Raw genomic sequence first — 141255 nt, 5'->3', positions numbered from 1 at the left:
TTATTTTGCAGGATACATATAATGTCAACAAGGTTGGAAAACTTGAAAAAGACACTTCTACTCATCCTCCTTACAATCCTCAATTATAGTTAAAGACTGGAGCAACTGATAGACCTGATTGGAATCATGTTTATGGTATGCCTATGGCATTAACCCAAGATATAAGAGTGGGTTGTAGTGTTACAACATTAGACATACAATATTTCAGTCTAGGCTATATATCACTAACCATTAAGAAGATGGTCAAAGATAGGATTCTAAAATAAATTATTATTGAGTTACCTAATATAAAAACATAAATGAGGATGAAACTAAGAGAATAAATAAGAGTATAAATCGAACAAGAAAGTAATAAAAAATGAGAGCAAGTACGTGTATGTTTGGCTTTGCATTCTCCTTCCCCTTTCTTGATCTTTTGGTTTAGGATATTTTCCTCTCCCTCCACTTTTTTAGAAATTTCAACCTATTGTTTAAAAACAAATTGTGTATAAAATTCATTTTAATATGATTATTGTGTATGGAATTTAGTTTATAATACTTCATATTTTTTTTTTTATTGTTGTTGTTGTTGTTATGAGTTTAGGGTTAAGAAAATACATTTGAGATTATAACAACTAAACAACATAAAACAATGTGAAATACTGAAGAAATCATATTTCTGTTGGCAATGTTACTCATATTTCATAGAAAAGTTACTTAAAGTTTCGGCATTTCTAACAAAATAGCAATGGAATATTCTATCAAAAATTAAGGTGCATTTCTATTGATGATTCCATCAATAATGGTTGCTCCCATTTTGTTAAAAAGTGATACAAGGTTTAAGAATTTTCTGTGGAATCTCTAATGGATACATTTCTAATGAAATCAATGATGGAATAGTTTGTCATAAATAAAAATGCATTTCTAATAGAATCGACGATGAAATAGAATGTCAAAAGTAAAGATGTATTTTCAACAAAATCAGCAATGAAATAATCCATTGAAAATTAAGGTTGTTGATGGACTTCCTAATGAATGACGGGCGATAAAATCTGATTTTTTAACATGAATATTCCATCAGCATTTCATCAGAAAAGGACGGTGTTGACAGAAACATTGACGGAATGTAGATCTCAAATGAGCAACTTGCTGATGACTTATTTTCATCGAGGATGTCATCGGTATATTAATTGTTGATGAAAGTTTTTCCTAAACGACGACTAAATTTTTGCTATTAGTGGTTTTTTTTTTACCTTGAATAAATTATTTTTTATTTTAACTAACTTTCAATTTATTATTAATTTTTTTATGAATTATATGAATATTTAAAGTGTTGGGTCCGCATTGTTTAGTGGCAACCCCGAGGGTATGAAGCCACTTAGAATTATTTTTCAAGATGTGATGAGGCTGGAATCATACTTGTTGCAATGGGTAGGGAGGATGGGTCATAATAGATTTATCTTATGTGTAATTGTTTGGTTTGGGTGTAATTTATGTTTATTTTTATGTAAAATTTATGTGCATTGACTTTTTATATATGATTAGATTGTGTAATGTTGCATATTAAGGGCTTGTATTATACATAAAGTCAAGGCATATAAATTAATCATCACATAGCTTTGTTCTAAAATGTTGACAAATGGGTAATAAAATAGCATAATATATGACTTGGCTTATTATATTTAAAGTGTTTTCAAAATATCATATTTCTCACCATTTTTTTTTATGTATTAACTATTTTTATTCTCCTTCAATCAACCTAAAATAAATAAATTGTCATTAAAAGTTGTTTTTGGATGTTAACAAAAGAATGATAAAAATGATTAATGCTCGACTTCTTATTTTTAAAAAAATACAAAAAAATGATAATTAACTTGTTATTTAAATTTATATGTTCATGTTGATTTGTGCGAATCTATTTTTGGGTGTTGGGATATTTATCCTTGATATAATAAGAGAATTTGAGTTAGATCAATAAAATCTCACATAAATCCATTGAGTGAGAGTGGTGAGTTTTAAGCCCATTATAAACATGATCAAGTTGAATGGCCAAAGCCCAATTAACCATTTTTATCCCTTTACATTCAACACTCATAATGCAAAAGTAAAGATTATGTTTTACTGCCGAGCCTGAATCCCAAATCATTATTTTAGATCTTGTTAGTGTTTTACCTTCAATAATAAATACACATATACTAATTTAGATAAACTTTTAACATGTAAGCACGTTAAGTATTTTTATTGTAAAAGACAAAAATAAAATACCTTATCTTAGATAGGATATTTTAAGATGATTTTTTTTCTTTTCTATTATATAACTATTCTTTTACTCAAAATCTCTAAAGACTAGTTAGTATTTCTAGTTACCATAAAACTAAATAGCAACTTAGTTTTTCTATCTTAATCAATCAATACTAATTAGCTCGTTAAGATGCCCCTACAATAATTTTTATAAATGAAATCAAACTATATGGTGTTAAATGAAATTACATAGCAAACTCAAACCAAAAGATGTTTAATGCTTACCCTACTATCAGATGTTTTAATGTCTTGATATTGTGGTTTAAAAATAATAAATAAAAAAGCATATAACAAAAAAATAAACGATTTGACTGAAAAAATAGCCAATAATAATTAATTCATTTATGTTTAATATAGTTAAAGAAAAATCCATTGGTTTCTAAAATACGAATGTATATTTACTAAAAAGAAAATAATTACAATGTATATAATATAGTTTTGATTTAGAGTGAACAGCAATGCCTAGCATAGTGACATAATATGTTTTTTAAAATAATTATTTGAAAATATCTCTAAAATACAATCATGATGGATCTTTTTTTTTTTTTTCATAACATAAAATTTTGATTAGTTATAATTAAAATAACAACATGAAAGTATATAAAATAGCTAGTGTAAAAGAAAGAAAAAAAACTAAATTATACAGAGATTTTATATATTTTGAATTACAGTAATAGGTTTATAAATATAATATGAAAGACATGTCTTGCACGTTCTATAAAGTGTGGCTAGCTACCCTTTTACATTTGTCTTTTAAAAAAAAAATCAAGAATTTTTTTAAACTAAATATTTCATTATAGGTAACCTTGAAATAACGATATTAAAATGCTTAAAATATTAAATGTAAGAAGAAAACTAAATTATCCGAAATTTAAAGGACAACACAAGTCTTATGCACTGTGAAGGACGGCATATCTTAGTATTAATGAATGATATGTTAAAACATGAAAGACATGTCTTCTTGCATTTTGTGCAAAGCAGATTTTCGTTGCCAATTACCCTTTTTGCCTATCAGAAGTGCAAGAATTTTCGTTGCCCATAGGATAAATTATTGATTAAAAAAAATTATAAAAATGAGTTTGGTTCATGTAATATTTTAAAAAAACAATTGATAGAACATAATCATGTAGTTAATTGATTTATATATTGAATTTTTGATAAATTTAATCATTTTAATGAATGTAGATAATTTAATTAACTATCATTTACATCAAAACATTTTATATCACAATTACTCAAATCTTCACTTTATAATATCATTTTTAATGTAAAATAGGAATTTCAAGAATTAAAAAGAATATAAAAAATAGAGTTATCATCTAATTCTTTAAGAAGATTAAGAATTATAAAATATACATTTGCTCTAGATATTTGAATAAGGGGTTTGTTATGTTAAAGAAAATATAAAAAATCACATTTACCGCGTGCTTTCCAAGAAAATAAATACATTAGCTATGTGTTTCTTCAAATTCATTTAATGCAAGTCATTTGCTATCCAAAAACATTATGAGCTTATATGCAAATCATTTATTATTGATAATTGTTCATTTAATTAATATCATATCCTAAATTAGAAGTTCGATGATTTTTTATTTTTATTATTTTATTTATTTGCTTACTTATATTTCTTGACCTTTTATCATTATTATTTATAAAAAAAAACAAAAACTAAACAAAATATTACGCTTAGCCCACTTTGGTCCCTACTTTGAGTAGACTTGGGATTTATTATTGACCTCATTTTCAATTAAAAACATTGCACTGAAACTACATCACTCTCTAAATCTAAGAGACATGTCAACCTAGTTATTAAAAAAAATAAGTTTAATCAAAACATGATGCTAACTTGATGAAAACTCATCAACTCCTTATTGAACGTGTTTCAAAGTTCGAAGTGTCACTTTAGACACATGTCGATCCCTAAAAAGCAGGAGATACATTGACCTAGATATTATTGCCCGAGCATTATAAAAAACATGATCAGAACTTGACAAAAACACATTAATGTTGTTTTTGTTCTTTTTAAAAAATAAATATTTATATATATAGACATGCATACAAAAAAAGACATGATGTAGTTTTACGAAATGAAAATAAAGTTAACACAAAAAATAAATATAAATATTATAAAAATGCATGAGTGAATAGTAACAAGTTCATCATTTGCATTTGTTAATAGTAAACCATGCATAAACCTACCATTAAAAAAGAAATGAGAAGGAAGAAAGATCGGCTTATCTTGAGGTTTGGTTCCATACAAGGTAGGAGTTGTTTTAACAATAGAGATGGTGTTTGCTGGTAGTGAATAGATTTTTGGATGGTTTTTCTCGAATTCGTTTTGTTTTTTCTCTCTCTCTTTTTTTTCTTTCCCCTCTCCAACTTCCTAGTTCAAACCAATCCCATTTCTAACCCAAAAAGCTCTCCTTTTTTTTTTTTTGGGATTTTAGGTTTCAGTTTTTTTCTCTCTTTATCTTTTTTTCTTTATCCTTCTTCTTTTGTTTTTTTTTTTATATATATATATTTCACCCTATGACTCATTTCCTCAACTTAAAACTCTCTTTTTCTTCTCTTTCTTTCTAGCTTGGCATTTTCTTTCTCTAACTTGGCTCTTCTTGTTTCTTGTTTTACCCCTCTATTTCTAAGTAATGATGAAGCTCCTAAAATCTTTACTAGTGGAATAATTATGATAGTTGGTTCACATGGGTTAATCACAATCCTCCATTATGGTAATAAAACTTTAACCAAACATTTTTGTGTTGGTCCTATTTGCACTTGGTTTTGCAGTAGCTTTAGAGTTTTTGTTTTTTTTTTTTTTCCTTGAAAATTAGCCATTAGTAATAATGAAATAATCTTTATAGTGATATTTATTGTGTGAAAATCATTTTTTTTAGGTTTTTAGTCCAACCTGATTGAAAGAAGTATGATTATAGTTATTTTTAAAAGTATTTTTCACTTAAAAATATATTAAAATAATATTTTTATTTTTTAAATTTTATTTTTGATATCAATACATTAAAATGATCTGAAAACATCAAAATAATATTAATTTAAAATTAAAAAAAATAATTTTTTTGAAACACAAAAACAAATAGAATTAAACAATAATTTATCCAGGACTCACTGGAGAAGAAGAAGCAAATTGAGAAAATTCTTATAAATTACATTAAATTCATGACTGGTTTGGCAAGTAGAAATCATTTTATACGAGAGCTAACGATAAATAATTTTATTTTATTTTATTTTATTGATGCAAAGGAGTGATGAGAGTGTCAAGAAAGAAACTCCCAAGTGATCACCAAGAAGATGTTGCTATGCTTCTGTGGTCGAAATAACACCGAAGCCATGATAAAAATAAATAAATAAATAAATAATAAATAATGTTAAAGCCATTGAAGATTAAAGGTTGGACCGCCACTCACATGTCTCCCCTCTCAAAAGACGTCGGATTCTCTTTCAGCTTTGCTCTTCCATGTGGGCTTTTTTTATTTATTCCCAATGGGAGAAAATCTCCATCTTCCCTTAATTTCTTGTTAGATTTAAATCTCTGACTTCATTTATTCATATCTTTTCAAAGAAATAAAAATAACTTTATGCTTAATTAATTAAAATATTTCCATACTTTTACCTGTTAATTAGTGAAGATTTTAAAAAATATGGTAATAATTATTTTTTAAAATAATATATTTTTTTTATTTTAAAAAAATTAATTTTAATATCAACATATCAAAACAATCTAAAAATATTAAAGAATATTAAAATTTTTAAATTTTAAGTAACCCTCTTAAAATGCAATACCGAAATAAAAGCTAAGGGTAGAAATTCGAAATTCAAACTGTGGGAGTCCGTACATTATTTAGATTAATAGAGAGGATGGAATTAATTAGTAACATTTATTATGGGCACGAAAAGTGTAGATACACTGCGAGACTCGTGTGACTGCATTTAAGGCTGTCGTTTTGGTAGCTTGGCAAATACCGTGAGACTTCTTTATTAAACTTTACTTGGCTTAATATGTGATCTCAGTCTTTTTCAAATTTAAATTTAGTAAGAATTCACTCGGTCTAATCTTATCCATCCAATAAATTAATCCATGGTTTTATTAATTTAATTAAAATCTGTTTTGATTTTTTTTAAGTAAAATAACATTGTGTAAACTTAAATCTATTTTCAAAACAACTCATTTTAAATGAACATGAATAAACTCATCCAATTTACAATTTAGGTTTGAACTCAGTTGAGTAAGGTTTACTTATTCCAAATAGTATTATAGAGTGTGATAATAATTATTTTTTTAAAAATTTTTTTAATAATTATATATATATATATATAATATATTTTTTTTTACTTTTAAAAATTACTGTATACCTCCCTTGGATTAAACCCGCACCAAAATATAATTTATCCATCACAGATGGCCTAGAATTGAATATTTGGCCTGCAACTAGTACATTGATTTGTATCCATGGTAAGGCCCGCCCTAAGCTCTTGTTTGGCAATATATTCAAGTAAATTTTAAAAAAACAATTTGTTTAAAATTATTTTTTATTAATATTTTTACATCATGTTAAAATATTAATATTAAAAATAATTTTTTAAAAGAAATATTATTTTAATATATATATTTTTTTAAAAAAATAACTACTATCATACTTATTCCAAGTATTATATATTGTAATGAAAATGTTAGCAGAAACATTTCAAAATTCAAATGTTTGGGGCAAACTTGGTAGGCACAAAATAGTAATTCCGGTTGCTGGTCAGTATTTAGAATCAATCCTTCAATTACTCAATCTTTGAATTGAAAGCTGTACTGTTCTTCATATTTGTGAAACAGCTTCCTCAAATTCTCAAAGTAACCGTGCTCAAATTTCCAAAGTCCAAACACGACCTTGAGTTTTAGTTAATAAAAGCAGGGTAAAAAAAAAAAAGAAAAAAAGAAAGCTGACAACCATGACTGAAGGCAGTTTCCTATCAAGTTCTTCTGTGATCTCATCTTCCCACCGTCTTGTTCTTCTGTAGCAAAACACGTTCGACAAGAAACCAAGCTGTAACCCCACAAGAATCTCTCAATGATTTTATTGTCCCTTAAGTCCCGGTAAAGAAAAGAGTGAAAAACAGAACCAACAAAACCTTTGACGCTCTCTTTCTCTAGCAATGAAAGCGAATCTAAGGGAGCACGCTTGTACACACCACAAAGGCAATGCACCGACTGTATTTGTTCTCATTTGTGGATCTGAGTCTTAATTTGAATGCTCTGCAGCTTGCAGGTGAGAAATATGAATTCACTGAAACTGTTTATGATGAGACCTGATCACTGTCGCCTTGCCTGCAGGAGATTGTTTTGCATGCTTTTCTCTCATCTGGGTTCGTGTATTTTCTTTTGTTTGGTAGTTTCTACATGGTTTATGCGTGAGGATGAGGAAGAGATAACTGGGTTGAGGAATGCTGAGAAAGAACAGAAAGAACGGACCAAGAATTTAGGTACTCGCTTGTTAAATTTGTTTTTCTTATATTATAGGTTCCATGTGTTTGTTTATCATTGATGCTCATAATGCCTGCAACATAAAAATGTTACTATGTGTTTTAAACCAAAACCAATTTTAATGTTTAAGCCCATGAACCTGACCTCTCATTTCATGATCAATCAGCGAAGGTCATTTTCGTTGAGAAGTTGCTTAGAAACTATCAGTACTTGATCTCTTGGAGTTGACCTGTAGTTTATGCCTGAAAATTTCAAAAGGTGAATGATCTTTTTCTTTTCTAATGGACATGCTAGTTGTTTATTACGGCGGCAGCTGATTGTTTATTCTGTTTGTGTTTGAGCCGACACAAAACAGATTCTGATTGCAGACAATCTTTGAAAAGTTTGGAGAGAATATCCAAAACTATGTGAGTATTCTGTCAAGTTTTTTTTTTTTTTTTTCCCAACTAAACTTGTCATATTTGGTTGTTCGATTACCAATAGAATCTGACTTTGTCAAATCAAAACTCCGTGTTAGAATATGTACAGATCATTTGTCACATGTGATGATCCCAAAGGAGTTGTAGAATGCGGGACAATTAGAAAATACAAGAGTGGTTCCCACAAAATGGAGCATAAGATCATAAGCCATAAAACACAGAAGAACTCTAAAACAGATTTGACAGTCATGGCTGAAAAGAAGGAGCTGGTCTCTAAAGGGATTGTGGAAGAGTATCGCACTCCATCTTCATTTCAACTCCTGGAGGTCTCAAGAGGAGCTCAGAAGCTGAACCAGACGATCAACTCGTGGTCCAAGGGGTTGAGCTCTGATGGCCAGTCTAAAGATATTGCAAAAGATCTGTTGAAAGGGGCTCTAGATATGCAGGAGTCTCTCCTCATGCTTGGCAAGCTGCAAGAAGCCTCGCATTATATGGCCCAGCTGAAAAGGCAGAGAGAGAAGCTAAAAAGAGGAAAAATTAATGAAGTCGGGGCTGAAATGATGAATTCACATCAATCTGGTGATCTCCATTGCCAGACAGGATTTCAAAAGCCACTGCTTTCTGCTGATGGTTCTTCCAATGATTACATTGATGAGCTTAAGAAAGCAATCACAGATAGCCTTGGCAGGCATAATTTGCGCCCAAACAGAACCACCCGAGAGAAGACGTCCAAAGAAAGGAGAAAGAGGGACTCAGATCCAGATGTCCCCTCCACGAGCTCAAGCCAGTCGTCAGTGGCTCAGTCTAGCAGTAGCCATTCTACTCGCTCCATATCTACAGCAGCTCCTCCAAGGAAGGAAAACAGTCCAAATCTGATTGCCAAGCTAATGGGTCTGGAAGACATGCCATCAAAAACATTGCAAAAACATCCACAGAAACAGTTGGATGTTGAGACCGATTTAAGCCGGAGGAGGCCAAGGCCAGTCTTTGATATTGAAATGCCAAAGGTAAGGAAGCCTCAACCCTTAATGCATAAGGTACGTCCAGAGCCAAGAGCACTGAAGGATATTCTTGAAACCATGCAATTTAAAGGACTCTTGAAATGCCACTCAGTCAAAGAGCTCAAGTCCTGGTCCCATCACTCCAGAGAAACGCATACCAACCGGAGGTCTGGTAATTATATTTCACCTATTGTACTAATAAAACCTGGTGTGTCATGCTTCGAATCAAAAGAGATACCTGCATCAATGGTTTGGGAAATGGGAGCCATGAAAGCTGAATTGATGCCACGAAAAGTAAAGTTAAAAAAAGGACCCGAACCTGATACTAGATCAGCGGACTACAAAGAGGTGACCTATAGCACTAGCAAAATGCTGCGTAAAACAGACGTTGATGAGCCTACAAACAAAAGGCTGGGCCAGGAGGAAGGAACCAAGGATCGCAGAGAGGTAGTTGTGAAGCCAGAAGAAAAGGAAATCAAAACAGTTGTCCAGGAAGAAGTTGCTGTTCGTGAAAACAAAGGGAACGCAGAGCCGGAACCCGAAGAGACTCTAATAAAAACGCTGAGCAAGGAACGAGTAGAGGACCGCAAAGATGTAGTTCCAAGAGCAGAAGAGCAAAGAATTAGAACAAAATTGAAGGGTTCGTCCAAGTTGAAAGCTAGCTGTCCTTTAACTAACCAACAACAGAAAAAAGAGACAGATGTGAAAAAGGTAAATAAGACTCAGAGGGTGGATACTGATAGCAGGAAACGGATAGAGACAGAGGTTGTGAAGCCTAAAAATGTATCAAGATCTCAAGAACAAGCCAAGGTGATTTCAACAAAGACAAGAACTGAACATGGATCAATGACTACAAAGACTCAAATTACTCAACAGAGCAGTACGAATCAAAAATCCATCTTGAAACACACAACAAAAACCACAGTTCACGGCCCTAAAGATCAGAAGCGGAAGATAGTTGCTGAGCCTACAGCAGAAAAACCAACTGTATATCTTCTTACATTTCATCTTCATGATACTGAACAATCTTTCATTTCTGCACTCATTACAGTCTTACTTGCCTAAATGCATGCTCAGATATTTATATTTTAAACTACAAAAATAGGGTCCAGATCATGTGTGAAAAAAGAAAGTTCAAATCTGAAGTTTGGAACACATAATAAGCTTCCAACATGACCAAGTAATGCTTTGTGTTATAATGATACCTTTCATGCAGAATGAGGAACTAGGATGCAAAGAAGACAAGAAGAATGGCCACAAATGTGATGCTGATCCTGTTTCCAAAGTAACCAACACCCCACTTGCTGGCCAGCCATCTACAGATGAGGAAGCAAATGTCTTAAAATTTCATAATGAAGGTAAATTGGTGAACTCCATTTCAGGATCCTGTCAAGTACGGAAATCCTTGTGATACAAGTACATGAGTTTTGCACACGATCATTGTTCATGTTCATCTCAACTTGTGCTCAACATAAACATGTACATTAATGACTGATTCTTTGTCCACATCCACTGATATCGTCACTGAAAACTCGGGTTGGTTGGGGGTAAGGTGGGAATAGATTAGTGATTTCAATCTTAAGAAAAAGATAACTGCAGGTAAAAAGTTGTTTTAACAAGCCTTATGGTAATGTGGTAAAAGTATCATTCCTAAGAACCTGCTGTCGCTGGTAGGATGGAGCTTATATCAATTATCTTCACCATCCTAGAAATGGTCTCAAGAAAATTATTGTTCTCAACAAAAAGATAGTGGAACCAAGAACTAAAATCAAAAGGCTGTAATAGTGTAATGTGTTCACAATAACTGGAAAAAAAATATTCAGAAGGTTGTTATACTATTCCTACCTCTAGTATCAAGAACAAAAATCGAAACATTTTTGTGTAAATATATAATTTATTATTTTGGCTGATTGTTCTGTCAAATTGCTTTTTTTTGCCTCCCTTCAGAACATTGCAGTGACACCCAGAGTTCTCCCTGCAATCATACATTGGTGACCTCTGAACATGAGGAAGTTGCGAAATCTCCTGAAGAAGCCAGCAATGATATGGGTCTCATAGGAGGAGATGGAGAAAGTTCCAAAAACGGAATCCAATTGAATGCTTTACTTTTGAGCAGTCCATTGTTTCTCACTCGTGCAGAGGAGCTTTTCGATCTCAATATGAATAGCCCCCAGACCTTTCCACCATCTGGCGTCTGCGATTATCGAATAGCCAACATGGAACTTTCTTTAGATTATGCTAATGAATACATTGAACGTAGAAGCTGTGTAGATTCACAAACAAGGCACCCGCTGCTACAAACTTGTACAGGAGATTCAAGACCTGATCTTTCTTTAGAGAAGTTGGTGGAGGAGGTTGTCAATGGAGCCAAGACTCTGGCTAGTTATTGCAAGCTTGGCTCTTACGACCTTCCAGCTGATAGTCTGTATGGGATACCGGAAAACGATATAAGATGTGGATCGGTAGTGAGTGGAACATGGGATTTGGGGTGGAGGAACGGATTTTCTGTGGATGAAGCTGAGCAAACTGTGAATGACGTAGAGAAGTTGCTTATAAGTGAGTTGATTGAGGAGATGTTTACATAATTAGAGCTCTTAACCCTTTATGTTAAGCAAACTTTTCAGCTATTTTTATGTCAAAAATGATAAGAATTGGATTGATTCAGCAAGTGTTGTATAGAACCATGTCAGTCAACTTATATATACACACTATGTAAACAACTCCGAAGAATGTTTATTTGTTTATTTTTTTTCAATTATGATAATATTATGAAAATAAACCAAAATATATTACGATAATCAATTTAAAATTAAAAAAATATTAAAGAATAAAATTAAAAAAAAATCATAGATGAAATTTTAAAAAAAAAGTTGAAAAAAAAAAACCTAAGATACTTTAAAAAAAATCTAATGGGAAAAAAAACATTTATTTTTGCATGTTTATGTTTTAGTCAATGAAGGAGTCATTTTCTGAATTAAAAAATAGAAGATCCTCTTGAACTATTAGTCATAGTTCGGTAGTCTCTGAATTAAAAAATCTATGTAACTAATATCTGGATAAATTTTTTAATTTGATTTAATCCACCGTTCCATCCATGATTAAATAGAACACGTTATTTTTGTTAAAAAATAATATAAATTATATCTTAAAATTTTATCTAATAATTTAAAACTTTAAGTTATTGGGTTGACATAGTTCTTTAATATGATATCAAAGCCTTGATGACCAAGTGGTCACGATTTTGAATCTCACTATCCTTATTTATTTGATAAAAAATAAACACAAGGCAATGTAAGTCTGTGCAAGTTTCAAACCCAAAAGGCTTTCAATTAAAAGAATATATTAAAAAATAATATAAATCATATATTAATATCTCACATAACAGCTTAAGTTATTAAATATGAAATTTTAAACTCAAAAACTATGGCACATGGACCAACTAATAATTGGGATCCATACAATTTAGCCTAAAAATATAATACATTAATAATGCTATTAATAGAATACAGATCATGAATCCAAATCTGATTTAAAATTGGAAATAATATTAGTTGACTTTTTCTATATTACTTTAATGCATGTTTACTATTGTGAAAATTTATTAAAATATATTTTTATTATTATTGATATTATCATATTAAAATCATCAAAAAATATTAAAAAAATAATTTATATTTTCTCACAATAAAAATACTTTTAAAAAATACAAAACAAATACTACTGCACTCTTCCTAAATGGGACTTACATGGTTCTATAGCCTATGTACATAATGTTTTTTATATAGAAAATGAGAAGCAAGTAGACTACCTAAACTTTCTACGGAACATATTAAGATTAAGAAAAAAAAACTAAAATGAAAGAGTGGTGTTAAACAGTATATTAAGATTAAGAAAAAAAACTAAAATGAAAGTTGGTCTAACAATAAGAGATAATACGGTCTTTCATGTGTCTATATATATATATATATATATATAAGTGGGAAGAGAAGCAAATTGTTGTTTTAATAGATATAAAATATTATTTAAAATTAGAAGGTGGCCGACGCTTGTTATGCACGTGCTAGCAAGTGGGGTAATTTTGTGTCATTCGGGTAATGCGTGGTTGGTCGTTTGATTGTCAAATGATGACTTCTAGAGCAATGTTAGAAATATCTCGGTAGCTTCTTTATTTTTAAACGGTTTGTGTGGACAATAAACCTTCGGTAAGGCATCAATTTTCTTTTTTTTATTTTCCTTTTTTTCTCTCTTATTCTTTATTTTTGTGCATGACTCTTATTTTTTTCACATGAGCCCTTGAATTTGTTTTTCCTTCAAATTTGGTTAATGTTCTTCTTCTTTTTTTTTTTTACTATTTGTATTATTAAGTTATTTATAAATTTAGAATTTGTTTCAATTCATCATCCTTCAATTTTTTCATCTATTAGATTTAGTCTCTATTTTTTTATTGCTATTTGTTTTATTTGAGATAACTTCGTTTTTTATTTTTTACGAATTTCATTCTTCTTTAATTTTTTTATCAAATTTAATCATTATTCTTTTTATTGCTATTTTGTTTTTTTCTTTGGCAAATTTTAGAAATTGAGTTTTTTTTTTTCATTCTTCAACATTAAATTGATTGGAAATTAAGCTTTTTGATTGAGCTCGGGTTTAGGATTTTATAATTTATGAGTTTAGAAGATTAAGTACACTTTAAGATATTCGCTCAGGTTTATTTTTTATTTTATGTTTTTAAGTAGATGTTTTTATAGTTTCATCTTTCAACATTTATTTTATTAGAGGTTGGACTCCGTTATTTTTTTTTCTATAAAATTTCCCACTAATTTTAAAAATAACTCGAGTTATCCCGGGTCTTTTTAATTTTTATTCTTTGTTAAGTTTAGCATTTTTTTAAAGAACTATTTTATGTTAAATTAAATTAATTGATTACATATAAGCTTGGGATGCTTACTTCATAATATTTTGCTTGGTTTGCCTTTTAGGTTGTTTCTCTAATAATGCATGTTTCTCTTTTAATGTTATTCAAGAAAGACAAAACCCAATGAAAGAGAACAAAGTGTAAAATAAGAAAAAAATCTATGACCAATCTTAAATTCACACGAGAAAGTATTTTTTTGGTCCACCAATTTTTTCTTTCTTCTTTTATTGTCCTTATAATATTTGAAATATTTGTTTTGGTTCAAAAATTCATTTTATTTATTTTCCAGTTCATGAATTTAAAAAAAAAAGATGGAAAGTCGTTGGTTGATCATATAACAAAGATAAAAAAAAAGGTTAATTTTAGTATCAAGAGGTTCCATCAAAATCAAGAAGAGATAATTTTTTTTGGACCAATTTGATGATGTTTTGAGATAAGAGAGATTGATTTATTGAAGTGCTAAAAATATTTAATAGATTTTTTGGATCAAAATGGATTAAAAATTAGATTTTTTTAGACCTAAAAAATCCATCTTTAATTTTCAGTCAACTCTGAGATGGTTAGAATCTAACGTAGATGACATATTGCTAGTTAATATAGCCTACTTCTTTTTTAAAAACAAAAAAGGAACAAATCTTCATCTCTTAGAAAAAAGAGAGAGAGAAAAGGAGGGTCATCCATGTGTGCTTGGAGTCTTGTAGTCCCATATATGTCTGTTGGGGCGGGTGTCAGGTCCTACCCCATTGTATTTTTTTTTATTTTTTATTTAAATGCACTATAAAAAAAATTAACATTGTATTTTAATTATTATTCAAATAATATTACATGTTTTCATGGAATTGTTAACTATTTTTCTTCTCAATTATTATGCGCATAATATGAAGAAAAATCTCAAGAATATTTAATTAATATAGAATTCATTTTTAAAAGATTTTATATAATTTCTTAAATATAATTTTATTTGTCTTGAGTAATGAAAAAAGGGCAGTCATACGCGCCATTAGCATGGAGAAGGAATAAGCCTAGAAATTTCCGAAAAGTCAACATCCATTTTTGGGATTTCAACCCTCCTGTCATAGAAATGTAAAAATAAAAATAAAGAGGATTATCAAAGAAGAAGAAGAAGAATCAATTACACATATTAATAGGATATTAAAACGCGTGAGATATTTAGTGTAGATGCCAACACTATTCACGCATACATAAATCTCGGCTGGATGGCCTTGTTTATTTTTTGACCATTTATTTTAGTCCTTAAAGTTTTATTTTTGGCTATTTAAATCTAATTCAAAACCAATTGTTTCTGATTTTCTAGTTAATGGTGGAATTAAAAAACTAAAGACCGAAATAAAAAGGACATCAAACATGAGTAGCGTGCCATAAGTTTTGGGAAAGATACACTTTAATCTTCTAACTTTTAAAACAATACAAATTATATGATTTAAGTGCCTTAATTTTTTTTAAATTTAATTTTGATATAAAAGTTTATTTTTGATATTTTTAGTTCCTAGTTGAGAGAGGAGCGGAAAAAGTCACTGGATTTCAACGGGAGAGAGAAAAAAAATATCATTAATATCGATTTAGGCCACCAAAATAGTCGATATTTATGTCAAATGGTTTTATTTTATAAGGGAAGTTTATATATGGTGTTTTTCTACCTTTAAAGCTTGTGAAAAAACAAAAGCCCAGTTCGATTTTTTATTTCGGGTTTATTTTGGTTTTTGGGATGATTTTTTGGTTTTCTATATCATTGATAGGTTTATTATGGTTTATAAGATGTTTTATACTTGTCTTTGGTCAAAAATTAGTTGAAAAACTGATAAATATCCCATTTTACGACATTAAATATCTTGATTTACATATGTTTTTTAATTTTTTTATTTGTATTTTCAGTTATTATATATGGTCTTTTTTATTTACTATATTATATATAATTCTTGATTTATTTGATTATATATATATATAATTTGTTTAAAAAATTTCACTTTAAAATTTTTTTACTATAAAAACATGTTGAAAAATACTGTACATATAATTTTTTTATTTAAAAAAAAAATATCAAACTCTTGCATTTGACTGTCACGCAATCACCATAGGTGACAGCTAAGAAAAGCACTTGTACAGAACAATAATAGTAACAGAAAACAGCCAGTCGTTATTATTTATATCGCAAAACAAATATAATCAAGAAATAAAAACATTGATTAGTCCGCCATCATAGCAGACATAACCTGCCCCCTCCGCCACCCAGTCCACTTGTTATTGGAGTGTTTCCGTTTCTGTAAATTAATTAATTAATTTGACATCTAAATAAATAAAATAAATAAATAAAAGATTATTGCTAACAACTAGTAGCAGTAGTAGTTACTCGTTTTTGAATTCAAAACAAAAGACAGAGAGTCCTCTTTCCTCTCTTTTCTGCAGCAAAAATATAAAAAAATCCAGAGACTATAGAATATATGTACTTATTTTGATCCGTCGATAGATAAGGAAGAGACCGGCAAGTCTTTTTCTTTCTGTTTTTATGATGGGGGATGAGAAATCGGCGATCGTCATGGCCAGTAGAGACAGAGATCGAGAGCTTCTAATACCAGTCGCTGACTCTCCCGACCTTGAGATCGCTTCTAAACCTTCGTCTTCCTCCTCCTCCTCCTCGTCGCACCACTCAGGACGCGAGGTTTAACTAATCTCCTTTCTCCTTTTGCCTTTCTAGGGCTCTCTCTTTCTCCTTTTCTTATTTAGAAAAATAACGATTGTAATTGAAACTACAATTCTGCTAATTATTAGTTAAGTTTAAGCTTAATAATTCAATTTAATGCTTCATTTTCCAGCTAGATTTGATTTAATTGTTGAGGAATTTGATTCAAAGGATATGCTGATTTGGTCGTGATTATGATTAATTGAGAAAATTAAAAGAATTATGGTTTTGATTTTTCACTGTTGTATTTGTTTGAATTCCACAAAGGTTTTAGTTTTTTTTTTTTGTTTTGGTTAGGAAATGCTTGGGGTTACTATGAAATTGCCACGTTCCAAATTAAAGCGATTTATTATATAGTTTTGCATATTTGAGGATTATTTCATGTCTCTCACATGCCCTTTTATGATTTTTTTTCTTAAAAGAACTTTTTATCTAACATTTTCTGTCTTTTGACTGTGTAGACGTTTTGCAAGTTCGTTAGGAGCTGGGCTTCAAAAAAATTCATGACAGGATGGTGCTACTCTTTTTTCCATCTCCTTTATTTCCTTGATTTCACGGATAAATGCTGCATCTTTCCACAATCGTGTGTGTGTGTGTGTGAACAAGGATCCGTCCAGGATGTTTCTAATGATAGCTCCGATTTGAAATATGGCTTGTGTATGTAATCAGTTAATCATTTGAAAGGACTTCATTGATTTTAATTTATGTTTTCAACTCTCCTTCAGTCCTAGTTTGTTTTGGTATAAGAGCTTTTCTTACCTCTTCATAGGGGTATTCATTTTTTTTTCCTCTTCCAAGTTTTTTTCTCCCCCCTGAATATGTTTATCTGGATCATGGTTTACTGCCTGCTGGAATAAATTTAAATAGCTGAAGAGTTTTCTAGGAGTATCCAGCAATCTTTGAAACAAACAAGTGTCTACACTTGGGTGAGTGATGAGGTGGTTTAGCAGGTGGTGTAGTTCATAGTTTGATCGTGTGAAGTTTGGTGTGAGATAGAATCCATGTCTGAAAAAGGATCATGATGGTCCGTCCTTTACTGAGTAATAAGGAAGTATTTATGGTGAGAGTGAGGCAGCTTCCAGCCTTCCACCAATAAGACAGGTCAGGGCTTGAATAGAATTCAGTGATAAGCGGCTTTGACTTAGAAAAGAATCATGAGGCTCATGTTTCATGGATGACATGTAGTTGAGATTTGAACCTCCCTAAATAAGCTCATTATGTGTAGCTCCTTTTTATTTTGATGCATATTTATCTAAGCCCACAGCCAATTCTCCCAGAAAATCCTGTGGATTCGGAACTAATAAGTCATGATAGGCAGAGAGATATTCAGGAATAATATGCTAGTTCTTACGTGTATTGACATTGTTTTGTGAAAAATAAGAAATGCAAGATGGTCTTCACTACACCCTTAGGAAGACTTTTATCTGTTTAAGTGTGTATTTTTGTCTGATCTTTGTTGGATACACTATGAATTTTGCAACTTTTCGTAGACCTTTCATCTATATCCCTGCTATCCAGTTAGATCATTTCATTATGTACTTTGGAAGGAACCCTAATGAATGAGTTGGTTGAACTCTTTGAGATCGCCCTATGGTGTCTCTCTGTTATGGATTTCTTTTCTGATGATGGGGGTTTTGGACATTTATACATTCCTGTATCTCATTCTGAAGAGGAGGCAAATGTGTGGCTGACTACTATACCAGTTGTACATAAGCAACTTGTGGGTGCTTTGTTCTATCATGTGTGATCTGGTCCTTTGGCTATTTAGAGATAACTAGTTACTCCTGTTGATTTAACTTTTTGAAACAAGTCAGATGCAACTAAAGTTTGTGGTGATTTGCTTTCAAAAGTTTGTTTTGATATCAATTTGTGTTGTTTTTTGGGCAGTTGCTAGAACTTGCCAGGCACTGCAGATGCCACTCACCATTAAAAATTGTGTGGAAGTAGAAATTTTGCAAGAGAATTGTTGTTTTCCCTGTTTTGCTGGGTGCACAAGGATTGTGCTTTTTACCTTGTAAATTGATTGGATGTCCGCTCTTCATTAAGGACTGTATGCTTTTTACCACACAGATGCCACTCACCATTAAAGTTCATAAATTTTGCAAGATGCTTTCATATTAAGCTGCTCTTCCTGTGGGTTGTGAGGGAAACCAGTGGCCTCTTTTATGTGATTGGCCATAGTTTTTCTGCCCAATTTACAAAAGAACGAATATCTTGGACTGCAGTTGTACTGGATGAACCTAACTTCATTGATTTGTAATTTTATAAGATTTCACGTCTGTTTAGTGTTTTTCTTTTGCATGCTCTTGAACAATACATCCAAGCAAAAATATGTGTGTTTGATGATTTTTGCATTTGTGTTTTGTTTTTCATATTGTGCTCAATCTGTTATAGATGTTGCTCACACTTAGCTGTTTTGCAGTGTCATCCTGTTTCCCATTGCAATCACCTTCTACATAACATGGTGGTTTATTCACTTTGTGGATGGATTCTTCTCTCCCATTTATGCCCAACTTGGAATTGATATCTTTGGTAAGCAAGTTTATCTTTAGCACCATAAGCCTTTTCCTCTCTGAGGTTAAATCAATATTATAAAGCAGTTCATATTCTTACTGATCATTTGGCTTGCCTTCTTTTGTTCTTTGTTAGGTCTTGGATTTATAACCTCCCTAACATTCATTTTTATTGTTGGGGTATTCATGTCATCTTGGTTGGGAGCATCCGTACTGAGCCTTGGAGAGTGGTTTATCAAAAGGATGCCATTTGTTCGCCATATTTATAATGCTTCCAAGCAGATTAGTGCTGCCATATCCCCAGGTCTGTGTTCAGTTTAATCCTCATGTTTTCACTGGATGAGTATAAGCAGCTGCCATGCCATTTACATCATGTTTCTTTTGTGTTTCAGACCAAAACACTCAGGCTTTCAAGGAAGTGGCCATCATAAGACATCCACGTATTGGCGAGTATGCTTTTGGGTTCATTACTTCAACTGTGACGCTCCAGGTGCGATATTCACTATAGGATTGTGCGAATTGCATGTCTTTTGTCTGTGATCAGACCTATTAACTACGAGTCCCAGATTCTGATTAGGGATGTAAAAATTTACAATTTTGGTCACAATAGTCCAATTCGTAAATTAAGATATGCAATTTTGGTCACAATACTCCAATTCATGAATTAAGATATGGCAAAGGCGGACTTCTTGCTTGGAGACTGGAGAGTAATAGATATCCCTAACTGCTGAGAAACACTTGTGCATGCATGTCTTTGGTGCAGTAATACTACCTTGGAAACTTGAAAATGATTAGCAATCGCCCTACTGTTAACTATGAGTCTTGGATTCTGATTTGGGATGCAAAGATATACAATTTTGGTCACAATACTCCAATTCATGAGTTGAGATATGGTGAAGATGAACTCCTTGCTTGGAGAGTAATAGATGTCCCTAACTTTATTGAGAAACATATGTGCATGCATGTCTTTGGTGCAGTAACGCTAGCGATCACCCCCTCCCACCCACACCCGCACATGCACGCGCACTCAAAATTCTAAAGACTTTCAGGCCAACTCTGAGAAATATCTGACAACTGCAAGCTTCAGTGACATCAACATATACCTTTTCTGTCATTAATTAGTTGTCGCTGTCTAACCCAAACTATTTTTGTATTTTGCAATGATTTGGATTTTCTTCCTTTGCTGTCCCATGTTTAGAAGACACTGAATCTCTAAAAGATTCCTGAACTTGGAATTTCTCAAATTTTGGGGCTGGTCTACAACAAATCCCAATTGATTATTAGATGCTAGATTATTGCAATTTGGGATATTGAGGGTCTGATCTTCAATTGAATCCTATAGATCATATCCATATCTGAAATCAGGGGTGTTATCCTTATTTAAAAAGATTGAGTTAATATCGTGATACTGGTAAATGATAAATGCTCAGCATAGCATAAAATAGCATTTGCATTCAAATTCTTATATTTTCTAAGTTTGAAATGCAGAACTACTCTGGAGAAGAAGAGCTATGCTGTGTCTATGTTCCCACAAATCATCTGTACATTGGTGATATATTCCTGGTTACTACCAAAGATGTTATCAGACCCAATCTCTCAGTCCGAGAAGGAATCGGTAGGGGTCTCAACTAGCTTGACTTTAGTTTGTCAAATATTTTCTTTTTTGGCGGGGCAAGAAGACATCTTTCCTAAGCTCTGTCTTTATTCAGGGTACTAGAAATACAATATTGCTTGTTATCTCATGCAACAGACATTTTAGGCTCAAGAGTTTATTCACTCTTAAGATACATGGTCCTTTGTGAAAAATGGGTTTCCAGCATGTTTTTTTATTCTGAAAATGAGAATCGAAAGGGGATCTATTCCCCCACCCCATTCCTCAGTTCTTCTGATTTATTCTTCAATTGCAGAAATCGTTGTCTCTGGGGGGATGTCGATGCCCCAGGTCCTTTCAACACTCGATTCAAGCATTTCAGTGGATAGAAGTAGATCTGAAAGAAGCTGAGGTTGAAGAAAGTAGTTGTAGATGGCTTGTTTATTACTTCTATTGGTTTCAAATGAGTCATCAGAGCGGCCACTCAATCAGCTTTGTGCTGATAGTGCTGGATTTGAGGTCAGATCAATTTTTTCCGTGGTTGTCAGATGTAGCCCTTTTTTTTTTTTTTATCGTTTAGAATGTACATTAAGTGCTTGGAATAGTGTGGATTATACTGGCAGATAGGCGTTGTTGGCTTTGAGTTCTCTTTTTTCCACGTAATAGAATGGTTTTGGCTAATCCGTGCTGGAGCATGTACTTCATGGTCTATGTTTTAACAATTGAGAGTTTCCCCTGTAGATAAGAGGTAATATTTGAGGTTCCATGGTGTTTTAGCATGCATCTGTCAATGTTCTACGTGAAGTGTCTTCAAGCCATGATTTAACAATATCAAAGAACTAACGGTACGGCTTCTTGAATATAGCTTGAAAATCACTTTAAAAAATGGGTTCAAACTCAAAAACAAACCCGCCATGACCATGAGGTCAAGAGTTCTATTATTCATTCTACACTTTCTAGTTGTTGTTGAAGAGATTCGTTGAATGTTCTGAGGGTAAGAGTCAGCCTGGTTGAAATGGAGTCTTGAGCATGCCAAGGGAAGTAAGAATAATTGGTATAAACTAGATCATTGGCTTATTCTACAACACAGATTATTCTTTTGGAAATATTTTTTTATATTACTAATTTTTTTTAGTAAAAAAAATAATAAATCATGTTGAAATTGACTTGATATTAATATATTTAGTGGGTTGAAATGAACTCAAACTACTGATTAAAATGTGGTTTGATTCATAAAATTTCAAAACGTGATAATAATATATTGGATTGATCTAGATCAATATGTGTTAATCTGTTAGTAGAATTCTTCCAATTCAATATATGGATATTATCAATTATTTAACAAAAAAAAAACAAGAGAGATTGAAGAAGAAGATTGACATTATATTTAATAGTTTTAATTATTTGCTATGTTTGGCATAACATGAATTATTTGTTCTCTGTGGCAGCCTCAATAGATCCGTTATTGAAGGATAAACTCTTTTTTTCTTCTTTATTTCATTGCGTTGTTAAAAGAAATTCAATTATATGGTTTGAGAAATTAAATCTCAACCCTTTTTTTATAAGTTTTAAAAATTCATGTTTTCTTTTCTATAATTTTTGGAGATTTTTCCCTTTTTAAGAGATTTTAAGGACTTATATTGATTTCGATATTGCTACATGTGATAAACTAGTATTTATTGGATGATCAATTCAGAAGTTGAAGAAGGAACACTGTACTAGGAGCTCATGGACACCTGAATGCCTGCCATGCATTTTTGAATTAATTATAACTTAATTCTTATATTTCATCGAAATTAATTAATTATTAATTCTTGTAGTTCATTGGAAATAATTAATTAACTTTTGTGGTATAAAAAATAATGAAATTGTTATTTGAACAACTTAATCATTCATTCTTTCCTAATCAAGTCTTTCAACCCCGCCTTCTTCTTGCTTTTGTTTTTTCCATTTTTTAAAGGAAGAGAAAAATAAATCAGAAATGAATATGAAATCAGTGGAAAGTGCTAATTTAAGAATATATGAGCTAAATAATATTTGTTCTGAAACTAGAAGAATTACTTAAATGAATTCTGGGAAGTATTTTCCGATATTTTGAACTGAAAACACTTTCCAGTGTTTGGTTGTGTTATGGAAAATGAATTGGAAAATAATTTATTAATGAATGAAATCTAAAAAGTATTTATAATGACCTATATTCATACAATAGTTTTATATAACAAATTTACAAATGTTGAATGAGAATGAAATTGAAAATAATATGTAATTTCATAAATTATCTCAAATAAAATTGAGATCAAATCTAAATTTTTTTTTAAAAATGAAAGATGAAGAAATTAAAATAATAGTAATTAACATTTCAAAAATTATTTCAAATAAAATAAGTAACAATAAAAAGAATGAGGATCAAATTTGATAGATAAAAAATTTCAATAAAAATATGATAAGAAAAAAGCAAATAGCAATTATAAAAATAAAATTTTAAGAGATGAAATTGAAAAATAAATATTCAAAACAAAATATATATATACCAATCAAAAGTTTGAGGATTAAATTTAATATAATTAGCAAATAATGACATTTATAAATTTTTCACAACTTCTGAAAAGTGTTTTCCCCCCAAATTTTTCAGGAAAACACTTTCCTGAAAACCAAGCCAAATTTTCCTTTTACTGCCATTAACCAACTTCCTACTGGCAAACAAACACAAGAAAGTTTGGAAAGTGATTTCCCGGAAACCACTTTCCGGAAAACAAACACAGCTAAAGGATTTCTTGAAACCAAGTCAAATTTTTTTGACTGAAATTGACCGGAAGTGTTTTCCGTTGACCAACTTTCCTAATGACAAACAAACACAGGAAAGTTTGGAAAATGATTTTCCAGAAACTACTTTCCGGAAAACAAACATGGTCTTAATTGATTTTCTACTTAAATTGCGGGAATCAATTTACACTTTTAATTCCTCTTGAAAAGTTATAAATACTGATTTTTTTAATTTTTACAAATATATTTGACTTTGAAAAAATACTAATTAATATTTTTAATATGTTAATAACAAAAAAAATTTAACACGTAAATGTAACATTTGTTTTAAGGAGGAGAGAAGAACGTTTTTCCATCTCTAGTTGGGTGGCAACTTATTAGTGAGATAAACGGCCATGATTATAACTCCAAGCAGATCTAAAGGCTACAATTTTCACTTGAAAACTGATAAAAATCTGACGGTCAAAAAATAAGCAAGCTAAATGGAGTCAATGGGCCAACAAATTTCTAATAAGCTTAGCCCAATCTAACAGATGCCGACATAGAGTTGCTAGTCCATTTGGTTTAGTGTGGCTTGGGCCTTTGGCCCTAAATTGCCCAAAGAAGAATAAACCTTAAACGCTTGGTCGTTCTTCTGTCTTCCACAGCTACTATAAAACCACATAACCCTAGTTCTCCTTCTCGCCTCTATACAAGGAGCCTCCGAGGTATCCCTGTCTATATATCTGGTTTCATCGTGAAGGGTCTCGTTCGTCGTAACTGGCTTTTTAAAGGCCTTGACGACCATCCTGATATATCACCACCCATATTCCGAGTCCCTTTTTCTTATTTTCTGCTACTTTTTTTATTCTTTTTGTTATGAAAGTTGTTCGGCCGATGATTAAACAAAAATTCAAAGACAAGCATATGTCTGAAACTATGTGTGTTGATAAATCTAATCTTCTCTATGAGGCCGAATCTTTTATGAATTTCTTGCCCGTTTCTGCTTCAAGCTATGTTTTTGGGTCAGTTTTTCATGATCTCTTTTTGATGCTGTAGCCATTGATGAAAGAACTGGTATATTTGTCACGAATGATGAATCTGTGATTACAAACTTACCACTACTGCCTTCCTTCTGAGGCCCTGTTTATTTGCATAAGATGTTACTCCCCCAATTTGTTTTTTGTTTGTCTATTAGATCTGTTTTAGATTGAAATAACTGGGTCATATGATGATTACACGCATAGTTCAACTGATAATCACTGTGATTATAACAAAACCTTTTAGTCTTTCGCTCCTATCTGATGACCTCGTTGAAATACATCTATCCTTTATTTTGAATTACCCGTTTTCTTCAATTTTAGTGTTTTATCTTATTTTCTTCGACTTTTTATGGAGAGCTTGTGCCCCTTGATTTTAGATTTTGATTCAGGCAAGCATGTCTGGCATCTTTTGTGTCGAAACACCAAATTTGATTTCCGTTTGAGGCTTTTTAGCTGGTCTCTGAAAATATTTCCAAGTAAGGGAGGGACAATGATGATTTGTATCAATGGTCTCGTTCGTCGTAATTGGCTCTTTAAAGGCCTTGCCGACCATCCTGATATATCACCACCCATATTCTGAGTCCCATCCGAATAACGACTTCAAAAAAAGTTTCTTCTTTATATATATATATAAACAAACCCATTTAGAAGAGCATCACCTCCAGCTTTGGAATGCAGAAAAGAAATTGGAGGGAGTGAAGAATTTGGAAAAAAGAAGTTGGAGAAGGATCGTCAATTTGCCATGAAGGAATAGACCTGTCTTATAAAGCTATGGCAACAGACTAGTAGTGAGATTGTGGTTGAGAATGTCCGATCTTGGCATGAAAAAGAAATATCACCTTGGCAGAGTTCTAATGATGTCCTAGCTCAAGCTAGTTATGGACACATGGCGACCCTGCAGTCTTTCAACATCAAGCAACAATGACATCTCAAAAAGCTCAAGGATTATAAAACTTTATTTGGAATGTTGCATAACAAGAGAACACAAGATATATATGAGACCTGAACTGTAATGTTGAGGTAGCAAGATTATACAAAGTACCTCAGAGGATGAATTCATAGCTAAAAGAGAGAAGGAAAATTAGAAAATTATCTTAGCACTGAAATTACAATTGTCAAATTATGAAATCTTGGTTTGTAGATTTTTGTGCACTCATTTTTTATATATTTAATTATAACAATAAAATAAAAATTGAATTAATAATTAAAAGTATGTTTTAAATATTTTTTTTATGAAAATAATTAAGAATGATAAATTTTATGAAGAAATCAATTAGGAAAATAAAGTGTTTATTTTAGTGTTTAAATCTGATTTTTTTATATTTTTTTAATAGTAAAATTAAAATAAGGTCTCACATTTCATTATGAATGCAGTAATAATAATAATAATAATAATAATAAGATATTCTATCCAGGTTAAACTAATAAAATTTAGTATTCTACATGAATTAATTGGTTGCATATTCATCAATAATAAACAATTAGGAATTCTGTATAAACTAGTTGATCAATTGTCTTAATCAAATATAAATTGGTCGTCTATTTAAAATTATCTCAGAAATAGTGACGGCTATATTACAAGCTATTTTAAAAGCATAGCTACAAAATCATTGATCACTAATCATCCTTAATTTGTGCTATTAAACTTTAATATTATAGCACAAAGAGTATCAAATTTTATTTCTTACTACACTCAAACAACTTTAAATCATATAAATATTATCTTGTGAGTTATAGAGATATAAAAGCTTTAATTATATCATCCATTTTATTAGTTGTGAAAATAAAACACCATTGTAAACCATTGGTATTCGTGAGGTAAGTTCAACAAAATCTTGAAGATGACATATCTTTAGGTGAATTTTTTTTTTATACAAGTAGTGTAAAAAGCTTGATATAGATTCATCAAGTAGTTATTGTATTCTTAATGAATCTATAACTACTTGATACCAATGACTAATGAAGAAACACAAATCTTAAGGGGTATGAACGGAGTTTGGTTGTGCTATTAAAACTTGGTACTAATAAAGGTATAGTAGATGTAGATGCAGGCTTGTCGAACTGTATTTAAAAAATGAGTTGCAAATTATCTCAATTTATTATATTTTTAAAGTATTTTAATTATATTATTGATTATTATATTTGCTTAAAGTAATTTGCATTAATTATCAAATTTAGTAATACAAGCAATTCAACTCCTTTTTAAGATGTTAAGTTGCCTTAATCATTGAATAACAATTGATATTAAAGCTTAGTTCTTTTATATAAAATTTGCTTAGACTTTTAGACCCATTAGAACTATAAGTATAAGTCGAAATAGATATGTGTTTGTAATTGTTGATGACTTTACAAGATATACTTGGGTTTTGTTTTTTAAATCTAAAGATGCAAGAACTCATTAATTTTAAAAGTTTTCAAAGAAAGTTGAAAATGAAAAGGTTTTTTCCATAATAAATATAAGGAGTGATCATGATGGTGAATTTAAAAGTTATTTGTTTGAAACATTCTAAGAAGGAAAAGGATACCATCATCACTTTTCAACTCCTGGAACTCCTAAAAACAAATAGGGTTATGGAAAGAAAAAAATCAGTATGTTCAAGAAATGGCAAGAACTATATTAAATGAATTGACACATTGAAATGTTTTTTTGGTTTTAAGGTTTTTTGTTCAAGATGCTTTATTTCTCAATACTAAAGATAATCTAGATAAATTTAGTTAGAAATCCGATTATATAATTTTTCTTGACTATTTCTCCTCAACAAAGTATATAGAGTTTATAATAATAGAATAATTTGTCTTGAGGAACCTATACATGTTGCTTTTGAGAAAACTCAAAACGACAAGATTGTTGAAATTCTTGATGACATAATAAAAGTGTTCAATATTTGAGTCTTGATGGTAAGACCTCTATGAAGGCAAACAATAAAGTAATGGATAAAGACTAGCCAAGCTTAAGCAATTAGGAAGAGATAGTAAGTAACTCCTTTACACCACCAAATAAGCTAAGGTATGTAAATTCTCACCCTTCCAAGTTAAACATTGATAATCCTTTTGGATGAACTAGGACTAAAGCTTCACTTAGAAATATTAGCGATCACTTTGCTTTTGTTTCTTAAATAGAACCTAAATAATTTTTAGAAGCTGATAATGATGAAAAATAAATTTTGGCTATACATGATGAGCTAAATCAATTTGAAAGAATGATGTTTGGGAACTAATCCCTATACCTAATAATCAATTTATAATTGGAACAAAATGAGTGTTCAAGAACAAAGTTGATGAACATGGAACAATAGCTAGAAACAAAGTTAAATTAGTTGCTAAAGGTTGTAATCAAGAAGAATGTATAAATTGTTAAGGAACCTTTGCACTGGTAGCTAGACTACAATTAAGAAAAATGTTATTAGTCTATGTTTGTCATACTAACTACACACTTTATAAATAGATATTAAAAGTGCATTTTTAAATGGATTTACCATGGAAGTCTATGTAAAGCAACCACAAAGTTTTGAAATTTTTTATTTTTTCAATAATGTTTTCAAACTTAAAAAGATTTTGTTTAGTTTAAAACTAACACCTAAGACATTGTATGATAGCCTCAAATCTTTTCTTATTAACAATGCGCTTAATATTGATAAAATTAACATTGTTTTTTTTTTTCTTACAAAAAGAAAAGGAAAAAATATCTTAATCGTATAAATTTATGTTGATGATATTATATTTGGTATTACTAATAAATATCTTTGTAAGGATTTTGTAAAATGCATAATAGATGAATATAAAATTAGCTTGATGGGAGAGTTGATTCTTCGTTGGATTACAAATCAAAGTGTTGATTTCCCAGGTTGTCTAGACTCTAGCATGGCATTGGACCAAGCTTGAGAAACTCCTTCTTTTCTTTAGGTATAAAGATTAATTTAGAGGTGGATTTAGTTGGTGTTTCTATTAGGAGTTAGTTGTTAGCCTTCTCTTATATGTGGAAAAAAAACTGTAGATCGGAAATGAAAACTTATGAGAATTCCCTTTCGTATTCTTGAATCAATTACTTTAGTGCCACTTCAATTACTAGAACTAAAGTGATATTTCACAGTACAAATATCTTTGTAAATCTTGTCAAGTTAATGCAGAAAGTTAAGATGAGAGAAGAGAAAGAGAGAAAATTATATTCTTTTAATAATGAAAACTCATTTTTTTTTCATATGATTATGTCTTTTATATATGATTAGAAGCGACGGTTACTTCATTTAGTAACTCCTCTAATAACTTGGACCTATCCATTATGGGCGGACCAGGTCTAAAATAACCAACAAAAACAAAAAGAAATCATTTATATGGCCTATATCTATATGTAAATCATTTATACTTAAATTCAATTCAATTAAATAAATGGCACAACATTACCATGCATGGCTTGATATGTTTCCACATGTAGTAAACAATCTTTTTTCTTGATTTTAATGGTAAAAGAATTTATGATGACTTCCATACACCAAGATTATATCCTTCATCAATTAGGTCTTAAATTATGCATTTATATGTGAATTAGTGTACTAGAAAAGTTATTTTATTGTATCTTGCTTTAGGGTTGGAATGACATGCAATAAAATAAAAAACTTTGTCTCAAAATCCTTTTTTTATACTTGATTAGTAAATAATTTTGACTAATAATTTTATCTATATTCTTTCAATGTAAGATGAATAATTTTGAGTTTTATAAAACATGTTAACTAAAAGTTATTTAAAATCAGTTTTTTATTTATTCATAATTTATTTTAAACATATTGATTTTTTATGTTAAGAAAATTGTTGTTGAAAAATAATCTAGGAAAGTTTTAATCCTAAAATAGAGTAGTACCTCATTTTTAATTTGTTCCACTAAACCTAAATTTAAAATAATTTTCTAACAAGATCAACGACCATGATTATAATTCCAAGCAGATCTAAATGATACAATTATTGCTTGAAAAGCAGATAAAAATCTGAAAAGGAGTCGATGGGCCAACAAATTTCTACTCGACTTAGCCCAATCTTCCGTTTGTTCTGTGTACCTTAGGCCTTTGGCCGTAAAGTGCACAGAGAAGAGTAAACCTAAAACGCTTGGTCGTTCTTCTGTTCTCCACAGCTCCTATAAAAACGCCTAAAACCCTAATTCTCCTTCATCGCCACTCTTTATAAAGAGCCTCCAAGGCATCCTGTTTGTCCATATCTAGTTCTTTCGTGATTTAGGGTTCATTTTACTCAGGCTTGTCTCCTTAGGAATTTCATCTATTCATGTTTTTTTTTCCGGCCGAAAATGATCGAGGGGCAGTGACGATTTCATCGTGAAAGGTCTCGTTCGTCGTAACTGGCTCTTTAAAGGCCTTGACGACCATCCTGATATATCACCACCCATATTCCGAGTCCCTTTTTCTTATTTTCTGCTACTCTTTCTTTTTTTGTCATGGTAGTTTTTCGGCCGATGATTAAACAAAAATTCAAAGACAAGCATATGTCTGAAACTATGCGTGTTGATAAATCTAATCTTCTCTATGAGGCCGAATATTTTATGAGTTTCTTCCCCGTTTCTGCTTTAAGCTATTTTTTTTTGCTGTCAGTTTTTCATAATCTTTTTTTTTATGCTGTTGCCATTGATGAAAGAACTGGTATATTTGTCACTAATGATGAAGCTGTGATTACAAACTTACCACTACTGCCTTCCTTCTGAGGCCCTGTTTTTATATGATTTGTATAATATCTTGATCTCCCGATTTGTTTTTTGTTTGTTTATTAGATCTGTTTTAGATTGAAAAAACTTGGTCATATGATGATTACAAGCATAGTTCAACTGATAATCACTGTGATTATAACAAAACCTTTTAGTCTTTCGCTCCTATCTGATGACCTCGTTGAAATACATCTATCCTTTATTTTGAATTACCCGTTTTCTTCATTTTAGTGTTTTATCTTATTTTCTGCACTTTTTATGGAGAACTTGTGCCCCTTGATTTTTAGATTTTGATTCAGGCAATCATGTCTGGCATCTTTTGTGTTGAAAAACCAAATTTGATTTCCGTTCGAGGCTTATTAGCTGGTCTCGAAAATTCGTCGTAAACAAGGGAGGGGCAATGATGATTTGTATCAATGGTCTCGTTCGTCGTAATTGGCTCTTTAAGGGCCTTGCCGACCATCCTGATATATCACCACCCATATTCTGAGTCCTATCCGAATAATGACTTCAAAAAAAGTTTGTTCTTTTTTGTTTTTCAATTGTATTTTGGTGAGATTTATTCAGTATTTTAATTGCTGACACTCTCTCTACAATCTGTTTTTAAGAGGAACTTTCTAGAATGGGGAATTGTACCAGCATTTCATTCCTTGGATCTCTGGTTTGGGTCTAAAACTTCATTGCAAATTTGAAGTTTTTGATAAATTCCATTTTTAAGCAGAAACAATTTGTCTGTGTAAGCATTACCGAAGAAGATATTCTAAAAGGGATATGCCTCTTGCGAATCCAGAAACGATGAGGGAGGAGAGGAATGGTTAAAGGTCACTAAGTCAGCATGTTACCAAAACTTCTTTTGATTGGAGTTGGTTCATCACTGCTAAACAACTTACACATTGGATGGCATCAAACTTGGATAAAACTGAGCTAATAAGCTAAATATACTTTTGTTTCAATAAGATTTTGATGATTTATAAAAAATATTTCTTGGATAAAAATGAGTTAATAAGCTAAATATGTATTCTTTAACTTTATAAAAAATAAATTATAATATTCAATTTTTAATCTACTATGTTATAAAATAAAAAATATGTAATTCAAAACAGGGCGAAAAAATTTAGAGTTAGCCTTCCAAACTATGATTTATTTCAAGCAACCTATTAAATTTAATAACTTCTCATCAACCAAGTGCATTAGATTCTCTATATCAAACAATAATTACAATAATTTTATTTTCAAAAAAAAATAGAGGGGATAATTGGGACTGAATTAAGAAACAACTAATTTCAAAATGAATGTTTTGCCATAATTTCAAAATTATCACATTTTATCTGTCTTTTTTATTTTGGTTTTCATTCTTTCATTCTTTCAATCTTATCATTTCTCAAATAAGTCAGAAGCAATTAAGTTTTATTTTGATCATAGAAAAATAAAATTGTATAAAAAAATTGATGATCAAATTAAAAAGAAATAAGATACAATGAATACATAATGAAAATTGAGTAAAAAAATAAAAAAAACTGATTAAATTGAGAACTGAAAAAAAAAAAAAAACAAACAAACAGTAAAAAAAATTAAAAGTACCCCATAATTTCTCAGCAGTTTCTGGACTTAAAGCGTGATCTTATATGGCAAGTGAAATTGAAATAACTGATTAAACAGTGTATTTAACAGGCAACTTTCAATGTGTTGTTATGGAATCTCAACGAGCCCAGAAAGTTTTCCCCTGGTCTGCAAAATACAGCAGCTCACAGATGAAGTGATTACGACCTCCTCGGGTGTATGCGTGTGTGAAGAGAGATGGGAGAGTTGCTTCATTGAATACAATTCAATTGTGTAGATCAATACAGGCATGCCCTACAATTACATCCAGGTCATGGGAAAGGGGCAAAAAACCTTTCCCATGCAAAAATTGCCTCTCTCTCTCAAGTGAAGAATGCTGCCATGGAACTTTTTTTTAAAAGTAAGAAGATTAAAGGCTAAGAAAATGGGGCAGAATTCGATGAAAGGACGAGTAAATATCCAGAAAATAAACAAGCTCTTCCGAAGGGCCTGGTACTATTCAGATGCAGCAGTGTTCGTCTGCTTATCAACAGCACAGCCGGTCTCAAGAACTGTGCCGCCAATCCTTTTAGGTGGCCAATAGCGGAAAACTGATCTTCCAATTATATTCTTTGCGGGAAGGGGACCCCTAAAAGATGCATAATTCCAGACGTCAACAATATTATTTGAAAAGGGAAGAAATATAAATAAAATGCTAGGCCTAGTGTAGAGGTTGTAGTTTCAGGAGCCATTACCATACGTGTGAATCATAACTATTATTACGATTGTCACCCATCACAAAAACAGAGTTCTCAGGTACACGCTGCATTACAAAGCAAAGAAACTAGTGAGGGTCATGACTCAGGGAAAACAGTACATTTACATGCAAACACACTGCAAGGCAAGAAGTTCAGAGTTTAACTTCTGCGTCATAGTTTCACTATGACTACAGTGAGGAGTTCTTGGTCAAACTGTGACTGTTCGTGAAGGCCACCTACCGACCATAACCCTCCTCCTATATCTGGGTTGGGATAAATGAACATTCAAAAACTAAGACATGAGATGCCAATGATGGAGTTTATACTTACAACAGGTGTCATCTCGTACAACGGAGATTCAAGAATAAACTTTTCACTTCTCACAACTCCATTTACTATAAGCTTCCCCTCATGAACCTGCAATCAAACCATATTGCTAAATAGTTAGAGCCCCATCATAGTCATCAGAAATAAAACAAAAATCGATTCCCCTTCCCCTTCTCAGTCTAGAAATAAAATTCTAAAAAGAGAGTCAAGTGTTTGATGAATAACATAAATGTATAAATTTTCCGATAAAAGTACTTAGCAGGAGTGCCTTCTTTGGTATCTGACCTCTACAATATCACCTTCCTTTGCAACAATTCGTTTTATGAATACATCATCATCCGTGTAACCAACTTGCTGGAGGACTGGTGGACTTTTGAAGATCACTATATCATTTACACATGGCTTTCTGAAATAGTATGAAACCTGAAATTTTCAAGTAATATAGCTGTTATGCATGATACTTCTTACGAAAATTAGACATTTTAAAAGAGAAATTCAAACAACTGGAAATGCCCTAACAAGGTCCATAGGTTCAGTATGCACCATTTTTATTGAAATTTGAGAAACAATTATTATGCATTCAAAAACTTTGATAATTGGAAAATGTTATACAACTCAGTTCAATTATTTGAGTTTTATGGCATGCCTGAACCGCTACTCAGCATAGCAAACCTTTTAATATTGAAAAAAGTAGAAAGTATAAACAAAAAGTCTATCTTTTTGTACCCGTCTACGTTCACTTCATCCTAAACTAGCCATTTTAAACCACTCTCCAGAGAACAATTATTGCACCATTCACTAAATCTAACAAAGAAGAAAAATCGTACTGATTGTAGCACTAACAAAGGCAAAATAAGTTCCTACCCAGTCTTCCAGGATTAACACTTTACACATTTTCCTCATCCATGCGACATCTTGTATGGAATTTTATTGCCCTCCACAATAAATGTGAATCTAAAGTTATCCCTCCTACTTGCTAATTACCACTAGACCAAACGCCCATTGGTCAAAGTCTCTCATTATTCAAACAAAATCCCAGTCTTACGTGACATCATGACGATAAACCTTTGAATTAACTTGCAATCTCAATGATGGAAGTGTGCCTTAGTTCAACATTGAATTTACTCACTTAAAACCTCCCTAACATCACAAAAGAAGTAAAGCAGCCAGGCTACCTTCTCGGCAACAACCCGATCGCCAACATCAAACGTTGGATACATAGACAAAGAAGGAATGAACCTTGGCTCTGCTACAAAATAACGAAATGCAAGCGAAACAGCAACAGCAGAAAAGACAGTCTTTACATCATCCGCAGTAAAATTTAACCACTCTGGCAAAATCCCATCATTTTTCTCCATCTCCCCATCACCATCATCCCCACCTCCATCACCATCACCACCAGAATCTAACACTGTCTTAGTCTCTTCACCAGAATCTTTAACCCCATGACAAATTAACCTCTGCAATTTAGCTGAAAGATTTAATCTTTGTGAGGTTTTGAGTTTAAAGTTAGAGTTTTTGGGGAAAGAGAGGAAAAGAGTGTGTTTGGATTTTGTAAGATAAGGGGTTTTGGGGAAAGGGATTGAGTGAAAATTAGGGTTTGTGAAGCATTGGAGAGAAAGGAGATTAGGTTTTAAGAAGTGGGAATTAGGGATTTGTAACGAAGGCAGAGAAGGTATAAATTGCAGGGACATCATCATCTCTACTCTCAAAGAACAGCATTAGATGCCCCAGTCTTCTTTTAAGATAAATGAAAACCAAAGTTCACGTGGCAGGGAGTGAAGATTCTCTGTGGTATATCACACGGCTGAAGTCAAAACTATTTTTCTATTGGCTGATGCTGTCTTGAAAGTCAACGCATCCGATGGCGACAAAGAAGTTTTCCAGTTTCCAGGTGTGAAAATATTTAGGAAATATTTTATTGCTTTCCAAAATATATTTTTAAAAATATATTAAAATAATTTTATTTTTTAAAATTAATTTTTAATATTAATACATCAAAATGATTCAATAACACAAAAACACTAATTTGAAGCAAAACAATTCATTTTTTTTTTTAAAGTATGACATGTTGCAAAGACAAATAAGTTTATTTAGCTTGTATATAGTTTTTTTTTTTTACATACTTTGATTTTAGAATAATATTTTGTGTATGCGTGAGAGAAATTTTTTTAATTTGGTTCTTCATTGAAATATACTAACTTAGCAAAAATTAACCAAGATTTATGAAATTTTTTATACTACTTATACATGTTTTTTTATAAACATTGGGTGGAGTTTCAATTTATATATTCTTGGTATCTTGGTAAAGGTTATTGTTATGTCAAGCTTAACCACAAGCTTAGATTTAGCTTTCTTGAAAATGGTTGATTTGACAACAAGTTTCTAGATCTTTATATCCACATGGTTCATATTAGTTGGTATCAGAGTAACACTTTAAAATTAGATTATATACATTTATTTTTTACTTTTCATGTTATTTCATTGTTGTCGTCATCTAACACCTAGTTACACAAAATAAATACAAAATATAATTTGTGATCTAATTGTCTACAATTAAAAAAAGAAGAAGAAGAAAGATCAAGGAAATCTTAAAAGGGAAAAAAGTATGGATTTAGCCGTAAATTAGGGTTTTTTTTTTTTTTTTTTTATCAAATCTTGGGTTCAACAACTCAAATATAAAAGTTTTTAATTCTTGGGACTTTGACTATCATTTTTTGATTCTGGGATTATTTATCTATAATATGTTGGGATATTTCTAAAAATTACAAAAAAAAATCATAATTGATAGCTTTGCATCAAAAAATTTCTTTTGTTGTTGATTTCTAGTTTGCTACACAAAAATTAGTCCAAAATAGTGTCTTTTATTAGTTTGGGATATTTGAGTCTCATTTCATAATTTTTTTTGCTCTCATAATTTGTTTTGTGTCTCCGTATCATTTATATTTCACATGAATTTATTTTACGATTCTGTATTTATAGTTTTTTTTTTATATTGTTTCTTAAGTCTATATATTATTTTATATTGTGCTACTAAGTTGTTAACTTTTTTTTTATTGGTAATGAATTAATACTTTAAAGAATTATAATTTTTAGGACTGACCGGTAAAAGGAGAAATGTTAAACCCTTAGCCCAAGATCTATAAACCAATGTTAAATAGTGTAAATCCCAAATTGAAAAATAATAAATTTAGAGGAAAATTATTATGATTAGGGGTGAAAGTACTTAGCAATTTAGTTTAAAAATCCTGGACAAAACAAAGTAATAAATTGATACACAAATAGTATCAATGGCTGGGTAAAGTGTAAACCCCATAATAAATCACGTAAAATCTTGATTAAGAAAACAACAAATTAAAAGAAAAAAATATGTTTATTGGTGATAAATTCCTAGAATACTAATGTAAGACTCTTAGAAGAAATGATGGATCCATTTGTACATGAAAATATTGACGATCAGAGAATTTACCATAATAACCTATGGTTAATAAAATAGTGGTAAAATTAAAAATATAAAGAAAATTTCTCTCTCTTTCCTTAAAGCAGGCCGATGCTTGGGAGAAGAAGAAAACTTGGATTTTTTTTCTTAAAAAAATCTTTTCTTGTGCTTTTCTCTCCACTAAGTTTAATTATTAAGAAGTTAATTAATGATTCTAGCATAATATTTCACCCTTAAATAGTGAGAGAAGTGAGTATCTTTGGTGGAGAAATTAGCCAGAGAAAGTAATATGAACCAAGTCAAGTTCAAATTTATCCTTAAATTATCTATTTACTACTTTTGCAAGATTGGGATTATCTCTCAAACCATATATCGAATTGAAATGAAATTTTATAGGAAGATACTAGACATATGGAACTACATGGTGGTGAATTTTCAGCTCATTAAGGAATATGTTATTTCAGATGGTTAAAGTTACTAGATGAATCTTGTCAAATCTATTATACTAGATCTTCATGTACTATTTGGGACACATATGGAGCTATAAGTAGAATTTTGTTGCAATTCAAGTTGGGATAAAAACTAGACATCTCAATATTTATAAATATATATGGTAGGCCCAATAATTCATCTAGACAAGAGAGAATAAAGTGTTTGAAGTCAAGATTGAAATATGTTGGGAACGTGCAAAAATTGGAGATTTGGGCTATATGGATAAATTTAGCATGAATACTTTGTTTTATTATCCTATTTTATTTATTTATTATTTAATATTGAATAATTATTTTTAATTTTGATTTTTCTGACCCATTAGACATTGTTTAAATGTCATTTCATTATTGAATTTCATTGTCCACTAAGGTTACTATTTAAACTATTATATAGGGTTTTGTAAGGTAAAGTTTTCACCATCCATGATTAATGAAATAAACTTGTGCTTGGAGTGATACATGTTTTTTTTATCAGGACAAATAACAAATTTAACTTATCAAAAATTAATTAGCTTAATGGTGTTTTTCTTTTACTTCTCGTGCATGAATTAGTATTTGTTGAGTGAGAGTCTTATTCCAATAATGTTGGTGTCCTGAGATAGGTTTTCACTATATTACACTTCTATCAGACCTGTTTTGGCTTTCTAGGATTCATTGTTAATCTTGTTGTGGTTTGCGTGACTAAGTCGTCACGAGGTTTGCATTAAAAAGCTTGATTTTTGAAAGAGAATGAGAAGATTTGTGGAGAAATTGACAAGAACTCATTTAATTGAGTTGTATTATCTAAGGTAAGGCACTTATTCCTAATTAATTTCAATTTTAATTCAATTCTTAAGGGAAAGCTTGATTTTTTAATTGCTAGGTTTTGTGGAATTTGACAAACTGTTGTAATGATGTAAATTATTGTATTTTAGTTGTAGTAGTTAACAAGTAAGAAGCAAAATTGAAAGAAATCGGAGAAAATTTTGGGCTCAAAGCTTTAAGGGTGGCCTATCATATGTATGGAAATTGGGAGATTTGGGGAACTTATATTATTTATGTAAAACTTTTGTGTTATTTGAATTATGGAAGGTTAATTGATATATGTAGGGTGAAATTGATTAATACTTGTATAATATGCATGTTGATCCAATTTTTAGAAAGGTATTAAAATGTGAAATTAAATTAAATTATTGTTATTGAGGTGTTTAATTGATAAAATTAAGTTGATTGGTGGTTAAAATAGACCAAGTGTGAAACAATTGAAAAAGTTTGGCCATCCATGCTTTTTCCTAACTTATGGTTGAATTGACAAAAAGAAATTTTAAAAAGAATTATAATATTTTGAGTATGAAATAGTGATTTGTGAGTGTAATGATAAATGTAATGTGTTATTATTTAGGTTAACTCATAAAAAAAAAATCAATGGTAGCTAATTTTGAGGAAATGAAAAATTAGTTTAGATTTGTTTTTGGTATTATGTTTACTAAATGAGTAGGTATGGATAAAGGTGTTTAGGAAAGACTTTTGGTAGGATATATGTATTACATATTATATGTATATGTTGGGAATATATGGATTTGAAAAAAAAAATTATATATGAAAATACTAATTGAACCAAATAAAATTGTAGGTTAGATTGTGATCTTAATAAATGAATAGATGGAATTGAATGAGAAGAAAGTAAGAATAAGGTTTCCTTGAATGGCAAGCCATGTATGAATGTTAAGGGTCTTTTTAAATTTGATGATAAATTGTTGAATTGGTTTAAATACTATATGTTGGTATTGAAATTGAAATTGAAATGGTTAAGTAATAAATAGTGAAATTTTCGAATTTAATCATAAGTCTCGTTAAAATAGGCAAATGGTTAGTTTGTTTGATTTAAATATTGTATGTTGGTAATGAAATTGAAATAGTTAAGTGATGAATAGTAAAAGTTTCAAATTTAATCATATTTCTTGTTAAAATTGACAAATGGTTAGTTTGAAGAATTTTTAGGAGAAATTAGAAATGTGATTAGATTATACTGGTTTTAGTATATAAATTATGTTGGGTAAATTAAGACTTGGTTATAAATAATACCATTGTGATTTTATGAGAAATTAATTGTTGTGGTGATGTGTGGGAATGTTAAAAAGGTGAAAAAAGATTGTGAATCGAGTTAACTTGTATGTTTTAATGACAATTAGGATTGTTCAACTTGAAGTAGTTAATTAAATTTAATTATTTAAATTGCTTTCATAATTTTAGAATGCAATGAAAATAATATGTTTGTTGTACAACTATTAACATAAGAAGATATGCCTATAAGGAAGAAATTTTTTTTGGAGTTGTAATCGAGCGCAACATGAAAATATCTTGTATGTGAATAGTAATTAACCGCAACAACAAGAATTAAGATATGAATTATAACTGACTGCAACAGTAGAAATTATTATATGAATTATAACTAACCATAACAATGAAAATTAATATGTGAATAGTAATTGATCATAACAATAGAAACTAATATGTAAATTGTAATCGACCACAACTATGAAACTTATAATATAAGTTTTAAGCCACCTGTTTGAATGGGGGCTATAAAATTTAAATGAAGCCGGTTGTTTGGATGATGATTATTGATTAAAATAAAATGAGTTGGCAGTATAAGTGGAGGTTATGAATCAAAAAGTATTTAGTCGGCCATGTAAACGAGTGCAGGGAATCTTGAAAGAATTGAGCTATCATTTTATTTTGAGATTGATGAGTAATGTGCATGAGTGGTAATAAAATTGTATTAAATAGAATAAGTAGGTATAAAGTATATTGAGATTGAAAAAATATATGAATGAGCTATAAATAGACATAAGAAATATATATATATATATATATATATATATATATATATATATATATATATATATATATATATATATTAAGAAAGATGCCCATGTGGTGATAGAAAAGAAAAATGCCCAAGTTTTTTATGGGACTTTCATCTGTTGTCTTGCTGCTACCGACATTGATTTTGTCTGTTTGTAGTAGTAATAACAGGTAATATTTGTAAAAAAAAAAGTCTAAAACAAATAGGGTTAAAATAAAAATGAACTCAAAATAAGGTAAGTCTAAAATAAGGGTCTTGAACATATGAGCATGAGAAAATTTGAAATATATATATATATATATATATATATAAGAGTATAAACTAATAAGTACATGCATCTAGAAACACCTAACAACTATTCTGAGAATATCCAAAATTAAAAAGAACTTGTTTGACCCAAATATATTTATCTATTATCCATACAATTGTTATTCAATATTAAATGCTTTCACTTCTTTCTATCATAAATGGGTTTCCAAAAAAGTGTTATGCATGGCCATGCCCAATGGATGTCCCACATGACAAGGTCATTTTTTTTTTTCAAAAATGCACCACGAACTTGTATGATTTCTATTAAATCAGATATAGTAGTTTTTTTTTTTTTTTTCTATTTTACCTTTATCTTCATGCAAGTTGAACTGATTTATAAATATATAAACATCCATAAACCACGAGATAAATAAAAGAAGAAAACTTCATATTTTTCTAGCATTCTTATCGTCTTCATCACTCTTGTAAACACAATCATACACCATATTCTTCAAGGCTTCATTTCTCGGACAACCTTGATAACATAAACATTGGAAGGTTAAAACCTACAAAGAACTTGTTTTGCCTTTTGGTGTTTTAATATGCCTCCTAATTCTCAAAAATATTAGTTCAAGTTGGGATAAATGAAAGATAATTCAATTTATTTTGTTCATATAATAATTTTTATATTTTAATAAATAACTAACTAGTGGATTTTATTGATTTTGGAAAAACTTGTTTAATTAATTTTTATTTTCTTTATCATATTGCTTAAGAGCACATCAATCTACCATGAACAAGAAACTGAAAAGGACGTGTGAGCTACAAAGGCATCCATCAAAGCCAAGCTCAATAAATTCTTAAAATAACTTCAATTGTGTATGTTGTAACGCAGCCTGTCCTCATAACAGTACTGTAAGTAAATACAAAGTTACCACTTATTACCTATAATTTGTATAAACAATGATGTCAATAGACATGAAAATTAATCATAGTATCTACAAATTTCACGGGCACTTTCCAAGTTACCAATTGTGTATCTTTCATCAGCCCTACATAATTTAATCTCATGGTAGGGGCACTTTCCAAGTTCCTGCCATCTGTATCATCCTACATACGTATGATAACAGCCTCTCCCAACGTTTCCCTGTCAATTTATGCACAGGATTCTGCTTGCGACTATTTCACAAATGCCGACCAGACTTTGGTGCTGCCTTCTGCTTTTGATTTGCGGTTGTGCCCCAAAAACAAACATACGAGTGAGCAAGACAGAGTTGGTACCTGTCCATGAAGACTCAGACGAAGACCTGTAATTCTTAAGAATCATCTGGGTTCTTATTTTAACAGAAGATGATCCATTCTGATTGGTTGTAGCTTCCCCAGGTACCTGTAACAGCTTAGAACAAGAAGCACCAAGGTCTTGGTCTTTATAAATCCTATCTAGTCTATCCACGGGCACGTCATCTTTCTTTCTATCTGCATTGACCTCCGGATGTTCGTCATTTTCTATAATTCTCTCAGCTTCACTCAGTAAACCAATGGCACGCCATGCATCTGCTATTAGCTGCATGGTCCCCTTCTTAGGAAAGACACCCTTCTCTTCCATAAGTTGCAGCAATTCTTCTGCTTTCAATGGCTGCTTTGCTTCACCATATCCCCATATCAAGGTCTCATAGGTTTTCAAGTTGGGGGAAACGCCAATTTCACACATTTTCTCATAAACCTTCATTGCATGCTCCATTTTTCCTGCGCTGCACCATCCACTTATAACAGTGGTGCAGATTACAACATTTGGATGCACGCCATATTTTCTCATAGAAGTCAGGATTGACTCTGCCTTTTCAGGTTCTCCAGCTCGCACATAGCCCTTTGCAAGGATACTGAACACATGAATGTCAGGTTCTATTTCAGCCTTCACCATGTCATTGAAGATCTCTTTGCATTTGTCCATATTCCCAGCTGAACTCCATGCATTCATGATTGTGCTAAAAGTTACAACATCTGGCCTTACCCCATTTTCTTCCATTAATGTCAGTACCTGTTGAACATGTGACAGCCAGAAATTAGGAGTGTTTGGGATGGATATTTCTTTTGGCATGGTGATAGGTATCAGAGATTCAGAGATGAAGTTACCTCGTCAACTCCTTCAGTATCCATGGTATCTAGAAATCCTTTGATGAGAGAATTAAAAACAAAGAGATTAGGAAGCACTCCAAGCTCCTTCATTCTGAACACAAACCTTGAAGCGTCAACCATATTACCTTCTTTGCAGTATCCATTCACAATGATGCTGCAAGTACGCTCGTTGGGCGACACTCTCCTGTTCAGCATTTCCAGTATCATTTCTTCAGCCCTAATTGTCTCTCCTTTCTCTGCATAAGCCCTTGCTAGTGTGTTGTATGTGACAGCGTCTGGTTGCATGCCAGATGCCACCATCTTATACACCATGTTCCAAGCTTCTTCCATGTTTTCCTTGTTACACCAAGCTCTAACAAGAATATTATATGTCCTTTGATTTGGTTTCACGCCTCCATCCTGTAAAAACTCCAATAATTTCAAAGCTTCTTCAGTCTTGCCAACATTCCCATATCCTTTGATAAGGGTGTTAAATGTGCTTGTTGTTGGTTTACATCCACTCTCCTTCATTTTCCGAAATAGTTTCATGGCTTCCTTCATATTTCCAGATTCAGAAAAGGCATTGATTATGGAATTGAAGAGTATAGAATCAGGCTTCATGCCATTTTCTTCCACTTTAGAGATGAGTCGAAGTATAGACTTGAAGAGTTTTTGCCGAGTCAAGGCCGCTACAAGGGTTGTGTATGTTATAAGAGTTGGCTTGTGTCCCTCGTCCATTAAACTGTTGAAAATAGAATGGGCTTCTCGAGGCTTCCCTTTCCCAATCAAAGCATTCATCAGTTTTGTTCTAGAGCGGACTATCCTGCAGCGATTGTTGCCCAAACAGATAGGGCAGCAGGATTGCACTTGTGAATCCACAAATGGTGAAACCGATTGAAATTGGTCGTTCTCTAGCAGATTTGATTCCTGTAAAGTTGAAATCAATCAAAAGTTGGTTGTCACCATGTAATGACTGAACACAGACCCACAGCGCTGTAATTTCCAAGTTGCAAGGCAATAAAACTTCATACATCTCCATAGATTTGACTGGTAATCAGCTAAGATCAACAAGAAGTAATGGATATAATTTTGAAAGAAAAAACACATTTATACAGGCCAGCCAAGGTATATGTAGACACCAATTCTACACTTTCAGTCCCCGCCAATGCTTGTAGCAACATGGATATGCACAGGTCTTTACTCCTCCCTCGACAATCAGAAAACTGCATTACAAATTTGACTCACAATTTGCTCATCTTGAACCAAGAGATAGAAGAGGAAATAGGACCTGAATTGATCCAGACGTTAAGGAGAATAATTAGTCAACTAGCTGACTTTGCGACCCATCCCTGCAATATGTCACAGTCCCCAATTATTTAATTTTACTCTAGTCCACGGATTCAATTAGTTGAATTAATTGTTGAAATCTCCATTTATAACTTTCTCCAAACCACTCACAATACAAGGCTCTCCTCTGATGTCATAAATAATGCAAGGATTGTTCAGTAATAATGATGAAAGTATGTGCCGGATTCTCACCAATTTTTGCAGGTCTTTCTTGGGGGAAAATGAGGAAAAGCACGAGAACAGCACAAAAAGTAAGGCAATAAAAAAAAAGGAGAAAAACATGGAAGCTTTTTGAAAATGTATGTACAAGACAAAAGCCACTTTGTTAAGCAAGTTATTGTTATATTTCTTAAAAAAGGATTGTACAGGATTGTCACAGATTGCAACTGAAGCGATTAAACAACGCAAGGAAAGATTTGAGCAAGTAAAAGAACAATAAGGAGTAGTTGTACCATAACTGCAGGTGCTTCAAGCCTCTTTCCGCTTGTGATTGTCCCATCTTCCATCTTACCCTATCTCCTTTCCTCCCACTCCCTTAGCAAACCACCTCCTGCCTTTAATGGATTCCAATCCGAACTACCACACATACACAGATGCCAGTGAGCTTATCTTCTTCTGGACAAAGATTAAGAACACAAATCATAACGTCAATAATTGCAGTGATTGAATGAATGAGACTGCACTGAGAGAAGACACTCGCTTCTAAAGGTCCAATAAGCAGTACCAGGTTAGCAAAACCAGAAATGATGGGAACATTAATTCTGCAACTATACTAGACACCATCTAAATAGCTAATCCTTGAAAGTTCGAATCAATACCTAGCTGGAAAAGGCTAAACTTACATTAAGAGTTTATTAAATTCACCTAATTTGACACACAAGGCATTAGAGATGCATTTTCCTTTCCCCAGTTAAATTCACATAAACCTCAAGAGAGATTTTCTGCTACACCAACCTATGTGGAGCAATAGCATCAGTAAGGTGTTAATTTGACCTCTGGTAAGGAATCAACTTTAAAACAACTAAAAACAGAAAATGACTATACACTCATATCAAATGACAATCTTAAGCGACTGAAAACAAAACCCAGATCACAAATTCCAGTGATCAGATTATTTCATGCAGGCAAATGTTAATGGGAAGTTTTATAAAGAAATTTGAAACTTGGTAGAGCGAAGTTACAGGCTTCCAAGTCACCAAACAAAAATGCCTGACACTGAAAAGGAAGAAAAAATACAGTAGCAGGAGAAATCCAAGGAGTTAAACTAGTTGCAGGTTCCTACCTCGAGTTGAGCACTTGCAAAAGGCGGGGAGGAGTGAGAAGAGGCTGGATTTGCATGGTTGGTTGGCCTCTTTAGACATGCAGCAGCTCATGAGAGTAGCAGAAACAGACTTGTTGTTTAGTGGCTGTGTTTGTGTTGTGGCATCCACTAGATATTTCTTATCCACAAATATTATCAGAAACAGATTCTTGGGATAATTTTTTGAGGCTGTAAAATATTATGATGCCAAATTTATGATTAGTTTTTTAGGTGGAGGAGAATTTTCCACGCCAAATTTTCGTTTTATGGTTAATAGAGAATGTGATATGCCAGTGATTGGTTGGAGGAGAAAAGATTTCAATAATAGTAAATATTGCCCAGCAATGACATGAAGTATTTTTCAAAATCTATTTTAATTTAGTTTTTCAATAATTAAAATTAATATTTGCACGAGAAATAATGATTTAAGATATTTAGAAAAGTATTTTATTAAACACACTTCTTCTTCTTCTTTTGTTCATTGATTTTCTCACAAAAACTCTTTTTTTTTCCCCAATAGCATCATATTTTTTGAATTAAAAGCAAAAGCAATTAAAAAAAAATTGCTTAAAACTTTTAATAAAAAAATAATGAAAAAATATGTTTCTTCAATCTATATTTTCTTAGCAGAAGTGTTAGTTTTTTTTTGTTTATCATGATATAAAAAACAATAAAAAAACACATTAAAAATCTTGTTTATATGCAATCAAATAATAATAAAAAAGAATAACTAATTTGAAAACATTATTTAAAAACTTTATAAAAAACATAATAAAATATAAATTTTATTTTTATGAAATATTCTTGACCACGAATTAAAAAAAAAACATTGTGGATTCATATATAATAATTATTAAAAATATTGCTAATATTATAAAGCAAATATTATAATATTATTGGAAAATGAAGGAAAATATGAATTATATTTAATGAGATAATATCTTAAATATAATTTTAATTTATTTATTATAATTAATCTTAAGAAAATAGTTAAGAAAAAAAGATTATTTAAAAAAAAGCTTATCATGTTAGGCCCAACGCCCACACAAGCCTGCATGGTCAAGCCCACATGTTTGGTTTCTTTTTATGTTGTTTTTCCTTCTTATTTGAAAAAACAAAACTATGACGTGTTATCTCCTAGCATATATTTTGGTTACTGAAAAGTCAAATTCTAACTTGTTAGACCTAAAAATCCCATTTTTTTTTAACTTCAAAACACCATAGAAACTTAAATCAAACCATATATAATCTCAAAACACATGTTAATTTGTTAGAAAACAAAAAATTATCTCGAATTAAAAAAAAAACTTCTTGAACCCTAATCTAATTTTCTTAACAACATATATAATAAAATATAATTTAATGACACTTCTGTTGTCAAGTGAAACTGATCGGCATCAAGATCAAACTTTTACGTTACTAAAATATAGCTAATTAATTACTTTCTCTCTCTTTTATCTTTTTCTAATGACTCTCTCTCATAACTCAAACTCAAAGACTGGAACACAAAACAAATAAAGTCTAGTACATAAACGTAATTTACATAAACTAAAAGGACCAAAAAAATAAGGAAACAAAGACTGTTTGGATGAAAATGCACTTTTTCACGTGAATTTGAGAAAAGCCCGGTAGATTTTGTTAATTTTATTTTGGTCATTTTTCTTTAAATTTTGTTTTTATGCAACCAATTTCAATTTTATTTCATTAAATTATCTTCCTATTCTATTCTATTCTAAAACATGATTAAACACCTTGAATTGTCAATAACGAGAAAAAAGAATTTGACTTCCAAGACCTAAAAAAACTAATTTAAAATTTTTTTCACTTGGAAAAACCTAAGAAACACTCTAAATATCTCAATAAACTCATTTATAATTTCAAAACATCAGTGGATCAGTCAAAAACCAAAAACTAATAAAAATTCAAAAAAAAAAACTTGTTAAACTTCAATCTACTTTTCTCGGCAATATAAGTGATAAAAAAAAAAAAAAAACCCTTACTGACACATCTCTCATCAAGTGAAAACAATTGACACAAAAATTGGCTTTTTATATCTGGAATGTGGCCAATTGACTAATTTCTCTCTCTTTTTCTTTTTGGCTGGTGACTTTCTTTCTTCTAACTCAAATTCAATAGCTAAAATGTAAAACAAATGAAGTTTAGTACCTAAATATTTTTTTTTTCTAAATTAAAGGGACCAAAAATAAAGAAACAAAGACTATTTGTATAAAAATGCACTTTATCCCATGAATTTGAGAAAAGCCAAGTAGAATTTTTTTTATTCTTATTTTGGGCCTCTTTTTAGAAAAATTGTGTTTTTATTTAACCAATTTCAGTTCTATTTCATTAAAGTAGCCTCTTAAAAAAAATCCTTAAAAAACTAATATGGAAATAAGAAAGATGAAAATGAAACTTCCTATAATACAAAATTTTATTTTTTGTGTTAAGTTGTTTTACTATTTCTTCTGCTATTCATTCATTGTTTGGTTTTTTTTTTTATGTCCTTTTAATTTTTTTGGTCCTTTCTTTTTTTTTTCTATTACCATATGTTTTTTGTTATTTGATTCAATCCTTACATGATGCGTAGATTGGTCTATATAGTTTGATTTAGTTGGCTTGGTATGGGGCTTTGGTAATATAAAAAAAAATATCTTAACATTAAACCAACACTTAATTTTGCAAAAACAAATTTAGATTTTTTTTCATTTTACTAAGGACTGAAAATTGAGAGGAAAAAAAAAATAAAGTATCTTTATTCTTTGATGGAGAAGAAACTAGGCAAGGAAACCAAGAAGGAGTAGAGAGAGAGAGAGAAAAAAGAAGAAGAAGGGAGGGAGGAAGAATTGGTCGCCAAAGCTCTACTAACACTATGCATTGTCTTGAAAAGAAGTTCACACCAAGACAATTCTAACAACACTAAAAAAGACTATCATTGAAGGCTAGAGGAAGCTACTCATGCCTCCTTAATGCAACGACTCTTCTCACATGTTGGCATGTGTACAAATGCTGGATATTTTCTTTCCCTTTTCATTCAATATAGTCATTAATTCTCTAATAACTCTTTAATTTAGTCTTGAATTTTATCCTACTAAGGGCTAAGCCTTCTCCCTTCAATTTAGTTCATGATTCTCTAATAACTCTTCAATTTAATCTATAATTCCATCCCACACAAGCCTAATAATGGCCAATCTAGAGAGAGAAGATGGAAGAGAAAAGAAAGAGATGGATGGCCAACTAGGTTAACACATTATAGTTGTGTTCATAACCAGGATGGCAAATTTGACAGGTTAACATGGTTGATCTAGATCGATCCAATATTTTTTTCATCTTAATATTAAAAAAAAAAATATAATCCTAATGTTTTTAAAGATAAACCATGTTTTTGTTGTTTGTCCATGTTATCTTTAAACCCGTCAAATTAAATAGGTTACTTCATAGAAACTCCTACATGGTTTAGTTTAAAACTTGGGTTAGGTAAAGAATCAGTTTAGGAGGTTTCACAATTGCCCATTAAGTTGGCTTTAATGACAGTCAAATATTTCCACACGCCCTACCCTTTTTTCACATTAAAAAAATAACAATGTTGCTTATATGTTTTTTTTTTTCACAAAAAACAAAGTTTACACAACATTGTCTTCTTCTTCTTTTTTCTTTTTTTTATTCTGATCAGGTTTTGACCGATTCAACTTGATATGTTATGAGTTTACGCGTTTTATTTTTAAAACAAAAGACATGCTTATAAGATTGTCATTGCCACCTCAAATTGATTCCCGCAGTAGAGTGCGGGTAATGAAAATAGTTCAATTCTAAAACATGTTTAAACATCTTGAATGGTTAGTAAAATGTAAAAAATAAGATAATATAAATGCTTAAAACATCATAACCATCATATAAAAGAGTAAATTTTTTTAAAAAAAGATTGATAATAAAAAAAAATAAAAATAATAATAATAAAAACTAGTGCTGCAATCAATAATAAATTATGAGAGTATAAAATAACTTAGTGAACAATGAAAACCAATGCCTTTTAGTTTTATTGTAATGCAATGTAGTTATAACTTCAATTCTTTTCTTTTCTTTCTTTCCTTTTTTCTTTTGGCAACAAAAGAAGAGCTTTAATAAGGGTGGTGACTTCATATAACTTCTATATTATATTTTAATGATAAATGATTTATTTTTATATCCTTAGAAATACTATATCGTAAGTCTTTGCAAATCTTTTAAATACTAACGTTAATAATAGGCTCTGCAACTCTGAGGGATGTAGCTCAACTGATCAGATTTTATATTTGCTCTATAAAAATCACTAATTTGAGTCTCACAAACCTCAAAGCCACTAGAGACTTATATGGTTATTAACTTTAAAGTCCATGGAATTAGTTGAGATACACGCAAGCTGGTATAAATACCTACGATAATAAAATAATAATAATAAAAAAAAAAATACGCTATGCAATATTGCCTAAATATTAGTAAATTGTATTATTATAGTAATAATAGTTGGTTTACATCTCTAAAACTAAAACTAATAGGTTACAGACATTAAAGAAATCTTATTAGTATAAGTGCATAAAGAACAATTTGTTAAATTGTATTAACTATAATATTTTTTTATAAAAACACAAAAGTTAATTTATTTTTTAAAATGTAATTTTACTTCACTAAATGTAAAATAAAAATTCACATCCAATATAGTAAAATTATCCTAAATCGAGTTATTTAAAAAGGAACTAAACTACCCATTATTATTAAAGTACCAGTCGCTTTACCTTTTATCAAAGTGAACATATAGTAACACGTCTATAAATCTTGTGCTATGTACCTAATGAAATGATTTATAAATTTTTTATTAGAAAAAAATAATTTGCTCTGATTACTTAAATTTTAGTACATTGATACCTCCAATTTTTGAATTAGTTTTTGTTTTCTGGATATGAATTAAAAATAATAATTTACATTTTCATTGCCTCTATATATATATATATATATTCTTTTTAAAAAACTTATATAAGTGCAATAGAATATTTGAGGTAGCGTTTAGAAATTATCCTAGAACAAGAAAAAAAAAAACAATAAGAACAAAGAAAATAAGATAAAAAAATATAAAGATAAAATTATTTTTAGTAGTCTATTACAAAATAAAGTTATTGCCTTTGTATTTTATTTAGTTAACAGTAGATAAGACAAAATCACATATAAAAAAATAGATTTTAATTAATATATATTATCATCAAACTTATATATTTTAGAAAATAAATTTTATTTTTTTACTCTAGTTTATATTAAGTGTTGAAAATAATAATAATAATATAACCCTAACTATAAAACTCAAACTGGTCTGGTTTAAGAAAAAAACAAATAAAAGATTGAATGGTTAGAGTGTGTTTGATATTGTGGTAGCTGTTGTGGTTGTGGTTTGAAAAAAGTTATTTTATAAAAAGTACTTTTAATTAAAGTTGGTTTGAAAAGATAGGTATTTACTGTGGTTGAAATTAAGGTTGAATAAAAAGTAGTTTAATGTGTTTGGTTAAAAATGCTTTTGAAATTAAAGTTATAAAATAATTTTAAATATATATATATATATATATATATAATATTATATAATATTGATGGTTTTTAATTTAAATGTTGTAGATTTAACTATTGCTATTACTTCATAAAATAAATAATACTTTATATAAAATTAGATAAAATATTATCAGGAATAAAATTGATTTGATATTACAGTGCAAGTGAATTTAATTCACTCTACACTAGTTTTTTGAGAAAAAAATATTGTTTACATGACAATGCGAGTAAATTTAATTCACTCTAAACTAGTTTTTTTTTTAAATATATATACAAAAAATAAACACACTAATAAAAATAATAATAAAAAAAACTGTTCACGCGAACAGTGCAAACAATGCAATTCACTTGCACTGTGCACGTAAATGCTAAATTTCAAAAAGCAGCCAAGAGTTGTGCATAACTTGAATTTACATGGGCTCCATCAAAATTAAATTGCGTTTTTGACATAATCAAACATAATGTTTGTTGTGGTTGCTTCAAACACAGAAGCAACCACGCAAACAAATGGTCTCTAACTCAATAAAAAACTAGGTAAACTTGCAATTCGAGATAAAACCTAGTCAAAACTAGTTGATTTTTTTTATCAAAATGATATTATTTTAATCCTTTTTATAAATGAAAAAATTAATTATCTTAAAGCTATAATAATAACAATTTTTATTCTTTCATTTCTTAGTTAGATAATTGTAAAATTAAAAGTTTATGCCATTGATATTTTAAAAATAAAAAATAATAAATATTATTTATGAGAACATGTTTTTTTTTTCTTCTATTTTGAAAGTACAAAATTCACTTTAAAATTACCTCTTCAAGTACATATTTATTTTTATTTTTTTATTTTTTAAATTAAATATATTTGTATCTCTATTATCCTGGTATAGTAACCAAACAGCATCATTAGACACACTACAAATGTCTCTTACAAGATAATGACGAGAAAAAAAATATTGCTAGTATTTATTAAATATTATATTTATTAAGTCTTAAAAAATACCACATGTACCTGTTGTTTTTATAATGGTCAAACTTCTAAAGTCCGGAATATTTTTTTAGAAAATATAATACGTATTACTAGAAGAAAAATACTTATTATTTATTATTAAATAATATACTAAAACATGTAGCTTTTTCACTGTAGCTAAATTTTATTTTTTTTTGCAGTTTTTTTTTCATTTTTTCTTTTGTGCCATTTTTTTTTTCTGTAGCAGCTTTTCCTTTTTTTTTTGTTTTTGTTTTTTTTACATATTTTTTTTTTAACGCGTGGGTTTTTCACTGTAGTAGCTTTGTTTTTTTTTTCCTCGCTTTTATTTCTTCTGTTTTTTACATATAATGTATCACTATGCACACAGTGAAATACTTGACTTTTTTTTTTTTCTTTTTTTTTTTCATTTTGCCCATGGTTTTTTTTTTTTTTTGCTTTTTTCTTTGTGTTTTTTTTTCTTTTAATGAATTTTTTTTGTTTGATTTAGTTTGTTAATTTGAAAAAAAATTTAAATTTAGTTATCATATTTTCATTACACGGATCTCGATTTTTTTTATATATTAAGCTGGTTAAGAACTTAGCTTTGTAGCTTTTTTTAAAAAAAAAAACACTATGGATTACTACAGTGTTTCCCTTACATGATTTTTGTTTGGTTGCAGTGTTTCCCCCACATGTTTATTTTTTAAATTATCTTGGTTAAATTTATTTTTTTAATATTGAGTTGGTTGAGAATTTAGCTTTAGCTTTAGCTTTCCCCACGTTTTTTCATTATAATTATTATTATATTGTATTGTATTATATGACTGTTTTTTTCATTTGTTTTTTCTTTTTAATTTTTTTAATGAATTGTTTTTGTTTGATTTAGTTTATTAATGTTAACTTTTTTTTTAATTTAGTTATCATATTTTCATGATACGAATCTCGGGTTTGATGGGTTAACCTGATTTAATGAGTTATTTTTTTCATTTAGTTTAGTTTGTTAAAGTTAATTTTCTTTCTATTTAATTATCAGACTTTCATGACACGTATCTTGGGCTTGATGGGTTAACTTGGTTTGATGGGTTAACCCGGTTAATTCTGGGTAAACCCGTCATTTTTTTTTTCTATATAGTTATCAAACTTTCATGACGCAAATCCCAAGTTTTACGGGATAACCTGGTTTAAAGGGTTAACCCAATCAATTCAGTTTCTTTTTCTTTTTCTTTTTCTTCATTAGTTTTTTCCTTTCTGTTGATTTTTTTTCTTTGTTTTTTTAATTAATATATTTAATTATCACACTTTTATGACACGACCTTATAGCCAGACCCACATCCAATATTCTTGGATCCGGTGTTACAATCAGGCTCACTTAAACTTGGGTCATGCAAGTTTAATTTTATTATTAATATTATAAATATTACTCTTAGGTCAGACGTTGTAGCCAAACTCAAGATTCATAGGTATAACTTTGTAAAAAAACCCAAGATTTTAAATTTTTATTTTTTTAATATTTTTTTATATAAAAAAAAATGACTCGCAGTATCTCGTGGGTATCAAAGCTAGTTTGTTATTAAAAGGATTGATATTCTTTCCCTTGATTCAAAAGATAACTATGCTTGAATTTATTACAATTAAATAACCGTAAGTTACTGTAGCAAATACCCCTTCCCAAGTGTCACAAAAATTACCTATAGAACATCATATAAGATCCACCAAGAGCCAACAACCACTACCTTTCTATTCTTGTTCTCTATGAGACAAATCGAAGATAAATATATAATAGAAGTCCAGGGATAGCAATGTCTTGGGTTAGGATGAGTTTTAGTGTTTGTTTGGTAATGTTATATATTTTTATAAAAATATATTTTAATTAAAATAATATTTTTTTTAAAATTATTTTTTATATTAAAACATCAAAATTATTAAGAATCACTTTAAAACATTAATATGATGTGTTTTCAGATAAAAAATAATTTAAAAAACACTTTAAAAAACAGGTTGAACTACCAGTGAAAAATCTTTTATACCCTAATCAACTTTAAATTTATCTAATAAAATTTTGTATTAATTAACATATTAATAAAAGTTTGAAGAACAGTTTTTTATCAAAGAACATATTAATTTATTTTAGATGAAAAATATTTTGAAAAATACTTTAAAAATATTTTAATGTTTTATATTAATAAAAGTATTTGTGTGTGTAAAAGAATATAGTATTACTTCTCATTTTAGTTTATTTTATATGAAAATAGTAAAAACTGTTTTTCTAGTTCTTTGAACATGAACTTTCAGTTTATTTTTTATGACTAATTTTTCAGAGAAGTAGAGCATCATTCTATATATAATTCTCGTAAAGTCATATATATAACAAAAATAATTAGATAAAAAAATTAAAAAAAAAAATATTGGATTGAATGATGGTTTGGTTGAACTCACTTGCCCCACACAAAACCAAAATAAATTTCACCTTCATCTGAGTTAACATGGTAAAATTGAATAAAAAATGAGCAGATCAAGTGAAATTTTCATCTTATAAGAACACATTCTAAACTGTAAGGCGGCATCACGCTTTACCAATTGTATTTTATCTAATTTTTTTTTTTTTTAAAAGTGTTTATCTAATAAGGCTAAGTAAAACTGTAAAAGAGTTTCTTTTAATTTTAATAATGATATTAAATTACGATTAAAAATAAATAATGATAATTATTCGTTTTAAAGCAGTGAGTAGAGATACAGTGTTGATGATGTATATAAAATCGAGGAGATGTGTCGAAGTCAGAGCTTCTGGCAAGCTGGACATCCGCAAGTCATGGCTTTCTAAAATCTATACTTGTCTTCCCCACCTCTCTCGCTTTCCTTGATAAAAAGATGCTGAAGGCATGGAAATGGTACCAGCACTGTCTATCTTCTCATCCAGTGAAGACCCAAATTGTCAGTTCTGGAACGCTTTGGGGCATTGGTGACATTGGTGCTCAATACATCACTCACTCTACGGCCACCAGCCTTCTTCCAAAATCTGTAACTTCCTTGCGAATTGGGTTTTTATCTATTTTTTATAATTGATATTTCCTTTTCTTGATTTGTCATCTGGGTATCTATCTGTGAATTATGTTTTTTTTCTCAACTATATCAGCTTTGTTTATGGATTCTTAAAATACTGAGGCATCAATTTGATGATCTTTGGATGTCTTTTTTGCTGCTTTGCTGGTGCCTGCTTTTATCTGTATTGGTGTTATGAAGGCAGCTGCTTTACTATTGTGGATTGGACTGACCTCTTGCTTGTTATTTATTTCAAGAATGTGGCTAGTTTGCTCCTTTATTCGGATTCCACATTCCAATGAAGCCTTCTTTTTTCAGATGCCATTTATTTAGGATCCATCTTGGGATTGAGGCTTAGTGGTTGTTGAATTGTTGTTGGCCATTGTTGCGTTTAAGGGATATTTCACTTTCCTTTTTAAGAGTGAAATTCTGTTGAATTATTTTCAATCAACCACAATAGTGGCTGTTGACTTGTTGGCCATTGTTGCATTCAAGGGATAGTTCACTTTCTTTTTCAAGTGTGAAATTATGTTGCATTATCTTGAATCAATCACATTACGTAAAGAAACAATAACTGAATGCATTAACATCCTTAATCCTAGTCAGTGACAAGAGTAAATGTGTCGAACCCTGATATCAGATATTCAGATCAATATGGCCAAAGCATTGCACATTAAAATTGATCAAATCGAGATTTTGATTGAGGGAAATATGTTTGATCATAATTGTTTTGTGTCTAAAATTCTAGTTTTTGTACCATGTATATTTGACCTTCTTCAGTATCTTTCGGTTTCAATCGGTACTTTTGCAGAATTAGCATTATGGTTTCTAAATTTAACTGAATTATCATCTTCTCTGAAGCTAGTTATATGTTTGTGTGCGTGTGTGCGTGTCTGCTGCAATCATTTCTTTGAACTAACTATATTTTTTGTTTCATGTAGCAGAATGAGGGTGCAGAATTTAAAATCAATTGGAAACGTGTAGCTATCACAAGCATGTTTGGCTTTGGCTTTGTAGGTCCTGTTGGCCATTTCTGGTTCGTCCTTTCCATCTTGCTATTTCCTTTGGTCATTTTAGTTGGATCCTTTCGGGCTACTGCATAGTTTTTCAGCTACCAAAGACAGCCTTCTGAGCTCATGTCAATAAATGGTTTCACCTAGGTCGACTGTAGACAGTATAGGCATGGAAAACGTTATTGAATCATGACATGGTTGTTTGAAACTGGATTTTATCTTTTAACTGGAAAGCTAACTTCAAAACAAAAAAGAAACTGCCAGAATCACCATGCACAAGTATCAGAGGATCAAATCTTGTGTTTTACATGTACGAAACTTTTTTCTAGGTATGAAGGCTTAGACAGGTTTATAAGGCTGAGATTTCTACTGCAACCGAAGTCACCTCGATTTGTCGCCACTAAAGTGGCTGCTGATGGCATAATTTTTGGCCCCTTCGATTTGTTTGTGTTCTTCACTTACATGGGTTTTTCCACGGGGAAGAATGTTGCTCAGGTGAAGGAAGATGTGAAGAGGGACTTCCTCCCAGCCTTGATCTTGGAGGGTGGCGTGTGGCCAATATTTCAAGTTGTGAATTTTCGGTATGTGCCTGTCAGGTACCAACTCCTCTACGTCAATGTGTTCTGCTTGATAGACAGTGCTTTCTTATCCTGGATTGAGCAGCAAAAGGATGCTCCATGGAAGCAGTGGTTCACATCTTTTCAGCCTTTGAAGGAACGAGGAGGGAGGTGAGGTCTGATTATAATGTCTTACTTGGTTACCCCCTACTTGTATCATCTCTCATCAGTGATCATATTGGTAATTGCAACAAAATACATGTGTAACATCAAATGAGAATTTTACAATCAACCACAAAGAGTCCATTTGAAACTTTAGAAGTTAGGATTTGAGACTGGATCAATTGGTTGTAATTGTGAGGGTTGGACCAATTTTTACCCGTAATGCAATGGAAACAAAACCAAGCCCGAGTTTTGGAATGGCGTTTTTCAAATCTTCTAACTGGCTGCAACTGCTGTTGGATTGCCAATATTGGTTTCTGATTATTGTGTTTTTTCTGTCATAAGAACTTGGAAACTGTCAGCAATGCAATATCTGGACTTATAAGCGATTGATGCAACAATTGTCACAAGCATTTGATTATGCAAAGTGAGTGTTACTGGTTTCCCTTTGTAACAAAAGCCAGCTGCAAATCGGTTGAGTTTGCCGCACCGCATTAGTATCACCGACTCACCACCACCAGCAGCTACACAAATTATGTCATTAATAACCCTCATGTCTACTCACCTTCTTCCCTCTCATGTTGACTTCATCACTGTTTATTGAACTATAAAACGAAAGGATCAGGTGCCTCAGAACCGGCAGATGGTTCTATTTTTCAAATCCCCGAGAACTAGAATGGAATTTCTGTTATACCATAGTCAAAGATACGCGTTTATGCAGTAAAATGGTCTCTCTTCTTCGACTGAAAATAGATAACCCACAATCCAAGGAAAGTGTAGTTTGGTTTTAAAAGAAATTTAAGTTGATATTTTTTTTAATATCAAAATGATAATATATTAGATCAATTTGGGTATTGTAATTTAAATTGTCAAACTTGTAATCTGAATCATGAACTTTACTAATTTAACAATTTTATTTTTTAAAAAAAATCTAAGATTAAAAGAATAAAAATGCATAAAATTAAACATCAATTAAATATTAAGATTTTTATTTGAGATTATCGTAACCAAATATAATGCACATTGAAATATATTATAAAAATTAATTCAAAATCAATCAAAAAAATTTTAAAAAAAAAATTCAATCTAAAAAATATTGAAAAATAGAATTAGAGAAAAGAAAAGAGAGAGAATATGAAAAATAAGGGATATGATGAAACCCCAAATCTTATATTTTAAACATATATATATATATATATATATATATATAATAGTTTTAGAATAATATAAATACTTTGATGCTCTTAAAGACAACCAATTAAACTCTCATTTAAGGGTTTTTTCTGTTGTTTTATATTATTTTTATGGATACTTAAAGACATTATTGTAAAATATAAGCTTTTATATATATATATATATATATATATATATATATATATATATATATATATATATATATATCCTTTAGTAGGCATTGGATTATTTAATTTCAAGGTTAAATGAATAATTTTAATGTACATTAAAAACAAAATTATCAAACTACACTCATACAATTTACAAAACACAATTATATCATGATAAAAAACCTATCTTGCACAATATATAGTTCAAAGTTTTAATGACTAATGAGCAATATAGTAATCATACCATTACAATAAATAGTAATTTGTGTCCCTTTCCTTCCACTTTCAGGTTTTTTTTAATAAAAACTCTACGAAATTTAAAAAGTGGGTTACATAATGGTTAGAAATAATATTGAAACATTGGGAAAGTTAAAGGGCAATATTGGAAATCTCAAACTACAAATAGGGACAAAATTGAGGTTTTCTTTTTGCGAGGGGGGGGGGTGTTGAAGGCTAAAAGGCCGAAAACAACGCGAAACTAACAAAGTTTCTAAAATCTTCGGGTGGCATCTCATACCGTGTTAACCTCGTACCCTCTTAAACCATGAGCTATGCAAACTCGGACCTGGCAAGCCAATCGGCACAGGTATTGCCTTCCCTGTAAATGTGCTTGAAAATAACCTCCAATTCTCTGTTACGTAGCAGCTTGATTTTTGCAATAAAAGGTTCATTAGAACGTTCCTGACAACATATTAACGACTCAAGATTACATGAATGAGCTGTGACCTCCCCCAAGTGGCACTATTGGCTTGAATTCGCAAGACACCGTCAAACAAGGGCAGTGCTTGAAGCCAATGCTCTGAAACAATAACAATATGGTATTAGAAGGAACAGCTGTCATTCTTATGCACAACAAAAATGTAAGAAAGATGCAACAATCACGGTTCGCATACTTGGAGAAAATAACTAAGAAAGAACTAAAGAAAGAGTATTGAGCAGGTGAATCAATCACATAATTGTTCATGAAATGCATCAACATGAAGGAGAATCAGAAAAGAGGTCAAGTTACCGGGATGCTAAGTAACAGTCCTTGATGATTGACTAGGACTGGGAGGCTTCTTCTAGCAGCAACTGGTATCGATTTCAACACTTCAAGAGCTTTCTGTGCTGATAGCTCCAGATTTTCCAAATGCAGGCTTCTCTTCTCTGATATTTGCTCCATTGTACTGGATGAAAGAACTTTTTTCTGTTGCAAGTTATCCAAACTTGGGCACTTTGACAACTTAGCAAGATAAAGCCAATCAGATTCGCTCATGCGCCGCACCTCAGCAACCTTGTCATGACCAATCCCGCAAGAACAGCTATGGCATTCCTGAGTTTCCCCTCCTAAATCCGCAACACAATTTTCTGTCCCTTCACCAGCAGAAACATGGTTGCTCAGTTTCCATGTGATCCAGAACCTGTTCATGAAATAGCATGCTTTTCCAGGCTGAAGTAGTTCACTTGGGGATGCAATGATAGATTCAACCTTATTTTTTGACTTATAGTCCACCTTATCTTCAGCTTTAAGCTTGAAATGTTTGATTTCATCCCTCTTCAGTAAAAGAATGTCTCTATAGGTTGACTCACTGATAATGTTGAGTGTTTTGGCTTCACTTATGACTGATTCAGATGCATCTAAAAAATGCACATCTGATGCATCTGGAACAAAATGATTTGAATATGATTTTCCATCAGCTATAATTTGCTCCAACTCATTTCGGAAATACTGCTTTTGTTCTCCATTTAAAAAGGGGTAAATCAATTCCATTTTTGAATTCAGAGGACAATCAACAGAACAACAAACAAGGATTTTTGTCCCCCTAGACCGAGGAGCTGGACAAAGGTAACATCCAGCAGCTGTAAAGGAGGTCTGCAGGATTGTCAAAAATATTTCTGAATCAACAAAATAACAAATATTAATAAAAAAAAAAATTGGAAGATTCTTTGAATTATACATAGTCAACACTCCAGCATGCAACATCAATCTAATGATGGAAACATAAATATCAAAATACATAGACAATAAAGGAAATTACACACAATGATTTCACAAGTATCCTCCCTTTTCAGAGGGATTCCAAAAAACAATATTTGTTCAATACAGTTACTTTTCCAATTCAAAACCAAAGCTGTCCTGGGAGAATCAGATGGTTCAATTTTAGCATAAGCTAGGTTATTTCCAGCGCTATCTTGCGGCTTGGACCAAAAATTCTTTGAGCGTAAAAAAATAATATCTAAACCTTAGAAAACTTTTCAACATTGTCCTCCAACTTGGTACAGCAGCACTCCCAACCTAACTCTTTTATTTGCCTAAGTTTTAAATTAAATAGTGTGGGAGTTATCCTGATATGACTTTCTCAACTGAATAGGTTCAAAGAAAAAAAGAAGAAACATCCCATGCTAACCCTAGTTAAACCCACGACATAGGTTATGGACTCCTAGGTGGAATTAATTTTTCTTATGTTATTATATGATAAAAAATACAAAAACAAATTTACAATCAACCCAATACTAAAAGATAAAACTCAATAAAAACCCAACATTAAGAGATGGAAATGGGGGGAAAAAAAGATAAAAAACAAAGGGTAAGAAAAACCCAAAAGGTCAATAAAAAAAATCCCAAGCGCACAAGGTTGGTTTAACTATTCAGATGAATAGTGAAATAACACTTTTATTCGACAGACAACTTATAGAGACGACAAGTCGTTTGTCGAATAAAAGAGTTTTATTTCTAGCATGGCTAGAGCTTGAACCCACGTGTTAACCAACTTAGCTATGGGAAAAAGATGCTATAAAGCGATAAAATATATATATATGAACACGATTCACTGTTCATATGAACAATTAAAGCAGCCCACGCTATTTAGTTGTTTTATTAATTTGAAATGAATTCTAGAGCAAAGTAGAAGGGAACTACTCTAGTAAAATCCTTAACATGACTTTATATTGAAATATTAAACCATCATGCACGAAATGTGTCAGCTTGCTTATATTGTTAGAATATAGATGTTAAAATGCAAATGTTTGACTTGAGGAAAAAAATGAAGAGAGAGAATACCAGTGCTTCCTCAAATGTTACAGAACAAAGCCAATAGATAATTACACAAGAAAAAAAGCACAAGAGTGCAGAAACTAACAGTACCTTGCATGGGACAGTGCGAATGTAGTGTAACAACAATTTTGAAGTACTTCCTCTAATGGGCCTGTTCCTCTGAGAGACATACTGATAGATTCAGATAAAAATTGTTACAAGGAGCATCCAAACAGTTTTATATCATAGAAGTCCTCGAGGAAAATGATCAAGGTGTAAAAACATCAACTAATATTGATTAATACCTGCAAGATCAACGCAACAAACTTTGACAGGCATATATCTGTAACTTTTGATGGATTAAGAATCTCTAAATCGACGATGGCATACCCATGCTGTTGAAAAAATAATCACAATGCCCCAACCAACAAAAACAAAAAAGGAAAAAAGAAGAAAGAGGTAAGAAGAATGGCGAATAATTTTATAACTGCAATGAAATATACAAACCAAATTCTGCAAAAATATATGTAAGCTAAAGTAAAATTAGGAACTAGAGACATTAAAAGGTGTCTAAAAGACAAGAGCAAACTTACATCTATGATGGTCACAGCCTGATTTATCAAATTATTACAAATTTGGTCAACATATGCACGTGTTCTTCTACAGGCAGAAATCACACCTTGTAGTTCAGACTGGAAGGTATCTGAAATGTAAGAGCTAGTTGATTGAGAAGGTTAATACAGTGCATATAGCATTACCATTACCATGACATTAGCTGATAATGCAAAGCACAGACAGACTCAAGCCTTTCAGTATTCTTGGAGAGAAAACAGTTATATAGTAAAAATTCTAGATTCCAGATAACATCAATGTTGTATATGGAAAAGCCCTATCCAACTTTGGAATGTCAAATCTACAACTCACATGATGACAAATTTCCTAATGACATTCGAATCCTATTTCGAGCATATACTGTGTTTTGATTTGTTGGATCTTCCACCCAGTCCTGGCCAGACTCTTGACATATCTGAAAAGTAGAAAATAGAGGTTAGTGGTGTTAAGATGTACAAGGAAAAGAATAGCCTCGAAGGACAAATTTACCATAAACCCAAGGATTAATTTATTTCCACAGCATGTGTTCTTTTGCACTGACCTTGTACAAAATTTCTTTAGAAAAATGCAAGAGTGGTCTCACTATTAGTATCCCTTTATTCTTTGAACCTTCACGGTAAAGATGGGTGCTTTTGGAGAACATTTGCGAGGTAAATGCCATGCCGGCAAGTCCAAGCACGCCACTGTTGCGAGATAGTCTAAGAATGAACAGCTCGGCCTGCATTTCTCATATCTCAGTATATATCTAGAGTTTGTAAAAAGAACTCCAAGTAGAATCAACTGGAAGATGCAGCCATAACACAATCATTACCATGATCTTATGATTACTCTCTGATTTTGACTTGACTATCAATAACATTTAATATATGAAATTAAGATGTGTGCATGTTGAGATAAAGAGACATGTAGAGAGAGAGTTGACAAGCAACAGTCCAAACCTGGTCATCCGCATGATGTGCAATAAGCAACACTTCAATCTGATGTTTAGTGCAAACATTTTGGAACACTTCATACCTGAAGTTCAAGCACAAGGGCAAATAAAACGTAAATTGTTGATATCCATATGTGAAGAATGAATGGCCCTGGCCATAAGTCCCCTAAGTTAGGGTCCAAACTTAAAATGAAAATCTACTAACCTCTTCTCTCGAGCCTCTTCTAGCAAGTGACCTTGTTTAGGCTTCCCATCCAACCAACTACACTTTGCAATCTCACATCTGATTCCTAAACGAAGTTTGTGTTAGAACTGAAGTCACTAACTCGAACACATGGCATAGTAAAAGATCAGAATTTGAAAGTATACCCATTTCAGTAACTCGACTAGAAACAATATGTGCCTCCTCATTACTCCCTTCTCGCAGCCCATGATCAACAATTACCCCCAAAATCCCATTAATAAAACCATCATCACTTTTGCCAACAGCATTAGCATTAGCACCATCAGTTTTCCAACCAGCAGTTAGGAAACAAAGTGCCATGCTATCAGGGCCACCGGATACTCCTATAGCTGAAAATCGAAACAAACAAAAACACAAATCTTTCTCCTTTAGTTTTTGTAGTCAAGAATGGTTTAAAAGGAATCCAGCAAAGGAAGAAAATAAATTTTAAATCTTCTACCTTTATTTTTACATAAGATAAGCAAAATTTTGAAATGTTGCACAAGCCATACATATCTATGCTGACTTCAAGAAGCCAAAGTATATATCTCAAAAAAAAAAAAAAACCCGAGTAGCAAATAATTTAGCTTGAGTTTTTTGTGATATATATTGAAAACGCAAGACAGAAAAGGTTAGAAAGGACAGAAAATACTGACCAACACGGTGATGAGGCTTGAGTCCAGCCATAGCCATTCGCTGAGAGAAAGACTGCTTGTATTCCGTGATGACGATTGGGTCTTGGGAAACCGAACATTTGCAGCAAAAGAAGCGAGTTGAGGATACACGGGAAGGTAGATGGAGACGATAAGGAAGAGGGTTTTTGCATTTGGGTTTTGAAACTGAAAGTCTTGTTGTGAAGGAAGTGGTGGTGGCTCTCGCTTGCGTTGTCAGGATGAGCCCCCGCGCCATCTGATACTCTCACTTCTCGGCCTTGCTGGTGACTACTACTAGCTGGTACCGTCTTGAGTGACTTTCGGATTTTAAGATTAAAAAAAAAAAAAAAAACAAAATTAGCACAGTAAATGTCACTACCCAAATTCCGGTTCACGAGCAATACCATAAAAATGATGCGAATTCTCAAAATATACATTTCGTAAATGAAATTTTAAAATTTTTTCATTATTAGATAAAAACAAAACAAAATTTCATTATACTTATTACATTAAATAAAATTCAATTTTTAAAATAAACTAAAGGTTAATAATATAGCACTCTAAAACATCAAATCAAGAATAAAAATAAAATCTCACAAAAGCAAGTAAAACATACCAACCAAAAAATAAAAATAAACTCTCAATAAAGTTAATTTGCTGACAGAAACTATAAACATGAAAATAATATTAAAAAAAATAGAGAGTTCAACCAACTCAGTAAAGGAATATCATTTAATATACATCATCGATATTATAAACTGTAAGTTATGAATATTTATATAATAGAAGAACAAGACCAGTATAGACACACACACATATATTAAGCATATTAGTATATGATAGTGGAATACATGTCAAATAACAAATGAAACTCTAAGCTTTCGACAACATATAAGGTTTGCAACCCCAAAAACAAACAAGGTTTATATCCCTAATGTGCATCTTTCACCAGTTAGGTATATAAACTATTATGTGTATATAAAGTAGCTATTTTCTGTTAGTATGGAGTTTCTTTCAAATATCTTGATATTCAGATATAACATATAGTAGTTACACATATTGTGTGTGTATCAAAGATAATGAATAATGTTGTCGAATAGAATTAAATCAACAAGATGTGAATACAAATTCAAGAAACTAATGAGTATTTAAAAAATAAAATCAACGTAAATAGATATTCAAGAATGTCATAAATATTCATCATATAATTAACATACATAAATTATTGAAGAAACAAAAGGAACAGAGTAATATGTTGAAGAAACAAAAAAGACAAAATATATATATATATATATATATATATATATATTATGATGGCTATTAAAACTAAAACTCTGTAATACAGCGAGGAAGGATGATGGCTATTAAAACTGAAACTCTACAATCTACAATTAGTGTTGGAGTTGGATTCTGTAATTTGTGTGGCAAGATGTCTGTATTGCAAGAGGAGTTTGTGTCGGAATCAAAATTAATTTGTTGTTTTCCTTCAAAACTCCCCCTCAAGCTGGATCAAGAGGATTGATTGAGGCAAGCTTGGATACTAGATGATGAAAGTGAGCTGAAGTCAGAACCTTTGTAAATATATCAGCCAATTGATCGTGACTGCGAGTGTAACATGGTTTGATAATCTGCAATTAAACTTGTTGATGAATAAAATGGCAAACAACTTCAATATGTTTAGTTCTTTCATGAAATACAGGATTAGCTACAATATGCATGGCAACTTGATTATCACAAAACAAAGTCATTGGAATTCTGCTAGAAAATCCTACAGCTGACAAAGACCTTTAAGCCAAATTAATTAACATATTACGGATGTCATCGCACGATACTCAGCTTCAACACCAAAACGTGCTACAACGTGTTGCTTTTTACTACACCAGGCAACCAAATTACCACCAACAAACATGCAAAAACCAGTGGTTGATTTGAGATCGATAGCATTGTCAGCTCAATCTGAATCACTATATCCAGTAATCTGAGTAAGGTTGTGGTTAGTCATAACAATCTTACGACCAGCAAAACCCTATAGATAGCGCAAAATTCGCTTAACAATACTCAAGCGAAAAATTATAGGGGCATGAATGAGCTAACTAACAAGGCTCACTATGTAAGTGATATCAGGTTGTGTAATAATAACATAAATGAGTCTACCAACAAGATGTTGATAGTAATTGATAGACCGAAGAGGTTCACTAGTTGTTTCAAGCTTCAATTTACTATCCAATAGAGTAGAGGCAAGTTTGACATCTGTCATCTCGGCATCCTTAAGCAAATCAAGAACATAATAGTTGATTAGGGAATAATACCTCGTTAAACAATTTAATTTAAAAAATAAAAAAAATAATAATTTATAAAAAAACAAAAAAAGTTAGGCATTACTAAGGCCTGGCCCATTTTGTCAGGGCCCATGCACTGACCCTTATTTGTTTTTTCATTTCAATTGGGCTTCAATTTTTTTAAAAAAATAATAATCAAATGGAGTGTTGTCTTATTTGCCCAAATTTATTCCAATATGGTGATCGAAAAATCAGAGTTTTTTTTTCTTACCAAAAAAGTTGTTTTTCAATCTATTTTTACCTAAAACACCTACAAACCACCTTAGGAACCATGAAAAATCTATTCATGTCCTCAAAGAACAATAAAAAAACACAAAAATCAAGCTGAAATAAAAAATCAAACCGAACTCATATTTGTTTTTTTATGAACTTTAAATGTAAAAAACACCCAATATGAACTCTCATAATCAAATAGAACCATTTGACACAAATATCGATCGTTTTAGTGGTCTAAATTAGTGTTAATGATATTTTTCTCTTTCTACTATTGAAATCTGACCACCTATCTCTCTCTCATATCTCAAGCAGGGACTAAAAACTAACAAAAATAAATTTTTGTACCAAAATTTAATTTGAAAAAAATTAAGGCACCAAAATCATATAATTTACTTTATTTTTAAAGTTAGAGGACTAAAGTATATTTTTCCTGAAATATCTGTCACACCACCCATGCTTGACGCCCTTTTAATTTTGATTTTGATTTTTCTAATTCCACCCTTGCCTAAAAAATCTAAATTAATTAGCCTTCAATCATGATCAAATCATCCAAAATAAAATTTTAAGGATTAAAATATATTTTTAAAAAATAAACAAAGCTATTTAGAGTGTTTTGTGAGGAGGTGAACAATGTTGGTTGCATAATGTTCACTCCACACATTTTAGTTTTTAAATAATTAATTCTATTATTTATAATTATTGAGCAATTGTATAAAATTTTTTATTAATATATTTATTATGAGATTGTATAGATTTAATATCTTTTCGTGAGATTTGAGCATTTGAATCAATTTTTAATGATTTAAAATGAGTTGATGTTATTTTTGTATGATAAAATTCAATTTTTTTTTTTTTAGAAGAGATGGATATAGTTAATTTGATTATTTGCAATTATATATAGTTTTGTTTAGCTGTAATTTTAATATTTAGTTAAATGAGTTGAAATTTAATTTTTTTGTTTAGATTAAATTAATATATTTCATAATATAATATCATTTTAAAAATAATAATAATAATTACTACTATATAATATGGACTTTTTCCTAGACTTTATGCTTATTTGGCATTATATTTTTGTTTTTTAATTTATTTTTTACTTGAAAATATTAAATTAATATTTTTTTAAGTATTTTTTTATAATTTTAATATATTAATTTTAAAAAACACATAACACCGTAATACAAAATACACACTTTAGTTTGTAAACGAATATTAATTTTATTTTATTTTTATGATAGTTGTTTTTTATTTTGAAATTAAAAAAAAATGCTTGTTCGTCAAAACGACAATAAAACAGGTTACTAGAATTCTAAACAAAACAGAACACACTGCAGCTGAAAAATCTTACGCTTCTGATCAGATTCAACACACAAAATAAACGACACTCACTCTCACCCTCCCCCCTCTCTCTCTGCGGTTGGGTTTCTCAGATGAGGGAATTTATCCGCCAAATCAAACATCCATTATCAACCTCATCACTGACAAAACCACCCCGATGAAAATAAAAATCATGATCAGCCACCATAATCTCTCAACATTTCCATTCAAGTCCTCTTTCTTTTTAGCTCTCCTTTCCCTTTCTCTCTTCCATCTTTTCTCCAGCCCCTCTCCCATTTCCCAAACCCTAGCCCCCCAAAACTACATCGTCCGTTTCAAAGACTATGAGAAATCGGATCATCACCGTCTCTACTTAGAATCGAGAGTCAAATCGGACGGCTGGAAATGGATCGAGAGGAGGAATCCGGCGATGGACTATGCCACGGATTTCGGAGTGTTGGCGATCCAGAAGGAGAGAGTGATTGGAGAGATTGAGAGGCTGGAGATGGTGAAAGATGTGAATTTGGATATTAGTTATACGAAAAGGGATTTACTTGGTTTTGTTGATGGCGAGAAACGCCCTGGCAAGATGTTTACTTCCATGTCATTTAGTGACGTTGAAGAGAGTTATGCTGTGGCCCAGACTAGTAATTCTTCTATTCATTGGGGTCGCCAACTTTGGGGGCAGGTATTTTCAGGGTTTTATTTTTATTCTTCTTCATGGCTGTTTTTTAATTAATGCAATATGGTAGTCAATGCCTGTAGCTGTAAGTGATTTTGCTTCTGTAAAACGACGCAAGGCTTAACTATGAAAAAAGGTTTTTTTTTTTTTGGTGATTGGAAGTGGAAAGAAGTGAATTTTGAAGGATTTCAGATGGGCCATTATCTGCCACCCAAAGTTTTCTTTAGACCCTTTTCTTGTGCCGCCCAAAGTTTTCTTTAGACCCTTTCCCTTTCATTGTGCCACCCAAAGTTTTTTATTACGCTCACTTGCTCATCGTGTTTGTTTCTGTTGCAGAAGTCACAGGTGACTTCCTTGTTTGGAGCAGATGTTCTTTGGTCAAAAGGGTTTACTGGTCATAAAGTCAAAATGGCTATTTTTGATACTGGAATTCGAGCTGATCACCCGCATTTCCGCAAAATTAAGGTATAATCTCTGCACAAACAAGAAAAATAATTAGATTCTGCTTCAATAGTATTCCCTTTAGCTGAGAAACTGATACTGATATGTGATCCCCTGTTATTGTTTTAGGAGCGAACAAACTGGACTAATGAAGATACTTTGAATGACAATCTTGGACATGGAACATTTGTTGCTGGTGTTATTGCTGGTCAAGATGCAGAGTGTCTTGGTTTTGCACCTGATGCAGAGATTTATGCATTTCGCGTGTTTACAGATGCACAGGTAATGATTGTCATAGGTGTATTTTTCAGCTTATCTTGTTTCTCACCAATGAGATTTGAGAAAGCATATAGAATGTCTTTGTCTTGTTATTTGCATCTCATTTTATCCCCTAATTGGTTGAAAAGTGCCTTCCCTAATTCATTAAATTCAAAATGTATTTAGATACAATAGAAATGTTAAAAGAAAAGACTAGTGTGTCCTGAAGGCTGGAAGGTTTCCCCTCTAGACTAGATGTTTCTTATTCAATCTTATACATTTATAAGCTATAGACGAGTAAATAAGCACTGCTTTGAGAAATTATCTAATTCTGTCTAAAGTATATCTTTCAAGCTTCACTTAAAACTTAACATCCTTTTATAAGTTTAATTGCTCTGTAAAATGTAAGTTTAATTGCTCTGTAAAATGTGGCAAGATTATGAGAAATTTTTATTCAGCCTATTGCAGGTATCTTACACATCATGGTTCCTTGATGCATTTAATTATGCTATTGCAATCAATATGGATGTGCTAAATTTGAGCATTGGTGGACCTGATTACTTGGATCTACCATTTGTTGAGAAGGTAAGGCTCTTCTTGCCTGCTTATTTCAGGTTTTTGCTATTTGGCATGATTCATATAATGATTCTGTTTGCTATGTGAAGCGATGATTCACTTGTCCTCATGTCCATTTCCAACTGACCAACTGCACATGTCCTTTAAATAACAGTCTTGATAGAACTAAATCTTGTGCCTTACTGCCACCACTATTGTGTGACCCATTTTCCCAACTGGCAAGGGATCACTTTTTAGATTCGCCAACTTTTTAGTGACTTCATTCACAAAGTCTTGTGGGGGCAGCTTCTGAAAATTTTGTTAGTAATCAATACTGACAATGATTCTTCTACTTGTTTGTTTGGTACTTATTGACCAGGTCTGGGAAATAACAGCTAATAACATCATTATGGTTTCTGCTATTGGAAATGATGGGCCTCTTTATGGAACATTAAACAATCCAGCAGACCAATGTGATGTTATCGGTGTTGGTGGCATTGATTACAATGATCACATAGCCCCATTTTCTTCGCGTGGCATGAGCACTTGGGAGATTCCTCATGGGTAAACTATTATTCAGACAGCTTTTGGTTTTAGTTGTCTTGTTATATATTTGTATTTTTGCTTTTCTTCTTGGAAACTGCAATAACTATTTTATAAATCGATCTTTTCTAATAATATCGTGTGAAATATCTATGCTCTGAGCAAGAATGTGATGAAAAAAGGAAAGACAATTCTGCTTATCATGCAGCAGATTTTGAGCTTTCTTTGAGTTCAAGATCCTCTTCAATTCTGATCCATCTCTGCATCAGATACTGAATCCAAATGGGAGCAGAAATAGGGGAAGGAGGGTGTGCATCTATTCCACCTGGCCCTTTCTAATCCTTTGGGTTTTCACAGTTCATCCCTTTTCATAACGAGGATTCAAATCTACATTCACAATCTGTCTCATAATGACTTAGCCTCCCCACCACCAGTGTGTGTGTGTGTGTGTGTATTTGCATGCACAAATATTTGCATTGTGTCATTGAACTGAAGAGTCTCAAAGTCACTTATTTTTACATTGCCCAATTGTGAAGGAAACATGGTGCATGTAATTTTCTATGGTGGAGGTTATTGGGAATTCCCATGAATGGTGGTGATTTCTTGATCCCTTTTGTGGGTTTCTTGAGGAGGAAACACTTTCTAGTTTTGAGTTGCTGTGTAGTCTTATGGTATACCTAGCTGTTGACTATAAAATTTTGAGAACCAATACCCTATGAGACAGTTTCTGTAGGATACAATAGTTTTCCTCTCTTCATTGTGGTTTCATGATTCGGGTGGTTTAATGGTATTTCCTTAGCTGCTATGCTTAGTGATTGGGATGCTTGTTTGTGTGTACCTTCATTTTTCTTTATATATACACACAGAGAGAGAGAGGGTATCCATTGATATTGCTTTGGGCTGCCACAACTAATCCTCCAGTGCTTAGGACTGTCCATACTAGGTCACTCTATCCCTTCAATCAACAATGCCCCGCCTTGTTTTTTTTCCCTGTTGGAAGAGGTCACAAAGAGTTAGCTCTTGGAGTATGACTTATTCTCCGATTTGCTTCTGTAATTCTTTCCAGCTGTTGGAGTAATTTTCATTCAAAAACATTCTGTGTGGACTTGCTTGTTATGTGGACGGATGATTGAACTCTAACTATTTAAATTTTCTGTACAGCTATGGTCGTGTGAAGCCCGATGTTGTTGCATATGGGCGGGAAATTATGGGATCCAAGATAAGCACTGGTTGTAAAAGTTTATCAGGGACTAGCGTGGCTAGTCCTGTGGTTGCTGGTGTGGTATGCCTACTTGTCAGTGTTATTCCTGAAAGTGCTCGTAAGGACATTCTGAATCCAGCAAGCATGAAACAAGCTTTGGTTGAGGGGGCTGCTAAGCTTGCTGGTCCGAATATGTATGAGCAGGGTGCTGGAAGAGTTGATCTGTAAGTGTTTTTTTATGTGCAGAGGTTTCTAGTTGATGAAATTAAGGATGTAGTCTGGGTAGAGTAAAGCTCATTAGAAAAACCTTGAATGCAGTTCTCGAGTTTTTTCTTTACATTTCTTTCTTTATTTTTTTTTAATAGAAAACAATAGAAAGCTTTCTATTAAATATCATCTGTTCCTGAGTTTTTCTAGTTGTTTCTAATAGTTATCACAAGATTCTGTCAGTATCACTGCTTCTAACTGTTTTTTCTCTGTCAGATTAGAATCATATGAAATCCTGAAGGGTTACCAGCCTCGGGCAAGCATCTTTCCAAGTGTTCTTGATTTTACAGATTGCCCTTATTCCTGGCCCTTTTGTCGTCAACCACTTTATGCAGGTGCTATGCCTGTTATGTTTAATGCCACCATTCTGAATGGAATGGGTGTCATTGGCTATATTGAAAGTGCTCCAACTTGGCATCCTGCAGAGGAAGAAGGAAATCTTCTAAGCATTCACTTTACTTATTCAGAAGTTATCTGGCCTTGGACTGGTTATTTAGCATTGCACATGCAAATCAAGGAAGAAGGTGCGCAGTTCTCTGGAGAGATTGAGGGTAATGTAACTCTTAGGGTGTTTAGTCCTCCATCTCCAGGTGAGAAGAGCCCTCGAAGCAGCGCTTGTGTGCTTCAACTGAAACTAAAAGTAGTTCCCACTCCACCAAGACAGAAGCGTGTTTTGTGGGATCAATTTCACAACATTAAATACCCTCCTGGATATATTCCAAGAGACTCTTTGGATGTTCGCAATGATATCCTTGACTGGCATGGGGATCACCTGCATACAAATTTTCATATCATGTTCAACATGTTACGAGATGCTGGGTACTATGTTGAAACTCTTGGTTCGCCTTTCACATGCTTTGATGCTCGCCAATATGGGACGCTGCTGCTAGTGGATCTTGAGGATGAATACTTTCAAGAAGAAATCGAGAAACTGAGAGATGATGTTATCAGTACCGGATTGGGATTAGCTGTTTTTGCAGAATGGTATAACATGGATACAATGGTGAAAATGCGATTCTTTGATGATAATACGAGGAGCTGGTGGACTCCTGTTACTGGAGGTGCGAATATCCCAGCATTGAATGATCTTCTGGCCCCATTTGGGATTGCTTTTGGGGATAAGATTCTGAATGGGGATTTTTCCATTGATGGAGAGCAAAGTCGATATGCATCTGGAACTGATATTGTGAGGTTTCCAAGAGGTGGGTATACTCACGGTTTCCCCTTCCTGGATAGCTCAGAAAGTGGTGCAACCCAAAATGTGTTGACTTCTGGCACGACCAAGGTAAAATTCATGATCTTCACTTTGTAGTTTGTGCGATGTGTTCTTGCCAGGGAACTATTGTTGAGACAAATTTTACGAAGTTTGCTAAAGTATGACAAATTTTTTTTTTCCTCGCTAAGTAGTGGGGTTATCTGTGGGTCCTCCTTTTAGGCCCCCATAACTTGTCCTCTGGCCCTTGTGTTGACAAGAGCCCATCTTGCTCTTTTAGGAGGAGGTTTCATGACTCGTGGCCCACAAGAATTAGAAATTACACTAGCTATTCAAGGGTAGGACTTGAACCCAAGACCTCCCAATGTCTTAAGCAAAGTCCTTATCATTTGTATATTTTGGGCCATGATAATCTAGCAGTTTCCTTTTTGGACAATTTCCAATTTCACTTTCTCAAATGCTATTGGGACCCTCCAACAGACATGATAAGTGTTCATTTATTTATGGCGTCTGTTATAACTGTAGGCAGACTCTTCAATTCTTGGCCTTGTAGAGGTGGGACAAGGTCGCATAGCAGTTTATGGAGACTCCAACTGTCTGGATAGCAGCCATATGGTCACTAACTGTTACTGGCTCCTGAAGAAAATACTGGATTTCACTAGCAGGAACATTAGAGATCCATTGCTGTTCCCAGATTCAGCTAAAAAAGATGCAGCCCTATTTGTAGATGACAATCAATTACCTGCACGTCGTACTGATGTAAATTTCTCATCATATTCTGCTGTTGTGGGGAAGGATTTAATCTGCAAGAGTGACTCCAGATTTGAAGTATGGGGAACTAAGGGATACAATCTACATGTTAGGGGAAGGAATAGAAGACTTCCAGGCTACCCTCTTATAGATCTGGGGAGGGGTTTGAATTCTACCATTGATACTTCCAATTTGAGGCGTCCAAAGGACACTGAGAAAAATAAGGTTGACTCGTTGGGAAACAGGACTTGGGGCATGCTCTCCAGGGATGAGGTAAAATATGAACATTTTGTTTCTCTTCCCATACCGTGTTGTGCGGATGGTTGTGACTATCTCTATTTCCATTTTTCGTTTGCAGGCTGATGTACCAGTGCTAGTAGCTAGTCATTGGCTCCTACCTGCAGCACTAGCAATTACTGGTCAGTGAACACCATTAAATAGGTAAATTTGAAAAACATTTTGAGGTTTTCATTGTATATTTGACTTGCGTTTCACTTTTTAGGCCTTTTGTTGTTGAGCATCTGGCACATTCGACAAAGGCGGCGAAGGAGGAGGAGAGGGTCTGGTTCCGGCCGACTGGGCAATTTATAGCTAAAAGAACAATCATTTTGATAACTTCTCTCTTGTTTTCTCGCAATGTGAACCTTTTTTTTTTTACTGTAACATTGTTACGAAATTGAGCGTGCTGTTGCAGGCATCATAGTAGAATTTAGTTGTATTTGCAATAGAATTAATATTATACTCTTGGTCTGGATACTTGCAGTGGCACAAATTTTTAAAGTAATGAAATCACCATTTCACCGAAGAATTGAGGCTTACTGATCAAGTTTACCTTGTGTTCAAAGAAATAAAAATTATGTTATCAAGATTGATTTTACGTTTTTGTATGTACAGAAAAATCCAGTATTTATGAATATTTTTATCTGATTGCTCTTAGCTTTTTATTTAATGAACTAGGCTGCTGATGAAAAAATGTTTTTTTTTCCTTATAATTTTATTTGATTTTTTATGTGAATGTTTATTTTTATTATTTTATATTTAAATAAAAAAAGATTTTACAATTTAAAGTTATAAACCTTGTTTGTGCACATGGTCACGGGATGCGTGAATTGATTTTAAGTTCTTATGAACCTAAAAATAGAGGTAAGTTAAATTGAGTTTTGACAAGTTAATTAAATTACAAGTAAACCTATTGAGTTGGTCAAGTTTCACCTAGTTTTGGTTTAAAACTCAGCCCAACTCAACGCTAGATAAACAAGTTACTAGGTTAACTTGTTGGGTTCAGCCATGTATTAGTTTCTTATTATAGCTTTTATTAAAATAAACTAAAACAAAGAGGTTAAAACATTGTTTCTTTCACTATGGTGCTAGACATAGGTGCGTTGTAAACGGCTAGGTAATGTTTGGTAATTGTCTAGAGTCATAAGAGATGCAGAAAATAAAAATAAAAATTTATTTGGTTAAAAAGACTGAGACAAAAATATAAAAATAAACATATTTTTGAAACAATTTTAAAGTAAATTTATATATTAACAAAACATGAGCTCTGAAAGGATATGTTTTCTAAAACAATATTTTTTATTTTTTATTCCTAGAATACCTTATAAAAAACTCTCAATTCCAAGTTGTTTAAATAAGACATAAGGATAAAAATAATTATTAGCATAGTTTTAAAACTCAATTTGAGGGTCGATCCAAGACAAAACCTAGGTCATTGGTCAAGGCCTAGGGCTAGGTCATGGGTTGGGTTGACCCAAGTCAGCGTAGAAATAAAAGTGATCATTATCATATTTTTAAAACTCGATTCGGGGATTGACCCGAGGCAAGGCCTAGGTCACAAGTATGGTTGATTGTTGACCCTAATCAATGCAAGGACAAAAGTGGTTATTATTATAGTTTTAAAACCTGAAACAATGATAGGTTCGAGATAAGACTCGGGTCACTTGTCAGAAGGGTTATTATAAAATAAAATGGGTTACTACCATAATTTTAAAACTTGATTTAGAGGGTCAACCCAAGTTAATGGAAGGGTAAATATTTTTATTATTATAGTTTTAAAACCCGACTCTGGAGTTGAACTAGTCATGTCAAGTCAAGTATTTCTCTATTTTTTTTTAAACGCGAACTAGTTCAGACTCTGAATCAATATATCAAATCAATTCTAATTTTATAATTAGAGTTATTATATTATTTGTTTTGTCCACTATTTTTTTTTTCAATTTCACCCTTATATATTATTTATGTTCACAAGGTTTTAAGCCAGGTGGTTGGTTTTGGTTCACATGGCATGTCATATTCGTGAAGTTAGAAAATATGGCATTAAATTAATGTTTTAATTTTGCAAAATGAAATTTAATTTTATTCATTAAAAAAATTTAAACCATAAAAATTAATGCTCAAATAAGAAAGTTGGTTGTCAAATAAAAATTTGATTTGATTTTTATGATAGTATTTTCCTTTTATTTTGAGCAAAAAAATATTTTCTAGAAATTAAAAAAAAAATTAAAAAAAATCTTGTTATTTTTTAATTATATCAAATTTGACCTCAAGTTTTTTATTATTATATATTTTATTTTAAATTTTTTTTTTAATTTTATCTAGAATCTGGTTTAATTTGATTTCTATTTTTTTTAGTTGAAATAATTTATAAAATTAGAATTTGTTTTTCAATCTCATTCTTTTTCAATTTTTTTTTCTAATAAATTTGAGCATAATTTTTTTTTATTACTATTTATTTTATTTAAAATAATTTATAAAATTAATTTGTGTTTTTCTTTAATGTGTACTGCGTCCAATATGTACTCTTGAGAACCACATGTGCCTCTGTGGCAATATGGTAATCTACTACGGTTCTCATTACAACATATCCGAAGAGTCCATGGATGTCTTGAAATGCAGGGAGTAACTGGTCTGGCCCATAGATATATATAAAGTAGCACCTTCCCCTCAGCTAAATAATAATAATAATAATAAATAGTCTCTTGACTTATATTTACCATCCCCAATTCTTTTTTCCAAAAATTATCTCTTAACCAGATTTTTATACTTGCAAGCTCCTAAAATAATAAGATAAATAGAAAAAAGAAAACATGAAATTTTTTAAACATATTTAAAAAATAATGATTAAATTCATAGATTTTGAAACCATAATAATTTTATTAATTAATTGTATTGGACTCCTGAAATATATATATATATATATATATATTGGGATTGAGAAGGTGACAAATCTCAATTAATTTATCCGGTATAATTAGTTACCAATCTCTAGAGGATTGCGATTATACTTTGGAGGGCATCACACCTCATAAAAAATCAAATCAAGCCCTAGTTGTATATGCTCCATCATATTATTATTTTTCATGTGTTATTAACCTTAATTATCAAGTTTTTACAAAGATTCATATAAGCTTTGAGAACTTTTTTTTAGTATTATGGTAATAATTGTTTTTTAAAGTGATTTTCACTTTAAATTATATAGAAATTATTTTTTTATTTTTTTAAATTCATTTTTTATATCAGTCTAATTCTAATTTTTAAAGATTAAAAGTTTAGTTCAAGATTTTATGATTACTCGATATTTACAATTTCTAAAGTGTTTGAGAGTTTGATAATAGTTGTTTTTTAAAGTGTTTTTCGCTCGGAAATATATTGCAATAATATTTTTTATTTTAAAAAAATAATTTTTGACATTTACACATGAAAACATGATAATAATAATAATAATAATAATAATAATAATAAGAAAAAAATACAAATTTTCATAAAGCACAGTTTGGAATGCCTTGTATATTCATTTCAAAAATCCTACTCTCACTTTTAGAAATGGAATTCTTAGCAAGAAAATATATTAAAACAAGTCCAATTATTCCATTTATGAGAAAAACTGGGATACACAATACTCTTGATTTTATTTTTTTTTTCCTTCATATTATTGAGCAACTTTTCAACCTCTCATGACTTATTGCATGACTGTGCTCTTGGGGGGGGACAAAGTTTGTCATTGTTTGATTCGTTTTGTTACCAGGAATATTATTAAATATGTCTCATGGCATTATTTTAAAAAGTAATAAAAAAAAGTCATTTCTTTTACAAAAACACTTTCCACCCGCAAAAAAACAAACAGTAATTTTATATTGTTTTAATTCATTCTCCCACCACAGGACCATTGGAGACAACTGACAACAGCTTTTTCCTTTTCCTTTCCTTGTTAGTGGGTGTGTGTGTGTGTAATCCCTTTCTTTTAAAGGCTTTAATTGTGTGTATAAAGTGGAAGATAAGTTAGTTGGTGTGAGTTAGATGGAATCCGAATAACTGCTGGCAATGGAAAATAGCTGCATTAATCTCATCTGGTGCCTGTTTGCAGAATAATTTTAATGCTCTTCCTCTTCGTATCTCCGTTCCATCTTCACAGCCTTGTTCTCGTCTGGGCTTCCATCTAAGATTCGGACCTTTGGCAGTAGGTGTACCAGTCTACCTGCTAGCCAGGACGGAGCCACCTGTTTCCTCCAGAATCCAGCACGTGCATGCCGTCGCCGTAACGTGGGTGGCGTCACAAAAGCTAGAGTGGTCAACAGCCCTAAAGCTGTCTGCTAGCAAGTAAATAATATTCTATATTGCTGGTGGAAAACCAAGCCCCGGTACAAATCATGAGGTGGCGTGGCCATTCTCTCTTTAGCTAATTTGGTGTGACCACTGACCGCCATGTCATTTTCAACGATTTTGTACGCAATGAACAAGATGGTAAAGCTTGGCTTGATCCTCTGCCCAGTGGGAGAAAGTTGATTTTATGCAAGAAAGTCCTGGTGAATGCGCGTTCAGACAATACACGTTCAGACAGAAACCTTTGCGGAGCACGTTTGAACTCTATAACAGTACATAGGATTGGATGGGATCCGTTTCAAAGCTGGCCCTGATTCGTCACTCCTACAGGGTACAGCAATTGTTTAACATAAGCCGGAGGCCCTAATCCCCGACCACCCCTCGTTCCATCGCCGATATCAGAAAAAGGACCTCTTGTGTTGTTGATTCAAGTAGGTTGGCTAGTCCCTAATCAGACAGCTAAGCTCGAGCTTACCGAATGAGCTTGATTACAAAGCAAAAGGGACTCGAAACCAGTGCCAACCATTAGAGCAGCTTCAAAATCTTACTGGACCCACCAAGAAGGTCGGCCCCATAGTACTATTTATTTATTTTATTTTTTAAAAAAAGGCATTTTTCTTGCTTAAAAACAGCCTGTATACTTGCAAGAGCCAGATGGGCCAGTGACACCTCTGTCAACCATGCTTCAACAAAATCTAACCTAATGGTTAAACCACAATCCAAGAGAAAGATGATGCACAAAAGGCACGCAAGTGCCTACAGATTTCACGAGCTTGCTATCAACATTTAAAGAAAGAATAAAAGAATCAGCCAAGCTGTTTCATTGTTTTCTTGTATGTAAGCACTATTAGATACATGTAGTAAAAACCAAACTTCAAAATCAGTAAAAAAAAAAAATTGTATGTGTTTTCACATCCAAAACATGCCGTTCTTGCAAATCAATGTGACGTCCAATTAATACTAAGAGGAGAAGGGGTGGGTCTTTACAGAAAATTAAGGCTGTCAATTGTCACGAACTTCCACTAAAACCTTTACTGGCCTTCTTCATCTTTCCCATTTCCATTTCGCGGGTGTTCTGGCCTTCGCTGCTCGAGCCAGAAGGGTACAAGCCATATTCACTGGTTGGTCCACTGTACTCACTGCTTCCGCCATATTCCTGGCTTCCTAATGCCATCTTCCTGAATTTTTTCATGTCCTCATTGTATTGGCTGGTGTCATAGTCGGAACTGCCATATGAACCATAAACTCTGCTATTCCCGGGTCTTATTCCTTCATTAAGATCAGAGAGAGACACATCTCCTTCCAAAGCTCGGACTACCTGCTTGGTTATGAGTTGAAGATATCAATTACGATCGTTTATACATGACCATGGCCTAAATCATCAGACACTTTTTTCAATAAATGGTCTTTGTCCATGTATTAGGAGTGAGACAGTATATCAGAAGATCACAAACATCTACCAGGTATTCAGTTTGCTCCTGAAAAGAATATTTAAGCTTCATTCAACTAATTACCTGACTGGTGCGTGGTCGACGGCGAGCTGAATGACGCACACAAGCAGCCGCACAAGCAACCATGCGAGCCATCTCATTTTGATCATAATTATTTTGCAGCTTTTGATCAACCAGGGTATCAAAGTTTCCATCTTCCAAAGCCCGAGTCAGTAAAGGCCTTGCCTACAAATGCAAATATAGATTGATGTGACATCCTCAACTTTATCCAATTAGCTGTTTGTTTGAAAGCATGTGTATATGTTTGCCAGCATACATGTTTTATAAGTTTATTCATGCATGTGCGTTTGTAAGACCACATAGGAAGAGTTAGAGCTTACCCAATCAACCAAACTGTCCTCCATGAAAGTCTGAGTTGAGTCCACAGGTCGACGGCCAGTGATCAATTCCAGAAGCATGACCCCAAAGGAGAAAACATCTGATTTGTCTGTTAGTTTTCCACTTGAAGCATATTCTGGAGCCAGATACCTGGATTTAGAAGCACATGAACAATATGTAATTTTCATATTAACAGTCATCCACAGTGATATCTGAACAAAGTAGGTTACACCTAAATAGAAAACGAAACCATAACATATCTGGCCATCATCAAGCCAGCCAGATGAAAGGTTAATGAAAATCACAAAACCCCACAATTCAATATGGACTATTGCAGTTGGTTTAAAGGTCTCAATGCAAATGCACTGAATGGGACCCAAAACACAGAATTCAAGAAGACTGAATTCTTCAAATTCAAAATGTTTGAACAGTTCTATGAAAACATGATCTACAAAAACAAGAACCACATCATCTGATGACAAGCACTTGGGAAAAGCAAGCAGAAGAAATCAAGGTTGTCATCTGGTTCATCCTCGAAAAATATCAACCAGCAAAATTTGAATGTTATGCAACTAGATTATAAAAGGAGTTCACCATACCCAAAAGTTCCCATCACCCGGGTGGAGACATGAGTATTGACATCAGAAGTGATCTTTGCTAGTCCAAAATCAGCAACCTGGGCATAAGGAAAGAAGAGAAAAGGCAATATATCATCTCCATAGCAATTATATCAACAGGTAGAAATAAAAATGATCAAATGAGTTCCATTTAAGATTCAAAATAAGTGCAACAATTACTTTGAACCAAATAAACCTGACTACAAAAGAAACCATATTTCAAGGATCAAACAAACTTAATGCAGCTAATACCTTTGCCTCAAACTTGAAATCCAAAAGTATATTAGATGCCTTGATGTCACGATGAATGATTTTAGGATGACCTGCATATAAATATTATGGATCACATTAGTAACAACATTGATAGGTGTAGCAGTACAGCTTCATGTGTCCATGAGAGATTGAAGGGCTGGGAGGGGGAAGGAAGAGAAGATAAAACTCACAATCTTCATGAAGGTATGCAAGACCTTTCGCAGAACCCAATGCAATTTTTAGTCTCGTAGGCCAATCCATGGTGGGTCGCCCCTTCCCTGAAATGTTTACTTTCCATCAGTACATGTATAACCCTAATGCACATGGTGCTTGGTTAAATTGATCTGAATCAGAGTTACTGTGTTGAAACAAATCAACAACGCAGTCAAAATACCATTAAAAATAAAACACCCCTGCAACATTCATCCTAGAAAAAACAACAAAAACATAACAGTGCACAAACAGCCAGTATAAAGGAATTGAAATATTTTCCAGAAAAATTCAACATAAAAGCAGATTGCTTGATAGAAGAACATACCATGCAAGTGAAACTCCAAAGTGTTATTTGGAACAAACTCATATACAAGCAATCTATGAGCCCCAGTGATGCAGTATCCAACCAATGAAACAAGATGTTTGTGATGCACCCGGCTAATGATCTCAACTTCTGCCTGAAATTCACGCTCCCCCTGCCCACTTCCTGCCTTTAGCTGCTTGACAGCTACTTCTTTCCCATTTGGAAGAACTCCTCTGTGCACATACCCAAAACCTCCTTGACCAAGGAGGTTGGCATCTGTGAATCCATCTGTTGCTCTTGCTAATTCCTCGTAGCTAAATGTGCTCTTAGAGAAACCCAAAGCAATGCCTGGAGAAGGTGGTGGGTATGGGTTTTCCGTACCAGAATAATTGGAGCCAGAGCCACCACTGCTGCTCATGAAAAGTGGTGGAGGAGGTGGTGGAGGCATTGAAACACGCTCTGGAGGAGGTGATGGCCTTGATGCAACGGGTGGTGGAGGAGGGGGGTTTTGCATCGCTGCAACAACACGATCAGGTGGTGGGGGAGCATTTTGTTGCCAATATTGTTGTCTGCCACCATAAGGGTCATCTGGTAATCATCAAGAAATGCTAGAAAATGAGCCATCGAGCACAAAATTACCACCAGAGGGTGGCATCAGAAAGTTGAAAGTCAAACAAACTGTCACCTAGTTCTTAATAGCAAAAGAAAATCATCTGGGTTTGCCACAAATTGAAACTTCAAATGCATGAAAACTTGTCAAAGAAAATTTCATCTACAAATGATAAACTACTTCCTCTTTTCCTTCACTTTCTATTGATATCATGTGTTGTGAAGAACACATTTTAAACACCATTAGGCAGGGCCTTTTTCTTCACAAATGGATCTCTCCAGACAATCATTTCCACACTAGGAAGCCTTGATTCCAATTGCAGATAGCAAAAACATTCAGTAGGGTCACCAATTTCGAAGAAAACTATTTTAAAAAATACACACTAGTCTTGTAATGCAAAATGCCAACTTAAAACATCGATCAGATCAATGCTTCAATGCAGTCAGAATTTGAATTAAAAAAACCGTCGACCTAAACATTTAAAAATTAGGAAATTAAACCAACATCAAATGTGCATTCAAAGTCATAGAGCAAGTCCCTGAATCTAAGAAATGCATTAAAACTAAATCTATATTGAACCAAAAATGGGTTTTAAGGAGAGAAAAAAGGAAATGTCAAGGCCAAAATTTGTAATACAGCTAAAAACCCAGTAACCACTTGTAAATCTCAACAATTTAAAATCTTAAAGGAGAAAAATGTCACCTTTGGGCCCAGGAGGAGGAGGCACATAGTACGCGGCCTCGTCATCACGTCTCCTTCTCTTCCTCTTATTACAGCATATAAAAAACAGACTCGCTACCAACAGAATCGCCACTCCCCCAATTGCTATCCCCACTACCACCCCCGTCGAAATTCCCGACGACCCCCCACTTGTGCCGGCTGGAGACGGCGTATTCGTGCTCGTCGGCGGTGGGGGACTCGACTTTGATGTCGGAGTCGACGGCGTAGTGGATGAAGGCGGAGGGGGGGACGACGGCGTAGTGGGTGAAGGCGGAGGGGGGGACGAGGGTGGAGACGGTGAGGAGGATGGAGGTGGCGGTGGTGAGGAGGATGGCGGTGAGGGTGGTGAGGCAGCTGGTGGTGGTGGAGGTGTTGAGGCAGGTGGTGTGGCAGAAGGGGTTGGTGGAGGTGGTGGAGAAGTGGGTGGAGGGGCTGAAGGAGTTGCAGGAGTTGTAGGAGGTGGGGTAGATGGGGGTGGAGTGGTGGTGGAAGGAGGTGGAGCCGTAGTATTAGACGACGGCGGCGCCGTGGGAGTAGGAGCTGACATTGTGACAGAACAGAAGACAAAGTAGCAGGAGATAGCGCTAGTGGTTTTGTTTCTCTCTCTTCTTCTTTTTTAGAGAGAGAGAGAGAAGTACTGTGGTGGTTTCTGAGGATATTTGAGATTTTTTGAAGTTAAAATGAGGATTGGGAGTGGAAGGAAAAAGCTGTTGTCTTTGTTTTCACATATCAGGAGAACTATTATTTGCCGTTTCGTTTAGGACAAAAGAGTGTGTGTTGGGACCTACACGGCTGGCTCCGCGCCGTGCTTTAGTGTTGGTCGTCGCATCTTTTCTCCTCGTTTTTTTTACCTTCCATTTATATTTCAATTAATCATGTGATTTTTTATTTTTTATTTTATTATTTTGCAACAAATGAGGTCCTGCCTTGGAATTTTTCCTTTTGGTATATTAATTGCGCTGTTTGGCATTAATTGTGGGTTTCGATTTGATTGGTTGTTGCTTTGAGTTTTTTTTTATTTGGTAACATGGTAAAAGTATTTTTTTAATTAAAATAATTTTTTTTAGATTTAATATATAAAAATTATAAAAATATTAATTTAATATTTTTAAGATAAAAAATACTAAGTTGTATCATAAAAATAAACAGTCAAATTTATTGTTCAATGGCCGACCATTTAGGTAAAGCTTTCCTAGTAAAAACATTAAAATGTTCTTAATTAATATAAGAGATATTAAACTCTATTTTTATTAGATTTTTTTTATTGGTAATCTTTTTTCTCAAAATCAATAGGTATATCGTCTATTGTTTACCTACCGAAAGGTTTTTTAATCAATCTGTCCTCCTAGTAGCTTGATATTTCTTGATATTCCTCTATAATTATTCACAAAAATTGTAAGCACAATATGTCCTAGATAGATCAACATAAACCACTTAGAAATCTCATCACTAGTTGCTATTTCATTCCTAGGTCATTCATGACTATTAATTAATAGAACTTATCGGTATAATTGCTAATAAATTTATCTCTTTATCTTAATTTTTGGGAATCATTGGTATAATGTTTGTGTGTAACCAAACAAAAGGAAGTACTCCTTCATATTTTTCTTCATCTATGTCTCGGTCATTGATTCTCGACTTTTCTTGTTTCTTTTGTGACCTTTTTAACTGTTTCCATAAGATAGAAACCCGACTCTTCAATTTGATCGTAATTATTTTCGTCATCATCTATTCTAAAACCTCCTTGCACTAAAAATTTTGTTCAATTAATTGATGAACTCGTTCGCCTATAAAGCTCCTATAAAATTAAAAAGTTTAATTTGAGAATCAAAATCCATGATGTTTTTCCTTATTGAAAGGCTTTCTCCTTTATATATTCATTTTAAATGGGTTTTTTTATATTGGCTAAAGACCCCTAATCGATCTCTTTTTCCTTATATTAGGGTTTTTTTACCAAAACATAGGGTAAGCTTAACAATCTATCTTTATATGTCTTCTATTCATGAGCTCTTAAACATTTCTCTTATGAGGTGAACTTCTCATCTCTTATTGTATGAACACTCATGCTTTACAATCTTTTTATGTAGTGATTTTTCTACCACACACAACAAAGCAAAAATAACCTTAAATCACCGCACATAAAATAATAGGATAATAGAAAGAGAAAACATATTAATGATTGAAATAAGGTAGAACACAAGAACTCTAATTTGTAGTTTTAATGCTGAAAAGAAAAACTATTTTATCATCTCTTTTTTAAGAGATTTAAAACTCCTTAAATAAGTGTAAAAACCATCCTATATAAACTAGAAAACCCGAAAGTAAATAAAAAATAATAAAAATTCTAAACAAATTACCCATCTTGATTTTCTAAATTGAATAGAAAAAAAAAAATCATAAAAGAAATATTTTTCTAAACTAACTAAAAAATAAATAAAATGTATTTTTCCCTGAAAGTCATCTAGCATCAAAATGATTTGACAAGATTAATAATAAATTATTCTTTTAAAACAATTATGAAAACACAATATGCAAATTAATGTAATTTTTCTGTCTAAATTATTCCATAAACTGAAGGTGGAAGAGTATTACATCGGGTGTACTGCTGCCTCTCACGTTCATAGGCAACTTTTCAACCCTCGTATTGCTTTGAAATCATTATTACTTCAGTACCTAAACACTCCACTATGCTATTAACCAGCTCACCATCTAATTTACATGATAATCATAGATTGTGCCAAATTAATTTTAAAAACTACTTTATTGGTTCCCAAGATAAATTTTACTACAATTGAATAAATATAAAATATTATAATAGAATAATTATATAAAATTTTAATTACTAATGATTTCCAAGATGAAACATATAACCAGCAAGCATTTATAAAATTATGCTCATGGTAATTATTATATATAACACTTAATAGTGTGATTTTCCCACACTCAAATACATTTATGGATTACATCAGTAATCTACAATGCATTCCTTTATTTTTGGTACTTTTTCATTTTTTTTTTCTAATTTCCCCTTTTTTTTCAAAATTACTTTTTTTTTCAACTTTCCTTTTTTTTTTTTCTTTTTTTCCCCAAAACTATCTTTGTTGATTTTACTTTTTAAATATTGAGCTGGTTAGAGATTTTGCTTTGTAATTTTTTTCTTAAAAATACTGTGGATTGCTAAGATGTTTTTCCATATAGTTTTCTATTTTATTTTTTTATTTTTCAAAATTATATTTGTTGATTTTATTTTTTGAAATTATTGTTTCCCCACATCTAAATGCATTGTGGATTATATATAGGTGCATTCCTCTCTTCTTCTTTTTTTGCTTCTTTTTTTGCACTTTTTACATTTTTTTTCCAGCTTTCCCTTTTTTTCTTTTTCTTTTTCCAAAATTACTTTCCTTTTCTTCAAACTTTCCTCTTTTTGCTTTTTTTTTTATTTATTTTTTTCTAAGATTATCTTTGTTAATTTTACTTTTAAAATATTGAGTTGTTAAAAATTTTGCTTTATAATTTTTTTTCTTTAAAATATTATGGATCGCTATGATGTTTTTCCATGTAGTTTTTCTTTTTTATTTTATTATTTTTCAAAATTATATTTGTCAATTTTTTTTTATATTGAGCTGATTGAAAATTTAGTTTTGTAATTTTTTTCTTTAGAACATTGTTGATTGCTACAGTGTTTCTCCGCATGTTTTTTTTATCTTTTTTTTATGATTTTCTTCAAAATTATCTTTTTTTATTTTATTTTTTAATATGAGCTAGTTAAAAATTGCAGTTACAATATGTGAGGAAAGCAATGTAACTAACCTCGCAAATTATTGTGGTTTGCTACAATGTTTTTTTCCACATGGTTTTTTTTCTGTTTTGTTATGTTTTTCTCTAAAATTATCTTTGTCAATTTTATTTTTTAAATATTAAGCTAGTTAAGAATTGCAATTACAATTTTTTCCTTACAAAACACTATGGATTGATACAATTTTTCCTCACATGGTTTTTTTTCCAGTTTCTTTTGTGTTTTCTTTTTTATAATATTTTTTAAAAAATTATCTTTGTCAATGTTTGTTTTTTTAATATTGAGTTGGTTAGAATTTAACTTTGTAATAAAGCTTAATCATGTGAGGAAAACACTGTAGCTTTTCTCATAAAACATTGTTGAGAATTACAATTACAAATCATTACAAATAAAACTAAATCATATTGGGAAGCATTGTAGCTTTTGTCACAAAACATTATAAATTGCTACAGTGTTTCTAATATGATTTTTTTCTAAAATTGTCTCTGTCGATTTGATTTTTTTAATATTGAGCCAATTAAAAATTTAATTTTGTAATTTTTTTCTTTAAAACACTATGAATTGTTGCAGTATTTTCCCATATGATTTTTTTCTAAAATTATCTTTGTCGATTTTTTTTTAATATCAAGTTGGTTAAAAATTATAATTATAACAAAGCTAAATTATATGGGGAAAGCATTCTAGTTTTTCTCGCACAACACTATGGATTGCTACATTATTTCTCTAAATGGTTTTTTATTTTATTGGGGAAAGCACTATAGTTTTCCTCACAAAACATTGTCAATTGCTACAACTTTTTTCCTCATGGGTTTTTTTCCTTCCAAAATTATATTTGCTATTTTTTTTTAATATTAAGTTGGTAGATAATTTAGCTTCATAATTTTTTTTTGCCTTTTATTAACAAAAAAGTTAAATCATGTGGTGAAAATACTGTATCTTTTCTCCAAAAACATTGTGGATTACTATAAATCATTTTGTTCAGTTTCTAAGTTTTTTTATCACCAACATAATTTTTTTTTTCCATTATGAAATATTGACTCCATTATACCTTTAGTTTCTATTACTTATCTAGCATTGGTTTACAATTATAATACTATCAAAATATATTTGTTTTATAATCTTGCGGCAGCGTATGGACATGCATCTCGTAAGGTAAGAAAATATAATAGATTAAAAAAGCCTTTTCAAATATATCCTAGAGTTAATATATCTTACATGATAATCATCGGACGTGTTTGATATTGTAGTAGCGGTTACAGTTCAAAGTGTTCATTGCTTAGAAACGCATCAAAATAATATTTTTTTAATTTTTTTAAATCATTTTTTATATTAGTATATCAAAATGATCTAAAAACACAAAAAATTAATCAAAATCTAAGAAAACGTGGTTTGCACGATGTTCCCATTAAGGCTCTTAAAGTGTGTTTGAGAACACGGTGCAAACAACATTCTCTCAAATTTTGAATTTTTTTTTATGTTTTCAAATTATTTTGATGTGTTGGTATCAAAAATAATTTTTTAAAAAATAAAAAAACCTTATTTTAATGTATTTCTAAACAAAAAGTACTTTGAATTGCTACCACTACTACAATCCCAAACATACCCTAAATACATTCTAGAAAAGCATTTTACTGCACATTTTATAATTTAAAATACAGTTCCATTACTCAATGACATCCAATAATATATTAATTTCAAGGATATTTATAATAATTTAATGTGCAAGTTAAAAGGAGGAGTCGATTTAATTAAGCAAGTCAATATCAGAGGCAGTAGGTTTGGGATGGCAACACTACAAGTTAACCGGTAAAATGCAGTGATCACCTACTTAACAGTAACTTACATGTCACTGATTACCTGTCAATCCTTGTTTGCAAAAATAGTTTGCCGCGCCAAGTCAAAAATCTCCGGCGTTGATTCCGTTTAACGTGGAAATGTTCTACCGTTGATCACCCCGTGAATTATATATATATATATAAAGAAAGGATCCAGCTGGTTTTGTCAAATTAATTAGGAATGGATTTTCTCCTTGTCATCCAACCATATCGAGAAGCTAAAAATTGACTCCAAATTCAGAGTATAACAACTTGTTTTTTATAATAAAAATATTTGAGTTCGAGACTTTTTCGAAAAAGAAATGCACTTAGGATAAATTGAATTATTAACATATACTAATCTAGGTGACTATCTTCTTATAGATCACCATTAGCTTAAATAATTATATTTTTAATTTTATTATTCAATATTTTCTTTTTAGTTCCATGAATTAAATAGAGTTTCGTAGGTTAATTCAAGTGTTTTTTTAGTTGATTTTTCCTTTAATTTTATTATTTAAAATTTAGTTGATTTTAAATTAGACTCAAGTTGTTTTTTTTATGAACTTTTTTTATTTTATTTTTTTAATTTAATCATTCAGCATATGGTTGATTGAAAATTAAATTTCAAAATTTATTTTGATTTATTTTCTATGAGGTTATCCTGGTCTTACAATCCGAGTTGTAGATTTGACAGGTTAACTCTGATTGACATGTGTCGATCCAATATATTTTCGTTTTAATATTAAAAAGAAAAATATTGTCTTAAATTTTATTTTAGTTAACTTAAATTTTTAACGGTCGTTCAGGTTGTTTTTTGACCTATCAAATTAATTATGTCATATCAAGTTAATATTACATGATTTTAAATTTTTTCTATTAAAATACACATTAGCAGCACTTGATTATTTTTTTATTTAAAAAAATTAATATACTAATTTTATTATCATAATCATAATCATAATCATAATCATATCATACCATAATAATCAGATCATAACAATATAACAAAAATAGAAATACGACTGTTTGGTGTTGACAGCGGTGTAATTGATATGTAGAAATTTATAAATTAGGTGAAACGAGACATGTTGTCTTGGTTGATTTTTAGAAGGGTTGACAGCTATGCTTTTCAAGTTACTAGAAGTTTGAGTTTTAATTAATGCTTTCTTAATTATTATAAGAGCTGTAAATATCTATTTTCAAAATTATTTATAAAATATCCATCAAAAGATAATAATGAACCGTCCCACAAGTTCAGGGATGTGTTTAAAAAAACATATATTACATCTATGTTTAAAAAAACATATATCATAAACCGCCGCTCTCTTGGTAACAACTAGTTTACTAATAAACTGCATTCTAAGATTGTGTTTTTTACACATGGACACCACTTGTCAATTGATTAAAGTATTTTTTATTTTAATTTAAAAGGCTATAATTTAATCCATCAAATTCTAAACTTACTTTTCAAAAATTACTAACTCGAGTACCATAAACTTTAAAGTCATTAGAGGCTTATCTGATTGTTAACTTTAGGACTTTGAAAGATTAGTCAAAATACGCGTAAACTAGTTCGAATACCCACAGTTACAAAAAAAAATAGTCTTTATTTTTGCGATAATATCGTGTGTTTTTTTAAAAAATTAAATTATTTAGATATATTAATATTAAAAAATATTTTTTATATAATTTTTTTCTTAAAATAACATTATTATAATACCGTTGGGACTAGAGTGTTTGTGTTTTCACACCTCAAAAAGACGAGGAGGATGGATGTAATCCTCCCGCGTTATCAAATTAAAGAAGAGTCCAGCAAGAAAAGGGAGAAAAAGACAAACCCTACTCAATCCATCTGACTGTCAAAGCCAAAATTGAGTTTATTGTTTATGTTTTTATTTGGCTATTCGGACATTGTCGTGTATTTATTGCTTTGTCGTTTGCCAGTGACAGCACACACACGGTAAGGAAAGGAAGCTTGTCATTAAAAAATAAAAAAAATCACAATCTTATTTTCGATTTGTGTGGAAAATTTCTACACCTAAAATCATGAATTCGTAAGAGTTTCTTATTTTAAAAAACAAATTTTAGTCTTCATTGCTTTTTTTTTCCCAGCAGCTGGAGAGTGCCACCTTTAAAATTTATAAAGTCTGTTGTCTAAGAATTATTTTAAAAAATAAAATTATAAAAAAATATAGTTTAACTGATTAAATTTTAAATTTATTTTCAAGAAATTATTAGTTTCAGTCTTACAAATCTTAAGATCACTAGAGACTTATATAGTCATTAACTTCAAGATCCATAAAATTAGTCGAGACATGTACAAACTGACCTGAATACTCACATTAATAAAAAATATAAAAAAATAATGAATTTGCTTTTCTTAGAAAGCAAGCTTTTCATTATATATAATTACCTACATTGTAAGCTAATGGATCTTCTATTTATTTATTTTTAATGTAATTTTTATAATATTCTTAGATTAACACTTTCAGAGATACATGGTTTTTCCAAAATTTTCTATACATTTTAGGCTGGATTCGATGCCCAAAGAAGGGCAATCCAAAAAAATCAACGCAACATTTCGCAACTATATTTGTTTTTTATTTTAAATTATTGTTTATATTTTTTAAATTGTTTTGATATATTAATATATAAAATAAATTTTAAAAAATAAAAAAAAATACTTAAAAAAATAACACATAACGCAGTTCTAAATAACCCCAAAGTCATGTTGAGTCATGTTGAGCCAGTCAAGGATTAGGTGACCCTATGGCTAATATGCTATCAAATTTTGATAGAATCATAGCTGTGGCTGTTACTCCAAGAAAAATGCAAGCCAGCTGGATACCAACGGCTAACCACACTTACGAAAAAATCTGGACGTGTTTCCTAATTAAAAAAAAGGGCCCACTTGATATATTTAATTATTTATATACCCAAATCATATCATATTTGAAAAGTCATATTAGATTATTTTATTGCTTTTCATATGATTCCAAGTGGTCATGTGATCATTCCGATTCAAGCTTTCTATAACGCTGGCAGGGAGGAAATTAACGGTGCAGCTAAAAAGAAAAAGAGAGGAATAAAAAAATATACTTTTGAAATTTTGTTCTTCAATTTTTTTTAAATAATTTTAGATCATTTTAATAAACTAATAAATAAAAATAATTTGAAAAAGAACTAAACCCTAAATAATTTCACTACAGGAGCCCACTTCTCATGACTTGTAAGGACACAATCTGCGTGGAGTGCAGTTTCTACTTTTATTTTTATAAAACTCGGCAGGACCCACATGTGTTCTTGCAACGATTTATTTATTTATTTAAACACACAGCAATTTTTATTTACTTTAAACAATATAAGTTCTCCAAGGAGACGAAGGGGGAGGATGGCAGCGTACATGCAGCCGGCGGGGTAATTCTAGGAATTCTAAAACCGGATTCAGGTAGACCTGAGAAGGGAGGGGTCGCCTGTTGCAGAGGCGTGTTCAAAGCTGAGAGGCAGCTGGCTTGTTTAGAATTATTAGTTTATGGCATTCTTGACTTGACAATATCAACTGTACCCGCCGGAGCCTGCTCATTGCCCACATATATAATATTCAAATAAAAAAAAGGGGAAAACTTTACACAAATGAAAGTTGCTTTGACTCTCTCTCTCCCTCTCCGAAATAAGGCTTCTGCTCGTTGCTGACCAGAGTGATCAAGGGTTGCCTGAATTTTAAATCTTTTTTTATAATTTCAGTTTGTTTTAATATATTAATATAAAAAATTATTTAAAAAAAAAATCACTATTATATTTTCAAATACGCTGGCTGTAAATTAATCCAGGCTTCCATGTCTCTTCGTTTAAGTTGGTGGGAGGGAGGAGGAATGGAAGGGTTGAAGACGGGGAAAGTGGGCCATGGAGCTCACATGGAGGAGGTAATATATTATATGCATCTCATAATTAGTGCCATGACATTCGCTCGTCTGACCAAAAGGCAAAATATTCACCTCAATCCAGCTATCCAGTCTCGCATTAAAACATGGCGACGTTTCTTCATCATTTGGAATCTTTGCAAAGGTTTCATATTCCTCCTTTTATATATATATTACAGAACTCTAAAACGCGTGGGGAAAGTACTGTAGCTTTCCCCACGGTTTTCCATAAAGACGTCATGATGTGGTGTTTGTTTTCTTCCCCTGTAATTAGGTCTTCTTTTTTCTTCTGTCAACAACATCATGATGGTGTCTGAAATGCTTTCAAAAATTAGACTGCCGAATCCTAAATTGTCTGACATCTTATCTTATCACCTTTAAAATAATAAAAAAGGTAGAGAATGCCAGTCTTTTCAATCTTTGGCATCATTTCCGTTTTCATTGTGCATTTCTGATATTTGAAAACATTGTCAGCTCTCCTTTTCCCTGGCCAGAACCCACACTAGCAATCAACATTTACTACACTAGCAATCAACATCCACCGTTGTTTTTCTGCCTTCACCAGTGGCTGAAGTGGATCACCAGCACCTCCACCGTCGACCACCAGCAGCTCCACTGTGGACCACCATCCTCACGACAGACCAGCAACAGCAGCAAGTACCTCCCGCAGGCCAGGTTGCTTCTTCTCTTCTTGCTTTTCCACGCAAACCATGCATAAATACTGTAAAAAAAAAAACAACAAACCCTGTAGAATACATGAGTAATTAATTACCTGTTGCTTGCAATCTGCTTTACCAAAGGAAATAGCCATTTGGTTAATTATTAATTTGTAATAATGATTAACAATTGGTTACATATATTTGGTGCTCCATTTCTCTCTTTTGCAATCCGGCTCAATCTAAGATCATGTTCTCCAAAAGAGGGGCTTCTCTGTTTTCTCTTTTCTTTCTGGTTCCGGCAGATGGTGTCAACTCCAGAGGAAGCAGACTGCAAAGTCTTCTACAACAATCAACTTTTAAAAATCCGTTCTCAAACTCGGTTCCTTCTCCTCCGCAGATCGTCGCCTTCGTCAGAACGCAGCCCACTGGATCGAAGCCGCACGGTCCCTTCTTTGCTTCTGCGTCGGCGGTGCTGCCTTAAAGTTCGGCCTTCACTTTCCTGCAAATCTTCTCCACCGGTGGAGATCTATCTTCACCTGAAACAAAAGAAAAAGGCAAACCCAAACAGCAGTTGGTTTTACTTAATTTGTTTACAAGTCTGTTCTTGGTTCTTTCTTAGAGCTGGCGTCGGTGAGAAATGAAGAACGGGCGGCTACGGTTGAAGAAGGAAGCCGTGGGTCTGTCGCCGGCTAAGAGCTGTTGCTGGAGGCGGCTGTGCAGGGGAGCCGGTCTGTTTGGTTGAGAGTGAGAGGGGTAATGGAAGCTGGTAGTCGTGAGGCAGATCAGAGGAAGAGAGGTAGTTGTGGTCTGATTTTGGAAGCGAGGGAACTGGCTGCACCAACTTCGCCGCCGGTTACCCTCACGTAAACGTCGACCACCTGAGATGGGTCAAACTTCGGCGGCATCTTTGCTTCTCTGTTGCTGCTTGCTGCCTGATGGAAAGAGAGGGTGATAAAAGCGAAAATAAAAAAGGGGGGGCCTGCAGAGAAGATGGAAAATGTTTTTAATTAAAAAGTAATAAAACAATAATTATAGGGAAAAAAAAGAGAATGAAGATAAAAAGCTAACATATTTTTATTAGATGGGAATAAAAATAAGAAATGAGAATGAAATTTTTTTTTTAAATGAAAAATAATATATTATTAAAATAAATATATGAAACTATTTCGATTGTATCAACTCTACTATCATTATCAATGTTTTTTTTGTCGAAAATTTATTTAATTAACATATGTAGACATATTGTAATCAGTTGAAGTATTTATTTTTTTATGTGCATGAGTTGTTCATTCAGGTATTTGTTGATCAAAATTGCCTGCTTATTTCATTTTTCTTTGATTTTCTTTTCATTCGGTGTTTTTAAAGTTAGTATTTTTTCTTCTTCTTCCTGGTTTTATTGGATTCTTCACATATTTTGTAAGGTTGTCTTTTTTTCATCGCGTCTTAAATTATTTTAATATAGTAATATTAAAAATATTATTTGTAATACATTTTCCATCAAAATATATTTTATACGGAATCTCAACCATGCTATACATTTTCCATCAATTATTTTATTAACGAACTAATTTTTGATTAAATTAATAAGATTTCAGAATGTTTTGTTACATTGACTTGATCAATTATTATATACAACATAGTTTTCAATCATATAAATCAGATTATGAGTTGTTTTATTAGATTGACTTGATCAATTATTGTATAATTTAAATTAAGATTTAACCCAAATTAAATTCTGAATTGAAATTGGCGGACTAGATACAATTAGAGGAAGAGACTGGTAGAGCCAATCACTTCAAAATGATCCACTGTGAGTGGTAAGATGAAATGGGACCCATTGCCACAGGTAGGTTAGGAGTCATTAATTACAACTATAGAATTAAATAATGAGCCTTGAGATATGCAACCATGGGGAAAAAATTAATGTTACCATTTCACCAGTAGCTTACCCGCCAAACTTGCTCGGGGGCGTGCTTAAGTTTCTTAGTGGAAGCAACTTTATCAAATAAGAAATTAGGAAATCAATTGTATACTGAGATCTCTCTCTTAGTCTTAGTAGAAGCAACTTTATCAAATAAGAAATTAGAAAATCAATGGTATACTAAGACCTCTCTCTCTTAGTGGAAGCAACTTTATTAAAGTGCAATGTGCAAGCAACTGTTTGAAATTAAAGCCATGTTCTTTTCTTTGGAGAAGTCAAAAGAATTTAGAAAGGGAAGCGAGTTGTCTTCCATCTTTTTCCTTTGTTTTGTTTTTTTTTTGTTTTAAACTAAAAGAAGGGTAGGGTGGTAGCCTAATTACAGCCGTTATGAAAAATGCAATCGGCTGCCTACAAGCAATGTTTATATATTTTAGAATTGTTTTGATGTTATAATATTTTCATGTTAAAATTAAAAAATATTAGTTTAATATATTTTCATGTAAAAAAACATGAAAAAAATATCTTTTATTATCTTAGACATTGTAACAATACCATAATCGTAATAAATAATAGAGATCGAAATAATACAATGAAGATAGCAAATATAGAAAATATAAAATTTTTGTTTAAAATCATCTCATAACAATACCATAATCGTAATAAAATCATCTCATGAAAAAGTATTATTTTTTTTTAATATCTTAAAAGAGTATTATTTTTTCATAATTTTTTATCAAGTGATTAACACATGAGAGGTTGATCTCAAACCAATTCAATCATTTTAATTTTTTAGACATGTTTGGTATTATGGTTATTATTTTTCAAAATACTTTTTATATTGAAATACATTAAAAGAATATATTTTTTATTTTTGAAAAAAATATTTTGAAGATTAGCGCATCAAAATAATTTAAAATATAAAATAATTTTTTTCATAAAAAATAAAATTAATATTTTAAAAAAACACAGGTTGATTCAAATCGACTCTAAATCAAAAATTCATATAATTGTGGATTCGTTCAACTCATTTTTGTTCTGGAACCAAACTAATTCTAGATTTAGTTTATCAATTCAGGAGTTAATCAGGTTTACGAAACATCTTTTTATTATATTAGTTGTCAGGATTGCCAAGATCAAAGTTATTATCGATTCCGGCTCATAACCCGGTTAATAAATTTATTTTAAAACATATTTTAAAAAATCAAGTCAAATCTAAATATTATGAGTTTAGAACGAAATCAAGTTAACCTGACAATTATATTAGTTTAGTTTGTTAAAGTTAATTTTCTTTATATTTAATTATCAGACTTTCATACTTTCATGATACGTATCCTGAGCTTGACAGGTTAACTTGGTTTGATGGGTTAACCCAATTAATTCTGGGTAAACCCGTCATTTTTTTTCTATTTAGTTATCAAACTTTCATTACGCGAATCTCAGGTTTTACGGGATAACCTGGTTTAAAAGGTTAACCCACTTAATTTATTTTTTTTTCTTTTTCTTCATTAGTTTTTTCCTTTCTGTTGTTTTTTTTTCTTTCTTTCTTTTAAATTAGTTTATTTAATTATCACACTTTTATAACACGACCTTATAGCCAGACCCACATCCAAAATTCTTGAGTCCGGTGTTGCAATTAGGCTCACTTAAACTTGGGTCATGTAAGTTTAATTTTATTATTAATATTATAAATATTATTTTTAGGTCAGGCGTTGCAGCCAAACCCAAGATTCTTGGGTATGGCCTTGCAAAAAAACCCAAGATTTTTAAATTTTTGTTGTTTTTTTTATATTTTTATACAAAAAAATGACCCGCGGCATACCGCGGGTACCAAAGCATTGTAGCTTCCCCACGCCTCCTATACATCATTTTTTTTTCACGCCTCACTATACTTATTATTAATATATTATTATTATATTATATTATATTATATTATATTATTCCTAAGCATGAGAGTGTTTTTTTCCACGCCTCACTTTACTCATTATTAATATATTATTATTATATTATATTATATATTATTTAACTGTCTTATTTTTTTTCGTTTTAATTTTTTTTTTTTTTTTAATGAATTTTTTTTTTGTTTGATTTAGTTTGTTGGTATTAAATTTTTTCTATTTAATTATCAGATTTTCATAACATGTATCCTGGCTTGACGGGTTAACTTGGTTTGATGGGTTGACCCAATTAACTTTAGGTAAATCCGTTAATTTTTTCATTTATTTAGTTATCAAACTTTCATGATGCAAATTCCAAATTTGACGGGTTAATCCAGTTAATTCATTTTTTTTCTTTTTCTTCATTAGTTTTTTTTTTTTTCTGTTAGTTTTTTTTTTGTTGTTTTCTTTTTAATCAATCTATTTAATTATCACACTTTTATGACACGACCTTGCAGCCAGACCCACATCCAAGACTATTGGATCTGGTATTGCAGCCACCCACTTAAACTTGGGTCATGCAAGTTTAATTTTATTATTAATATTATTAATATTATAAATCTGATAACTAAAAAAAAATATATAACATTAACAAACTAAATCAAACAAAAAAATTCATTAAAAAAAATTAAATTCTATTTAGTTATCAAACTTTCATGAAAGGGTTAACCCAATTAATTTAATTGTTTTTCTTTGTTTTTTTTTAATTAGTTTATTTAATTATCACACTTTTATAACACGACCTTATAGCCAGACCCACATCCAAAATTCTTGAGTCCGGTGTTGCAATTAGGCTCACTTAAACTTGGGTCATGCAAGTTTAATTTTATTATTAATATTATAAATATTATTTTTAGGTCAGGCGTTGCAGCCAAACCCAAGATTCTTGAGATGACCTTGAAAAAAACCCAAGATTTTTAAATTTTTGTTCTTTTTAAATATTTTTATACAAAAAAATGACCCGCGGCATAGCGCGGGTACCAAGGATTAGTTAAAGTTAATTTTCTTTCTATTTAGTTATCAGACTTCCATACTTTCATGGTACGTATCCTGAGCTTGACAGATTAACTTGGTTTGATGGGTTAACCCAATTAATTCTAGGTAAACCCGTCATTTTTTTTCTATTTAGTTATCAAACTTTCATTACGTAAATCTCAGGTTTTACGGGATAACCTGGTTTAAAGGGTTAACCCAATTAATTTATTTTTTTTTCTTTTTCTTCATTAGTTTTTTCCTTTCTGTTGATTTTTTTTCTTTGTTTTTTTTAATTAGTTTATTTAATTATTACATTTTTATAACACGACCTTATAGCCAGACCCACATCCAAAATTCTTGAGTCCGGTGTTGCAATTAGGCTCACTTAAACTTCGGTCATGCAAGTTTAATTTTATTATTAATATTATAAATATTATTTTTAGATCAGGTGTTGCAGCCAAACCCAAGATTTTGAAATTTTTGTTTTTTTATATATTTTTATACAAAAAAAAGACCCGCGGCATGGCGCGGGTACCAAGGCTAGTATATATATAAAACATGGTTTCTAAAATAATGATAATAGTAATAAATTAATAATAACGGGAATATATGTGCTAATTGCAATAATTATTTTTCTTTTGAATCACTTTTACAAGTGGCAGCCATATAAGGTGAGTTAATTATAGAGTGTTTGTTGGTCAGGACGCCGCGCTTCATGGAAAGCAGGTAGTAACTGTTCGTGAGAGTAATTTTAATTGTTAAATTAAAATAAGAAAAAAAATATTTTTTTTTTAAATATTTTTAAAACAAAAAAATAAATAAAATCATAATATATATTTTATCATGAAATACATGGAGTGACACACCTCTTAAACAAAAACACTCTAAAGACCTGTGGATGATATTTGCTTGCTTGTGATTTTGTACCTTACCGTAAATTGTAAATGTGACTTATGAAATACAGGTTCTTGCCATTCGATGCAAGCATTGTGTTTTGATAAGTCTTTCAGCATGGGTTTGGTGTATGTTTGATAGTGTGGTAATGGTTGTTTTTTAAATAATTTTTCGTGCTGAAATATATGTCAATAATTTTTTTATTTTTTAAAAATTATTTTTGACATCAGTATATCAAAACAATCTAAAATATACAAACTATATTAAATTTTAACAAAAAAAAAATTGAATTTTATGGAAAACCGCGTTCCTAGACGCACTCTATAGTCAGCACGTGACACCTACTTTAAGGATTTATTATATTATATATTTAACTAAATTACAGTAAAATAATTATGGATTTATTATATTATATATCTAACTAAATCACAGTAAAATAATTATGCATATTTTAGTAGTGGTTATGTATGTGATATTTCGAGTTTTAATAGTTTTAAATTTATTTAACTACTATATAATAATAATAAACTATCTTTATTGTATAGTCAAGCTCAGATGAACCTTTTCATGGAAAAAAAATAATAATCACTTACTTTGGTAAAAAAGAAACCTTCCAAATGATGGGCTACGAGCCCGAATAATTGCCATTTTTGTTTTCCGAGATTTCATGAATGATTGTCATTAAGGCTCCGTGACTTGTGGGAAGTGCTTATCTTAATCAATGATGTCAATTCTGTTTTTTTTTTTTATATTCTATTTTTTTTTCAATAATAAAAAAAAAACATATTTTTTTAATTTAACGTGGGTGTTCGGGCCAGCTTGCGCGCACCTCGACTAATCCCACGGGCCCTGAAATTAACGATCATGTAAGTCTCTAGTGGCCATCATATGAGCAACCTAGAGCTCGAACCTGAAAAAAAAAAAAAAAAAAAACAAGACTTACGAAACAGGGATTTTTGTTTTTGAAGGATGTAGTGGATTAACTTGCTTGTATTGAAATAAATCATTATATTCCGAACAAAACTTACGAAACAGGACTTATGATTCAAGATCATCAATATTAATAGGCAAAGAGGATCAAACTAAAAACTATAAACGGATTATACCTTGTAATCCTCGTCCACTTTACCAACTTAGCCACCCACTAAAGATTAAAAAATAAATTTTGATATATATATATATATATATATTTATTCAAAATATTAATTTAGGATATATTATTTCAATTCAAGTATAAAGATAAATCAGTTTTAAATTATTTCACTGCAAATACAATGTTAAACATTTAAATATAATTTTAAATTTTAAAAACATTACTAAATAGTCAAGATTTAAAAAAAACTTTAATTTAAAATAATTTAAACATCATCTCCATAATTAACATAAAAATAAAAATAAAGATCTTGATTTTATGTTGGTATGTAAAGAAAACCATCAACTAGACATTTCAATAAATAATTATTTCAACTAAACTTATTTTCGCTATCAAAATAGATACTTTTATCTTTAAAGTCAAAGTTGTAAATGTGCTTTAATAGTTTTTTCAATTTAAATCCTCTCCATCAAGAAAGTTATGTTCTTAACATTTAACAAGTTAATGTTATCAAAGCTAAATAAGATCTAAAATACCTATTATTTTGCTCAAATTTCTATAAAGTACAAACATAAAAGAGAACAATATGAATATAAACTATATATATCATTGATATATTCAATTTTTAGAAAAATAATACCAATATTAATAATAATAATAATAATCATTTTTAATATTATTATTAATATGATATTATAAAATCTTAACCTTTAATGAATCCTTAAATTGTAATAAACAAAGATCAAATCACTTAATCTTTTGTGCTATTTAAATATATTTCAATTTCTCTTCTATATTATTGTTGCCAAATTGCTCCCACCATGCAACTAAGTAAAACAAAAATTCAATACATTAGTTATTATAAAATAAAAAATAAACATTTATATAAAAAAATACAAGCAATAAAAGTAAGAGACTGATAAAAATTAGAAATTTAGATTTTAGCTTTAAATTGAGTATCTTTACTATACTCTTTAGCTAATAAAATCATACTTTGGTTTTGTCAAACTGTTATTTGGAATGAAATAAACAAAGTAAATCTAAAATATCTTGGTTAAAAATTAGATGAGAAATCTAGAATAATTCAAGATCCTAAGCAAGGTGAAATTTGTTTCATTTTGTTTTGTTTTTTAAATGGTAGGGGGTATACAGTAAAATTAGACAAATAAAAAAAATCAAAACATAAAAAAAAAAGGCCAAAGAATCGGCCAAATACAAAAGGACCCGAACATGTTGTCCCTGAGTGGCCCAGTACGATTGGGCCTGTTTCAAGCATGATTTTTGTTTGTTTTTTTTAATAAGTGGCTTTCATCTATTTTTTTTTTTGAAAAATAATGTGATAGATGATAAATCGTTTGTCACAATGTAACAAATATTCACTTTGCCGTGACCTCAACTACCCCCCACGTGCTACACAAGGCGAAGCTCTATTGGGCGTTGCTTTCTAGATGAGCTACTACACGATTTTTGTTATTAAGCGATTAAAAATATATATTAATTAGGTTCACTCCTTATATGAATAGTTAAATCAATCCTTAAATGAATATTTAATTTTTTCAGCTGTTATTAATGGTGGAGCTTTGTTATACCATCGTAAGATGCGCGAACACAAACACATACATAAAATAAAGCTAAAGGATAAAATATTGTGCATTCAGACTTATTTTACCATTCACTTAGATAAAATATTGTGCACTTAGACGTTCTTGTCCTTCCTAAAAAAAACAATGGCCTCAGTGTTGAGGGTGTTTAGATATTTTCACTAGACATATTAATCATTAAAGAATTGTCTAGGGTTATAATTATATTTTTATTTTTTTAAGCACAATAAGATAAACATATTTTTTTTATATAAATATATTAAAATAATATTTTTTTTCTGCACAAACGCTATGGCATTTTAGTTATTCCTCAATAATCTTTCAATAATTTGACAAAAGCAATGCAAGTAATCATCAAAGTACACATAATCTATACAGGCACTCACTCAAGATCTGCCTCCAGGTGCATCTCTGTCCAGCAGCTATTTTGTTGACTGCATGTGCCCATTGCCTTTACAATAAATTTAATAACAACAATATGGAAGCAATACATTTTTATGCATCTTAGTTTATAAGAATGCTTCGTTAAGAATGGGATATTGGCTTGTGATATGGATCGATCATAACCTACAATGCCTTCCATGGCCAATCATCTTGAGCTTATGTTCCAAGACAGTTGAGCACTAACTAATGGTTAAAGCAGGAGCATAAATGTTGCATTTACAAAGACCATAAGCTATCTATTCTGCGCTGTACCTTCACGTTTCTTCTCCGAGCTGCAAAAGCTTTTGTCGGTCCCTTTACTAAGATCATCGAGGCGAGTGCCTCGTTGACGCTTCATGGGGAATGCAAGGAATCAGGTCCCAGGAAATGTGCTGCTTGTGCTGGAAAGGATTATGAATGCACAAACAACAGAAAGCGAAAAGACGGACACCCAAGTATTCTCGGTGTACATCTCCATTGCATCTGTAAAGGAAAACTGAGCACGGTTTTCAGCCCAGTTACGGAGTCGATCTGCCTCTGCAGCATACAATGCCCGTCCCTGCAAGATATGAAGGTATATAAATCCTCACTTAAAACAGTTTACAAGTAGAAAAAGAGAAGGATGAAAAAAACCGAGGGTTGAGTGATCGAATCAACCAAGCAGATGACTATGAAAGCCATTTTCCTTGCCTGCCTGGAATGGTGGCAACCATGCAGGTAAGATGCTTGTAACTAGTAAGAGATTTCCTCAAGCAACCAAGATTACCTGGTCATCAAACCAGCGGCCTCGCCTTAACCATGCAGTGACCAAAGCAAGTAATATCCTAGGAGGGGTCAAGTAACTGATGGCCTTCCCTGTGCCCTTCACGACACGCATCCTTGGGACTAGAGTTCTAGCAACTGTTTCTGGAAGCTCACAGATGATATTAAACATTTGTTTGTTTTTTAGTGTCGAGCCACTGCAAAAGAACCAAACCAAGCATGGAATGAAAGCATAATTACTAAGTGGAAAAGTACAATTTCAAATGCAAATAAGTGATCTACAAATAAAACTTTCATCTGATGCAGACCAGTGCATAAAAACATTGTAAAAGAACAGACTCATGTCCACAAGCTCGCAAACAGTTTCAGTTTAATTGACTAAAGGGAGAAAGAGTCTCACAGTACCAGCACAGAGTGATCTTGAGCAAAAAGAAATAGGTAAGCAAATATTTGCAACCTCATTAGATAATCGAGATCATAACCACAGTAGCATAGCACCTGCCCAGCAAAAAACAGAAAGGCAGCAGGTATACCTCAAGAGCAAATCTGTAAGAACCATTCCTGGAGATGCAGTATGTATTCCAACTTTAGATCGCTTACACTCCTTCAAAAGTGATGCTTGAAGCTGTCTCAGACCGCACTTTGTTGACCCATAGCTACAAGGTTCAGAAGATAAAACAGGGTAAGCATCATGCACAAAACAAGAATTTCTGATCATCACAAATGCTGCAGGTTATGCAAGTGAAAACTTTTGGCCTCTACCAATGAGTTAATAAGATACACCGCTTCAGCAAGAAATGACAACTTACACAGCTGTGAGAGGGGTACTAGATCCCCCGGAACCGGCACCATCCATGTTGAAAATGTGTCCCCCCTTGGGCTGGTTCATCATCATTCGCATGGCTTCTTGAGTGCATAAAATAGATCCAACCAAATTTGTTGACACAATCTATGATGGAATCAGTAGAATATTCAAATTAATTCAGAATTAAGAGAATCATATCAACATTGAAATCCTTTACTAGACAAGAGAATAAGAGACAGAGTCCAATCAGATTTTCAAGCATCATCGAAGTATGCGTCCTCAATCTCACAAAAAGAAACAAAAAAAAGAAAGAAAGAAAGATGTGTACTTGGTGTGCGTGTGTCTGTGGGAGTTTGATACACTATCCTGCCATTTCACTAGACCAAAGCTTATTAAATAACAAGCACTCCAACTACCATAACAGGCAACCATTTGTTGTCAACTATTAGGGTGTTAATTTCATCAAGAAGGCTTCATATTCGTTTATGATGTATGTCTTAGTTACCTGCTTAATATCTTCATCAGTAAACTGCAACAAGGGTCTAAAACCTTTATTTGTGCCAGCATTGTTTATCTGTGAAGGATGAAAATGCATGTCAGAAATTACAAGCAATCTGTAATTGCACAGCACAAGGAATACATGGAATTCTCATATTTTTGCATCCCGATCAGGACCATTGAACTAGCAGGAAATTGAGAGATTTAGAGATTCTGGTTATTAGAGTAAATCCAAAATCATAGTCCCGTGTCAGAAATGAAACATCAATTATAACATCATGCATGCTACTTTCCAATGATAAGATGCTCGATAACGGAGCCCTTCCCCAATCTCAAATCAAGCCTTCACAACTTGAGCATCATCAAATTAAAGGGAAATTTTTTTATTATCAACGCATGCATGCATGAAGAGACACATACACAGGACAGGGAGAGACAGAGAGAGTTAAGACAAAGTAAAGTGCAAGATACACAGAACAGCAGAAAATGCCAAAACACTCACCCATATATCTATAGAACCAAATTCCTTGAGAGCAAAATTTGCTAATTTCTGCACATCAGAGGGTTCACAAACATCGCAGGCTATGCCAACCACTTTTGCATGTGCTAAACTTGTCCTGTTTGAGGCAGTGATCATTCCTTCCTTGAGATTCTCCTCAAGCTCTCTAATTGTCGTGTCTACAGACTCAGGGCTGTCTTTGCAGAGAATCAAGCATGGTGTGTGAGTACAAATACTGTAAAGATGAGAGAAAAAACACCAACATCCTTGTTTTTAGCATACAACCTGCGTGAAGCAACAACTACATGATCACCAGAAAGAAGAAATTCTCGAGCAAGAGCTTTTCCCAGGCCTCTTGTACTAAATCCATCAGTTTAAACATGCACCAGGAAAAAAATACCCACAATTAGCACAATTTCCTTGCAAAAAATGTAGTCATCACATATAAAAAAGCACAATTTCAGGTGAATTGCCTGTTCGTCTAAATGCAGAAAAATAACAAACATGCTGAAGAGAAGGCCCATGGATGTATTTTGTTTATGCCTCACGATAATGGAATATCAAACGAAAGACTAAATTATAATACTAATGGAACTCCATAGAATCTAATTAACCAACTTATTCATGAGATCTGCAGGAGGGAGCGTACCTTCCAGTTATTACAACATTACGTGGACCAGCTCGACAGTGTTCATCTAAAACCATGTTAGCACCTATCATAGTTCCAATAATAATCCCTCCAAGCCAGCTATACCAAATCAGTGTATTCATCTGACTGTCTCCACCTTCATTAAAGAATTGCAGACTATTGAATATGCATGTATAGAACATCAATCTAACAGCATGAGAAGAGTGCAGGGTAATGAACATCATCCTTGTTGAAATAATGTGTTTGCTAACCTGACAACTGAAAACCAACAGCAAGCACTACTCCAGTGCTCATCATGGTCACTATATATCTTCCAATTTGGAGGGCAGCCTGGATCATGAGTGAGGAGTTAGAAGTTGAACTTATATCGACCAATCTTATGAACAAGAAGACAGGGTGTTTTTCAGATTTTGAAATGAAACGGAAACGAATCATTCAATCAAGCTAAACAGTCCCAATTAACTCAACACACTGGATTCTTGAAATTTATTAGCAACAACTCAGCTATTCAATCAAACACATGCATAGGCTCATTAAATTGCTAAATCACTCAAAAATCAAAGCAAAGTTACCCGCATAAAAAGGCATCAAAGTTATTCACAAAGATAAAAGACCATCTATTCCCAACTCACCGAAGAGAAAACTTCCTCCAATCTAGCCACTGCCTCTCTATGCTCCTCATTTGACTGAGAAGGCAAAGTACCAACCCAAGAAACAGTCTTTTTCAAAGAAGTCCAAAACCCACTTCCCTTCTTCGACTTGCTCTGATTTTCCTTCAGAATTTCGTACTTTTCCTTCTGCTTCTCTTCCACTCCCCCTCCATCCTTAGTCTTAAAAGATCTGCACTGCTGCACACACAACGCATAACGTTTCTTGTGTACCCCAAAACCTGAACTCAAAAAACCCCTCCCAAGTGATCTACTTCTTTTGTGTTCTTCGAAGCTAAGTTTATCTAGGTTTTGTGGGGATATGTGAAGCTTAGTTATCATAACAGCCATCTTATGGATTACAATCCTAAACTATGGGAGCTAATGTACTTGACGAAGTGTTCCAATATCTTATTGGTGGCACCGCGGAGTACTGACGCTGGTCATGTAAGAAATTACCCACAATCTTCTAATGATTGAGGAAGTAGGAATTCAGTACCCCTGACGCCGTTATGTAAGAAAATAATAAAATATCTGAGAGAGAGGAGAGGAGATTCGGTGATATTAGCACTTAGCAGACGGAGGGGAATTGTGTTGGCCACACGTTAAGGCTACCTCATCTCTTGTGTTCTTTCTGACACGTAACTTAGCGGGTCTGTTCTCTTAGGTCACTTTCCAGTTCCCAGTTTTTTTCTTTCCTGTACGCATCACTGCACTCTCCGTTTGCTTTGCCTTTGAGCAATGATCTATTTGTCAAGGTTCTTAATTTCTGATATAAAACTACTTGAGGAGTTTTTCTTTTTATCTTTTTACAAAACATAGAAATAAATTATTTTCTCGAGTGTGAGTGTTTTCTGTTCATTCAAATAAATTATTTTTTATTTCCTGAATAAATTAATCTTGTACGCATCACTGCACTCTCCATTTGCTTTGCCTTTGAGCGACTGGGGTCCGCTGTTCTTCAGACGTACACTGTTCATTTTTACCGCGTCTTCTTCTTTTTGATAATCCAACTTTTCTTCCCTCGTAATTTCATTTTTTAAAGTTATATTAGTATAATCTTACGTGTTGGACTCTTATATATGCAAATGAATATTTCGACAAATGAATTAAAAAATCGATGTTGTGAAATAAAATTTCATGTTATATTTTTTTAAAAAATTAAATAATATTGATTAAATTTAATAGAAAAACTAAACAAATCTTATTTTCATTTTAGCATAGAAAAACTTCACTGTAATCCCTAAAGTTTAAGCTCGTATATTATTTGACCCCTATTTAATTTAGCATTTCATGTTATAGCTCAAAACTTTATTTTCTTTATATTTCAGATGTTGAAAGAGAAGGTGACCAAAAAAAATTAGAAGTATCCATAAAGTTTATTGTATTAATTTAATTTTTAAAATTTTAACCTTTATATTTTATATAAATAAGTTGTATTTGCATAATATATTTATAAAAAACCAAAACCCATTTATTCTTAGTAGCCAAAACTCGGAATCAAACAAAATAAGTGTCCTAATAGTTTTTAGATCTATTATTATTATTATTTTTTTTTTATCTATAGTGAGTGTTTGTGTCTTCGTACTCAACAGTTTATAGATATATCACTAGTTTTTTATTTGATGAGTTATATTATTTTTTATTTAACATTTTTAAAAATATTTTAAATGGTGATAAATTAGATAAAATATTAAAATAAAATATTAAGATGACAATATATTAAAATGACTTGGACGAACTATGGTTAACCTATAAAATTCATGATTTGGGGTATGAGATCTTGATAAAACCAATATCGAAACAAATTTGAAAGCCTAATTATAATGAACCAAATATTAAAGGATAAAATCACAAAAAGAAAGAGTATAGAGGCCTTTATAGGATTAGACAATCATGTCCAAGCCTCAATTAATAAACCTAGAACTTATCTCATAGATGTGCTTATATAGGATATTGAATTTAATAAATCTACTATCAACTCACATCAATTTATATTAATCTTAATCTGACCCTCGTACATGTGATCAATATTTATAGTTCCATTTAATGGAGTATTTAACAAACCCATTTTCTATTCTAAAAGGATTTTTTTTCAATTTTCCCACAAGTTTACATGCAACAAATGAATGTGTCCCCCCGAATTAAACAATACGTGAACAAACAGAGAATTTAAATATAATGCACTTGCCATTATATCAAAAGTGGTTTTGGTCTCCTTTTATGTCATGTAATACACCTTACTCTAGGTTCGGCCCCCCTGCATCTTGTCATCTTAGGCATGAGTTCGGCCTCTAATGCCGTTGACCCCTGATAATGCATGTATGGTTGATCTATCATGGTGGCAGACCGTTGTTGACTCTGAGCTTACTGATGATTTTGGGTTATTTCAGTCCCGCGAGGACAATTCCCTTGGCCTAAGTGTAGGCAGTCTTACCATCTGTGCTCTTTTCAATGGATATAACATTACCTTAATATTGCAGAACAATCCTCTTGGTGTCTTTAAGAGGTGCACTTCACATCTTTTCCATCCTATATTGCTCACTAGGAACATAGTGTGAGGCAAACATGGAGAAGTCATGGAAACTATTCTCATAATCAAGCACATACATGTCTCCCTACCTCAAGGCCAAAAATTATCGCTCTTTAATCTTTCTATAATAGGAGAAGTATAACTGATGTTTAGACTATGCTATGCTCTAAACTTAGCCCAAGTCCAAGCTTACGGGTCTCCATGACCTAACCGTTTCCCATCAAGATTGTGCCCTATTAGAAAGTAAATGAGCAGCACAATTCACTTGTAAGCCCTTTGTTACCCGCATCTGATCTAGGGTATTCTCAATTAGTTAAAGCCATCTACCTGTTATCTTGGTGTTTTGTTCACCTAAAAAAGGCTCACACTTTAGTTCTCTCATATGGTCACATTATTAGTTGGTGTTATAATCACTAATGCTGCTTGTACCATCAAAGCTATTAGGACTATCAGGGCTGAGGCACTATGATCACCACCATTACTATTTGAGCTATGAATAAATGATCAGCATGCAATGTAGGAACCATTGCAGATGTCAGTGCCATAGCTGGGGGTACACCCTGTTTTTGCTGGTTTAAACCTTCAATATATAACCCTTTAATCTACTCAAATCGGTATCACTATTGAGTTTAATCGATTCTCTTAGTCTCAACTAATAAGACCCCGGTGGCATATGAGAGACTGTATCCTCTAATGAATCATTTCCTTGCCTCTCATCAAATCTTTCTCCTGTCATTGCACCTTTCATCATGTGGATCATCTTGTTCCAAGTCAAAAATTTATTAAATTCTCTTTTCCACGCCTGAACCCAGACCAAAACTCTAATACTAATTGTAACGACCCCAAACAAATTATAATACATATATTTTTAGTTACCAATTATATATATATATATATATATATAAAAAAAACTAAAATTTGACAGTCTTCTTTGTATTTTTTTGATATCAAATAATCGACTCAATATTTCTCAACTTATAAACATCAATAATAATAATCATACCATCATCTGGACCTTTAAAACTCAACCATAATATCAAATTCTCATTTCTATATTCTATAGAACAATTATTTAAAGTTAATTGATTCATGGCATGCATCAAATTCTTTCATAGGTAATTATGTTTAAAATATGTTTACAACTAGCTATAATTCAACTTAATAATAACAACATCTTAAATTACATCATACATAAGTAATTTAGTTAAATATTACAATTCTTAAACACAAAAGCATGTTACAACAAAATATTGGTTCTTCCAATAACATCAATTACTTAATAAAATTATCTATTTATCTATCTACTTTCCAGTTTGAAGGTACAATATACCTAAAAACATAATCATATTAATCATGATTAAAATTGTACATTATGATAAACAAATAATTAAGGACTAACTATTCATGTGCATTAATGTAATTCCTGCATCATTAAATGAAATTTCTTATCTTTAGTAATTCAATAATTTCATTAATTCTTAATATGATTTTTGAATAGAAATAAATTTACATAAATACCAAGAGTGTCTCTAACAAACCCATATATTTAACTTCAATTTAAATCAATTAAATTCTATAATTATCCATTACACCGAGTATTTATCCCATTAATTAGAGAGTTAATTATCTTAACTTGCCAATTTGGCAGGACACTATTTCCCTTAACTAGGAAATCATCATCTCCATGCACCTATTTATTAGGGCATTTTTTTCATTTATTAGAAAATAATCTTTGGAACTCACTCATTCAATAGGGCATTATTTTCATTAACCAAAAAATAATATTTCTACTCATCTATTCAATAAGACATTATTTCTATTAATTAGGAAATAATCTTTTGAACTTGCCCATTCAACATGATATTATTTCTATTAACCTGGAAATAATCTTTCAATCTCGCCTATTCAACAATGTATTAAACTACCTTTTTAATTCATAACTTTATGCTAAAATTACTATCTAAGAAAATTCCTTCTACAACAACTTGAAATAAATTATTAGGTTACTTTAAAATTTTGAACACTTACCTAGTGACTGTGTGCATAAAGAGATCCTTTGTTGCAGATTAGGTCCTGCAGCTTTCTCGGTACCAACACAATTTACCATTTCATTGCTCCATCCTTTGAACCGATACAATTCTAATACTAATTACATATTTTTTGATTAAATTCAAAACCCTTAAATAAATTTGATTAAACTTTTAAATCAAGGAGGATAAAATCCTTATTTTTTATTGATATAAGTCCGCGAACTCTCTAACATTCATTCGATTTCTTTAAAACCACCATCTTATATTAACAAAGTCCAAATGAAAACCTTTTTCTCTTTTCTCTCTCTCTTTTTTATGTGCCACGACCAAACTTTAATAAGGGAAGAAAGTGAGAATTGTTTCCCATTCTTACAAAAATCATTATTCAATTAACCTATCAACATTAATTATCTATAATTTGGTAAGATTTCTAAATAATTTTATCAAAACTCAATTGTCCCAATCTTTTTCTTCTTAGCCAAAATTCACTTAAACGAAGAAAGTGAGGATTTTTCTTATCTCTTCGAAAAATCTTTACTCATTTCCTCTATTAACATTTATAAACTTATATTTTCCCATAATTTTCAAATAATTGTATTAAAACCTCAAATCTCTCAAATCTTCCTCTTTGTCTGAAACCTTTAATAAAAAGGGAAAGTGATTTTGTTTCTTCTATTTAAAATTAAACACTTACCCAATCATAATTCATGTTTTCTAACATGGTTCAATCATAATTTGCATTATTCTCATAATTAATGTCATAAACCCATAATTTCACATAATCATAATAATTCAATTCCTTCGTTAAAACATAAAATCAGAGAAATTAATCACTTGGAGCATGTTCTTTACCTTACTTTTAAAAGGACTCAAGGAAAAAAGTCATGAAAAATCAAGTTTTCTTTTTCATATTCAAACCCTAGCTTGAATTTCTTCTTCCAAAACACTCTTGACACTAAAGTCACCCCTCTAAATTTGTTTAACTAAGTTAATCACTCTAATTACAAAATTTTTATTGATTAAATCAACAATAATTCAAGTAGAAAATCATACAAATCCTCCCCCTTTCTTTGTTTTAAACCGTCGGCAAAGAGAGAGAAAATTGGGCATTCATAGTCCATTTTTCTTGTATTTATACATTGGCCCTCATTACTTCTTATTTCTATTTTTGTCCCATAATTCTCCTTTACACTTAATTTACACCATAACACCTCCTCTTTTATTCTATTGCATCCATTCACAATACCTAAAATCCTTTTATTTAATTTATTCAATGTTTTATTTATTTTGTTTGGATTAAAATTTATCGGGTTTTTACATTAATACAATGTTTTTAAAAGGTACTAAAACAAAAAAACAATTATTAAGTTTTATTATCAGCCCACTTGGTAAAGTTAATGCAACAACAAATAGGTATATTTTGCCTTTATTCAATCATAAATATATTTGAAACAGAAGTTTAAATAAGCTTCTTACTCTTTGTAACTGTAAGATAGTCTTTACAATTTCTCCTCTAGTGGTTGTATAGCTATAATAATAACAATTACCCTTGTCTTTCTTAATGCCCTAAGTGGGCTTTTGTGCATTTTAATGCAGAGACTACAAGACTATGTTAATGCTTAACTTATGGTCCATGAAACGTAACTGGTCTAATTTTTTTAAATAGTCAATCAAATAGCTTTAGTTAAGTAAAAACCAATTTTATAGCACTAAATATATTTAATTAAGGATAACCTTAAGTAACTCAACACGTTATTCATGAACAAAACTCTGGTTTTATGTATATAAAATTAGAAGGTAACAAATCATATTCTCAACATGTACTTAATATATTAATAAGAAATTTGTTATTTTAATTAGGTCTCATTCCATAGCATGAATAATAATATGATACATAACAATATTTATATATAAACATATATTCCTAGCATGACATTCTAATTGGATGATTATTGACATATCTAAAATAATTTCCTTGAACCATCAAAGGAAATTAGGTGGTCAAATTCTAGGTAGCTGCTGCAAATCTTCATAAGTCTTTTGCGAGCACCACAGTTGTAGCATTCACTTCCGTTCATTTTTAGAATTAGATAACAAAATAATTTCTCCTATCTAAAATTTTAAATTATATAACATTTGCATAATTATATATATATATATATATATATATATATATATATATATATATATATATATATATATATATATATATATATATAAGTAACATTAAAGGGGAATTAGATGAGAAAAAAACTTTTACAAACCAAAAGGAAATTAGAGAAAAGGTAGAACATCCTCTATTTAATATTACAACCATTTAACCATTAATAGCACAATCACATTAGTTTTTAATTTTCATAACCATCCATCATGCCTAAGAAAATATTAACATGCATAAATAAATAAATTGCATGCTTTAATTCTAATGATTGGATTTATATGCAATTTTAAAATAATATTTCTAAGATTTAGAAATATTAAATCAAACTCAATTGATAATTTCTCAAACTTTATAAATTTTATTTAATATATATTTTCTTAAAAAAATATTTTTAAGATTTAATAATATAATTAATCATTTTAAAATTCTTATTAAAGTGCTAAACTATTTTAGGATCAATTAAATAAAATATTTTGGCTTAAAAACTCACTTTGTTTAAGATTTGTTTTTCCTAAAATAGTTTAATTGAGCATTTAAATTAATCATTTTAATTCAATCCTAATCCAATTAGGAGAAATAATTCTCCAATTAATCTAATTTAGAGTTTTGATTTTAATATAAAATCAAAATTTTATAAAATAGAGGTAAAATGATTATTCTCCAAAAATACCGTGTTGTAATACGGTAAAGTAATTCCCCCCTGAAAACCCTAATCAAACGACAGAATCATAATTCATAGCCTATTGCTTGACACAACACCAGCAGTGGTAACAAAGGATGCCACTGTGTTGCTTGCAACTGCCTGCTATACTGGCCGCCAGTACAATGCAATCAGCCTCGCGATTTGGTGGCAGCGCGTGAGGCGCGATGCTTGGCAGGGAAGCCACTATGGGCTGCTGTCTCGCACGTCAGTAGCATATTAGGTGTTACACCTGGTGTGATTGCAACCATAGGATGATGCCTCTCGGCTCTCACACAGTAGTGAGCGACAATAGATCTGGCGCCACTGCTGGCGGCGTTGTTCTTGATATATATATTTTTTAATTATATATGGTCAGAAAATAGCTAAATATTAAAAAAAAAAATCATAAAAGGAAAGTTACTTTAAAAAAAAAAAAATTTGCAAGTAAAATTTATTTATAATTAATTTTAATAATAATTAAAATATGCATTTAATAACTAATTATTAAATGAACACTTTGCTATCACTATTAGATTTTCTAAAATACATTCACTTAATGAAAATAATATTTTTTTTTTGGGAGCCCTAAAAATTTCATTAGACAATTTAGGATTATTTAGGATTTTAGTGAGTATTTCTTGAAAATCAGATTTTTTTTTTTGTAAGGTTTTGTAAGGTTTGATCAGTTTTTTTAAAGTGGAATTATTAAAAACTACAAAACATCTAAATATTTGATTTCTAATAATAATTTATATGAATCACAAGTAAAAAATCTCTTAATTTTTTTTTTTAAAAAGAGATTATTATGCTTTTGTGTGTTGAATTTTGTTTTTTCAATACATATGTTTTATAACATCCTTACAACTCTCATTTCAAAATATAAGGTATATAACATTGTATTTATAGGTAAAACTAGGGGTGTTCACGGTTCGGTTCGGTTCGGTTTCAACCATAAAAACCAACCGAACCGAGTACCTCATATTTTTAAAATTTCAAACCGAACCGAACCGAATTCCAGTTCAAACCGAACTGGTTCGGTTTGGTTGAATCCGGTTTTGCAGCTAAAAAACCGGGAAATCTAATCATTAAATTAATGGGCTTTTTTTACTATTTTTTAATGGGCTTAAATTAAATTGGGCTGTTAAATTTTCTTGTTGGGCTAAATTTATAGGCTTTTTAATCAAAACTCTTTAAAATGTTATAATTTGATTAATTTTGTTATAAGCTTTCTAATGAAATTAAAATATTGAAATTTTTTTGAAATGCTTAATTGCTTATAGTAACAATAAATCTGATATGTTTTATCTTACTGTTTTTAATATACAAAGAAATATGCTATGAAAATTCAATTCAATGCAATATGCAAGATGCATGATCAAATTTGAACACCTCAAATTAAAAGAGGTGTTCACACTAAAAAAAATTTACATTAGCAAATAGATACATTAGCAAATAGATACATTAGCAAATAGCAACTGGTAATAAATTATCATAAACATTCGGCATAAGTTGAAGAAAATATCCGACACCAGCACTACAGCAGCATCCAAAACTTCCAGCAACAGCAAAAGCCAAAAGATCCAGCAAGGATAATGCTATAAAAAAAACACTAGCAAATTAGCAACATATCATAGTTTGACAATTAAAAAAATTAGGAATGCAAAATTTTAAAAGGAATTAATAAGGCAAAGTAAATTAATTACCCAAAACAAATATATTCCAAGAGTGCACCAACATCATCAATATAACTTACAAATAATCAGTTGAGATTTTTAAACTTTCACCAAATTCTACAAAAACAAAAATTAAAATGTTAGATTAAATATATGTAAATAAATGATATTATAAAATACAAATTAATTAAGATGTGATTACTGGTAGTATGAACTCATAAAGTGAATCATTTCATTACAAATTAGTAATACAATAACATATCAACACCACAAAATCAGGAAGACTAGAGAATAATTATAGTGTCTTCCAATAATATGACAAAAGCACTTGAGAAACAAGAATACAGAAGCAATAGCAAGTCTTGCACAACAAAATGAACAAGGCAAGCTAGCTCTCGCTATTACTCGACACCCCATCTTAAGCTAACAACAAGATCCCGTGTTTCTCCTCAAAACAAGAATAAACTGATCACCAGTAGCTCATTTTACCTCTGGCAAATGATCAAAAGCTAGTGCACGTTTGCTTTAATGGTCGAGTTTTGATCTGTAAAGAATGGAATAGAATTGGAAATTTAGAAAATATTTTTAAAATTCAAACCCATGAAACAAAGAATCAAAGAAGATGGAATTTAATCATTTACCTTACTGTCGTTGCTTCAATGAAGAAGGTTTCTGGAAAAGGAAGATTGTAAATTAATTATTGAAGAAGATTGGGTTTTTGTTGAAAATGGAAAGGAAGATGAAGACGGCTTTATGATTGTAAAAGAACTGAGATGAGAATATGTTAGGGTTAGAGAGAGAGGCCAATTAGGTTAACTTAACTATTTATAGTACTTTTTTTTTTTAATGGTTTAATGGGTCCGGTTCGGTTTGGCTCGGTTTCTGGGTCAAAACCGAAACCGAACCGGACCTGTTAACATTTATGGTTTTTTAAATCGGTTTAATCGGTTTTTACTTTCGGTTCGGTTTTTTCGGTTAATTTTTCTTCGGTTTTGTCGGTTTTCTCGGTTAATCGGTTATTTTGAACACCCCTAGGTAAAACTTAATATATCTATAATGGTAAAATATTAATTTAGCCCTTTAATAATATCACGTATATTATTTCAAGATAATTTTAGAAATCTATGCAATCAAATCCCTACTTGATTTTCTCAGTCTAGAATTATAATTCCATGCATAAATTATTGTATAATTTTGAATTTTTAAAACTTCTTTACAGTCAAGTCACACTTGATTCATTATCCCATTTTAATTAATGTCCAATGGTTCTTAATATGTGTGACCCATTAGATTCTTAATAAGTTGTCCCAAATGTAAATCATAATACTAAATTAAATAAAATTAAATATATTAAATAATTTAATTTATCATCAATTTAACAATGAATTAATCTATATTTAAAGATCAATTGAACTATCATGTCATCATCTCTTAAAAACTAAAAAAATTATTGTTTTGACTTAATTTTTTAATAAGTAATTTCTAAGTGAAATTATTATTCATTTATAAAAAATATTTCAATTTAAATATTATATCACAAAATATGTCTCATCTAACAAATTATTCTTGTATTACTGCAAATATGGAAGGTTCAGAACAGAAAAGGCGTTGAAAGCTAATTCAACTTTGGTGGCCAAAACCTGTAAGTAGATGTTACTTGATATAGAAACTCAAGGTCACGACCTGCATCCGACATTGTAAGTCCTGGTTGCATCGCTCCTTGTATTACTGCAATGCAGCAGGCGATCTCCCCCTCTCCAGCATCCAAGAGGCAGCAGTGATCATCCTGTGGAACACCTCAGCACTGAGACTGGAATCCATGGCTAAATCCAAGCATCGATCCCAGCACATATGCTAAAACAAATGTCAAATGACTTGCTAAATCTCAAAAAATCACAAACTATGTGAAATCCCCGGAGCAAAACAGGAGAGAAAGAGAGACTGTATACTAGGGTTTACCATCTCTTAGAAAGGTTCAGTTTGATATGAACAGAGTTTATTGATGCGAAGGACAAAGTAAAAGAGTCAACACAACGATTTCAATTAATTTCGAGGCTGGAGAAGAGTGACAATATACTGAAGATCCTATAACATTCCAGATATTATTGCAAAGCAGGTCAACAGTTCATCTCGCAGGGTCCTGGAAATTGAAAGTAGCAAACATTAAAACCCAGAGAGTGAATGCATTAAGGTGAATTGGAAAGGCCATAACCAAAAGAATTCCTCTGAATTTAACTTTCAGAACTCAAACCGGAAACCAGTCTGTATCTTCGGAAACTTGAACTTTCCATTCAGCCAGCACTGATCAGCTAGAGATAACTTCGTTGCTGAAATAGCCCCTTAAAATGTTGGGAAAAGGAAAGCTCAAGAAACAAGGTCATGTCATTAAACAAGTCACCTGCATTTTATTTGACCATCCCCGTCAATGCCAAAGCCATAAAGCAATAAATCACAACAGCCATGGTAGCAACCATATCAAACCCAGTGTAAGACCAATACACAACAGCGGCAGAAACGAAGGCACCCTCTGCCCCATTCGGAAAATAGGGTGCTGAATTTGAGCTCTGAAATGAATAAACCCAACAACAATAATAAAAGCAATGACAAATGCAGAGGCAATAGAGGCAATCCAATTCAACAAAGAAGTCCTTTGCGTCCCACTCATTGCTGTAGAATTAGCCACCAAAAGGACTATAGCTGCTAATGGATGTAAAAGATTGAACCCATCAGCGAAAGAGTCAATTTTAATTCTCATAAAGTAAGGATTTTATATATTGAAAGATCATTTGCCTTCATGGAGAAGCTTATGTAAGCAGATGTGTAAACTACCTTTGTAATTGAGATCATTGAGTTATATTATATATAAAAAGTTATGATTTGATTCTAGCTATCTGTTGTTCTAATAAAAATTAAAAAATAATAAATATTAAGTATAATATGAATTATATAAAAAGTATTTGAGTGACCAAGATATAATTAATCACTTTATATAAATTTTTAAAAATAATTATATCTATTATCAAATAGTATTGATTGTGAAAGTATTGATTGTGAAATTATTGCATAAGGTGGAATAAGGTTTAAAAATAGTTTCTAAATCGAAAAATTCATGATAGTGAGATAATAATTACTATGGAAAATTGCTTAGTGAAAGATTAAGTCAAACCAATTAAAACTTTTATAATATTTGAGGATCATGACATATAGCTAAACAATATATTTAATCTTTAAATATAGATCAATCAATTATTTAATTGGTAAAAAAATTAAAATGTTTAATTTATTTAATCCCATTTTATTTAGGATTGTGATTTATATTTAAGTCAACATATTAAAAAATATAATTGGTTACAAACATAAGAACCACTAACCATAAATTAAAATTAGATAATTAATCAAGTGTGACTTGTTTGTAAATAAGATTTAGAAATTAAGGACTATAATAAAATTAATATACGGGATTGTAATTTTAGATCTAAAAAAATCAAGTAATGACTTAATTGAATAAATTTTTAAAAAATTATCCTGAAATAATATATGTGATACTATTTTGAGGGGACATTAATATTTTGTCATTTATAGAGTTTATCAGGTTTCTATATCAATAGAATGTTATGTTTTATATTTCATGTGTAGAGAAAAACTACACAAGTTACACAACATACATTAGAGAAACACCTAAAAACAAATGAAAAAGAGCTAACACTTAAAGTAATAGTGATCATTCTCTTCTAAAAGAATTTTAAGATATTTCTTATTGATAGTTGGTGTGAATTATTGTTAGAAATTGAACACTTGAACGATTTGTGTTTTGGTGACAATCTAACCTTGAGAAAGTTGATCAAATCTCAGAAAGAAGATATGATCTTTAGTTTGCTCAAACCATAAACAACTCTAGATTATCTAACAGAATTCTTGGGACTCTCAAAATTTTTTTAAATTATTTAATGAAATTGTGTTTTGGTAACAATCTAACTTTGAGAAAATTGATCAAACCTCATAAAACATATATATGATCTTCAATTCGCTTAAATCGTGCTCAAATCGTAAAAACAACTCTAGATTATTTAATGAAATTCTTAGAACTTTTTTTTTAAAAATTTAAATTATTGTTTTCACAGTAATTATATGTTTCAAGAAATCCAAGATGTCAAGCACACTATCCAGTCATTGCATGCAGGGGCGGAAGGAGGGGGCGCAAGCAGGGGCCGCGGCCCCCCCTAAAATATTCCGCCCGAAATCTTGGGAATAATTTTAAGGTGAGAAAGGAAATAAAATCTGGAAGAGCTGCATCTTCTGCTTGAAGAAGCATATATATATATATATATATATATATATATATATATATATATATATATATATATATATATATATATATATATATATATAAAATTAGGTAATTAAGTGTGGATGAGGTTTTTTATTCTACAAAAGTAAGTTTTAATTAAAGTGCGATTTTTTCAATTTGATTTTTTTTTAAAATTAATTTACGTACCCTAATATAAATCCTGTAAATATAAATTCATTACTTTGCACAATAAATTTTGCAGCCGGTCAAAAACAAAAATATAAATATAAATCATAAGTAAAATTTTTCAACGAAAAAAATTGAAGTAGAGCCATCAATTAATTTATTTTTCATTAAATAAAATAAGGTAACTTAAATTTAAAATCTATTTTTATTTTATTTTGAGATGTTTGTTAATAATTTGATGAGTTATATATATATATATATATATATATATATATATATATATATATATAATTCTACCATTTTTGCTTTATTTTTTTCTTAGATCTGCTAATTTTACGAATTGTTTTTTTGAATTCTTGTTATAGTGTTTTTTTTTTAATTAATTAGATATATTTCATTGGTTTGTTTTGATTATACTTTGATTATTTTTTTTTATGTTTTGTTTTTAGTAGAATCATCAAAATTATCAATTTTTTCTCACGATATATATTTTGATTTTAGGTTGAACCATGAACAAAATAAGAAGAATTTGATTTTTTTTTTTCAAAAACAATATTGATAACTCGCAACCTAGTGAACCAACTCCAATGTGTAATGTTAAAGATATGATTTAGCAACTCCAATGCACCTCAATTTATAAAAAAACCCGCGTTGATTAGTAAGAATAGTTCTTTATTATTTTTTTGTTTTATTTCAAAGTTTATCAAACATAAATAATGCTTCGTTTTAGCTAATATTTCTTATATACTTTGTATATTTATATTTGATAGATATAAAGACCAACATTAAAGTGATGAATATATTATGAAGATGAAATTAACTTTGTTGCTTTGACTCAATTTGGTATTTCTTCAAACCTTTTACTTCATTCAAAAGATCATTATATGTTTATAGTAAGTTATTTGAATAAAACTAAATTATACAGATTTTTTTACAACTCATGCACAATAAAGTAAAATAAATATTATATTTTATTATATTAATTATGATCCCCCTAACAAATAACTCTAGCTCCGCCGCTGATTGCATGAACACACCCACAAATGTTCAAGACCCTATAAATAATCTTAAACCCGAGGCAAGTTATCTTCTCATTCAATAGAAAACTTAACCTTCTTCTTATGTAATTTTTGCAAACGCACAGCATGACCTCCTAGGACTCTTCTTCTCCACCATTAATGCAAATTCAAGCATTAGAGATCCCTTAAAATTTCATAAATGTTTTGTTTTACAGGAGTTTCATTCTCTTATGCCTTCCAGCCAACAACAACCGTGGAAAAATCATGACCTCATCACATCCTATATTAGCCACCATAACTTTAACTATGTTTATATTGACAATTTGAAATACAATAGTAAATAAATAAAAAAATATTACTTAATTTATTTTTAATTTTAATCTTGAATTTGAGTTCTACATATGATAAAGTTAGGACTTAAAATAGTTCATCCACGTCGAAAATATTTATTTAAAAAAGTTATTTTATTATAATTTTTTATAAGATATATAGTTATTAAACCTGGATTACAACTATCTGAATGTGCTCACACCCGCTTGAGACTTGATTGGTTTAACTCTAAAGATATTAAAAAAAAAATATTAAAATGGTATTATTTTAGCATATTTAATTAAAAAACAAACAGAAAATGTGTTGACTTGTGGCTGGCTCAATAATTCAATGACCCGAATCCCTCATCAGATTAAACCTATGACAGCGGTGTGCTGTAAATTTAAATTACTAAAAACAATTGATTTTGCAAATAAATCATTCCACAAAACACTCATCCGATTTTATCCTTGTTATGGTCGTATATAGTAAGTGGCAGCAGCCAGTGTCTCCGCCTCATTTTAATCACGGACCGAGGGGTAATTTAGTCTTTTTAAAAGTGAAACTGATGAATTTAGATTCGGACACAAAAGTCGGCCTTCAAGGGATTTTCACCTGCTGTTGCCACAAGAAAAAGAGCAGAAGGATTTCACTTTGCTATAATACGCACCCTCACCGCCAAATACCAGCCAGAGAAAATTCCGAGAAACCCAGAGAGGAGAAGTCACCAAGAAAGGAAAGGAAAAGAAAAGTTGAATACAGAAACAATGCAGCGGGATCGTCAGGATCATGGATCGAGGTCTTCCAAGCCCGCTACCATTCATAGCTATGCCCAATCCGGGGATCTTCTTGGGTTCCAAAGGTTACTCAGAGGAGACCCTTCTCTCCTCAATGAAAGAAACCCTGTTGTAAGATTCCATTATTTGATACTCATGTACATGTTTCACATGCAAAGAATTCATGCTTCTGGAAGCGGTTTTGTTTTGTTTTTTCTCTCTCTCCTTCTAGTTTCTGTGCAAATGGTGTTCTTTAAAGTGTATGTTGTGTAAATGTAAGATCTAGCTTCATTTCATTGGTTCCTTAATTTATGCTTATTTTGGTTGTCGTGATTGAGTTGTGGGGGTGGGGGAGGGAGCCTGGATCTGTTACGGGCACAATTGAATGGGAAGTTTGGTGTCAGAATAAGACATTTTGCCCCCCCACCCCTTTTTTTTACTTTGGCTATGAACTTTGCTTTTCAGTTAAACGGTTTTCTATGGTTTATGTAAGAAAAGGTCATGCATCTTTGCACCTTGCTGTGTTTTTTCTTCTTTCAAATTTAACTTGATTTGCTTTAATTGCAGATGGCACAGACTCCTCTTCATGTATCTGCTGGTTACAACAGGGCTGATATAATTAAATTTCTTCTTGATTGGCAAGGAGCAGAGAAGGTTGAATTGGAACCTCGGAACATGGCAAGTAGAATTTATATATTCGTGTTTCAGTTTCCTGATCAAATTTTTACATTAATTGCTTAGATCTGTCCATAAATTTCTGCAAGCTTCTCTTCATTAACACATCTGATTTCAATGTGGGTGTTATCATCCTGAAATTTGCAGTATGGAGAAACTCCATTACACATGGCAGCAAAGAATGGGTGCACTGAAGCTGCACGATTACTTCTTGCTCAGGGTGCTTTTGTTGAAGCCAAAGCGAATGTGTGTTTTCATGGGACCATGTTATCTGTTTTTGGTTTGTTTCAAATTATGAACAAGCTGTGGAAAACAATTTCTAATTTAAGCGTTTTTATTTCCTTGTCTTATTCATGCAGAACGGAATGACACCATTACACCTTGCAGTTTGGTACTCAATTAGAGCGGAAGACCACTCAACTGTCAAGACTTTGCTGGAGTATAATGCTGACTGCAGTGCAGAGGACAACGTATTATAGATGCCAATGTTCAACTCTTTCCATTTTAGTTTAATTTTCTATATTATAAAATGATGACGATTTGTGGAACCTTAACTTGCAGGAGGGCATGACTCCTCTGAATCACCTCTCACCAGGTCCAGGAAGTGAGGAGGTGCGTAAACTACTGCACTGGCATCTTGAAGAGCAGAGAAAGAGAAAAGCACTTGAAGCATGCTCCAAAACAAAAGCTAAGATGGATGAACTTGAAGATGCTTTAACGAATGTAGTGGGGTTGCATGAACTCAAGGTACAATTGAGAAAATGGGCAAAGGGGATGCTTTTGGATGAGAGGCGCAGGGCCCTTGGTATGAAAGTTGGTATGAGAAGACCGCCTCATATGGCTTTCTTGGGAAGCCCTGGAACAGGTATTGAAGCATTTGATTGTTTCTGGATTATTATGCTATTTCCATCTTATTCTGTAAATCAGTCTTCAGTCTTGAAATTGAAAATAGAATATTTTAATTTCGCTATGCTATTTTGACTCCACTTCTGACAAACAAGTTAATGACACAGGATTTTCCTTTATGCAAGTGTTTCAGAATTCTCGAGTCCAGTTGCTATTTAAAAATGAATTAATGATTTCATCCTTACATGCACTGTGTCAAACTTGTGTCATTAGCTTGGATTAGCTTTCAACACGGTTTTATTGTGGAGAAAATGGAGTTCTTAGCTAAATTTAACGAGGCCTTGTCACCAAAAAACAGCTCAATACCCTTTTTTGTGCTATACTGTTCATTGAACCACTGTTCTCATTAAATCATAGACCAGAAGCTCCTTTCCAGATAAGTCATTCTATCCCATTTTGTTTCTGAGATTGTTCCTGTTAAAGATCTCCAAGTTTTCCCAATCAATGCTACTTGTTCCTTCTAATTTATGTTGCTAGTTGGCTTTCCATATCTGATGTGAAAACGAAAGACTGAGCTACACTCCATGATGTGCTTGAGATGACAAAAAAGAACATCATATGTTTCTTCAGTTTTCAATACGTATGCATGTAACTCTGTTGTTTAAACCCTTGATAGTTTTTCCTTAGGCGTCCGAGTCTCAATGTTTGCTTGAAGCACAAGAATATTCATTGGATTGATTTTCAATTATTTTGTGGTTACACTTATATTTTTCAGTACATCGCTCATAGAGTGAGATGATTATCATTATCTATAGGTAAGACCATGGTAGCTCGAATACTTGGAAGATTACTCCATATGGTGGGAGTTCTACCTACTGACAAGGTAACGGAAGTACAACGAACAGATTTGGTTGGTGAATTTGTTGGCCACACCGGTCCAAAGACTAGACGAAAGGTTTGTTGCTGGGGTGTCTGAAATAAAATGTTATATTTTCCTTAGCAGAGAATGTAATAGTTTCTTTTGCCAAATTAATTTACCACTCCTGTTGCAGATTGCAGAGGCAGAGGGAGGAATTCTTTTTGTGGATGAAGCATATCGCCTTATACCATCACAGAAAGAAGATGATAAGGACTATGGGATTGAAGCCTTAGAAGAAATCATGTCTGTTATGGACAGTGGAAAAGTTGTAGTCATATTTGCTGGCTATAGTGAACCAATGAAGCGTGTGATATCTTCCAACGAGGGTTTCTGCAGAAGGGTTACCAAGTTTTTCCATTTTAATGACTTTAGCTCTGAAGATTTAGCAAATATTTGCCACATCGACATGAATACTCAGGACGAAGTTAGTCCGCTGTATGGTTTTAAATTACATCCTTCATGCTGTGTAGATGCCATTGCTGCCTTGATAGAGAGAGAAACAACAGAAAAACAGCGTAGGGAAATGAATGGAGGCTTAGTAAATACCATGCTAGCTAATGCTAGAGAGAATTTGGATCTCAGGCTTGATTTCAACTGTTTAGATACTGATGAACTGCAGACCATCACCTTAGAGGATTTGGAAGCAGGCCTTCAACTGTTATAGTCACGATAAGGAAAGGATGTTGTAATAAATTTTTAGTAGCCTGTTAGGATTTCATCGTTTTCACCGGTTTATATATTATCCGTATTCCTACAGCTGTCTTGAGGATCCAAGTTTGTCCAAGATTTTTTACGCATCCTGTCATGTTTGATGTTGGTAGGTCAACAACAACAGGGAAATGTCCTAATGATCGGTTTCCCCTCCATTTCTAATTAATTCATTCATTTGGCCAGTCATTATGTCTGTGCCATCATGTAGTAGTAATCTTTTTCAACTTTTGGTTACGGATTTCTGTGTATTCTTTCTGTAATTGTAAACTGTTGGCTTTGGTAATTCTATACGTTTCCCCTATCCATCTCTCCTTTTCTTTGAAATGATGGAAAATTTGAAAATGTCCATCAAACTGAAATTTGTTTTTTTTTATTTTTATTTTTATTTTTATTTTTCTTTATTATTTGACAATGAAGTATTGGTGCTTTTCAAGCTTCCCTTTGCGTGGAAGGAAAAATATCGGAAAAATAAAACAAAAAAAATAAAAAATAAACCAAAGAATCCCATTCAATGATACAAGTGATGCCATAACAAGAACCAGGACTGTGGACTGTGTTCTCAAAATCTCCTAAATTTCTGGTTAAACCACATAATAGATAAGAAAAGGAAAAAACCCCCCTCTTTATCTCTCTTTGCTTCTCCATTTGTAGGGTGTAGAGAGGAGCAATTATGGTCTCAAGTTCCCTCTCGATAATACTCTCACTGCCCGCCTCTTCAATTCCTTCAAATTCAACCTCTGATTTGTATTCCACCTCCACTCCTCTCAGGTCGATACTAGAGTTTAAAAACAACTCTAAACCCATCAAAACTTCTCCTATTTTTCGCCTCTCTCTTCAGCAATCTTCAAAAATATTGGCCTTTTCTTCTTCTAATAAGAACAATAATCAAGATGGGTCAGCAGAGCAGTTCCTGGAAAACAACTCGATTGCGGATTTCATGAGGTTCAAGAAAGGCTCTGACAGAAGCAGTGCTGAGTTGCAGACTGCTGTTGTTAGTTATAAAAAGAGATTCCCTTGGTCCATTCTTTACCCTTTTTTTCAGGTACATCTTTCTCAATCTTGGCTTGCTTCAACTGGGTTTGATGTTTTAGGGGGATTACTATATTATTTATTACTTGCTTGTGTTTTTTTTTCTCTATATATATTTTTGCCTGTGCAGGTTGATTTGGTTTCTACAATTCACATTGCGGATAAAGAGTATGTACTACCTTGTTTGAATTTGGTTTCTTCCTTTCCTCTGTTGTTTTGTTGCAGTTTAAAATTGATTAGAGATGGTGTATATCTGATCTTAATGCTTTCATCTCTTTTAATTACATGGTGCTGCTGGTTATAGTTATGTTATCGCAATTTGTCTTCAAGTACTCTCTACTTGATTAGATATTCTGATTTTCTAGCTTTCTGGTTAGATTTCTTTCTTTATTGAACTTTTACCTGGTTATATTTTTTCCTTATATATATATATATCTTGCCTGACAACCAATTCTGGCTTGCAACTATACCCCGAATATGAATCAAGACTTGATCTTTGAAAATCCTTAAGCAGCTACTTGTAATTGTGACTAAAAGGAATCATCTTTGTTTTTGCTGTTGGGATTCCTCCAATTGTTTATCAACTCATTCTAGGAGCTCCTTGGAAGGCCAAGGATTAAGTTTTGGCCTGAGATAACTATAAAATTACTGTTGACGATGTCTACAAGTACAACTAACTAGCTGTAACAAGTTGTTTTCTATTCACCCATTTGCCTGAATTCTTTTGCAGATACTTTGAGACCATCCAGAAGGAACTTGAACCATATGATCGTGTCCTTTACGAGATGGTGGCTAGCAGGGAGAGTTTGGAGAGTAGAAGAAATCCTGCTGCTGCAAGGAGAATGAAAAGTTCACGCTCAAGAGGATTTAACATTCTGGGGTGCATTCAGCGACAAATGGCTCGAATCCTTACACTTGATTTTCAATTAGACTATCTTGATTACCAGGCTGAGAATTGGTATCATGCAGATCTTGACTATGAGACCTTCAAGATACTTCAGGTATAAATTGCAAACAGAATGGAAATCATGGGGGCTGTTCAAATGAATTTACATCGCTTTCTACTACCCACCCTTTTCTGGCTTGTGCTCCTGTTATTTAGTTAGTATTGGTACCACTGATTCCATCTGGTGCTGTTTCCAAATATTGATATGCAGCTGTACTTATAAAGCGATGTGGGAAGTAATTGATATTGCCATAATTTATAATTTCTTCTCGTTCAGTTTTTACCATGTTATAATTGGTGCATTGCTTCCATATTACCTTTTTTTTTTATATAATTTTGGGCAAGTCTTGGAGTGTTCAACAAGATTGCTAGATATGCAAGCATTACTAATGTTGCTTTCCGATTTCTTTTAGCTAGAAAAGGGTGAAAGTTTCTTGACATTTGCAAGAGATATGACTCTTAAATCAACAAAAGCCATGGTGCAGCCTGCGATTCCAGAAGACCTTGGTCCTTGGAGATCCAAACTTCTATGGGCTTCTCGGGTGCTTCCCATGCCACTTGTAGGCCTTTTCATTATTGGAACTGTTTGTGACATGGGAAGTCCTGCATCAGAATATCCAGAGCTAGAAGCCTTATCCAGGCTCGATTTTGGCGCTGCTGTGAAGGTGTTCCTTGCAAAGCGATTAACATCTGAGTAAGTGGCGACCATTTAATTTAGTGGCATTGTTTTCAGCGTATTTTCTTCATTCGGGGCATGATAAATTTGCTACATGTTCAGGGTGGGATTTAGTTCTGTTATTTGATCATTACTTTAATGTTTTGGTTCAAATGAATGCTCTACCTCCCCACTGAGAAAAGGTTTGGGGGAGAGGGGATGGGGGGACAGAGTCTAAGCAGCTCAGATTCATCAAGTTCTGTGTTCTAAATTATAACCGAGTGTTGGCTTGCTGCAGCCACTGATTATTCTCAAATTGAAGGCCATAATCACATAAATATCAAAGAGTCCTCTGTCCCAAACTCGAAACATTAGCATGGAAACAAATGGGCAATTATTCCATTGATCAAAAAACTGTCATAAAGTTGGGTTTTGTGTTGCGGGCATGCATGTGAGACTATTTCAAACTTTACATTTGCAGACTTCTTGGATCAAGCATTAATTGGCTTTTGAATGAATCAGATCGAACTTTGTGATTTTAATTTGCTTTCCACCTGCCACATTACATCAGTAACTTAGAGCCAAGTTGTGTGATTCCAGTTTTTTCTTAAAAAAGTGTATGATCTTCTCTTTCAAAGTTCAATACTTTAAAAGGTGAAATAAGTGATGATATTAGATGGTCAACACATAGGCACCTGTCTCCTCTTCCATGAGAATACTGGTTCCTTTGGTGATTGATTGATGAGTCATGTTTTGAAGGTTCACACAAGTGACAGCAGATTTAGAAGAGGAATCGGTCATCATCGGTGAGAGGAACAAAGCAGCAGTTGAGGCACTTAGAAGAGCTATCAACGAGGGCCATAATAAGATTGCCATACTGTATGGAGGTGGCCACATGCCAGACCTGGGAAGGCGGTTGCGAGAGGAATTCGACTTGGTCCCTTGCGGAGTGCAATGGATAACAGCTTGGTCTATAAGGAACCGGGTTTCGAATAGCAATTCCCTTCCATTTCTGAGAACAATGGCTGAAGTTTTGGGTTGGCCATTGAACCGCTACCAGACGTTGGCATTGCTCATCTTCTCATCGGTCCTGGCAATAGATCTTTGGTTCTGGGAGCTCTTTTTTGGAAGTACAGTGACTTGGATCTCGCAAATTGCTTCAGAAGTTGGGCAATATGTGAACAACTCACGGATGATTTGGTAATATTTCTTATCAGATTGTTCTCAACCAGGAGAAAAGAAAATTTGTTTATCGCCTTGTGTACATGTTGTAAACTTAATCAAGTTAAAAGGTTTGTTTATTTAGCGGAGCCAAACAAAGACAAAGAAATAGTAATTTGATTGAACCATCTTGGCTTGGATGAAATCATTTGTGGAATCAATCACCTGGATAACTTGGTTGCCAAATCATTCCAAGCTATAACACCCCACCCTCACTGTTCCCTGCCTTTTCAGTTTAATGGCAAATAAATGTTCATTTCACCTTGTTGTCTCCTGTCAAGACTGTTTAGAGTAGACATTAATGGAGTCAGCATATATATATATATATATATTAAAAATGATAATAAATGGCTTTGATATAAAAAATCTCAATGATAAATTACCGTAATTTTTATAATCCATGATTAATATAGGATAAAATAACCTTTTAATGGGATTTATTCTTGAAATTTGGTCTAAAAGCAATAATAAAATTATTTTAAAAACATATTTTCAATATTAAATTTTAATCATGATTTTATTATCCATGGATTAACATACCCTTAATAACCTCATAATAAAATTTATCCTTAGACGGTGGCCTAGCAATTTGTCTCGGGCTTTTCTTAATCGTCGGTAGTAATATTAATTTTCTATTTGCCTCGCAATGTCAAAAACTCTGTTATAATTTCTTTCTTTCATCATGCATTTTAGCCATTGTTGTCATTTTCATTTAAAGCTCACATGTTCTTGTTTTTAAAAAACAAAAAACGTTACATGTCATGTCACATGCGTCCATTTTGAATTTTATAATTAATTTATAAAACCCATGACACGCATTTTAAAAAAGCCAACATTCCAAGATTTTTTTTTAAATAATTTTTTTATTCTCTTATAATAATAAATTCATAATAAGCTATTATCTTGAATGTTAATGAGAAGCAACACCTTTGTTTTCTTATTTTTAAAAATATATCTTTCTTTCTAGATTTCAAGACTTTTGGTTTAATATTCATTGATAATACTATAGTGTCAATGAAGAGTATTAATTTCTTAAGTAAGTCTTAAACATTTATGTCATTAAATTCTACCACTAAGTAGATCAATCCATAATAGTTATCATGGATATTTAGAGATCGAGGTACAAAAAATCTCATTCGGAGTTAACACCAGTACTATATAGTAAATGAATCTAATTATGTCATTATTCATTGGCCACTATTACATAAATAAAATGCTTAGTAATAAATCTTTTTAGGATGGGAGCTAGGTTTAATGAACTCAATTGATACAAATTCAAGAAACCCACACATAAAAAAAAAAAAAAAATCATAAAAAAGCTAAAAAATCAAGTTTGAAAAAAGTATGACACATAAATTATTTGAACTAAAGTACTGAATAAATCATCCCTATTGAACTAATTAATAACAATTTGTGAACGAGAATTATAAAGAAAAACATCGAAAAGTCAAGTCAATTATATTGAATAATGGGGATAATGGGTTTTCTTGTAAATAGTTTAATGATTAATCAAACATTTTAAAAGCCCAACAAAAGCCCAAATAAATTAGGCATCGACTATAAAACCTATAAAATACCCCCAAATGAGAATATATCCAATAAGCAAGTTTTATCGGATTTTCAAACCGAAATGGTTAATTTGAATGCTGAACGACTAATTCGGTTTATAATTTTTTTAAAAAATAAAAATTGTGACCTGGTTAAGTTTTTAACCCACAATCGAACTGAAAATCCTAATTCATAGTAAGATGCTATATTACACTCAAAATAAAGATGGTTCTCGCATATTTGATAAAAGAGCGAGAACAGGTTCTCTGAGATCAGAAATGTTGCCGATAATATATTAATAGGAAGGGTAACAAAATAAGACAAGCTAGCTCAGCTGCATGATCACACGTCCCATCATGGTGATTGATACATAGTATCATGCCATGTTCAAATTTATTGATCAATTTCTAAGAGTTAAAGTAGAGAGAGAGAGAGAGAGACGCTGTTCGCTTATATCCACTTTTATTAATAATGCACTTTCCCATCCTGTATTGATGATTGGCCAGATGCCTAGCAATCATTATTGCCTCACGGATGCAACCGCGATATATAGAAATTTGTTGTTGGATAATTGCTTGTTTTTCCCCTGTAATCTACGAGGGAAGTTACCAAGGTAACAAGGACTTGGTTAGATAATCATGGAGATTTGTAATTTTGATGTGAGTTAACAGCCAAAGGAACACGACAAGCGCACATGAAGAGGGACACAAGCAAGCCCAAAGTACCCAGAAGTTATAATGCATCCGTGAAACACAACAATCCAGTTGAATTTTTCAGAGCCTCTTTAATCATAGCCAAAGCAAGAGAGTAGGCTCAAGAAATCTATGCCATCGCAATCGTTTCTTCTTGTCACCGAGCTAATCTTCGTACTTATTGTGGAAAAGCTGAATCCAACTTACCCAGAACTGTCTGTTTGCATTTGGAGCGAAGGACCTTTTCGATGTGTTTTTGTGCTCTTGGAAGCTTCTCAAGCCTTGAGATTCTCTTCGCATACAGAGATAGAGGGATCGAGAGACCATGAGATCTTGATATTGAAGGCTTCATAATCCCCCATTAATGGAGACTGTACTCTCTAAGATTCATTTCCTCGGTGCAGCCAAAAGCTTAGACTACTTCGCTTGTCTTTTATGCAGTGAAAAGAGTTCAAGCCAGACATTAGCATATTGACAAAGCTTTACTAATAATTTAACTTAGATTTAAACATAGAAAATGTGAACATACCATTCTCCAGCAAGAAACAAGGAAAAGGTGACACCGCTACCTTTATCTCCCACCCAGAATCTCTCATCTCAAAACTCTCTCTCTCTCTCTCTCTCTCTCTCTCTCTCTTCCCACCTACAGCTAGCTTTCCCTCTCTTTTACGTGGAATGCAGTTTGAAAGTAGCTCCTTCTTTATTTGCTACGCTTTTAAATTTTCCAACTATTCTTGAGGTTTAACATATCGTCTCAACGATGATCAAAAGAAGAAGAAAACATTTGGTTCGAACACATGAGGTTTTTCCTTGTTTAAGCATCTTTCTGCTGGTTTTTTATCAAATGATATGAGATTTTTTGACGTATCAAAGCGTTAATAACTACATGATCACGGGTTTGAACTTCATTTAACAATTTAAATTATTAAATTAAAATAATTGTTTTTAGGAAGAACATCTTTATACGTATAATGGATATAGAAGGCAAGTAGAATCCAATTGGGTACAGCGACAAGGGCATTATAGAAGATTTGGAATCTGTCCGAACAATGAATGTATACAGAGCAGGCGATATAAAAGGCATACAAAACAAATTGGAGCATAAGTGCTACAAATACGTACCCAATCGAATAGAAAGCACAGAGAAAGTAAGAACAGGCCAATACCTTAACAGGCAAGTTTATTTCCGAAGGCAAAAAGAAAAGAAATGAATTGTCCTAATTAAGCCTTACAAGACAGAGCTATCAGTTTTTTTTTTTTTAAATTATTATTATTATGAAATTAGGAAAGAAAAGTAAATAAAAAAGCTACTTCTCCAAGGTAGTTGTAAGATGCCAAGTAAAACAAGCAGGGGCTAGGCTTGACAGCTCGAACGCCATTAATTGACATCCTAGGATCTTTACAGAGGGTTGTCACTCTGCTGTCAACTCTAAATAAGGAGCAGCAAAGAGGAAACGACTAGATGGTTAATTATTCAGTTAATATATCATCATTTTTTTTTTTCTATTTGCATTTATAATTAAGCTGTTAGTATTTATCTTCCTTTTTTGTTTAGAGTTTATGCTCAGATTAATAAATAATTATTGAGTTAATATATTTATTATTATTTTTTTATTTAAACTAAATTAAATATCATGTTATAAGTTTTAGATTAAAACTATCATGTAATAGGTATCAATACAGGGCCAAACTATTTCAAAGTCCTTTTAGTTATTGAAAAATTTATTATAGTATGTGAACTATATTGGATTGTATTTTTTTTTTATAAAATTATGAAAAATAAAATGGTTACTGATAAGATGATGCTACGGATTTAATTTTAATTAAGTATTGTTTCAATAGTAGTTAAGCTAATTTAAAAATAATGGTGATAATAATAATAAAGGTGAAATTATAAATAAAAAGTGATAATAATTATATTTATATTAATTATAAGTGATAGTAGCAGCCGGGGGTTAAGATTTGTGATTTTTCTATATGGATTGCTTTTTGTTTAGAGACTCAAGTTACAAGTTTAAAAAATTAACATATTTTTTTTTGTATTTTTTTTATTTGATCATTCGAAATGAGTTTTGTGTTTTTCTTTTTAATCGAGTTATCACGATCTCATGATCTGGACATCATATTTGACAGGGTAACCCGAGTATTTTTTATGATTGCTTATTTATTTATTTCTAATTTTATCATTTAATGCTGAGATATAATGGAATTCAAATTTGTAATTTTTTCGTTTTAACAAGTGCTTTTTTCTTCTAGATATTGTTATCACATTTTCTTTTAAAATTTGATCCATTTACTTATCATTACCTTTTATATCATATAATTGGATGAAACCATCATATTGGATCAAATAGGATCTATAATTGAAGTTTTTGATTTTTTTTTTAAATATACCAGCAATGTCTAAGTATTCTTTTTTTATATTATAAAAAAAAGACCTGACCTGCAGCGAAACGTGAGATATCTATCTAGTTTTATATTAAACAACTTAATATATGAATAATTAGTTATTATAACTTCAATCTCATGCATTTTGATAAAATATAGGGATTTGTTTTTATTTCCTAGAATTTCGTGAGAGTTATCTTCTTTTTTCTATAGCTTTTTAAGAATTTATCTTGATTAATTTTGGTGTTACCACAAAGCATCACATGTTACTTTTCATAATTCAACAATTACATTTATTTAGTTATATTTTATTTCAACTCCAACGTTATTTAATTTTCAAAAATTAGTTGTTGTTGACTCTATAAAGTGAGAATAAAAGGTGTAGAGAGAGAATAAAAAGGTTTGGAGAGAGGATGTGTAGAGGAAGGGGTGGATTGGGTGCGATGGAAAGCCATGAGCAATTGTACCCAAAAACTTGCCTCTTTCTCTTGCAATTATTATCACCGATAAGCCCTCATCCTTTTAAAATCAAAACCACACCAACAATGAGAGGTATGGAGATGGATTAAAAACCCAAATACAGAAGAGGGAGAGTTACATGAAAGAAAAAACAGAAATCTTAGACCACTCACTCATTAAAAAAATATGAGACATTAAAAATATGGGTGGATTAAAACAATTGAACAAAGATTAAAAAAATTAGGGTTTTTTGTAAGCTTCAATTTGGGGTTTTTTATGGGTTTTTTTTTTTGAAAAAAAAAACTAATTGATTTTAAAGAATAGAGAGAGATTTTAGTAGCAAGAGAAAAGAGAAATCATGTCTAAACAAACTATATTTTTCATAAGAAAAATTGATTGAAAACATTAAATTAAGTTTTCACTTGGGTTCAGTTCAGTTCATTAAAAGAAAAGAGAGATTGTATTTGAAGAGAAAGAAATTTTGTTTGATTGATTTATCATGTGTGTTTTTTATATATTATATATGAGGGTAGTTTAGTAATTTAATATAATTTGAAATTTTTGGTTGACTGCATATGTTAAATGTAAAATCTCTAGCCTTTGGTTAATGTTTTGGGATAAAAACACAATCGAGATAAAAATGTTTTTGATTGAAAAGATAGATATAAAAACATAAAAATAAATTAGTGTTTGAGGCAATTTTAGAGTGATATGCTTTCAAAATAGAAGGTACAGAGGGGATATGTATCCAGAAACAATACTTATTATTTTTTATTTCTAAAATATCACTGCAAAAAAACTCTCAATTCTAAAATTGTCCAACTAAAATATGTAATAATAAAAATAGTTATTATCATAGTTTTAAAACCCAACTTGAGTTTGATTCAAGGCAAACCATGAGTCACTAGTCAAGGCCTAAGTCATGGGTTGAGTTGACCTGATTTAGTGTGAGAATAAAAGTATTTATTATTATAGTTTTAAAATCCAACTCGGGGGTTGATCGAGGTAAAGCCCAAGTAATGGGTCTGAATGGTCAACACAAATTGACTTGAGTCAATATATGAATAAAAATGATTATTATAATGATTTTAAAACTCGACTAAAAAATCAACATGAGGCAAGGTTCAGGTCACAAGGGTCAGGAAGGGTCAACCGGTTGACCTGTATATATATTTTTAAAAAATAATAAAAGCAACCATGTTTTGACCATTTTTTTTTTAAATCAAAGAGTTCTTAACCTATATTTTATCCTAGATTGACTTGGGTTTTTGACCAAGTCAAATCGAGTCAATCCTTTCTCTATTTTTTCTTAAACTCGGATTAGTTCAAGGTCCTAAGTCAACCTATCAAATTTGTTTTAGTTTTATAATTAAGATGATTATAATACTATTAATTTCAACACTCAATATAAACTAAAATAAAAAAAAAACTAACTATTTTTTAAATATAAAAGTTCAAACAATACATATTAACGGTAAAATAAACTTTTTTATATTTTATTTTATCCTGTCCACCGTAATCAAATATGATATAAAAACAGCTACTTTGTCTTGTATATTACTATCAAATAGAATTTTATCTATTTTTTTTTCCCTGTCTTCTTATTTTCTGTTCTGGGATAGCAACCAAATACTACTAAAAGAACATAGAGCAACCAAACAAGAAAGTTTTTTTTTATTTCTTTTTAATTATTCCTAATAAAAAATAAACATCAGTTTAAGAAAATAATCTGGACAGACAATTTGAAAGAAAAAGTTTGTAAGATATTCAAGATTCAGCACAAGCTTTCTGCTATTTGAATTTCAAATACCAAATGAATCCTGCAAAAGTGCTCCCATATTTTCTTGGTCCCCCTGCCTTTACATATAAATGGTAATGGGTGGGTTGGCATTCCCTGAATAAACCTAACATGGAAAAAGTCTGCAAAATCAGGCCGTTCCTACCCGTCTATCTGGTTTTCCTAATCCTAGAGCAGGATATCCAATTCAAACCATTTGTTGTGACTATGCGTTTCAACACACAAAAAAAGAAGGAAATATCCATTCCAAAAAAGCTACGAAAGGGAATATAAATAATTGCTCAACTAGCAAAACGGGTCCGGAAAAAAAACTATAAATAATCTTGTAAAAAATATTTTATTATTATACTTTATACATGTCTCGATAGTGGAATATATATTAAGGACTTGTTTGTTTAAAGTAGTTTCCGGAAACCATTTAAACTTTCCTGTGTTTGTTTGTCATTAACAACGGAAAACAATTTTCAACGGAAAACACTTAGTCAACGTTTCCGGAATAGTCAATTTTAGTCAAAAAAAAAAATGTTTTCCAGTTCAATGAATAACCAACACTGGAAAGTGTTTTCAGTTCATTTTCCATTTACTTTCCCGGAATTCACTTTCCAGGAATTCAAATAAGTAATCTTTTTTTGGTTTAATGAAGTTTTTTGATCATTGTTCAAGTGGCTTTAGCTTAAATCAGTTATGTTAATAATTAGTAAATGTTTTCATTAAGGTGGTGAATGTATTTGTTTTTGACATTATCAAAGTGTAAAATTAAAAGAAAAAAGTTATGATTAAAAAGCTTTTTCAAAATATTAAGAGTTTGATAACATGAACATTTGTATGGTATCGATAAGCACCATTCTTATCTTTTCACTTTTTTATTTGTTTAAATTTTAATTTTCACATGTTTTTCATTTAAGTGATGTACAAATAATAATTTATTTTTTAATATCAATAAAATTATTGTCTTTCTTAAAACATACAGCATCCTCGAATGAAAATTCTTTCGTGCATCAAATAAAGTAGTTTTCATTTTATTTTTAAGAATTCAAAAATTGAATAAAAATAAAATATTAACTCAAATAGAAACAATACAACACAAGACAATAATTACAAGCAATATAAAATTCTATTGAACACAAAATCTCTAATTCTAAAACTTATTACTCAATATTTTCTCTTCCAATTAGACTGCTTTTTAATGTTTTTATGAACTTTTTATATAAATTTAAAAAATGATCTAAATAAATTAGAAAACCCAAAATTAAAATAAAAAAAAAACAATAAAGTCCCAAACAAACTAGAAAATAAAAAAATAACAAGAAAAAAAAATAAAAATAGGTGGAACAATACCTTCTAGTTATATAACTAACTAACCTTCATAAAACTTGGCTTGTAGAGCCTCTCACTAAGATTAATTTGAGCATGCAATTCATGTCTTTTTCAGCATAACTTAGTCTCACCATTCTATAGGTATGAGCAATTATAAAAAAAAAAAAAAAAAAAAAATTATAGGTCTTACCATTCTATAAATGTTCTTGTAAAGCTATTCTCGTAGCTCAATTATGACAAATTAATTCATAATTAACTAATCAGAACTACTTGTTTTAGAATTTTACCTTTTAAACTTTTCTTTTTGAATAAAATCAGTGAATAAAATCATATATCAATAATTAAATAATAATTGACTTGAGGTCGCCTCCTCAATCCAGTTTTTTCCAAGTCCAAACAAAGAAGACGACGAAAAACAGCAAAAAAGTTTTCTGATTCATGGGTACGCTTTAACCTTAATTATTATTATTATTAAAAAAAGAAAAAAAACACTCCCACTTTCGGTTTCTCATGTATTTATATATCAGCTATCCTTATACCGCCTCTTCTCTTCATTCAAACCTCTCTCTCTCTCTCTCTCTCTCTCTGCTCTCTCTCCTTCTTCTGAAATATCTCTCTTTCTCCCATGGAAAACCGATTTAAGACGCGAATCTCTCGCATGTTTCGTGGCTCATGTCGGACCCGAAACTTATCGGACGTGATTGAAAATGCTGTGTTTGTGCCTCAAACCCGTAAGAATTTCCACATGATCGAGCCTTTGCAGCCTAAGGTTCGACCTTTCCCTTCTATTTGCAGACACAAATGCCCTGAAGCAACAAACCAAGTCCTCAATCACTCTATCATCTCCAGGAAAAAATTATCACACCGTTATCCTCCTTTTATAACTGCTAATACTAGCGGACACAGTTCTTGCCCTCCTGCTTCCCCCATTTTTCCTTTGAATCCATTCTACAAAGACTTGAGTTTCAAAGAGAAAAAGAAGAGTTGTCGTTCAGTTAAAAACAGAAGCAAAAAGAAGAATATCATTAGCAAGAAAGAACAGACGAGTTTGTTCAGATCATCTTCACAAGATAGTACATATTTTGGAGATAGCTATTATTGGTTTAGCAGCGAAGATGAGGACGAGAGAGGGGATGAGTCGGACACTCTTTTCTCTTCAAGAAGTCTTTCTTCGGATTCATCAGGATCTCTTAGCCACCCTTCTCGCGGAAAAAAGTTCACTTCTCGGAGGAGAAGGGCCAAAGTGAAGAGTTCTCATGTGGGTGTTATGCCATTAGATGGCAAAGTTAAGGACAGCTTTGCAGTGGTGAAGAGTTCTAGTGATCCTTATAATGATTTTAGAACATCAATGGTTGAGATGATTGTTGAAAAGCAGATATTTGCAGCTAAGGATCTTGAACAGCTTCTGCAGTGTTTCTTGTCTTTGAACTCTTATCATCATCATAGGATTATTGTTGAGGTTTTCATGGAGATTTGGGAGGTTTTGTTCTGTAATTGGTCTTGATTATGAGCAGAAAATAAAACTGCATGTACTGCTTGTTAATTTTCTGCTATCTTTGTTTTAAAATTTGTAGTTTAGAGTTCTAACTCTGATAAACTATGTTAATTAATAGATTTTCTTTCTCTGTTATTTTCTCGATGATCTTTCTCTGCTCCACTCCCTTTTCTTGTTGGCTTCTTAATTTGCTTTTTTCTTCCTTCTTCTTCTTCTTCTTCTTCTTCTTCTTTTGACAGTAAAAATTTGTATGGGACAATAATTAAGTACGATCTTCATGGTTATAGAAATATTGAATTGATGCTGAAGGTTCCGAGTATTTACAACCTTTTCGTTATTTAATCTATCTATATTTCTGTGTGTTGCTGTTCTACTGTTAATTCATGCATGCATCATGAATGTATTGCCATTCCCCCCCCCCCTTTTGACTAGAGAAGTTCATGAAACAATAACATAACAAATTGTATTTGAAAAGTTGGACCAAAATAAAGGAGAGAAAGATGAGCAGTTCCTTTGAGTTGAGTTGAAAAAAAGAAAAAAGACAAACTAAGTATTTAATTGATGTTTCCTTAACTTTTAGAGAGGTGCTTTATAATACCTTTTAACTTAAATTTGAGAGGATGGGATAGCAACTTTCCTGATACACGAAGGCAATCGCACTTAAGAAATTTCAAAAGTTGTCTCCATTGTCTTTCTTGTTGTCCTTTTGGATTTCCTTTCCCATACACCAAAAGAAGAGAAATAAAATACAAAGTTTATATATTTTTCATAAAAAAATCACCATTAGTCAAAAAGAAAAAGACAGCTCTTTGATTGGAAGGGAAATGATAAAATTTAAGATTAATTATAGATAAAATATGCATTATTATCTCTCTCAAGTAATAATAATATGTTTTGAAATTTAAATTTATAAAGGTTATCAATTTAAATTTTATATAATTATTAACTTTAAAATTCATAAAATAAATCGATATAAACACAAATCAACTAAAACACCCTTGTAAAAAAAAAAAAAAACAATATGTTCTGGAACATCTCAACGTGCATGTGGGTCACCGTTCAAATTCTTTCCCATCAATTAAATATTCATCCAATCCATGCCCATATAACCTTTCCTGTTGATTGGATTGGTCAATATATATTATCAGGAATTTATTGCTGAATCTGAATATCCCAAAACAGCTAGCAATAAAATTATAACAAAATGAAATGGCAGCTTGCATCTTTTGATTCATATGGCGCCGTAAGGACTTGGTATTTCTCTCCGTGATTCAACAGCAAAATGGAAGTACCGTTAGGGCTTAGCTAGGAGAGCTTCCATGGGTAAGTTTGAAGAAGATGGAGACATTTATTTATTATTTTAATTACAAGTGGAGGTGCCACGAGTTATATACGAGCTAGATCAGATTTCTCAGTCTTTCAAAATCTCAATCCTATCCTTTGAAACCAGTGCTAATCTTTTCCTTAAAAAATTTGAAATTTTGTGAGTTGTTGGTGAATAAAAGAGACAGATCTTGTCAGCTAAACGCATATTAGAGATGCAAGACATGTCATTAAGTGTTAGGTACATCTGTTTTTGTCTTATTATTAACCAAATCAAATTAATTAATCAAATTTACTTGTTTCCATTACCCGGTAACACAGGCAAGACAAAGCAAAACCCCACCCCCACCACCCTAACATCGAAGAGAACAGAGTTTCAGTTCTGTAATGGTGTCCCGTCCAACGTGATCATATAGCCTTATTCTCGAAAAACCATGGAGCAACTTGCTCTCTACCAACCAAAAATCAACATGTAGGGCTAGGCTGTTTAATGAGTCGCTGTGGAATTTAATTTTCATTTCTAAGAAAGTACTGAAGATTGACATGTCGATGCATACAGTATTTTCCTGCGAGCACTCGTACGTACCTCCATTTCAGTCAATGGTTATACAGAGCTTGAAACTGAAATACGAGAGGCCATGGAGGAATAAGAAAAAAGGAGTGTGTGCCTGTTAAGAGCTAGCAGAGAGAATGAGAGCCAAAACGATGCAAGATGTGGGGCGGGTACTGTCAACTGTGATGTAGCTTTCACTGCTAGCATCTAGATTTGATGGCAATGTTTTGTTAGATTTGATTTTTGGTTTCGTTCTCCCTCTTCTCTGATAAACGAGAAAGAAGGCTTTCTGTAACAATCTAGGATGTCCCTTTTGAACATTGATGACAAAATGGGGAGAGAATGGACATGGAGGTCTCCATCTAGGGTTGCAAATTAAAGAATGTCTGATCATGGCAGTGGAGGTTATACGGTGGATGGTTGCCTGACTGTAGAGTTAGCGTTCTCATTAATGGTCGCATTTTTTGGGTTCCTGAACCCTAACTAGCTCCAGTTTCCCCGCATTAATGATTTTTGTTGTGGTTCGTAGAACCTCAGGACGGCCAGTACAAAAAGATACAGTTGACATTGACAATCCAATTGTACACTTCAGGCTAGAATATAGGGTCGCCAGTTCTAAAAAGAGAATGAATTCCATCGAATATTTACTTAGCTTTATATATATATATTTTAAAATTTACTTTTAATATCAATACATTAAAATAATCTTAAAAAATTAAAAAATATTAATTTAAAAAAAATCTTAATTTAAAAAGAAATAATTTTGAAATAAAAAAACCTAAACTTTTTTCCATCTAATTTTAAAATAAAGCCCAAATGAATGATTTGTTACTTGAATAAGTTATTATTTTTAAAATATATTAAAATAATATATTTTTTTTATTTTTTAAGATTTATTTTTAAAATTATTATGTCAATATAATAAAAAAGCATAAAAAATAATTTTAAGTTTTTACCGAACAACATTTCAACCTTGTTTTCGATCAATATATCCACTACTCAGTTTTCATGGCTGAATTTTCTAGAGCCGACTTTTTAAAGAATGTAGAAATATGCAAAGCCTTAATAGCGCTGAAGTTAAGTACCCAAAAAAAAGAAAACCTTGGTGTTGATACTTCAAATTCCTTTCAAATTTTAGTATTCGTGTATTTGTTGAAACTATTCATATGGGACCTTAGAAGCTTAAAACCATAGTTTGTAGGCTTGGTTTGGTTTAAGGTTCGAGTTTTGGGTTTTGACCAAGTCATCTAAGTTATTTTTTTTTAAAATCAAAATGATGTTGTTTTAGTAAAAAAAAATCAATAGGATATAACCGAGTTTTTAATTGGGTTTTGCCGTGTCAACTTGCCGGGTCACATCGAGTTTTTTTCTTTTTTATTTTTTCTCAACCTAGCCAATTTTAACCTCGGACTGGCCAAGTCCTATGTCGATCTCTCAGCCGGGTTTCAAAACTATTCTTAAGACATTGCAAAAAGTTTTATCATTTATTTTTTTGAATACTTTACATATTAAAATTACCTCAATCACACCAATAGCACTGAGCATTCCAAGTAATTGACCAAATTCTGATACTATTTGAAGCTGACATAGAAATAAAGTACATATAACAGGTTAATACATGTGCTATACTCGCGATAAGCCTAAAGTCCCCTCGGAAAAGAAAAAAAAGAAGGCAAATCCAATAATTTTTTTTAAAGGGTGCATATATAAATAGGCTAACTGTTCACCCAACACGGCAGGTGTGTCTTTCACACCTACTTAAATTCAGAGATTACCTATGCTAGGGCAAAAGTTTAGAATACCTCATGTTCATATCAATTTTTTTTAATATAAAAAAACATTAAGATTTTATTTAAAGATTTTGTCAGGCATATATGATCACCATGCAACTCATATCTTAAATGTATGTTGCTAGGTTCCTTCAAAAGGTTGCATTAACCGAGAGAGCCGTTCCATTATCCACGACAGAACTGCCACCCACCTCACCCTCTACAGCGCCGCTGACAGCTACCAAACAGCCTCCGACCAGCCATCAAGAACCCAGTACAAAAAGATTCCCTATCCAACGAACCAACCCAGTAGCAACAGCCATCCCCTTCTCGTAGCAGGGGAATATTTTAGAATATTTTAAAGAATAATTTAAATTATTTTTAGAACCTATAGATTAAATTTTTTGATTGAGATAATTTTTTAGTATAGTATCAAAATTTTATTGATTAAATAGCCATGAGTTCACCACCTTAATTTTAATAAAATTTAAGAATAAAATAGTATTTAATTTATGCAAGTTTCAAGTCAAAATTTTTTTTACTTAAAAGGATA

At 31.6% G+C, this 141255-nt stretch overlaps 12 protein-coding genes, 1 long non-coding RNA gene and 8 other non-coding genes across 32 annotated transcripts; 16 read left to right on the top strand and 5 right to left on the bottom strand.

Moving 5' to 3' along the window:
- The first annotated feature begins 7078 nt into the window (after nt 1-7078).
- LOC118051657 (uncharacterized) lies at nt 7079-11932 on the top strand. Of its 2 annotated transcripts, XM_035062376.2 has the most exons (7): nt 7079-7547; nt 7672-7761; nt 7929-8020; nt 8118-8169; nt 8280-10169; nt 10399-10540; nt 11130-11932. In XM_035062376.2, the coding sequence occupies exons 5-7, from the start codon at nt 8283-8285 to the stop codon at nt 11765-11767; spliced, it is 2667 nt and encodes an 888-aa protein (XP_034918267.1). In that variant the 5' UTR covers nt 7079-7547; nt 7672-7761; nt 7929-8020; nt 8118-8169; nt 8280-8282; the 3' UTR covers nt 11768-11932. The 2 variants fall into 2 exon arrangements, with proteins under 2 accessions (XP_034918267.1, XP_034918268.1); XM_035062377.2 differs by lacking the exon at nt 7929-8020.
- Nucleotides 11933-16335: 4403 nt separating this feature from the next.
- On the top strand, nt 16336-21663 carry LOC118051658 (protein CONTINUOUS VASCULAR RING 1). Its single transcript, XM_035062378.2, has 7 exons — nt 16336-16774; nt 17257-17309; nt 19218-19327; nt 19445-19612; nt 19701-19798; nt 20797-20923; nt 21216-21663. The coding sequence occupies exons 1-7, from the start codon at nt 16622-16624 to the stop codon at nt 21308-21310; spliced, it is 804 nt and encodes a 267-aa protein (XP_034918269.1). The 5' UTR covers nt 16336-16621; the 3' UTR covers nt 21311-21663.
- A 2726-nt stretch (nt 21664-24389) lies between these two features.
- On the top strand, nt 24390-24480 carry LOC118051707 (small nucleolar RNA Z43). Its single transcript, XR_004688074.1, has one exon. It is a non-coding gene; the product is annotated as a small nucleolar RNA Z43 (small nucleolar RNA).
- A 218-nt stretch (nt 24481-24698) lies between these two features.
- On the top strand, nt 24699-24784 carry LOC118051709 (small nucleolar RNA U83). The gene has a single exon (XR_004688076.1). It is a non-coding gene; the product is annotated as a small nucleolar RNA U83 (small nucleolar RNA).
- A 76-nt stretch (nt 24785-24860) lies between these two features.
- Nucleotides 24861-24954, top strand: LOC118051710 (small nucleolar RNA snR60/Z15/Z230/Z193/J17). The gene has a single exon (XR_004688077.1). It is a non-coding gene; the product is annotated as a small nucleolar RNA snR60/Z15/Z230/Z193/J17 (small nucleolar RNA).
- A 215-nt stretch (nt 24955-25169) lies between these two features.
- Nucleotides 25170-25268, top strand: LOC118051711 (small nucleolar RNA Z43). Its single transcript, XR_004688078.1, has one exon. It is a non-coding gene; the product is annotated as a small nucleolar RNA Z43 (small nucleolar RNA).
- Nucleotides 25269-29986: 4718 nt separating this feature from the next.
- On the top strand, nt 29987-30087 carry LOC118051713 (small nucleolar RNA Z43). The gene has a single exon (XR_004688080.1). It is a non-coding gene; the product is annotated as a small nucleolar RNA Z43 (small nucleolar RNA).
- A 219-nt stretch (nt 30088-30306) lies between these two features.
- Nucleotides 30307-30392, top strand: LOC118051708 (small nucleolar RNA U83). The gene has a single exon (XR_004688075.1). It is a non-coding gene; the product is annotated as a small nucleolar RNA U83 (small nucleolar RNA).
- An 83-nt stretch (nt 30393-30475) lies between these two features.
- On the top strand, nt 30476-30569 carry LOC118051706 (small nucleolar RNA snR60/Z15/Z230/Z193/J17). Its single transcript, XR_004688073.1, has one exon. It is a non-coding gene; the product is annotated as a small nucleolar RNA snR60/Z15/Z230/Z193/J17 (small nucleolar RNA).
- A 214-nt stretch (nt 30570-30783) lies between these two features.
- Nucleotides 30784-30882, top strand: LOC118051712 (small nucleolar RNA Z43). The gene has a single exon (XR_004688079.1). It is a non-coding gene; the product is annotated as a small nucleolar RNA Z43 (small nucleolar RNA).
- Nucleotides 30883-32176: 1294 nt separating this feature from the next.
- LOC118051659 (chloroplast processing peptidase) lies at nt 32177-34743 on the bottom strand. Its single transcript, XM_035062379.2, has 5 exons — nt 34188-34743; nt 33298-33435; nt 33016-33102; nt 32683-32750; nt 32177-32576 (listed from the first exon to the last, which is right to left on the bottom strand). Exons 1-5 carry the CDS (start codon nt 34710-34712, stop codon nt 32444-32446), a joined length of 951 nt encoding a protein of 316 aa, XP_034918270.1. The 5' UTR covers nt 34713-34743; the 3' UTR covers nt 32177-32443.
- A 6119-nt stretch (nt 34744-40862) lies between these two features.
- LOC118051660 (uncharacterized) lies at nt 40863-44940 on the bottom strand. Of its 5 annotated transcripts, none has more exons than XM_035062381.2 (4): nt 44784-44940; nt 43954-44116; nt 42173-43081; nt 40863-42077 (listed from the first exon to the last, which is right to left on the bottom strand). In XM_035062381.2, exons 2-4 carry the CDS (start codon nt 44005-44007, stop codon nt 41190-41192), a joined length of 1851 nt encoding a protein of 616 aa, XP_034918272.1. In that variant the 5' UTR covers nt 44008-44116; nt 44784-44940; the 3' UTR covers nt 40863-41189. The 5 variants fall into 5 exon arrangements, with proteins under 5 accessions (XP_034918272.1, XP_073262387.1, XP_034918275.1 ...); XM_073406286.1 differs by having other exon boundaries at nt 43954-44077; nt 44784-44931; XM_035062384.2 differs by lacking the exon at nt 44784-44940 and adding an exon at nt 43443-43503 and having other exon boundaries at nt 43954-44092.
- Nucleotides 44941-54067: 9127 nt separating this feature from the next.
- On the top strand, nt 54068-56376 carry LOC118051661 (uncharacterized). The gene is made up of 3 exons (XM_035062385.2): nt 54068-54351; nt 55314-55408; nt 55715-56376. Exons 1-3 carry the CDS (start codon nt 54202-54204, stop codon nt 56115-56117), a joined length of 648 nt encoding a protein of 215 aa, XP_034918276.1. The 5' UTR covers nt 54068-54201; the 3' UTR covers nt 56118-56376.
- Nucleotides 56377-57881: 1505 nt separating this feature from the next.
- Nucleotides 57882-63197, bottom strand: LOC118051662 (uncharacterized). Of its 5 annotated transcripts, none has more exons than XM_035062386.2 (11): nt 62883-63197; nt 62373-62576; nt 62209-62293; nt 62011-62086; nt 61614-61790; nt 61385-61487; nt 61054-61163; nt 60766-60858; nt 60572-60652; nt 58457-59299; nt 57882-58246 (listed from the first exon to the last, which is right to left on the bottom strand). In XM_035062386.2, exons 1-11 carry the CDS (start codon nt 63133-63135, stop codon nt 58154-58156), a joined length of 2118 nt encoding a protein of 705 aa, XP_034918277.1. In that variant the 5' UTR covers nt 63136-63197; the 3' UTR covers nt 57882-58153. The 5 variants fall into 5 exon arrangements, with proteins under 5 accessions (XP_034918277.1, XP_034918278.1, XP_034918280.1 ...); XM_035062387.2 differs by having other exon boundaries at nt 60766-60855; XM_035062389.2 differs by lacking the exon at nt 62883-63197 and having other exon boundaries at nt 62209-62286; nt 62373-62513.
- Nucleotides 63198-66753: 3556 nt separating this feature from the next.
- LOC118051665 (subtilisin-like protease SBT6.1) lies at nt 66754-73417 on the top strand. 2 transcript variants are annotated; one of them, XM_035062391.2, is made up of 10 exons: nt 66754-67439; nt 67770-67898; nt 68004-68156; nt 68601-68717; nt 69067-69251; nt 70392-70655; nt 70915-71983; nt 72437-72934; nt 73020-73080; nt 73164-73417. In XM_035062391.2, exons 1-10 carry the CDS (start codon nt 66930-66932, stop codon nt 73250-73252), a joined length of 3075 nt encoding a protein of 1024 aa, XP_034918282.1. In that variant the 5' UTR covers nt 66754-66929; the 3' UTR covers nt 73253-73417. The 2 variants fall into 2 exon arrangements, with proteins under 2 accessions (XP_034918282.1, XP_073262366.1); XM_073406265.1 differs by having other exon boundaries at nt 73020-73084.
- Nucleotides 73418-78061: 4644 nt separating this feature from the next.
- Nucleotides 78062-82355, bottom strand: LOC118051667 (proline-rich receptor-like protein kinase PERK15). Of its 2 annotated transcripts, XM_073406268.1 has the most exons (9): nt 82079-82355; nt 81791-82045; nt 80500-81066; nt 80153-80239; nt 79962-80032; nt 79692-79768; nt 79095-79242; nt 78778-78939; nt 78062-78581 (listed from the first exon to the last, which is right to left on the bottom strand). In XM_073406268.1, exons 1-9 carry the CDS (start codon nt 82353-82355, stop codon nt 78273-78275), a joined length of 1953 nt encoding a protein of 650 aa, XP_073262369.1. In that variant the 3' UTR covers nt 78062-78272. The 2 variants fall into 2 exon arrangements, with proteins under 2 accessions (XP_073262369.1, XP_034918286.1); XM_035062395.2 differs by having other exon boundaries at nt 81791-82355.
- A 9164-nt stretch (nt 82356-91519) lies between these two features.
- LOC118051694 (uncharacterized) lies at nt 91520-93888 on the top strand. The gene is made up of 2 exons (XR_004688071.2): nt 91520-92016; nt 92398-93888. It is a non-coding gene; the product is annotated as an uncharacterized lncRNA (long non-coding RNA).
- A 6977-nt stretch (nt 93889-100865) lies between these two features.
- Nucleotides 100866-105379, bottom strand: LOC118051666 (probable chlorophyll(ide) b reductase NYC1, chloroplastic). The gene is made up of 10 exons (XM_035062393.2): nt 104687-105379; nt 104306-104384; nt 104055-104190; nt 103691-103765; nt 103409-103598; nt 102914-102982; nt 102413-102552; nt 102137-102259; nt 101608-101800; nt 100866-101400 (listed from the first exon to the last, which is right to left on the bottom strand). Exons 1-10 carry the CDS (start codon nt 105050-105052, stop codon nt 101215-101217), a joined length of 1557 nt encoding a protein of 518 aa, XP_034918284.1. The 5' UTR covers nt 105053-105379; the 3' UTR covers nt 100866-101214.
- A 14787-nt stretch (nt 105380-120166) lies between these two features.
- On the top strand, nt 120167-123810 carry LOC118051699 (ribulose bisphosphate carboxylase/oxygenase activase, chloroplastic). Its single transcript, XM_035062424.2, has 7 exons — nt 120167-120490; nt 120926-121036; nt 121181-121279; nt 121393-121503; nt 121595-121898; nt 122695-122834; nt 122932-123810. The coding sequence occupies exons 1-7, from the start codon at nt 120350-120352 to the stop codon at nt 123460-123462; spliced, it is 1437 nt and encodes a 478-aa protein (XP_034918315.1). The 5' UTR covers nt 120167-120349; the 3' UTR covers nt 123463-123810.
- Nucleotides 123811-123967: 157 nt separating this feature from the next.
- On the top strand, nt 123968-127488 carry LOC118051700 (uncharacterized). The gene is made up of 5 exons (XM_035062425.2): nt 123968-124551; nt 124669-124706; nt 125269-125539; nt 125898-126178; nt 126899-127488. The coding sequence occupies exons 1-5, from the start codon at nt 124180-124182 to the stop codon at nt 127341-127343; spliced, it is 1407 nt and encodes a 468-aa protein (XP_034918316.1). The 5' UTR covers nt 123968-124179; the 3' UTR covers nt 127344-127488.
- An 8699-nt stretch (nt 127489-136187) lies between these two features.
- LOC118051701 (transcription repressor OFP8) lies at nt 136188-137066 on the top strand. Its single transcript, XM_035062426.2, has one exon. The coding sequence runs from the start codon at nt 136188-136190 to the stop codon at nt 137064-137066; it is 879 nt and encodes a 292-aa protein (XP_034918317.1).
- Nucleotides 137067-141255: the final 4189 nt, after the last annotated feature.

This window comes from Populus alba, chromosome 18, assembly GCF_005239225.2.
Source record: "Populus alba chromosome 18, ASM523922v2, whole genome shotgun sequence".
Classification (NCBI taxonomy): Eukaryota; Viridiplantae; Streptophyta; class Magnoliopsida; order Malpighiales; family Salicaceae; genus Populus; species Populus alba.
Note: the sequence above shows the minus strand (reverse complement) of the source record. Positions and strands in the feature narration are given on the sequence as shown.

What these genes read in the sequence shown, in the direction of transcription:
- LOC118051657 (XM_035062377.2), top strand. Translation starts at nt 8,283, where the DNA reads ATGTACAGATCATTTGTCACATGTGATGATCCCAAAGGAGTTGTAGAA. An exon ending in CTACAGCAGAAAAACCAACT is followed by an intron (nt 10,170 to 10,398) that starts GTATATCTTCTT and finishes CCTTTCATGCAG; the next exon opens with AATGAGGAACTAGGATGCAA. An exon ending in CTTAAAATTTCATAATGAAG is followed by an intron (nt 10,541 to 11,129) that starts GTAAATTGGTGA and finishes GCCTCCCTTCAG; the next exon opens with AACATTGCAGTGACACCCAG.
- LOC118051658 (XM_035062378.2), top strand. Translation starts at nt 16,622, where the DNA reads ATGATGGGGGATGAGAAATCGGCGATCGTCATGGCCAGTAGAGACAGA. An exon ending in AAAAAATTCATGACAGGATG is followed by an intron (nt 17,310 to 19,217) that starts GTGCTACTCTTT and finishes GCTGTTTTGCAG; the next exon opens with TGTCATCCTGTTTCCCATTG. An exon ending in ACTTGGAATTGATATCTTTG is followed by an intron (nt 19,328 to 19,444) that starts GTAAGCAAGTTT and finishes GTTCTTTGTTAG; the next exon opens with GTCTTGGATTTATAACCTCC.
- LOC118051659 (XM_035062379.2), bottom strand. Translation starts at nt 34,712, where the DNA reads ATGATGATGTCCCTGCAATTTATACCTTCTCTGCCTTCGTTACAAATC. An exon ending in TGTACGAGATGACACCTGTT is followed by an intron (nt 32,751 to 33,015) that starts GTAAGTATAAAC and finishes TTTGTAATGCAG; the next exon opens with CGTGTACCTGAGAACTCTGT. An exon ending in AGTTATGATTCACACGTATG is followed by an intron (nt 32,577 to 32,682) that starts GTAATGGCTCCT and finishes TGCATCTTTTAG; the next exon opens with GGGTCCCCTTCCCGCAAAGA.
- LOC118051660 (XM_035062381.2), bottom strand. Translation starts at nt 44,007, where the DNA reads ATGGAAGATGGGACAATCACAAGCGGAAAGAGGCTTGAAGCACCTGCA. An exon ending in TTGAAGCACCTGCAGTTATG is followed by an intron (nt 43,082 to 43,953) that starts GTACAACTACTC and finishes TCAACTTTACAG; the next exon opens with GAATCAAATCTGCTAGAGAA. An exon ending in ATACTGAAGGAGTTGACGAG is followed by an intron (nt 42,078 to 42,172) that starts GTAACTTCATCT and finishes CATGTTCAACAG; the next exon opens with GTACTGACATTAATGGAAGA.
- LOC118051661 (XM_035062385.2), top strand. Translation starts at nt 54,202, where the DNA reads ATGCTGAAGGCATGGAAATGGTACCAGCACTGTCTATCTTCTCATCCA. An exon ending in CCAGCCTTCTTCCAAAATCT is followed by an intron (nt 54,352 to 55,313) that starts GTAACTTCCTTG and finishes TGTTTCATGTAG; the next exon opens with CAGAATGAGGGTGCAGAATT. An exon ending in GGTCCTGTTGGCCATTTCTG is followed by an intron (nt 55,409 to 55,714) that starts GTTCGTCCTTTC and finishes ACTTTTTTCTAG; the next exon opens with GTATGAAGGCTTAGACAGGT.
- LOC118051662 (XM_035062386.2), bottom strand. Translation starts at nt 63,135, where the DNA reads ATGGCGCGGGGGCTCATCCTGACAACGCAAGCGAGAGCCACCACCACT. An exon ending in CACATCATGCGGATGACCAG is followed by an intron (nt 61,791 to 62,010) that starts GTTTGGACTGTT and finishes TGAGAAATGCAG; the next exon opens with GCCGAGCTGTTCATTCTTAG. An exon ending in CTAAAGAAATTTTGTACAAG is followed by an intron (nt 61,488 to 61,613) that starts GTCAGTGCAAAA and finishes TCTACTTTTCAG; the next exon opens with ATATGTCAAGAGTCTGGCCA.
- LOC118051665 (XM_073406265.1), top strand. Translation starts at nt 66,930, where the DNA reads ATGAAAATAAAAATCATGATCAGCCACCATAATCTCTCAACATTTCCA. An exon ending in ACTTGGGAGATTCCTCATGG is followed by an intron (nt 69,252 to 70,391) that starts GTAAACTATTAT and finishes TTTTCTGTACAG; the next exon opens with CTATGGTCGTGTGAAGCCCG. An exon ending in TGACTTCTGGCACGACCAAG is followed by an intron (nt 71,984 to 72,436) that starts GTAAAATTCATG and finishes TTATAACTGTAG; the next exon opens with GCAGACTCTTCAATTCTTGG.
- LOC118051667 (XM_035062395.2), bottom strand. Translation starts at nt 82,355, where the DNA reads ATGTCAGCTCCTACTCCCACGGCGCCGCCGTCGTCTAATACTACGGCT. An exon ending in TGCATACCTTCATGAAGATT is followed by an intron (nt 80,033 to 80,152) that starts GTGAGTTTTATC and finishes ATTTATATGCAG; the next exon opens with GTCATCCTAAAATCATTCAT. An exon ending in ATTTCAAGTTTGAGGCAAAG is followed by an intron (nt 79,769 to 79,961) that starts GTATTAGCTGCA and finishes CCTTATGCCCAG; the next exon opens with GTTGCTGATTTTGGACTAGC.
- LOC118051666 (XM_035062393.2), bottom strand. Translation starts at nt 105,052, where the DNA reads ATGGCTGTTATGATAACTAAGCTTCACATATCCCCACAAAACCTAGAT. An exon ending in AATGTTGTAATAACTGGAAG is followed by an intron (nt 103,766 to 104,054) that starts GTACGCTCCCTC and finishes TGATGGATTTAG; the next exon opens with TACAAGAGGCCTGGGAAAAG. An exon ending in AGTACCCCTCTCACAGCTGT is followed by an intron (nt 102,260 to 102,412) that starts GTAAGTTGTCAT and finishes TGAACCTTGTAG; the next exon opens with CTATGGGTCAACAAAGTGCG.
- LOC118051699 (XM_035062424.2), top strand. Translation starts at nt 120,350, where the DNA reads ATGCAGCGGGATCGTCAGGATCATGGATCGAGGTCTTCCAAGCCCGCT. An exon ending in TCAATGAAAGAAACCCTGTT is followed by an intron (nt 120,491 to 120,925) that starts GTAAGATTCCAT and finishes CTTTAATTGCAG; the next exon opens with ATGGCACAGACTCCTCTTCA. An exon ending in TTGTTGAAGCCAAAGCGAAT is followed by an intron (nt 121,280 to 121,392) that starts GTGTGTTTTCAT and finishes TTATTCATGCAG; the next exon opens with AACGGAATGACACCATTACA.
- LOC118051700 (XM_035062425.2), top strand. Translation starts at nt 124,180, where the DNA reads ATGGTCTCAAGTTCCCTCTCGATAATACTCTCACTGCCCGCCTCTTCA. An exon ending in TTCTTTACCCTTTTTTTCAG is followed by an intron (nt 124,552 to 124,668) that starts GTACATCTTTCT and finishes TTGCCTGTGCAG; the next exon opens with GTTGATTTGGTTTCTACAAT. An exon ending in ATTCACATTGCGGATAAAGA is followed by an intron (nt 124,707 to 125,268) that starts GTATGTACTACC and finishes ATTCTTTTGCAG; the next exon opens with ATACTTTGAGACCATCCAGA.
- LOC118051701 (XM_035062426.2), top strand. Translation starts at nt 136,188, where the DNA reads ATGGAAAACCGATTTAAGACGCGAATCTCTCGCATGTTTCGTGGCTCA.